The sequence below is a fragment of the Aquarana catesbeiana genome, linkage group LG02 (assembly GCF_042186555.1).
Source record: "Aquarana catesbeiana isolate 2022-GZ linkage group LG02, ASM4218655v1, whole genome shotgun sequence".
NCBI lineage: Eukaryota > Metazoa > Chordata > Amphibia > Anura > Ranidae > Aquarana > Aquarana catesbeiana.
The window spans coordinates 810674461-810810594 of NC_133325.1; the positions used below are offsets into that span (position 1 = coordinate 810674461).

A 136134-nucleotide genomic window follows, 5' to 3' on the forward strand; every position below is an offset into this window, starting at 1 on the left:
TGTCATCTGATCATTCTGCGGACAGGAACGAGCACTGAGCACAATGTCATCTGATCATTCTGTGGAGAGGAACGAGCACTGAGCACAATGTCATCTGATCATTCTGTGGAGAGGAACGAGCACTGATCACAATGTCATCTGATCATTCTGCGGAGAGGAACGAGCACTGAGCACAATGTCACCTGATCATTCTGTGGAGAGGAACGAGCACTGTGCACAATGTCATCTGATCATTCTGCGGAGAGGAACGAGCACTGAGCACAATGTCATCTGATCATTCTGCGGAGAGGAACGAGCACTGTGCACAATGTCATCTGATCATTCTGCGGAGAGGAACGAGCACTGTGCACAATGTCATCTGATCATTCTGCGGAGAGGAACGAGCACTGAGCACAATGTCATCTGATCATTCTGTGGAGAGGAACGAGCACTGAGCACAATGTCATCTGATCATTCTGCGGACAGGAACGAGCACTGTGCACAATGTCATCTGATCATTCTGTGGAGAGGAACGAGCACTGAGCACAATGTCATCTGATCATTCTGCTAAGAGGAACGAGCACTGTGCACAATGTCATCTGTTCATTCTGTGGTCAGGAATGAGCACTGTGCACAATGTCATCTGATCATTCTGAGGAGAGGAATGAGCACTGTGCACAATGTCATCTGATCATTCTGTGGAGAGGAACGAGCACTGAGCACAATGTCATCTGATCATTCTGTGTAGAGGAACGAGCACTGAGCACAATGTCATCTGATCATTCTGCGGAGAGGAACGAGCACTGAGCACTATGTCATCTGATCATTCTGTGGAGAGGAACGAGCACTGTGCACAATGTCATCTGATCATTCTGCGGACAGGAATGAGCACTGAGCACAATGTCATCTGATCATTCTGCGGAGAGGAACGAGCACTGTGCACAATGTCATCTGATCATTCTGCGGACAGGAACGAGCACTGTGCACAATGTCATCTGATCATTCTGCGGAGAGGAACGAGCACTGAGCACAATGTCATCTGATCATTCTGCGGAGAGGAACGAGCACTGAGCACAATGTCATCTGATCATTCTGTGGTCAGGAATGAGCACTGTGCACAATGTCATCTGATCATTCTGCGGACAGGAACGAGCACTGTGCACAATGTCATCTGATCATTCTGTGGAGAGGAACGCGCACTGAGCACAATGTCATCTGATCATTCTGCGGAGAGGAACGAGCACTGTGCACAATGTCATCTGATCATTCTGTGGTCAGGAATGAGCACTGTGCACAATGTCATCTGATCATTCTGCGGAGAGGAACGAGCACTGAGCACAATGTCATCTGATCATTCTGTGGAGAGGAACGAGCACTGATCACAATGTCATCTGATCATTCTGTGGAGAGGAACGAGCACTGTGCACAATGTCATCTGATTATTCTGCGGAGAGGAACGAGCACTGAGCACAATGTCATCTGATCATTCTGCAGGAGAGGAACGAGCACTGAGCACAATGTCATCTGATCATTCTGTGGAGAGGAACGAGCACTGAGCACAATGTCATCTGATCATTCTGGGGAGAGGAACGAGCACTGAGCACAATGTCATCTGATCATTCTGTGGAGAGGAACGAGCACTGAGCACCATGTCATCTGATCATTCTGTGGAGAGGAACGAGCACTGTGCACAATGTCATCTGATCATTCTGCGGAGAGGAACGAGCACTGAGCACAATGTCATCTGATCATTCTGTGGTCAGGAACGAGCACTGTGCACAATGTCATCTGATCATTCTGCGGAGAGGAACGAGCACTGTGCACAATGTCATCTGATCATTCTGTGGAGAGGAACGAGCACTGAGCACAATGTCATCTGATCATTCTGCGGAGAGGAACGAGCACTGAGCACTATGTCATCTGATCATTCTGTGGAGAGGAACGAGCACTGAGCACAATGTCATCTGATCATTCTGTGGAGAAGATTGAGCACTGAGCACAATGTCATCTGATCATTCTGCGGAGAGGAACGAGCACTGTGCACAATGTCATCTGATCATTCTGCGGACAGGAACGAGCACTGTGCACAATGTCATCTGATCATTCTGCGGAGAGGAACGAGCACTGAGCACAATGTCATCTGATCATTCTGCGGAGAGGAACGAGCACTGAGCACAATGTCATCTGATCATTCTGTGGTCAGGAATGAGCACTGTGCACAATGTCATCTGATCATTCTGCGGACAGGAACGAGCACTGTGCACAATGTCATCTGATCATTCTGTGGAGAGGAACGCGCACTGAGCACAATGTCATCTGATCGTTCTGCGGAGAGGAAGGAGCACTGAGCACAATGTCATCTGATCGTTCTGCGGAGAGGAAGGAGCACTGAGCACAATGTCATCTGATCATTCTGCGGACAGGAACGAGCACTGAGCACAATGTCATCTGATCATTCTGTGGTCAGGAACGAGCACTGAGCACAATGTCATCTGATCATTCTGTGGTCAGGAACGAACACTGAGCACAATGTCATCTGATCATTCTGTGCTCAGGAACGAGCACTGAGCACAATTTCATCTGATCATTCTGCGGAGAGGAACGAGCACTGAGCACAATGTCATCTGATCATTCTGCGGAGAGGAACGAGCACTGTGCACAATGTCATCTGATCATTCTGCGGAGAGGAACGAGCACTGAGCACAATGTCATCTGATCATTCTGTGGTCAGGAATGAGCACTGAACATAATGTCATCTGATCATTCTGCGGACAGGAATGAGCACTGTGCACAATGTCATCTGATCATTCTGCGGAGAGGAACGAGCACTGAGCACAATGTCATCTGATCATTCTGTGGAGAGGAACGAGCACTGTGCACAATGTCATCTGATCATTCTGCGGAGAGGAACGAGCACTGTGCACAATGTCATCTGATCATTCTGTGGTCAGGAACGAGCACTGAGCACAATGTCATCTGATCATTCTGTGGTCAGGAACGAGCACTGAGCACAATGTCATCTGATCATTCTGCGGAGAGGAACGAGCACTGAGCACAATGTCATCTGATCGTTCTGCGGAGAGGAAGGAGCACTGAGCACAATGTCATCTGATCGTTCTGCGGAGAGGAAGGAGCACTGAGCACAATGTCATCTGATCATTCTGCGGACAGGAACGAGCACTGAGCACAATGTCATCTGATCATTCTGTGGTCAGGAACGAGCACTGAGCACAATGTCATCTGATCATTCTGTGGTCAGGAACGAACACTGAGCACAATGTCATCTGATCATTCTGTGCTCAGGAACGAGCACTGAGCACAATTTCATCTGATCATTCTGCGGAGAGGAACGAGCACTGAGCACAATGTCATCTGATCATTCTGCGGAGAGGAACGAGCACTGTGCACAATGTCATCTGATCATTCTGCGGAGAGGAACGAGCACTGAGCACAATGTCATCTGATCATTCTGTGGTCAGGAATGAGCACTGAACATAATGTCATCTGATCATTCTGCGGACAGGAACGAGCACTGTGCACAATGTCATCTGATCATTCTGCGGACAGGAACGAGCACTGTGCACAATGTCATCTGATCATTCTGAGGAGAGGAACGAGCACTGAGCACAATGTCATCTGATCATTCTGCGGACAGGAACGAGCACTGTGCACAATGTCATCTGATCATTCTGAGGAGAGGAACGAGCACTGAGCACAATTTCATCTGATCATTCTGCGGACAGGAACGAGCACTGAGCACAATGTCATCTGATCATTCTGCGGAGAGGAACGAGCACTGAGCACAATGTCATCTGATCATTCTGTGGAGAGGAACGAGCACTGAGCACAATGTCATCTGATCATTCTGCGGAGAGGAACGAGCACTGAGCACAATGTCATCTGATCATTCTGTGGAGAGGAACGAGCACTGAGCACAATGTCATCTGATCATTCTGTGGAGAGGAACGAGCACTGAGCACAATGTCATCTGATCATTCTGCGGAGAGGAACGAGCACTGAGCACAATGTCATCTGATCATTCTGTGGAGAGGAACGAGCACTGAGCACAATGTCATCTGATCATTCTGTGGAGAGGAACGAGCACTGAGCACAATGTCATCTGATCATACTGCGGAGAGGAACGAGCACTGAGCACAATGTCATCTGATCATTCTGTGGAGAGGAACGAGCACTGTGCACAATGTCATCTGATCATTCCGCGGACAGGAACGAGCACTGTGCACAATGTCATCTGATCATTCTGCGGAGAGGAACGAGCACTGAGCACAATGTCATCTGATCATTCTGTGGAGAGGAACGAGCACTGAGCACAATGTCATCTGATCATTCTGTGGAGAGGAACGAGCACTGTGCACAATGTCATCTGATCATTCTGCGGAGAGGAACGAGCACTGATCACAATGTCATCTGATCATTCTGCAGACAGGAACGAGCACTGAGCACAATGTCATCTGATCATTCTGCGGAGAGGAACGAGCACTGTGCACAATGTCATCTGATCATTCTGCGGAGAGGAACGAGCACTGTGCACAATGTCATCTGATCATTCTGCGGAGAGGAACGAGCACTGAGCACAATGTCATCTGATCATTCTGTGGAGAGGAACGAGCACTGAGCACAATGTCATCTGATCATTCTGCGGACAGGAACGAGCACTGTGCACAATGTCATCTGATCATTCTGTGGAGAGGAACGAGCACTGAGCACAATGTCATCTGATCATTCTGCGGAGAGGAACGAGCACTGTGCACAATGTCATCTGATCATTCTGTGGTCAGGAATGAGCACTGTGCACAATGTCATCTGATCATTCTGCGGAGAGGAACGAGCACTGAGCACAATGTCATCTGATCATTCTGTGGAGAGGAACGAGCACTGATCACAATGTCATCTGATCATTCTGTGGAGAGGAACGAGCACTGTGCACAATGTCATCTGATTATTCTGCGGAGAGGAACGAGCACTGAGCACAATGTCATCTGATCATTCTGCAGGAGAGGAACGAGCACTGAGCACAATGTCATCTGATCCTTCTGTGGAGAGGAACGAGCACTGTGCACAATGTCATCTGATCATTCTGCGGACAGGAACGAGCACTGTGCACAATGTCATCTGATCATTCTGCGGAGAGGAACGAGCACTGAGCACAATGTCATCTGATCATTCTGTGGAGAGGAACGAGCACTGAGCACAATGTCATCTGATCATTCTGTGGAGAGGAACGAGCACTGTGCACAATGTCATCTGATCATTCTGCGGAGAGGAACGAGCACTGAGCACAATGTCATCTGATCATTCTGTGGTCAGGAACGAGCACTGTGCACAATGTCATCTGATCATTCTGCGGAGAGGAACGAGCACTGAGCACAATGTCATCTGATCATTCTGCGGAGAGGAACGAGCACTGTGCACAATGTCATCTGATCATTCTGCGGAGAGGAACGAGCACTGAGCACAATGTCATCTGATCATTCTGCGGAGAGGAACGAGCACTGATCACAATGTCATCTGATCATTCTGTGGAGAGGAACGAGCACTGTGCACAATGTCATCTGATCATTCTGCGGAGAGGAACGAGCACTGTGCACAATGTCATCTGATCATTCTGCGGAGAGGAACGAGCACTGAGCACAATGTCATCTGATCATTCTGTGGAGAGGAACGAGCACTGTGCACAATGTCATCTGATCATTCTGCGGACAGGAACGAGCACTGAGCACAATGTCATCTGATCATTCTGTGGAGAGGAACGAGCACTGAGCACAATGTCATCTGATCATTCTGTGGAGAGGAACGAGCACTGATCACAATGTCATCTGATCATTCTGCGGAGAGGAACGAGCACTGAGCACAATGTCATCTGATCATTCTGCGGAGAGGAACGAGCACTGAGCACAATGTCATCTGATCATTCTGTGGAGAGGAACGAGCACTGTGCACAATGTCATCTGATCATTCTGCGGACAGGAACGAGCACTGAGCACAATGTCATCTGATCATTCTGTGGAGAGGAACGAGCACTGTGCACAATGTCATCTGATCATTCTGCGGACAGGAACGAGCACTGAGCACAATGTCATCTGATCATTCTGCGGAGAGGAACGAGCACTGTGCACAATGTCATCTGATCATTCTGCGGAGAGGAACGAGCACTGTGCACAATGTCATCTGATCATTCTGTGGTCAGGAACGAGCACTGTGCACAATGTCATCTGATCATTCTGTGCTCAGGAACGAGCACTGAGCACAATTTCATCTGATCATTCTGCGGAGAGGAACGAGCACTGAGCACAATGTCATCTGATCATTCTGCGGAGAGGAACGAGCACTGTGCACAATGTCATCTGATCATTCTGCGGAGAGGAACGAGCACTGAGCACAATGTCATCTGATCATTCTGTGGTCAGGAATGAGCACTGAACATAATGTCATCTGATCATTCTGCGGACAGGAATGAGCACTGTGCACAATGTCATCTGATCATTCTGCGGAGAGGAACGAGCACTGAGCACAATGTCATCTGATCATTCTGTGGAGAGGAACGAGCACTGTGCACAATGTCATCTGATCATTCTGCGGAGAGGAACGAGCACTGTGCACAATGTCATCTGATCATTCTGTGGTCAGGAACGAGCACTGAGCACAATGTCATCTGATCATTCTGTGGTCAGGAACGAGCACTGAGCACAATGTCATCTGATCATTCTGCGGAGAGGAACGAGCACTGAGCACAATGTCATCTGATCGTTCTGCGGAGAGGAAGGAGCACTGAGCACAATGTCATCTGATCGTTCTGCGGAGAGGAAGGAGCACTGAGCACAATGTCATCTGATCATTCTGCGGACAGGAACGAGCACTGAGCACAATGTCATCTGATCATTCTGTGGTCAGGAACGAGCACTGAGCACAATGTCATCTGATCATTCTGTGGTCAGGAACGAACACTGAGCACAATGTCATCTGATCATTCTGTGCTCAGGAACGAGCACTGAGCACAATTTCATCTGATCATTCTGCGGAGAGGAACGAGCACTGAGCACAATGTCATCTGATCATTCTGCGGAGAGGAACGAGCACTGTGCACAATGTCATCTGATCATTCTGCGGAGAGGAACGAGCACTGAGCACAATGTCATCTGATCATTCTGTGGTCAGGAATGAGCACTGAACATAATGTCATCTGATCATTCTGCGGACAGGAACGAGCACTGTGCACAATGTCATCTGATCATTCTGCGGACAGGAACGAGCACTGTGCACAATGTCATCTGATCATTCTGAGGAGAGGAACGAGCACTGAGCACAATGTCATCTGATCATTCTGCGGACAGGAACGAGCACTGTGCACAATGTCATCTGATCATTCTGAGGAGAGGAACGAGCACTGAGCACAATTTCATCTGATCATTCTGCGGACAGGAACGAGCACTGAGCACAATGTCATCTGATCATTCTGCGGAGAGGAACGAGCACTGAGCACAATGTCATCTGATCATTCTGTGGAGAGGAACGAGCACTGAGCACAATGTCATCTGATCATTCTGCGGAGAGGAACGAGCACTGAGCACAATGTCATCTGATCATTCTGTGGAGAGGAACGAGCACTGAGCACAATGTCATCTGATCATTCTGTGGAGAGGAACGAGCACTGAGCACAATGTCATCTGATCATTCTGCGGAGAGGAACGAGCACTGAGCACAATGTCATCTGATCATTCTGTGGAGAGGAACGAGCACTGAGCACAATGTCATCTGATCATTCTGTGGAGAGGAACGAGCACTGTGCACAATGTCATCTGATCATTCTGCGGAGAGGAACGAGCACTGATCACAATGTCATCTGATCATTCTGCAGACAGGAACGAGCACTGAGCACAATGTCATCTGATCATTCTGCGGAGAGGAACGAGCACTGTGCACAATGTCATCTGATCATTCTGCGGAGAGGAACGAGCACTGTGCACAATGTCATCTGATCATTCTGCGGAGAGGAACGAGCACTGAGCACAATGTCATCTGATCATTCTGTGGAGAGGAACGAGCACTGAGCACAATGTCATCTGATCATTCTGCGGACAGGAACGAGCACTGTGCACAATGTCATCTGATCATTCTGTGGAGAGGAACGAGCACTGAGCACAATGTCATCTGATCATTCTGCGGAGAGGAACGAGCACTGTGCACAATGTCATCTGATCATTCTGTGGTCAGGAATGAGCACTGTGCACAATGTCATCTGATCATTCTGCGGAGAGGAACGAGCACTGAGCACAATGTCATCTGATCATTCTGTGGAGAGGAACGAGCACTGAGCACAATGTCATCTGATCATTCTGCGGAGAGGAACGAGCACTGAGCACAATGTCATCTGATCATTCTGTGGAGAGGAACGAGCACTGAGCACAATGTCATCTGATCATTCTGTGGAGAGGAACGAGCACTGAGCACAATGTCATCTGATCATTCTGCGGAGAGGAACGAGCACTGAGCACAATGTCATCTGATCATTCTGTGGAGAGGAACGAGCACTGAGCACAATGTCATCTGATCATTCTGTGGAGAGGAACGAGCACTGAGCACAATGTCATCTGATCATACTGCGGAGAGGAACGAGCACTGAGCACAATGTCATCTGATCATTCTGTGGAGAGGAACGAGCACTGTGCACAATGTCATCTGATCATTCCGCGGACAGGAACGAGCACTGTGCACAATGTCATCTGATCATTCTGCGGAGAGGAACGAGCACTGAGCACAATGTCATCTGATCATTCTGTGGAGAGGAACGAGCACTGAGCACAATGTCATCTGATCATTCTGTGGAGAGGAACGAGCACTGTGCACAATGTCATCTGATCATTCTGCGGAGAGGAACGAGCACTGATCACAATGTCATCTGATCATTCTGCAGACAGGAACGAGCACTGAGCACAATGTCATCTGATCATTCTGCGGAGAGGAACGAGCACTGTGCACAATGTCATCTGATCATTCTGCGGAGAGGAACGAGCACTGTGCACAATGTCATCTGATCATTCTGCGGAGAGGAACGAGCACTGAGCACAATGTCATCTGATCATTCTGTGGAGAGGAACGAGCACTGAGCACAATGTCATCTGATCATTCTGCGGACAGGAACGAGCACTGTGCACAATGTCATCTGATCATTCTGTGGAGAGGAACGAGCACTGAGCACAATGTCATCTGATCATTCTGCGGAGAGGAACGAGCACTGTGCACAATGTCATCTGATCATTCTGTGGTCAGGAATGAGCACTGTGCACAATGTCATCTGATCATTCTGCGGAGAGGAACGAGCACTGAGCACAATGTCATCTGATCATTCTGTGGAGAGGAACGAGCACTGATCACAATGTCATCTGATCATTCTGTGGAGAGGAACGAGCACTGTGCACAATGTCATCTGATTATTCTGCGGAGAGGAACGAGCACTGAGCACAATGTCATCTGATCATTCTGCAGGAGAGGAACGAGCACTGAGCACAATGTCATCTGATCCTTCTGTGGAGAGGAACGAGCACTGTGCACAATGTCATCTGATCATTCTGCGGACAGGAACGAGCACTGTGCACAATGTCATCTGATCATTCTGCGGAGAGGAACGAGCACTGAGCACAATGTCATCTGATCATTCTGTGGAGAGGAACGAGCACTGAGCACAATGTCATCTGATCATTCTGTGGAGAGGAACGAGCACTGTGCACAATGTCATCTGATCATTCTGCGGAGAGGAACGAGCACTGAGCACAATGTCATCTGATCATTCTGTGGTCAGGAACGAGCACTGTGCACAATGTCATCTGATCATTCTGCGGAGAGGAACGAGCACTGAGCACAATGTCATCTGATCATTCTGCGGAGAGGAACGAGCACTGTGCACAATGTCATCTGATCATTCTGCGGAGAGGAACGAGCACTGAGCACAATGTCATCTGATCATTCTGCGGAGAGGAACGAGCACTGATCACAATGTCATCTGATCATTCTGTGGAGAGGAACGAGCACTGTGCACAATGTCATCTGATCATTCTGCGGAGAGGAACGAGCACTGTGCACAATGTCATCTGATCATTCTGCGGAGAGGAACGAGCACTGAGCACAATGTCATCTGATCATTCTGTGGAGAGGAACGAGCACTGTGCACAATGTCATCTGATCATTCTGCGGACAGGAACGAGCACTGAGCACAATGTCATCTGATCATTCTGTGGAGAGGAACGAGCACTGAGCACAATGTCATCTGATCATTCTGTGGAGAGGAACGAGCACTGATCACAATGTCATCTGATCATTCTGCGGAGAGGAACGAGCACTGAGCACAATGTCATCTGATCATTCTGCGGAGAGGAACGAGCACTGAGCACAATGTCATCTGATCATTCTGTGGAGAGGAACGAGCACTGTGCACAATGTCATCTGATCATTCTGCGGACAGGAACGAGCACTGAGCACAATGTCATCTGATCATTCTGTGGAGAGGAACGAGCACTGTGCACAATGTCATCTGATCATTCTGCGGACAGGAACGAGCACTGAGCACAATGTCATCTGATCATTCTGCGGAGAGGAACGAGCACTGTGCACAATGTCATCTGATCATTCTGCGGAGAGGAACGAGCACTGTGCACAATGTCATCTGATCATTCTGTGGTCAGGAACGAGCACTGTGCACAATGTCATCTGATCATTCTGTGGAGAGGAACGAGCACTGAGCACAATGTCATCTGATCATTCTGTGGAGAGGAACGAGCACTGTGCACAATGTCATCTGATCATTCTGCGGACAGGAATGAGCACTGAGCACAATGTCATCTGATCATTCTGCGGAGAGGAACGAGCACTGTGCACAATGTCATCTGATCATTCTGCGGACAGGAACGAGCACTGTGCACAATGTCATCTGATCATTCTGCGGACAGGAACGAGCACTGAGCACAATGTCATCTGATCATTCTGTGGAGAGGAACGAGCACTGAGCACAATGTCATCTGATCATTCTGTGGAGAGGAACGAGCACTGATCACAATGTCATCTGATCATTCTGCGGAGAGGAACGAGCACTGAGCACAATGTCACCTGATCATTCTGTGGAGAGGAACGAGCACTGTGCACAATGTCATCTGATCATTCTGCGGAGAGGAACGAGCACTGAGCACAATGTCATCTGATCATTCTGCGGAGAGGAACGAGCACTGTGCACAATGTCATCTGATCATTCTGCGGAGAGGAACGAGCACTGTGCACAATGTCATCTGATCATTCTGCGGAGAGGAACGAGCACTGAGCACAATGTCATCTGATCATTCTGTGGAGAGGAACGAGCACTGAGCACAATGTCATCTGATCATTCTGCGGACAGGAACGAGCACTGTGCACAATGTCATCTGATCATTCTGTGGAGAGGAACGAGCACTGAGCACAATGTCATCTGATCATTCTGCGGAGAGGAACGAGCACTGTGCACAATGTCATCTGTTCATTCTGTGGTCAGGAATGAGCACTGTGCACAATGTCATCTGATCATTCTGAGGAGAGGAATGAGCACTGTGCACAATGTCATCTGATCATTCTGTGGAGAGGAACGAGCACTGAGCACAATGTCATCTGATCATTCTGTGTAGAGGAACGAGCACTGAGCACAATGTCATCTGATCATTCTGCGGAGAGGAACGAGCACTGAGCACTATGTCATCTGATCATTCTGTGGAGAGGAACGAGCACTGTGCACAATGTCATCTGATCATTCTGCGGACAGGAATGAGCACTGAGCACAATGTCATCTGATCATTCTGCGGAGAGGAACGAGCACTGTGCACAATGTCATCTGATCATTCTGCGGACAGGAACGAGCACTGTGCACAATGTCATCTGATCATTCTGCGGAGAGGAACGAGCACTGAGCACAATGTCATCTGATCATTCTGCGGAGAGGAACGAGCACTGAGCACAATGTCATCTGATCATTCTGTGGTCAGGAATGAGCACTGTGCACAATGTCATCTGATCATTCTGCGGACAGGAACGAGCACTGTGCACAATGTCATCTGATCATTCTGTGGAGAGGAACGCGCACTGAGCACAATGTCATCTGATCATTCTGCGGAGAGGAACGAGCACTGTGCACAATGTCATCTGATCATTCTGTGGTCAGGAATGAGCACTGTGCACAATGTCATCTGATCATTCTGCGGAGAGGAACGAGCACTGAGCACAATGTCATCTGATCATTCTGTGGAGAGGAACGAGCACTGATCACAATGTCATCTGATCATTCTGTGGAGAGGAACGAGCACTGTGCACAATGTCATCTGATTATTCTGCGGAGAGGAACGAGCACTGAGCACAATGTCATCTGATCATTCTGCAGGAGAGGAACGAGCACTGAGCACAATGTCATCTGATCATTCTGTGGAGAGGAACGAGCACTGAGCACAATGTCATCTGATCATTCTGGGGAGAGGAACGAGCACTGAGCACAATGTCATCTGATCATTCTGTGGAGAGGAACGAGCACTGAGCACCATGTCATCTGATCATTCTGTGGAGAGGAACGAGCACTGTGCACAATGTCATCTGATCATTCTGCGGAGAGGAACGAGCACTGAGCACAATGTCATCTGATCATTCTGTGGTCAGGAACGAGCACTGTGCACAATGTCATCTGATCATTCTGCGGAGAGGAACGAGCACTGTGCACAATGTCATCTGATCATTCTGTGGAGAGGAACGAGCACTGAGCACAATGTCATCTGATCATTCTGCGGAGAGGAACGAGCACTGAGCACTATGTCATCTGATCATTCTGTGGAGAGGAACGAGCACTGAGCACAATGTCATCTGATCATTCTGTGGAGAAGATTGAGCACTGAGCACAATGTCATCTGATCATTCTGCGGAGAGGAACGAGCACTGTGCACAATGTCATCTGATCATTCTGCGGACAGGAACGAGCACTGTGCACAATGTCATCTGATCATTCTGCGGAGAGGAACGAGCACTGAGCACAATGTCATCTGATCATTCTGCGGAGAGGAACGAGCACTGAGCACAATGTCATCTGATCATTCTGTGGTCAGGAATGAGCACTGTGCACAATGTCATCTGATCATTCTGCGGACAGGAACGAGCACTGTGCACAATGTCATCTGATCATTCTGTGGAGAGGAACGCGCACTGAGCACAATGTCATCTGATCATTCTGCGGAGAGGAACGAGCACTGTGCACAATGTCATCTGATCATTCTGTGGTCAGGAATGAGCACTGTGCACAATGTCATCTGATCATTCTGCGGAGAGGAACGAGCACTGAGCACAATGTCATCGGATCATTCTGTGGAGAGGAACGAGCACTGATCACAATGTCATCTGATCATTCTGTGGAGAGGAACGAGCACTGTGCACAATGTCATCTGATTATTCTGCGGAGAGGAACGAGCACTGAGCACAATGTCATCTGATCATTCTGCAGGAGAGGAACGAGCACTGAGCACAATGTCATCTGATCATTCTGTGGAGAGGAACGAGCACTGAGCACAATGTCATCTGATCATTCTGGGGAGAGGAACGAGCACTGAGCACAATGTCATCTGATCATTCTGTGGAGAGGAACGAGCACTGAGCACCATGTCATCTGATCATTCTGTGGAGAGGAACGAGCACTGTGCACAATGTCATCTGATCATTCTGCGGAGAGGAACGAGCACTGAGCACAATGTCATCTGATCATTCTGTGGTCAGGAACGAGCACTGTGCACAATGTCATCTGATCATTCTGCGGAGAGGAACGAGCACTGTGCACAATGTCATCTGATCATTCTGTGGAGAGGAACGAGCACTGAGCACAATGTCATCTGATCATTCTGCGGAGAGGAACGAGCACTGAGCACTATGTCATCTGATCATTCTGTGGAGAGGAACGAGCACTGAGCACAATGTCATCTGATCATTCTGTGGAGAAGATTGAGCACTGAGCACAATGTCATCTGATCATTCTGTGGAGAGGAACGAGCACTGAGCACAATGTCATCTGATCATTCTGTGGTCAGGAACGAGCACTGAGCACAATGTCATCTGATCATTCTGTGGAGAGGAACGAGCACTGAACACAATGTCATCTGATCATTCTGTGATCAGGAACGAGCACTGAACACAATGTCATCTGATCATTCTGTGATCAGGAACGAGCACTGAGCACAATGTCATCTGATCATTCTGCGGAGAGGAACGAGCACTGAGCACAATGTCATCTGATCATTCTGCGGAGAGGAACGAGCACTGAGCACAATGTCATCTGATCATTCTGTGGTCAGGAATGAGCACTGTGCACAATGTCATCTGATCATTCTGCGGACAGGAACGAGCACTGTGCACAATGTCATCTGATCATTCTGTGGAGAGGAACGCGCACTGAGCACAATGTCATCTGATCATTCTGCGGAGAGGAACGAGCACTGTGCACAATGTCATCTGATCATTCTGTGGTCAGGAATGAGCACTGTGCACAATGTCATCTGATCATTCTGCGGAGAGGAACGAGCACTGAGCACAATGTCATCTGATCATTCTGTGGAGAGGAACGAGCACTGATCACAATGTCATCTGATCATTCTGTGGAGAGGAACGAGCACTGTGCACAATGTCATCTGATTATTCTGCGGAGAGGAACGAGCACTGAGCACAATGTCATCTGATCATTCTGCAGGAGAGGAACGAGCACTGAGCACAATGTCATCTGATCATTCTGTGGAGAGGAACGAGCACTGAGCACAATGTCATCTGATCATTCTGGGGAGAGGAACGAGCACTGAGCACAATGTCATCTGATCATTCTGTGGAGAGGAACGAGCACTGAGCACCATGTCATCTGATCATTCTGTGGAGAGGAACGAGCACTGTGCACAATGTCATCTGATCATTCTGCGGAGAGGAACGAGCACTGAGCACAATGTCATCTGATCATTCTGTGGTCAGGAACGAGCACTGTGCACAATGTCATCTGATCATTCTGCGGAGAGGAACGAGCACTGTGCACAATGTCATCTGATCATTCTGTGGAGAGGAACGAGCACTGAGCACAATGTCATCTGATCATTCTGCGGAGAGGAACGAGCACTGAGCACTATGTCATCTGATCATTCTGTGGAGAGGAACGAGCACTGAGCACAATGTCATCTGATCATTCTGTGGAGAAGATTGAGCACTGAGCACAATGTCATCTGATCATTCTGCGGAGAGGAACGAGCACTGTGCACAATGTCATCTGATCATTCTGCGGACAGGAACGAGCACTGTGCACAATGTCATCTGATCATTCTGCGGAGAGGAACGAGCACTGAGCACAATGTCATCTGATCATTCTGCGGAGAGGAACGAGCACTGAGCACAATGTCATCTGATCATTCTGTGGTCAGGAATGAGCACTGTGCACAATGTCATCTGATCATTCTGCGGACAGGAACGAGCACTGTGCACAATGTCATCTGATCATTCTGTGGAGAGGAACGCGCACTGAGCACAATGTCATCTGATCATTCTGCGGAGAGGAACGAGCACTGTGCACAATGTCATCTGATCATTCTGTGGTCAGGAATGAGCACTGTGCACAATGTCATCTGATCATTCTGCGGAGAGGAACGAGCACTGAGCACAATGTCATCTGATCATTCTGTGGAGAGGAACGAGCACTGATCACAATGTCATCTGATCATTCTGTGGAGAGGAACGAGCACTGTGCACAATGTCATCTGATTATTCTGCGGAGAGGAACGAGCACTGAGCACAATGTCATCTGATCATTCTGCAGGAGAGGAACGAGCACTGAGCACAATGTCATCTGATCATTCTGTGGAGAGGAACGAGCACTGAGCACAATGTCATCTGATCATTCTGGGGAGAGGAACGAGCACTGAGCACAATGTCATCTGATCATTCTGTGGAGAGGAACGAGCACTGAGCACCATGTCATCTGATCATTCTGTGGTCAGGAATGAGCACTGTGCACAATGTCATCTGATCATTCTGCGGAGAGGAACGAGCACTGAGCACAATGTCATCTGATCATTCTGTGGAGAGGAACGAGCACTGATCACAATGTCATCTGATCATTCTGTGGAGAGGAACGAGCACTGTGCACAATGTCATCTGATTATTCTGCGGAGAGGAACGAGCACTGAGCACAATGTCATCTGATCATTCTGCAGGAGAGGAACGAGCACTGAGCACAATGTCATCTGATCATTCTGTGGAGAGGAACGAGCACTGAGCACAATGTCATCTGATCATTCTGGGGAGAGGAACGAGCACTGAGCACAATGTCATCTGATCATTCTGTGGAGAGGAACGAGCACTGAGCACCATGTCATCTGATCATTCTGTGGAGAGGAACGAGCACTGTGCACAATGTCATCTGATCATTCTGCGGAGAGGAACGAGCACTGAGCACAATGTCATCTGATCATTCTGTGGTCAGGAACGAGCACTGTGCACAATGTCATCTGATCATTCTGCGGAGAGGAACGAGCACTGTGCACAATGTCATCTGATCATTCTGTGGAGAGGAACGAGCACTGAGCACAATGTCATCTGATCATTCTGCGGAGAGGAACGAGCACTGAGCACTATGTCATCTGATCATTCTGTGGAGAGGAACGAGCACTGAGCACAATGTCATCTGATCATTCTGTGGAGAAGATTGAGCACTGAGCACAATGTCATCTGATCATTCTGCGGAGAGGAACGAGCACTGTGCACAATGTCATCTGATCATTCTGCGGACAGGAACGAGCACTGTGCACAATGTCATCTGATCATTCTGCGGAGAGGAACGAGCACTGAGCACAATGTCATCTGATCATTCTGCGGAGAGGAACGAGCACTGAGCACAATGTCATCTGATCATTCTGTGGTCAGGAATGAGCACTGTGCACAATGTCATCTGATCATTCTGCGGACAGGAACGAGCACTGTGCACAATGTCATCTGATCATTCTGTGGAGAGGAACGCGCACTGAGCACAATGTCATCTGATCGTTCTGCGGAGAGGAAGGAGCACTGAGCACAATGTCATCTGATCGTTCTGCGGAGAGGAAGGAGCACTGAGCACAATGTCATCTGATCATTCTGCGGACAGGAACGAGCACTGAGCACAATGTCATCTGATCATTCTGTGGTCAGGAACGAGCACTGAGCACAATGTCATCTGATCATTCTGTGGTCAGGAACGAACACTGAGCACAATGTCATCTGATCATTCTGTGCTCAGGAACGAGCACTGAGCACAATTTCATCTGATCATTCTGCGGAGAGGAACGAGCACTGAGCACAATGTCATCTGATCATTCTGCGGAGAGGAACGAGCACTGTGCACAATGTCATCTGATCATTCTGCGGAGAGGAACGAGCACTGAGCACAATGTCATCTGATCATTCTGTGGTCAGGAATGAGCACTGAACATAATGTCATCTGATCATTCTGCGGACAGGAATGAGCACTGTGCACAATGTCATCTGATCATTCTGCGGAGAGGAACGAGCACTGAGCACAATGTCATCTGATCATTCTGTGGAGAGGAACGAGCACTGTGCACAATGTCATCTGATCATTCTGCGGAGAGGAACGAGCACTGTGCACAATGTCATCTGATCATTCTGTGGTCAGGAACGAGCACTGAGCACAATGTCATCTGATCATTCTGTGGTCAGGAACGAGCACTGAGCACAATGTCATCTGATCATTCTGCGGAGAGGAACGAGCACTGAGCACAATGTCATCTGATCGTTCTGCGGAGAGGAAGGAGCACTGAGCACAATGTCATCTGATCGTTCTGCGGAGAGGAAGGAGCACTGAGCACAATGTCATCTGATCATTCTGCGGACAGGAACGAGCACTGAGCACAATGTCATCTGATCATTCTGTGGTCAGGAACGAGCACTGAGCACAATGTCATCTGATCATTCTGTGGTCAGGAACGAACACTGAGCACAATGTCATCTGATCATTCTGTGCTCAGGAACGAGCACTGAGCACAATTTCATCTGATCATTCTGCGGAGAGGAACGAGCACTGAGCACAATGTCATCTGATCATTCTGCGGAGAGGAACGAGCACTGTGCACAATGTCATCTGATCATTCTGCGGAGAGGAACGAGCACTGAGCACAATGTCATCTGATCATTCTGTGGTCAGGAATGAGCACTGAACATAATGTCATCTGATCATTCTGCGGACAGGAACGAGCACTGTGCACAATGTCATCTGATCATTCTGCGGACAGGAACGAGCACTGTGCACAATGTCATCTGATCATTCTGAGGAGAGGAACGAGCACTGAGCACAATGTCATCTGATCATTCTGCGGACAGGAACGAGCACTGTGCACAATGTCATCTGATCATTCTGAGGAGAGGAACGAGCACTGAGCACAATTTCATCTGATCATTCTGCGGACAGGAACGAGCACTGAGCACAATGTCATCTGATCATTCTGCGGAGAGGAACGAGCACTGAGCACAATGTCATCTGATCATTCTGTGGAGAGGAACGAGCACTGAGCACAATGTCATCTGATCATTCTGCGGAGAGGAACGAGCACTGAGCACAATGTCATCTGATCATTCTGTGGAGAGGAACGAGCACTGAGCACAATGTCATCTGATCATTCTGTGGAGAGGAACGAGCACTGAGCACAATGTCATCTGATCATTCTGCGGAGAGGAACGAGCACTGAGCACAATGTCATCTGATCATTCTGTGGAGAGGAACGAGCACTGAGCACAATGTCATCTGATCATTCTGTGGAGAGGAACGAGCACTGAGCACAATGTCATCTGATCATACTGCGGAGAGGAACGAGCACTGAGCACAATGTCATCTGATCATTCTGTGGAGAGGAACGAGCACTGTGCACAATGTCATCTGATCATTCCGCGGACAGGAACGAGCACTGTGCACAATGTCATCTGATCATTCTGCGGAGAGGAACGAGCACTGAGCACAATGTCATCTGATCATTCTGTGGAGAGGAACGAGCACTGAGCACAATGTCATCTGATCATTCTGTGGAGAGGAACGAGCACTGTGCACAATGTCATCTGATCATTCTGCGGAGAGGAACGAGCACTGATCACAATGTCATCTGATCATTCTGCAGACAGGAACGAGCACTGAGCACAATGTCATCTGATCATTCTGCGGAGAGGAACGAGCACTGTGCACAATGTCATCTGATCATTCTGCGGAGAGGAACGAGCACTGTGCACAATGTCATCTGATCATTCTGCGGAGAGGAACGAGCACTGAGCACAATGTCATCTGATCATTCTGTGGAGAGGAACGAGCACTGAGCACAATGTCATCTGATCATTCTGCGGACAGGAACGAGCACTGTGCACAATGTCATCTGATCATTCTGTGGAGAGGAACGAGCACTGAGCACAATGTCATCTGATCATTCTGCGGAGAGGAACGAGCACTGTGCACAATGTCATCTGATCATTCTGTGGTCAGGAATGAGCACTGTGCACAATGTCATCTGATCATTCTGCGGAGAGGAACGAGCACTGAGCACAATGTCATCTGATCATTCTGTGGAGAGGAACGAGCACTGATCACAATGTCATCTGATCATTCTGTGGAGAGGAACGAGCACTGTGCACAATGTCATCTGATTATTCTGCGGAGAGGAACGAGCACTGAGCACAATGTCATCTGATCATTCTGCAGGAGAGGAACGAGCACTGAGCACAATGTCATCTGATCCTTCTGTGGAGAGGAACGAGCACTGTGCACAATGTCATCTGATCATTCTGCGGACAGGAACGAGCACTGTGCACAATGTCATCTGATCATTCTGCGGAGAGGAACGAGCACTGAGCACAATGTCATCTGATCATTCTGTGGAGAGGAACGAGCACTGAGCACAATGTCATCTGATCATTCTGTGGAGAGGAACGAGCACTGATCACAATGTCATCTGATCATTCTGCGGAGAGGAACGAGCACTGAGCACAATGTCACCTGATCATTCTGTGGAGAGGAACGAGCACTGTGCACAATGTCATCTGATCATTCTGCGGAGAGGAACGAGCACTGAGCACAATGTCATCTGATCATTCTGCGGAGAGGAACGAGCACTGTGCACAATGTCATCTGATCATTCTGCGGAGAGGAACGAGCACTGTGCACAATGTCATCTGATCATTCTGCGGAGAGGAACGAGCACTGAGCACAATGTCATCTGATCATTCTGTGGAGAGGAACGAGCACTGAGCACAATGTCATCTGATCATTCTGCGGACAGGAACGAGCACTGTGCACAATGTCATCTGATCATTCTGTGGAGAGGAACGAGCACTGAGCACAATGTCATCTGATCATTCTGCGGAGAGGAACGAGCACTGTGCACAATGTCATCTGTTCATTCTGTGGTCAGGAATGAGCACTGTGCACAATGTCATCTGATCATTCTGAGGAGAGGAATGAGCACTGTGCACAATGTCATCTGATCATTCTGTGGAGAGGAACGAGCACTGAGCACAATGTCATCTGATCATTCTGTGTAGAGGAACGAGCACTGAGCACAATGTCATCTGATCATTCTGCGGAGAGGAACGAGCACTGAGCACTATGTCATCTGATCATTCTGTGGAGAGGAACGAGCACTGTGCACAATGTCATCTGATCATTCTGCGGACAGGAATGAGCACTGAGCACAATGTCATCTGATCATTCTGCGGAGAGGAACGAGCACTGTGCACAATGTCATCTGATCATTCTGCGGACAGGAACGAGCACTGTGCACAATGTCATCTGATCATTCTGCGGAGAGGAACGAGCACTGAGCACAATGTCATCTGATCATTCTGCGGAGAGGAACGAGCACTGAGCACAATGTCATCTGATCATTCTGTGGTCAGGAATGAGCACTGTGCACAATGTCATCTGATCATTCTGCGGACAGGAACGAGCACTGTGCACAATGTCATCTGATCATTCTGTGGAGAGGAACGCGCACTGAGCACAATGTCATCTGATCATTCTGCGGAGAGGAACGAGCACTGTGCACAATGTCATCTGATCATTCTGTGGTCAGGAATGAGCACTGTGCACAATGTCATCTGATCATTCTGCGGAGAGGAACGAGCACTGAGCACAATGTCATCTGATCATTCTGTGGAGAGGAACGAGCACTGATCACAATGTCATCTGATCATTCTGTGGAGAGGAACGAGCACTGTGCACAATGTCATCTGATTATTCTGCGGAGAGGAACGAGCACTGAGCACAATGTCATCTGATCATTCTGCAGGAGAGGAACGAGCACTGAGCACAATGTCATCTGATCATTCTGTGGAGAGGAACGAGCACTGAGCACAATGTCATCTGATCATTCTGGGGAGAGGAACGAGCACTGAGCACAATGTCATCTGATCATTCTGTGGAGAGGAACGAGCACTGAGCACCATGTCATCTGATCATTCTGTGGAGAGGAACGAGCACTGTGCACAATGTCATCTGATCATTCTGCGGAGAGGAACGAGCACTGAGCACAATGTCATCTGATCATTCTGTGGTCAGGAACGAGCACTGTGCACAATGTCATCTGATCATTCTGCGGAGAGGAACGAGCACTGTGCACAATGTCATCTGATCATTCTGTGGAGAGGAACGAGCACTGAGCACAATGTCATCTGATCATTCTGCGGAGAGGAACGAGCACTGAGCACTATGTCATCTGATCATTCTGTGGAGAGGAACGAGCACTGAGCACAATGTCATCTGATCATTCTGTGGAGAAGATTGAGCACTGAGCACAATGTCATCTGATCATTCTGCGGAGAGGAACGAGCACTGTGCACAATGTCATCTGATCATTCTGCGGACAGGAACGAGCACTGTGCACAATGTCATCTGATCATTCTGCGGAGAGGAACGAGCACTGAGCACAATGTCATCTGATCATTCTGCGGAGAGGAACGAGCACTGAGCACAATGTCATCTGATCATTCTGTGGTCAGGAATGAGCACTGTGCACAATGTCATCTGATCATTCTGCGGACAGGAACGAGCACTGTGCACAATGTCATCTGATCATTCTGTGGAGAGGAACGCGCACTGAGCACAATGTCATCTGATCGTTCTGCGGAGAGGAAGGAGCACTGAGCACAATGTCATCTGATCGTTCTGCGGAGAGGAAGGAGCACTGAGCACAATGTCATCTGATCATTCTGCGGACAGGAACGAGCACTGAGCACAATGTCATCTGATCATTCTGTGGTCAGGAACGAGCACTGAGCACAATGTCATCTGATCATTCTGTGGTCAGGAACGAACACTGAGCACAATGTCATCTGATCATTCTGTGCTCAGGAACGAGCACTGAGCACAATTTCATCTGATCATTCTGCGGAGAGGAACGAGCACTGAGCACAATGTCATCTGATCATTCTGCGGAGAGGAACGAGCACTGTGCACAATGTCATCTGATCATTCTGCGGAGAGGAACGAGCACTGAGCACAATGTCATCTGATCATTCTGTGGTCAGGAATGAGCACTGAACATAATGTCATCTGATCATTCTGCGGACAGGAATGAGCACTGTGCACAATGTCATCTGATCATTCTGCGGAGAGGAACGAGCACTGAGCACAATGTCATCTGATCATTCTGTGGAGAGGAACGAGCACTGTGCACAATGTCATCTGATCATTCTGCGGAGAGGAACGAGCACTGTGCACAATGTCATCTGATCATTCTGTGGTCAGGAACGAGCACTGAGCACAATGTCATCTGATCATTCTGTGGTCAGGAACGAGCACTGAGCACAATGTCATCTGATCATTCTGCGGAGAGGAACGAGCACTGAGCACAATGTCATCTGATCGTTCTGCGGAGAGGAAGGAGCACTGAGCACAATGTCATCTGATCGTTCTGCGGAGAGGAAGGAGCACTGAGCACAATGTCATCTGATCATTCTGCGGACAGGAACGAGCACTGAGCACAATGTCATCTGATCATTCTGTGGTCAGGAACGAGCACTGAGCACAATGTCATCTGATCATTCTGTGGTCAGGAACGAACACTGAGCACAATGTCATCTGATCATTCTGTGCTCAGGAACGAGCACTGAGCACAATTTCATCTGATCATTCTGCGGAGAGGAACGAGCACTGAGCACAATGTCATCTGATCATTCTGCGGAGAGGAACGAGCACTGTGCACAATGTCATCTGATCATTCTGCGGAGAGGAACGAGCACTGAGCACAATGTCATCTGATCATTCTGTGGTCAGGAATGAGCACTGAACATAATGTCATCTGATCATTCTGCGGACAGGAACGAGCACTGTGCACAATGTCATCTGATCATTCTGCGGACAGGAACGAGCACTGTGCACAATGTCATCTGATCATTCTGAGGAGAGGAACGAGCACTGAGCACAATGTCATCTGATCATTCTGCGGACAGGAACGAGCACTGTGCACAATGTCATCTGATCATTCTGCGGACAGGAATGAGCACTGAGCACAATGTCATCTGATCATTCTGCGGAGAGGAACGAGCACTGTGCACAATGTCATCTGATCATTCTGCGGACAGGAACGAGCACTGTGCACAATGTCATCTGATCATTCTGCGGACAGGAACGAGCACTGAGCACAATGTCATCTGATCATTCTGTGGAGAGGAACGAGCACTGAGCACAATGTCATCTGATCATTCTGTGGAGAGGAACGAGCACTGATCACAATGTCATCTGATCATTCTGCGGAGAGGAACGAGCACTGAGCACAATGTCACCTGATCATTCTGTGGAGAGGAACGAGCACTGTGCACAATGTCATCTGATCATTCTGCGGAGAGGAACGAGCACTGAGCACAATGTCATCTGATCATTCTGCGGAGAGGAACGAGCACTGTGCACAATGTCATCTGATCATTCTGCGGAGAGGAACGAGCACTGTGCACAATGTCATCTGATCATTCTGCGGAGAGGAACGAGCACTGAGCACAATGTCATCTGATCATTCTGTGGAGAGGAACGAGCACTGAGCACAATGTCATCTGATCATTCTGCGGACAGGAACGAGCACTGTGCACAATGTCATCTGATCATTCTGTGGAGAGGAACGAGCACTGAGCACAATGTCATCTGATCATTCTGCGGAGAGGAACGAGCACTGTGCACAATGTCATCTGTTCATTCTGTGGTCAGGAATGAGCACTGTGCACAATGTCATCTGATCATTCTGAGGAGAGGAATGAGCACTGTGCACAATGTCATCTGATCATTCTGTGGAGAGGAACGAGCACTGAGCACAATGTCATCTGATCATTCTGTGTAGAGGAACGAGCACTGAGCACAATGTCATCTGATCATTCTGCGGAGAGGAACGAGCACTGAGCACTATGTCATCTGATCATTCTGTGGAGAGGAACGAGCACTGTGCACAATGTCATCTGATCATTCTGCGGACAGGAATGAGCACTGAGCACAATGTCATCTGATCATTCTGCGGAGAGGAACGAGCACTGTGCACAATGTCATCTGATCATTCTGCGGACAGGAACGAGCACTGTGCACAATGTCATCTGATCATTCTGCGGAGAGGAACGAGCACTGAGCACAATGTCATCTGATCATTCTGCGGAGAGGAACGAGCACTGAGCACAATGTCATCTGATCATTCTGTGGTCAGGAATGAGCACTGTGCACAATGTCATCTGATCATTCTGCGGACAGGAACGAGCACTGTGCACAATGTCATCTGATCATTCTGTGGAGAGGAACGCGCACTGAGCACAATGTCATCTGATCATTCTGCGGAGAGGAACGAGCACTGTGCACAATGTCATCTGATCATTCTGTGGTCAGGAATGAGCACTGTGCACAATGTCATCTGATCATTCTGCGGAGAGGAACGAGCACTGAGCACAATGTCATCTGATCATTCTGTGGAGAGGAACGAGCACTGATCACAATGTCATCTGATCATTCTGTGGAGAGGAACGAGCACTGTGCACAATGTCATCTGATTATTCTGCGGAGAGGAACGAGCACTGAGCACAATGTCATCTGATCATTCTGCAGGAGAGGAACGAGCACTGAGCACAATGTCATCTGATCATTCTGTGGAGAGGAACGAGCACTGAGCACAATGTCATCTGATCATTCTGGGGAGAGGAACGAGCACTGAGCACAATGTCATCTGATCATTCTGTGGAGAGGAACGAGCACTGAGCACCATGTCATCTGATCATTCTGTGGAGAGGAACGAGCACTGTGCACAATGTCATCTGATCATTCTGCGGAGAGGAACGAGCACTGAGCACAATGTCATCTGATCATTCTGTGGTCAGGAACGAGCACTGTGCACAATGTCATCTGATCATTCTGCGGAGAGGAACGAGCACTGTGCACAATGTCATCTGATCATTCTGTGGAGAGGAACGAGCACTGAGCACAATGTCATCTGATCATTCTGCGGAGAGGAACGAGCACTGAGCACTATGTCATCTGATCATTCTGTGGAGAGGAACGAGCACTGAGCACAATGTCATCTGATCATTCTGTGGAGAAGATTGAGCACTGAGCACAATGTCATCTGATCATTCTGCGGAGAGGAACGAGCACTGTGCACAATGTCATCTGATCATTCTGCGGACAGGAACGAGCACTGTGCACAATGTCATCTGATCATTCTGCGGAGAGGAACGAGCACTGAGCACAATGTCATCTGATCATTCTGCGGAGAGGAACGAGCACTGAGCACAATGTCATCTGATCATTCTGTGGTCAGGAATGAGCACTGTGCACAATGTCATCTGATCATTCTGCGGACAGGAACGAGCACTGTGCACAATGTCATCTGATCATTCTGTGGAGAGGAACGCGCACTGAGCACAATGTCATCTGATCGTTCTGCGGAGAGGAAGGAGCACTGAGCACAATGTCATCTGATCGTTCTGCGGAGAGGAAGGAGCACTGAGCACAATGTCATCTGATCATTCTGCGGACAGGAACGAGCACTGAGCACAATGTCATCTGATCATTCTGTGGTCAGGAACGAGCACTGAGCACAATGTCATCTGATCATTCTGTGGTCAGGAACGAACACTGAGCACAATGTCATCTGATCATTCTGTGCTCAGGAACGAGCACTGAGCACAATTTCATCTGATCATTCTGCGGAGAGGAACGAGCACTGAGCACAATGTCATCTGATCATTCTGCGGAGAGGAACGAGCACTGTGCACAATGTCATCTGATCATTCTGCGGAGAGGAACGAGCACTGAGCACAATGTCATCTGATCATTCTGTGGTCAGGAATGAGCACTGAACATAATGTCATCTGATCATTCTGCGGACAGGAATGAGCACTGTGCACAATGTCATCTGATCATTCTGCGGAGAGGAACGAGCACTGAGCACAATGTCATCTGATCATTCTGTGGAGAGGAACGAGCACTGTGCACAATGTCATCTGATCATTCTGCGGAGAGGAACGAGCACTGTGCACAATGTCATCTGATCATTCTGTGGTCAGGAACGAGCACTGAGCACAATGTCATCTGATCATTCTGTGGTCAGGAACGAGCACTGAGCACAATGTCATCTGATCATTCTGCGGAGAGGAACGAGCACTGAGCACAATGTCATCTGATCGTTCTGCGGAGAGGAAGGAGCACTGAGCACAATGTCATCTGATCGTTCTGCGGAGAGGAAGGAGCACTGAGCACAATGTCATCTGATCATTCTGCGGACAGGAACGAGCACTGAGCACAATGTCATCTGATCATTCTGTGGTCAGGAACGAGCACTGAGCACAATGTCATCTGATCATTCTGTGGTCAGGAACGAACACTGAGCACAATGTCATCTGATCATTCTGTGCTCAGGAACGAGCACTGAGCACAATTTCATCTGATCATTCTGCGGAGAGGAACGAGCACTGAGCACAATGTCATCTGATCATTCTGCGGAGAGGAACGAGCACTGTGCACAATGTCATCTGATCATTCTGCGGAGAGGAACGAGCACTGAGCACAATGTCATCTGATCATTCTGTGGTCAGGAATGAGCACTGAACATAATGTCATCTGATCATTCTGCGGACAGGAACGAGCACTGTGCACAATGTCATCTGATCATTCTGCGGACAGGAACGAGCACTGTGCACAATGTCATCTGATCATTCTGAGGAGAGGAACGAGCACTGAGCACAATGTCATCTGATCATTCTGCGGACAGGAACGAGCACTGTGCACAATGTCATCTGATCATTCTGAGGAGAGGAACGAGCACTGAGCACAATTTCATCTGATCATTCTGCGGACAGGAACGAGCACTGAGCACAATGTCATCTGATCATTCTGCGGAGAGGAACGAGCACTGAGCACAATGTCATCTGATCATTCTGTGGAGAGGAACGAGCACTGAGCACAATGTCATCTGATCATTCTGCGGAGAGGAACGAGCACTGAGCACAATGTCATCTGATCATTCTGTGGAGAGGAACGAGCACTGAGCACAATGTCATCTGATCATTCTGTGGAGAGGAACGAGCACTGAGCACAATGTCATCTGATCATTCTGCGGAGAGGAACGAGCACTGAGCACAATGTCATCTGATCATTCTGTGGAGAGGAACGAGCACTGAGCACAATGTCATCTGATCATTCTGTGGAGAGGAACGAGCACTGAGCACAATGTCATCTGATCATACTGCGGAGAGGAACGAGCACTGAGCACAATGTCATCTGATCATTCTGTGGAGAGGAACGAGCACTGTGCACAATGTCATCTGATCATTCCGCGGACAGGAACGAGCACTGTGCACAATGTCATCTGATCATTCTGCGGAGAGGAACGAGCACTGAGCACAATGTCATCTGATCATTCTGTGGAGAGGAACGAGCACTGAGCACAATGTCATCTGATCATTCTGTGGAGAGGAACGAGCACTGTGCACAATGTCATCTGATCATTCTGCGGAGAGGAACGAGCACTGATCACAATGTCATCTGATCATTCTGCAGACAGGAACGAGCACTGAGCACAATGTCATCTGATCATTCTGCGGAGAGGAACGAGCACTGTGCACAATGTCATCTGATCATTCTGCGGAGAGGAACGAGCACTGTGCACAATGTCATCTGATCATTCTGCGGAGAGGAACGAGCACTGAGCACAATGTCATCTGATCATTCTGTGGAGAGGAACGAGCACTGAGCACAATGTCATCTGATCATTCTGCGGACAGGAACGAGCACTGTGCACAATGTCATCTGATCATTCTGTGGAGAGGAACGAGCACTGAGCACAATGTCATCTGATCATTCTGCGGAGAGGAACGAGCACTGTGCACAATGTCATCTGATCATTCTGTGGTCAGGAATGAGCACTGTGCACAATGTCATCTGATCATTCTGCGGAGAGGAACGAGCACTGAGCACAATGTCATCTGATCATTCTGTGGAGAGGAACGAGCACTGATCACAATGTCATCTGATCATTCTGTGGAGAGGAACGAGCACTGTGCACAATGTCATCTGATTATTCTGCGGAGAGGAACGAGCACTGAGCACAATGTCATCTGATCATTCTGCAGGAGAGGAACGAGCACTGAGCACAATGTCATCTGATCCTTCTGTGGAGAGGAACGAGCACTGTGCACAATGTCATCTGATCATTCTGCGGACAGGAACGAGCACTGTGCACAATGTCATCTGATCATTCTGCGGAGAGGAACGAGCACTGAGCACAATGTCATCTGATCATTCTGTGGAGAGGAACGAGCACTGAGCACAATGTCATCTGATCATTCTGTGGAGAGGAACGAGCACTGTGCACAATGTCATCTGATCATTCTGCGGAGAGGAACGAGCACTGAGCACAATGTCATCTGATCATTCTGTGGTCAGGAACGAGCACTGTGCACAATGTCATCTGATCATTCTGCGGAGAGGAACGAGCACTGAGCACAATGTCATCTGATCATTCTGCGGAGAGGAACGAGCACTGTGCACAATGTCATCTGATCATTCTGCGGAGAGGAACGAGCACTGAGCACAATGTCATCTGATCATTCTGCGGAGAGGAACGAGCACTGATCACAATGTCATCTGATCATTCTGTGGAGAGGAACGAGCACTGTGCACAATGTCATCTGATCATTCTGCGGAGAGGAACGAGCACTGTGCACAATGTCATCTGATCATTCTGCGGAGAGGAACGAGCACTGAGCACAATGTCATCTGATCATTCTGTGGAGAGGAACGAGCACTGTGCACAATGTCATCTGATCATTCTGCGGACAGGAACGAGCACTGAGCACAATGTCATCTGATCATTCTGTGGAGAGGAACGAGCACTGAGCACAATGTCATCTGATCATTCTGTGGAGAGGAACGAGCACTGATCACAATGTCATCTGATCATTCTGCGGAGAGGAACGAGCACTGAGCACAATGTCATCTGATCATTCTGCGGAGAGGAACGAGCACTGAGCACAATGTCATCTGATCATTCTGTGGAGAGGAACGAGCACTGTGCACAATGTCATCTGATCATTCTGCGGACAGGAACGAGCACTGAGCACAATGTCATCTGATCATTCTGTGGAGAGGAACGAGCACTGTGCACAATGTCATCTGATCATTCTGCGGACAGGAACGAGCACTGAGCACAATGTCATCTGATCATTCTGCGGAGAGGAACGAGCACTGTGCACAATGTCATCTGATCATTCTGCGGAGAGGAACGAGCACTGTGCACAATGTCATCTGATCATTCTGTGGTCAGGAACGAGCACTGTGCACAATGTCATCTGATCATTCTGTGGAGAGGAACGAGCACTGAGCACAATGTCATCTGATCATTCTGTGGAGAGGAACGAGCACTGTGCACAATGTCATCTGATCATTCTGCGGACAGGAATGAGCACTGAGCACAATGTCATCTGATCATTCTGCGGAGAGGAACGAGCACTGTGCACAATGTCATCTGATCATTCTGCGGACAGGAACGAGCACTGTGCACAATGTCATCTGATCATTCTGCGGACAGGAACGAGCACTGAGCACAATGTCATCTGATCATTCTGTGGAGAGGAACGAGCACTGAGCACAATGTCATCTGATCATTCTGTGGAGAGGAACGAGCACTGATCACAATGTCATCTGATCATTCTGCGGAGAGGAACGAGCACTGAGCACAATGTCACCTGATCATTCTGTGGAGAGGAACGAGCACTGTGCACAATGTCATCTGATCATTCTGCGGAGAGGAACGAGCACTGAGCACAATGTCATCTGATCATTCTGCGGAGAGGAACGAGCACTGTGCACAATGTCATCTGATCATTCTGCGGAGAGGAACGAGCACTGTGCACAATGTCATCTGATCATTCTGCGGAGAGGAACGAGCACTGAGCACAATGTCATCTGATCATTCTGTGGAGAGGAACGAGCACTGAGCACAATGTCATCTGATCATTCTGCGGACAGGAACGAGCACTGTGCACAATGTCATCTGATCATTCTGTGGAGAGGAACGAGCACTGAGCACAATGTCATCTGATCATTCTGCGGAGAGGAACGAGCACTGTGCACAATGTCATCTGTTCATTCTGTGGTCAGGAATGAGCACTGTGCACAATGTCATCTGATCATTCTGAGGAGAGGAATGAGCACTGTGCACAATGTCATCTGATCATTCTGTGGAGAGGAACGAGCACTGAGCACAATGTCATCTGATCATTCTGTGTAGAGGAACGAGCACTGAGCACAATGTCATCTGATCATTCTGCGGAGAGGAACGAGCACTGAGCACTATGTCATCTGATCATTCTGTGGAGAGGAACGAGCACTGTGCACAATGTCATCTGATCATTCTGCGGACAGGAATGAGCACTGAGCACAATGTCATCTGATCATTCTGCGGAGAGGAACGAGCACTGTGCACAATGTCATCTGATCATTCTGCGGACAGGAACGAGCACTGTGCACAATGTCATCTGATCATTCTGCGGAGAGGAACGAGCACTGAGCACAATGTCATCTGATCATTCTGCGGAGAGGAACGAGCACTGAGCACAATGTCATCTGATCATTCTGTGGTCAGGAATGAGCACTGTGCACAATGTCATCTGATCATTCTGCGGACAGGAACGAGCACTGTGCACAATGTCATCTGATCATTCTGTGGAGAGGAACGCGCACTGAGCACAATGTCATCTGATCATTCTGCGGAGAGGAACGAGCACTGTGCACAATGTCATCTGATCATTCTGTGGTCAGGAATGAGCACTGTGCACAATGTCATCTGATCATTCTGCGGAGAGGAACGAGCACTGAGCACAATGTCATCTGATCATTCTGTGGAGAGGAACGAGCACTGATCACAATGTCATCTGATCATTCTGTGGAGAGGAACGAGCACTGTGCACAATGTCATCTGATTATTCTGCGGAGAGGAACGAGCACTGAGCACAATGTCATCTGATCATTCTGCAGGAGAGGAACGAGCACTGAGCACAATGTCATCTGATCATTCTGTGGAGAGGAACGAGCACTGAGCACAATGTCATCTGATCATTCTGGGGAGAGGAACGAGCACTGAGCACAATGTCATCTGATCATTCTGTGGAGAGGAACGAGCACTGAGCACCATGTCATCTGATCATTCTGTGGAGAGGAACGAGCACTGTGCACAATGTCATCTGATCATTCTGCGGAGAGGAACGAGCACTGAGCACAATGTCATCTGATCATTCTGTGGTCAGGAACGAGCACTGTGCACAATGTCATCTGATCATTCTGCGGAGAGGAACGAGCACTGTGCACAATGTCATCTGATCATTCTGTGGAGAGGAACGAGCACTGAGCACAATGTCATCTGATCATTCTGCGGAGAGGAACGAGCACTGAGCACTATGTCATCTGATCATTCTGTGGAGAGGAACGAGCACTGAGCACAATGTCATCTGATCATTCTGTGGAGAAGATTGAGCACTGAGCACAATGTCATCTGATCATTCTGCGGAGAGGAACGAGCACTGTGCACAATGTCATCTGATCATTCTGCGGACAGGAACGAGCACTGTGCACAATGTCATCTGATCATTCTGCGGAGAGGAACGAGCACTGAGCACAATGTCATCTGATCATTCTGCGGAGAGGAACGAGCACTGAGCACAATGTCATCTGATCATTCTGTGGTCAGGAATGAGCACTGTGCACAATGTCATCTGATCATTCTGCGGACAGGAACGAGCACTGTGCACAATGTCATCTGATCATTCTGTGGAGAGGAACGCGCACTGAGCACAATGTCATCTGATCATTCTGCGGAGAGGAACGAGCACTGTGCACAATGTCATCTGATCATTCTGTGGTCAGGAATGAGCACTGTGCACAATGTCATCTGATCATTCTGCGGAGAGGAACGAGCACTGAGCACAATGTCATCTGATCATTCTGTGGAGAGGAACGAGCACTGATCACAATGTCATCTGATCATTCTGTGGAGAGGAACGAGCACTGTGCACAATGTCATCTGATTATTCTGCGGAGAGGAACGAGCACTGAGCACAATGTCATCTGATCATTCTGCAGGAGAGGAACGAGCACTGAGCACAATGTCATCTGATCATTCTGTGGAGAGGAACGAGCACTGAGCACAATGTCATCTGATCATTCTGGGGAGAGGAACGAGCACTGAGCACAATGTCATCTGATCATTCTGTGGAGAGGAACGAGCACTGAGCACCATGTCATCTGATCATTCTGTGGAGAGGAACGAGCACTGTGCACAATGTCATCTGATCATTCTGCGGAGAGGAACGAGCACTGAGCACAATGTCATCTGATCATTCTGTGGTCAGGAACGAGCACTGTGCACAATGTCATCTGATCATTCTGCGGAGAGGAACGAGCACTGTGCACAATGTCATCTGATCATTCTGTGGAGAGGAACGAGCACTGAGCACAATGTCATCTGATCATTCTGCGGAGAGGAACGAGCACTGAGCACTATGTCATCTGATCATTCTGTGGAGAGGAACGAGCACTGAGCACAATGTCATCTGATCATTCTGTGGAGAAGATTGAGCACTGAGCACAATGTCATCTGATCATTCTGTGGAGAGGAACGAGCACTGAGCACAATGTCATCTGATCATTCTGTGGTCAGGAACGAGCACTGAGCACAATGTCATCTGATCATTCTGTGGAGAGGAACGAGCACTGAACACAATGTCATCTGATCATTCTGTGATCAGGAACGAGCACTGAACACAATGTCATCTGATCATTCTGTGATCAGGAACGAGCACTGAGCACAATGTCATCTGATCATTCTGCGGAGAGGAACGAGCACTGAGCACAATGTCATCTGATCATTCTGCGGAGAGGAACGAGCACTGAGCACAATGTCATCTGATCATTCTGTGGTCAGGAATGAGCACTGTGCACAATGTCATCTGATCATTCTGCGGACAGGAACGAGCACTGTGCACAATGTCATCTGATCATTCTGTGGAGAGGAACGCGCACTGAGCACAATGTCATCTGATCATTCTGCGGAGAGGAACGAGCACTGTGCACAATGTCATCTGATCATTCTGTGGTCAGGAATGAGCACTGTGCACAATGTCATCTGATCATTCTGCGGAGAGGAACGAGCACTGAGCACAATGTCATCTGATCATTCTGTGGAGAGGAACGAGCACTGATCACAATGTCATCTGATCATTCTGTGGAGAGGAACGAGCACTGTGCACAATGTCATCTGATTATTCTGCGGAGAGGAACGAGCACTGAGCACAATGTCATCTGATCATTCTGCAGGAGAGGAACGAGCACTGAGCACAATGTCATCTGATCATTCTGTGGAGAGGAACGAGCACTGAGCACAATGTCATCTGATCATTCTGGGGAGAGGAACGAGCACTGAGCACAATGTCATCTGATCATTCTGTGGAGAGGAACGAGCACTGAGCACCATGTCATCTGATCATTCTGTGGAGAGGAACGAGCACTGTGCACAATGTCATCTGATCATTCTGCGGAGAGGAACGAGCACTGAGCACAATGTCATCTGATCATTCTGTGGTCAGGAACGAGCACTGTGCACAATGTCATCTGATCATTCTGCGGAGAGGAACGAGCACTGTGCACAATGTCATCTGATCATTCTGTGGAGAGGAACGAGCACTGAGCACAATGTCATCTGATCATTCTGCGGAGAGGAACGAGCACTGAGCACTATGTCATCTGATCATTCTGTGGAGAGGAACGAGCACTGAGCACAATGTCATCTGATCATTCTGTGGAGAAGATTGAGCACTGAGCACAATGTCATCTGATCATTCTGCGGAGAGGAACGAGCACTGTGCACAATGTCATCTGATCATTCTGCGGACAGGAACGAGCACTGTGCACAATGTCATCTGATCATTCTGCGGAGAGGAACGAGCACTGAGCACAATGTCATCTGATCATTCTGCGGAGAGGAACGAGCACTGAGCACAATGTCATCTGATCATTCTGTGGTCAGGAATGAGCACTGTGCACAATGTCATCTGATCATTCTGCGGACAGGAACGAGCACTGTGCACAATGTCATCTGATCATTCTGTGGAGAGGAACGCGCACTGAGCACAATGTCATCTGATCATTCTGCGGAGAGGAACGAGCACTGTGCACAATGTCATCTGATCATTCTGTGGTCAGGAATGAGCACTGTGCACAATGTCATCTGATCATTCTGCGGAGAGGAACGAGCACTGAGCACAATGTCATCTGATCATTCTGTGGAGAGGAACGAGCACTGATCACAATGTCATCTGATCATTCTGTGGAGAGGAACGAGCACTGTGCACAATGTCATCTGATTATTCTGCGGAGAGGAACGAGCACTGAGCACAATGTCATCTGATCATTCTGCAGGAGAGGAACGAGCACTGAGCACAATGTCATCTGATCATTCTGTGGAGAGGAACGAGCACTGAGCACAATGTCATCTGATCATTCTGGGGAGAGGAACGAGCACTGAGCACAATGTCATCTGATCATTCTGTGGAGAGGAACGAGCACTGAGCACCATGTCATCTGATCATTCTGTGGAGAGGAACGAGCACTGTGCACAATGTCATCTGATCATTCTGCGGAGAGGAACGAGCACTGAGCACAATGTCATCTGATCATTCTGTGGTCAGGAACGAGCACTGTGCACAATGTCATCTGATCATTCTGCGGAGAGGAACGAGCACTGTGCACAATGTCATCTGATCATTCTGTGGAGAGGAACGAGCACTGAGCACAATGTCATCTGATCATTCTGCGGAGAGGAACGAGCACTGAGCACTATGTCATCTGATCATTCTGTGGAGAGGAACGAGCACTGAGCACAATGTCATCTGATCATTCTGTGGAGAAGATTGAGCACTGAGCACAATGTCATCTGATCATTCTGTGGAGAGGAACGAGCACTGAGCACAATGTCATCTGATCATTCTGTGGTCAGGAACGAGCACTGAGCACAATGTCATCTGATCATTCTGTGGAGAGGAACGAGCACTGAACACAATGTCATCTGATCATTCTGTGATCAGGAACGAGCACTGAACACAATGTCATCTGATCATTCTGTGATCAGGAACGAGCACTGAGCACAATGTCATCTGATCATTCTGTGATCAGGAACGAGCACTGAGCACAATGTCATCTGATCATTCTGTGGAGAGGAACAAACACTGAGCACAATGTCATCTGATCATTCTGCGGAGAGGAACGAGCACTGAGCACAATGTCATCTGATCATTCTGTGGAGAGGAACGAGCACTGTGCACAATGTCATCTGATCATTCTGCGGACAGGAACGAGCACTGAGCACAATGTCATCTGATCATTCTGCGGAGAGGAACGAGCACTGTGCACAATGTCATCTGATCATTCTGCGGAGAGGAACGAGCACTGTGTACAATGTCATCTGATCATTCTGCGGAGAGGAACGAGCACTGAGCACAATGTCATCTGATCATTCTGTGGAGAGGAACGAGCACTGAGCACAATGTCATCTGATCATTCTGCGGACAGGAACGAGCACTGTGCACAATGTCATCTGATCATTCTGTGGAGAGGAACGAGCACTGAGCACAATGTCATCTGATCATTCTGCGGAGAGGAACGAGCACTGTGCACAATGTCATCTGATCATTCTGTGGTCAGGAATGAGCACTGTGCACAATGTCATCTGATCATTCTGAGGAGAGGAATGAGCACTGTGCACAATGTCATCTGATCATTCTGTGGAGAGGAACGAGCACTGAGCACAATGTCATCTGATCATTCTGTGGAGAGGAACGAGCACTGTGCACAATGTCATCTGATCATTCTGTGGAGAGGAACGAGCACTGAGCACAATGTCATCTGATCATTCTGTGGAGAAGATTGAGCACTGAGCACAATGTCATCTGATCATTCTGTGGAGAAGATTGAGCACTGAGCACAATGTCATCTGATCATTCTGTGGAGAGGAACGAGCACTGAGCACAATGTCATCTGATCATTCTGCGGAGAGGAACGAGCACTGAGCACAATGTCATCTGATCATTCTGCGGAGAGGAACGAGCACTGAGCACAATGTCATCTGATCATTCTGTGGAGAAGATTGAGCACTGAGCACAATGTCATCTGATCATTCTGTGGAGAGGAACGAGCACTGAGCACAATGTCATCTGATCATTCTGTGGAGAAGATTGAGCACTGAGCACAATGTCATCTGATCATTCTGTGGAGAGGAACGAGCACTGAGCACAATGTCATCTGATCATTCTGCGGAGAGGAACGAGCACTGAGCACAATGTCATCTGATCATTCTGCGGAGAGGAACGAGCACTGAGCACAATGTCATCTGATCATTCTGCGGAGAGGAACGAGCACAATGTCATCTGATCATTCTGCAGAGAGGAACGAGCACTGTGCACAATGTCATCTGATCATTCTGTGGAGAAGAACGAGCACTGAGCACAATGTCATCTGATCATTCTGTGGAGAGGAACGAGCACTGTGCACAATGTCATCTGATCATTCTGCGGACAGGAACGAGCACAGAGCACAATGTCATCTGATCGTTCTTAGGAGAGGAACAAGCACTGAGTACAATGTCATCTGATCATTCTGCGGAGAGGAACGAACAGTGTGCACAATGTCATCTGATCATTCTGTGGAGAGGAACGAGCACTGTGCACAATGTCATCTGATCATTCTGCGGAGAGGAACGAGCACTGTGCACAATGTCATCTGATCATTCTGCGGAGAGGAACAAGCACTGTGCACAATGTCATCTGATCATTCTGCGGAGAGGAACGAGCACTGTGCACAATGTCATCTGATCATTCTGCAGAGAGGAACGAGCACTGTGCACAATGTCATCTGATCATTCTGCGGAGAGGAATGAGCACTGTGCACAATGTCATCTGATCATTCTGCGGAGAGGAACGAGCATTGAGCACAATGTCATCTGATCATTCTGCGGAAAGGAACGAGCACAATGTCATCTGATCATTCTGCAGAGAGGAACGAGCACTGTGCACAATGTCATCTGATCATTCTGTGGAGAAGAACGAGCACCGAGCACAATGTCATCTGATCATTCTGTGGAGAAGAACGAGCACCGAGCACAATGTCATCTGATCATTCTGTGGAGAGGAACGAGCACTGTGCACAATATCATCTGATCATTCTGCGGACAGGAACGAGCACTGAGCACAATGTCATCTGATCGTTCTTTGGAGAGGAACAAGCACTGAGTACAATGTCATCTGATCATTCTGCGGAGAGGAACGAACAGTGTGCACAATGTCATCTGATCATTCTGTGGAGAGGAACGAGCACTGTGCACAATGTCATCTGATCATTCTGCGGAGAGGAACGAGCACTGTGCACAATGTCATCTGATCATTCTGCGGAGAGGAACGAGCACTGTGCACAATGTCATCTGATCATTCTGCGGAGAGGAACGAGCACTGTGCACAATGTCATCTGATCATTCTGCAGAGAGGAACGAGCACTGTGCACAATGTCATCTGATCATTCTGTGGAGAGGAATGAGCACTGTGCACAATGTCATCTGATCATTCTGCGGAGAGGAACGAGCACTGAGCACAATGTCATCTGATCATTCTGCGGAGAGGAACGAGCACAATGTCATCTGATCATTCTGCAGAGAGGAACAAGCACTGTGCACAATGTCTACTGATCATTCTGCGGAGAGGAACGAGCACTGTGCACAATGTCATCTGATCATTCTGCGGAGAGGAACGAGCACTGAGCACAATGTCATCTGATCATTCTGTGGAGAGGAACGAGCACTGAGCACAATGTCATCTGATCATTCTTTGGTCAGGAACGAGCACTGAGCACAATGTCATCTGATCATTCTGTGGAGAGGAACGAGCACTGAACACAATGTCATCTGATCATTCTGTGATCAGGAACGAGCACTGAGCACAATGTCATCTGATCATTCTGTGATCAGGAACGAGCACTGAGCACAATGTCATCTGATCATTCTGTGATCAGGAACGAGCACTGAGCACAATGTCATCTGATCATTCTGTGGAGAGGAACAAACACTGAGCACAATGTCATCTGATCATTCTGCGGAGAGGAACGAGCACTGAGCACAATGTCATCTGATCATTCTGTGGAGAGGAACGAGCACTGTGCACAATGTCATCTGATCATTCTGCGAACAGGAACGAGCACTGTGCACAATGTCATCTGATCATTCTGCGGACAGGAATGAGCACTGTGCACAATGTCATCTGATCATTCTGCGGAGAGGAACGAGCACTGTGCACAATGTCATCTGATCATTCTGTGGTCAGGAACGAGCACTGTGCACAATGTCATCTGATCATTCTGCGGAGAGGAACGAGCACTGAGCACAATGTGATCTGATCATTCTGTGGAGAGGAACGAGCACTGAGCACAATGTCATCTGATCATTCTGTGGAGAAGATTGAGCACTGAGCACAATGTCATCTGATCATTCTGTGGAGAGGAACGAGCACTGAGCACAATGTCATCTGATCATTCTGCGGAGAGGAACGAGCACTGAGCACAATGTCATCTGATCATTCTCCGGAGAGGAACGAGCACAATGTCATCTGATCATTCTGCAGAGAGGAACGAGCGCTGTGCACAATGTCATCTGATCATTCTGTGGAGAAGAACGAGCACTGAGCACAATGTCATCTGATCATTCTGTGGAGAGGAACGAGCACTGTGCACATTGTCATCTGATCATTCTGCGGACAGGAACGAGCACAGAGCACAATGTCATCTGATCGTTCTTTGGAGAGGAACAAGCACTGAGTACAATTTCATCTGATCATTCTGCGGAGAGGAACTAACAGTGTGCACAATGTCATCTGATCATTCTGTGGAGAGGAACGAGCACTGTGCACAATGTCATCTGATCATTCTGCGGAGAGGAACGAGCACTGTGCACAATGTCATCTGATCATTCTGCAGAGAGGAACGAGCACTGTGCACAATGTCATCTGATCATTCTGCGGAGAGGAACGAGCACTGTGCACAATGTCATCTGATCATTCTGCGGAGCGGAACGAGCACTGTGCACAATGTCATCTGATCATTCTGCGGAGAGGAAGGAGCACTGTGCACAATGTCATCTGATCATTCTGCGGAGAGGAACGAGCACTGAGCACAATGTCATCTGATCGTTCTTTGGAGAGGAACAAGCACTGAGTACAATGTCATCTGATCATTCTGCGGAGAGGAACGAACAGTGTGCACAATGTCATCTGATCATTCTGGAGAGAGGAACGAGCACTGTGCACAATGTCATCTGATCATTCTGCAGAGAGGAACGAGCACTGTGCACAATGTCATCTGATCATTCTGCGGAGAGGAAGGAGCACTGTGCACAATCTCATCTGATCATTCTGCAGAGAAGAACGAGCACTGTGCACAATGTCATCTGATCATTCTGTGGAGAGGAACGAGCACTGTGCACAATGTCATCTGATCATTCTGCGGAGAGGAATGAGCACTGAGCACAATGTCATCTGATCATTCTGCGGAGAGGAACGAGCACAATGTCATCTGATCATTCTGCAGAGAGGAACGAGCACTGTGCACAATGTCATCTGATCATTCTGTGGAGAAGAACGAGCACTTAGCACAATGTCATCTGATCATTCTGTGGAGAGGAACGAGCACTGTGCACAATGTCATCTGATCATTCTGCGGACAGGAACGAGCACTGAGCACAATGTCATCTGATCGTTCTTTGGAGAGGAACAAGCACTGAGTACAATGTCATCTGATCATTCTGCGGAGAGGAACGAACAGTGTGCACAATGTCATCTGATCATTCTGTGGAGAGGAACGAGCACTGTGCACAATGTCATCTGATCATTCTGCGGAGAGGAACGAGCACTGTGCACAATGTCATCTGATCATTCTGCGGAGAGGAACAAGCACTGTGCACAATGTCATCTGATCATTCTGCGGAGAGGAACGAGCACTGTGCACAATGTCATCTGATCATTCTGCAGAGAGGAACGAGCACAATGTCATCTGATCATTCTGCAGAGAGGAACGAGCACTTTGCACAATGTCATCTGATCATTCTGTGGAGAAGAACGAGCACTGAGCACAATGTCATCTGATCATTCTGTGGAGAGGAACGAGCACTGTGCACAATGTCATCTGATCATTCTGCGGACAGGAACGAGCACTGAGCACAATGTCATCTGATCGTTCTTTGGAGAGGAACAAGCACTGAGTACAATGTCATCTGATCATTCTGCGGAGAGGAACGAACCGTGTGCACAATGTCATCTGATCATTCTGTGGAGAGGAACGAGCACTGTGCACAATGTCATCTGATCATTCTGCGGAGAGGAACGAGCACAATGTCATCTGATCATTCTGCAGAGAGGAACGAGCACTGTGCACAATGTCATCTGATCATTCTGCGGAGAGGAACGAGCACTGTGCACAATGTCATCTGATCATTCTGCGGAGAGGAACGAGCACTGAGCACAATGTCATCTGATCATTCTGTGGAGAGGAACGAGCACTGAGCACAATGTCATCTGATCATTCTGTGGTCAGGAACGAGCACTGTGCACAATGTCATCTGATCATTCTGCGGACAGGAACGAGCACTGTGCACAATGTCATTTGATCATTCTGCGGAGAGGAACGAGCACTGAGCACAATGTCATCTGATCATTCTGCAGAGAGGAACGAGCACTGAGCACAATGTCATCTGATCATTCTGCGGAGAGGAACGAGCACTGAGCACAATGTCATCTGATCATTCTGTGGAGAGGAACGAGCACTGTGCACAATGTCATCTGATCATTCTGCGGAGAGGAACGAGCACTGTGCACAATGTCATCTGATCATTCTGCGGAAAGGAACGAGCACTGAGCACAATGTCATCTGATCATTCCGCGGAGAGGAACGAGCACTGAGCACAATGTCATCTGATCATTCTGCGGAGAGGAACGAGCACTGTGCACAATGTCATCTGATCATTCTGTGGAGAGGAACGAGCACTGAGCACAATGTCATCTGATCATTCTGTGATCAGGAACGAGCACTGAGCACAATGTCATCTGATGATTCTGTGATCAGGAACGAGCACTGAGCACAATGTCATCTGATCATTCTGTGGAGAGGAACGAGCACTGAGCACAATGTCATCTGATCATTCTGCGGAGAGGAACGAGCACTGAGCACAATGTCATCTGATCATTCCGTGGAGAGGAACGAGCACTGTGCACAATGTCATCTGATCATTCTGCGGACAGGAACGAGCACTGTGCACAATGTCATCTGATCATTCTGCGGACAGGAACGAGCACTGTGCACAATGTCATTTGATCATTCTGCGGAGAGGAACGAGCACAGTGCACAATGTCATCTGATCATTCTGTGGTCAGGAACGAGCACTGTGCACAATGTCATCTGATAATTCTGCGGAGAGGAACGAGCACTGAGCACAATGTCATCTGATCATTCTGCGGAGAGGAACGAGCACTGAGCACAATGTCATCTGATCATTCTGCGGAGAGGAACGAGCACTGAGCACAATGTCATCTGATCATTCTGCGGAGAGGAACGAGCACTGTGCACAATGTCATCTGATCATTCTGCAGAGAGGAACGAGCACTGAGCACAATGTCATCTGATCATTCTGCGGACAGGAACGAGCACTGTGCACAATGTCATCTGATCATTCTGCGGACTGGAACGAGCACTGTGCACAATGTCATCTGATCATTCTGCGGACAGGAACGAGCACTGTGCACAATGTCATCTGATCATTCTGCGGACAGGAACGAGCACTGTGCACAATGTCATCTGATCATTCTGCGGAGAGGAACGAGCACTGTGCACAATGTCATCTGATCTTTCTGTGGTCAGGAACGAGCACTGTGCACAATGTCATCTGATCATTCTGAGGAGAGGAACGAACACTGAGCACAATGTCATCTGATCATTCTGCGGAGAGGAACGAGCACTGAGCACAATGTCATCTGATCATTCTGCGGAGAGGAACGAGCACTGTGCACAATGTCATCTGATCATTCTGCGGACAGGAACGAGCACTGTGCACAATGTCATCTGATCATTCTGCGGATAGGAACGAGCACTGTGCACAATGTCATCTGATCATTCTGCGGACAGGAACGAGCACTGTGCACAATGTCATCTGATCATTCTGCGGAGAGGAACGAGCACTGTGCACAATGTCATCTGATCATTCTGCGGAGAGGAACGAGCACTGAGCACAATGTCATCTGATCATTCTGTGGAGAGGAACGAGCACTGTGCACAATGTCATCTGATCATTCTGCGGACAGGAACGAGCACTGAGCACAATGTCATCTGATCATTCTGTGGTCAGGAACGAGCACTGAGCACAATGTCATCTGATCATTCTGTGGTCAGGAACGAGCACTGTGCACAATGTCATCTGATCATTCTGCGGAGAGGAACGAGCACTGAGCACAATGTCATCTGATCATTCTGCGGAGAGGAACGAGCACTGAGCACAATGTCATCTGATCATTCTGCGGAGAGGAACGAGCACTGAGCACAATGTCATCTGATCATTCTGTGGAGAGGAACGAGCACTGTGCACAATGTCATCTGATCATTCTGCGGAGAGGAACGAGCACTGTGCACAATGTCATCTGATCATTCTGCGGAAAGGAACGAGCACTGAGCACAATGTCATCTGATCATTCCGCGGAGAGGAACGAGCACTGAGCACAATGTCATCTGATCATTCTGCGGAGAGGAACGAGCACTGTGCACAATGTCATCTGATCATTCTGCGGAAAGGAACGAGCACTGAGCACAATGTCATCTGATCATTCTGCGGAGAGGAACGAGCACTGTGCACAATGTCATCTGATCATTCTGCGGAGAGGAACGAGCACTGAGCACAATGTCATCTGATCATTCTGCGGAGAGGAACGAGCACTGTGCACAATGTCATCTGATCATTCTGGGGAGAGGAACGAGCACTGTGCACAATGTCATCTGATCATTCTGCGGAGAGGAACGAGCACTGTGCACAATGTCATCTGATCATTCTGCGGAGAGGAACGAGCACTGTGCTCAATGTCATCTGATCATTCTGCGGAGAGGAACGAGCACTGAGCATAATGTCATCTGATCATTCTGCGGAGAGGAACGAGCACTGTGCACAATGTCATCTGATCATTCTGCGGAGAGGAACGAGCACTGAGCACAATGTCATCTGATCATTCTGCGGAGAGGAACGAGCACTGTGCACAATGTCATCTGATCCAGCATTGGACATACACACATGTAAGGAATGCACAACTGCAGACAGCTGCCTGAAACTGAAATAACTTTCCTTTAGTGCAGAATCTTCTAATTGTTTAGAATTCTCTTGTACACAGACCGGAGTTCTGCTTTAATGATTGGTTCTGTGGCTCATGTAGGTGTGTGGTCTCCTGTGACGGACACATGGAGTGCTCCTTTCTCTATACAGACCACAGGTGACGCCTCTATATGTCATTTTCAGTAATTGTTTCCCTTATTTTCAGCACGTCACCGGGCAGATTTACATGAGATATTTTTATGCCTGTATAGTGAGAGGTGCAGGATGTGGTGACAGACTTCTGTCATACCGGACCAGGACACTCGCAGATATGTCCCTCCTCAGAATCGTTAGCCTGATCCTCAGCCTTCAGCTTTTCTGGGGTAAGACAGCGGGAAAAGCATGGGTATGGATGGGGATGAGTACGGTGAGGGGTGATGGGCACAGTGTGGGTATGGAAGGGGATGTGTACGGTGGGTGGGAGGTGATGGGCACAGTGTGAGTATAGATGTGGATGAGTATGGTGGGTGGGGGGTGATGTGCACACTGTGGGTATAGATGTGGATGAGTACGGTAGGTGGGGGGTGATGTGCACAGTGTGGGTATGGAAGGGGATGAGTATGGTGGGTGAGGGGTGATGGGTACAGTGTGGGTGTGAATGGTGATGAGTATGGTGGATGGGGGGTGATGGGTACAGTGTGGGTATGGATAGGGATACGTACAATGGGTGGAAGGGTAATGAATATATTGGGTGGGGGGTGATGGATATGTGTGCCTATGTGGGTAATGCATGAGGTGCAGTTATAGATGTGGATGAGTATGGTGGGTGAGGGTTGATAGGCACAGTGCGGGTATGGAAGGGGATGAGTACGGTGGGTGAGGGATGATAGGCACAGTGTGGGTATGGAAGGGGATGAGTACGGTGGGTGAGGAGTGATGGGCACAGTGTGGGTATGGATGGGGGTGAGTTATTGTGGGTGGGGAGCGATAGATATGGTGTGGGTATGGAAAGAGATGAGTACGATGGGTGGAAGGGTAATGAATATAGTGTGGGCATGGATGGTGATAACTACATTGGGTGGGAGGTGATGCATATGTGTGCCTACGTGGGTAATACATAAGGTGCAGGTATGGATGGGGATGAGTACTGTGGGTGAGGGATGATAGGCACAGTGTGGGTATAGATGTGGATGAGTACGATGGGTGGTGGGTGATGAGCACAGTGAGGGTATAGATGTGGATGAGTATGATGGGTGGGGGGTGATGGGCACAGTGTGGGTATAGATGTGGATGAGTATGATGGGTGGGGGGTGATGGGCACAGTGTGGGTATAGATGTGGATGAGTACGGTAGGTGGGGGGTGATGGGCACAGTGTGGGTATAAATGTGGATGAGTACGGTAGGTGGGGGGTGATGGGCACAGTGTGGGTATAAATGTGGATGAGTACGGTAGGTGGGGGGTGATGGGCACAGTGTGGGTATAAATGTGGATGAGTACGGTAGGTGGGGGGTGATGGGCACAGTGTGGGTATAAATGTGGATGAGTACGGTAGGTGGGGGGTGATGGGCACAGTGTGGGTATAAATGTGGATGAGTACGGTAGGTGGGGGGTGATGGGCACAGTGTGGGTATGGAAGTGTGGAGTTGGGGGGGGTGAAGGGTACAGTGTTGGTATGGAAGTGTGGAGTTGGGGGGGTGAAGGGTACAGTGTTGGTATGGGTGTGGATGTTGATGAGTACATTGGGTGAGGGGTGATGCGTATAAATGGGGATTATTATGGTATGGAGTATGGAGGTGGGGGGGTGATGATGGGTATGGTGTGGGCGTGGATGGTGTTGAGTACAGTGGATGGTGGTGGGGGAGATGGGCACAGTCTGGGTATAGATGGAGATGGTGGGTGAGGGGTGATGAGTAGAGTGTGGGTATGGAAATTGAAGGTGATAGGTAAGGTGCAGGTATGGGTGTGGATGGTGATGAGTATGGTGGGTGGGGTATTGTGTTGATATGAGGATGGGTGTGATGAGTACAGTGTTGGTATGGAAGTGCGGAGTTTGGGGGGGGGGTGATGGGTACAGTGTTGGTATGGAAGTGGGGAGTTGGGGGTGTGATAAGTACAGTGTGGGTATGGAAGTGCGGAGTTTGGGGGGGGGTGATGGGTACAGTGTGGGTATGGAAGTGTGGAGTTGGGGGGGGTGAAGGGTACAGTGTTGGTATGGAAGTGTGGAGTTGGGGGGGGTGAAGGGTACAGTGTTGGTATGGAAGTGTGGAGTTGGGGGGGGTGAAGGGTACAGTGTTGGTATGGGTGTGGATGTTGATGAGTACATTGGGTGAGGGGTGATGCGTATAAATGGGGATTATTATGGTATGGAGTATGGAGGTGGGGGAGTGATGATGGGTATGGTGTGGGCGTGGATGGTGTTGAGTACAGTGGATGGTGGTGGGGGAGATGGGCACAGTCTGGGTATAGATGGAGATGGTGGGTGAGGGGTGATGAGTAGAGTGTGGGTATGGAAATTGAAGGTGATAGGTAAGGTGCAGGTATGGGTGTGGATGGTGATGAGTATGGTGGGTGGGGTATTGTGTTGATATGAGGATGGGTGTGATGAGTACAGTGTTGGTATGGAAGTGCGGAGTTTGGGGGGGGGGGATGGGTACAGTGTTGGTATGGAAGTGGGGAGTTGGGGGTGTGATAAGTACAGTGTGGGTATGGAAGTGCGGAGTTTGGGGGGGGTGATGGGTACAGTGTTGGTATGGGTGTGGATGTTGATGAGTACATTGGGTGAGGGTTGATGAGGGGTCATGAGTATAAATGGGGATTATTATGGTATGGAGGTGGGGGTGATGATGGGTATGGTGTGGGTGTGGGAGTAGAATGTGATGGGCATGTAGGTGTGATGGGTCCATTGCAGATATGATGTTTAGTGGTTGGGGGATGGGTCATTTTGTGAATATTGGGGTGGGGGGGTTATGGGTACATTGTAGGTATGGGGCGTGGTTTGTAATGAGTCCAGTGTGGTCCCTCTGGGTAGGAGAAGGTTGGGGGTGACAACTCCTTGCCAGAGGTCTTCTCACCACATCCCTGGCCATTAGCCTTTATATACCCAAGAAAGGAATGTCCACACAGGATGGTGGTTTGCACATTTGGGGTGCGCCCCGGGAACAGTTATGGCAGCAGAGCCGGCATATGTACATGTACACAATTTTACATCTCTGGGTAGGATGTACACGCCTGCACCGCCCCCCCCCCCCCTGCCCCCGATCTGTACTGTGATTCAGTACAGCACAAGCCAGTCAGCAGGTCCCAGCCAATGATTAATGATCTGCTGACTGGCTCAGCGAATCCCAGTACAGAGCTCTGTGTTTGCTAACAGCACAGAGCTCTATATAAGGAGTAGCGATCTAGCTGTGCAGGGAGATAGTAAAATCAGCACACTGTACGATCAATGCACATATTGTTAGGCACACATTTAATCCTTTGATCGCCCCTAGATGTTGACCCCCTTCCCAGCCAGTGTCATTAGTCCAGTGACAGTGCATATTATTATCACTGATCACTGTATTGGTGTGACTGGAAGTGTCAGTTAGTCTATTCCCACTCAGTGTCAGTTAGCTGCAGATTTTTGCCACACTATCGCTGTTATAAGTCGCCATTACTAGAATTAAAAATAAATAAAAATTCCAGTGTATATCCCGTAGATGTGATAACCAATCATTAGACACTTATAGAGATTTGTTTTTACCAAAGACCTGTAGCAGAATACATCTCGGCCTAAATTTATGAAGAAATTTGATTTTATTTCATTTTTTTTTTTATTGGATATGTTTTATAGCAGAAAGTAAAAAAAAAATGTTTTTTTTTTTCAAACATTTTCGGCCTTTTTTTTTCTGTTTCAGTCTTTCTATTGAGATTAAAAGTAGCAAAACCAAATACAATAAGGAGCGGTCATCATAGTCAGTATATAGGAAAATGGCAACATCAAGGAAGGGGGAGGGGGGTTTAGTCAGTGTCATAGAAAGTCCATTAGTAGGCTGTGGTGGCTGGGGGGGGGGGGGGGGCGGCAAACAAAAAGTGCCACCCTTTTTGAAATCAATTAGAGCCATCGGCTCTAATCACGTGCTTCACAAAAAAAAACAGTAGAACTCTATGCATCCGGCGCCCTGCATGGAAATTGTGGGGGGGGGGGGCAGCGGCCCCTATGGGCAGGCTATGGACAGGCTGCTGCTGTTAGTAGGTAAGAGAAACTGCCCCAAGGTGGTCCCCGAGCGATATTTCCTTTTTTTGTTCTGTTCCAATTGTTTTTATTTGGTTAACAGGCAAAAGATCCGCCCACAGAGGGGCGAGCATTGAGGTTGTAATGGAAGTTAGCTCCCCGCACTTACCCCATCCAGGTCGTGGCTTCGGCGGCTCCCCCCTTGTGTTTCCTCCCGAGTCCCGGCAGTCGCTTCTCCTGGCCAATCGGGTCTTAGGACTCCCAGACAATCAGGTCTTAGGACTTAAGACTTCCAGACAATCAGGTCTCAGGACCCACTTCCTGATTGGCCGGGGGAAGAAGCAGGAAGACATTAGAATAATATTTTTGCTAATGTCACACAAGTGGGTGGGCTTGGGGTGTAGTGCTCTGCCCCCCGAGCCCACCCTTTTTGAAGCCAATTAGAGCCTCTGGCTCTGATCATGGAGATTAGGGGCCAGGTGCATGGATTGGGGGGGGCGACTCCCCTGTGCCCCTTATGAGCGGCCGCCACTGCCCTGCACCCACCAATATCCGAAAGGCCAGAGGGGGAGCCAATCTGCGGGTCCGGCAGACTTGATGCCCACCGGCCACCCACGATCATTCCCAGAAGGGGCAGAGTGACGATCTGCCTTTGTAAACAAGGCAGATCACTGTTCTGTCAGAGGGAAAGAGAGAGATCTTGTGTTTCTGCTAAGCAGGAACACGGATCTCTTTCTTTCCCCAGTCAGTCCATCCCCCCCCCACAGTTAGAAAGCACTCCCAAGGGGGGAAACTTAACCCTTTGATTGCCCCTGATGTTAACCCCTTTCCTACCAGTGTCATTAGTACAGTGACCGTGCATATTTTTAGCACTGATCACTGTAATAATGTCACTGGTCCCTAAAAAAGTGTCAGTTGTGTCTGATTTGTCAATGTTACAATCCTGCTACAAATCGCTGATCGCCGCCATTACTAGTAAGAAAAAATAAAAAAATTCCATAAAAATATCCCATAGTTTGTAGATGCGATAACTTTTGCGCAAACCAATCAATATACACTTATTGGGATTTTTTTTTACCAAAAACAGGTAGCAGAATACATATTGGCCTAAATTTATGAATATATTCAATTTTTATTGTTTTTATCTGATATGTTTTATAGCAGAAAGTAAAAAATATTGTTTTTTGGTTTTTAAAGTTGTCAGGATTATTTTGTTTATAGCACAAAAAATAAAAACCACAGAGGTGATCAAATACCACCAAAATAAAGCTCTATTTGTGGGAAAAAAATGATATAAATTACATTTGGGTACAGCGCTGCATGACCGCACAATTGTCAGTTAAAGTAGCGCAGTGCTGAATAGCAATAAATACCCTGGTCACGAAGGGGGTAAAACCTTTTGGAGGCCAAGTGGTTTCTATAGCCTTTCAAAGGTGGAAGTGACAATTCACATGACACAGATATACTATCCGGGGGGCATTTTTTGCCAATCACATATAGTGGACGAACCGTAGCAGTCATTATGTGAAAGCAGCACATTACATATCACTGTTAAGACATCTTCCTCTGTGCTCAGTCTCTCTCCTTCCCGGGGTCATTAGTACTCAGAGGGCTCTGACTTGCCATTGGGCTCTATGCATCCAGCTCACAACAGGGGACACTTGGCCTGGCCTAAAAAGATCTTTTACAACCCATTTGTAGCCTCCACCAGCCATAAAGAGACAGGAAGACTACAGGTGGCTCTTCTGGGTGCAGAACCATCTCGCCCTGTCCTCCAGCCCTGTCCCAGGCCTCTGCATAGCTGACTACATCTGGGGTATCTGGTTCCCATGCCCTGACTCCACTATGGCCCCTCCTATCCCGCCTCTTATATGGGCACTGACTCCACCTGTGCCCCTCCCATCCCGCCTCTTATATGGGCACTGACTCCACTAGTGCCCCTCCCATCCTGCCTCTTATATGGGCACTGACTCCACCTGTGCCCCTCCCATCCCACCTCCTATATGGGCACTGACTCCACTAGTGCCCCTCCCATCCTGCCTCTTATATGGGCACTGACTACACCTGTGCCCCTCCTATCCCGCCTCTTATATGGGCACTGACTACACCTGTGACATGACTACAGCAAGGCTTTGTCTAAAAGCGACCTAACACCCACTTACACTATTCCCTGTTACCAGTCACCACACCCTATTTTGGAACAGAGCCACCTAGTGGTAGACCAGCTAATTACAGTACACCTGCTTACACACTCATCTTCTTTAAATTCTGTTCCTGATTTTGCCTGTTATAATGCATGCCAACCCAGATATTACCTTATAAAAGTAGAAGTGTCATCACTGCGCTGTACATGACCTGTGTAGAGAGCAGATCTGTGGGAGGGTCAGCAGGCTCCACCCACTACCGAAAACTACAGGAAGGGGCGGAGACAAGGCCAGTCCCCCTGCACAAGGAGAGAGAGCAGAGCTGTGAGAGGGTCAGCAGGCTCCACCCAATACAGAAAACTACAGGAAGGGGCGGAGACAAGGCTAGTCATCCTGCACAAGGAGAGAGAGCAGAGCTGTAAGAGGGTCGGGAGGCTCCACCCACTACAGAAAACAACAGGAAGGGGCGGAGACAAGGCTAGTCATCCTGCACAAGGAGACGGAGCAGAGCTGTGAGAGGGTCAGCAGGCTCCACCCACTACACAAAACTACAGGAAGGGGCGGAGACAAGGCTAGTCATCCTGCACAAGGAGAGAGAGCAGAACCAGGGGCGTTGCTAGGTGGCAAAAATACCAGGGGCTTCAGCCCGAAGTCCAAGGCCGGCAAGGGGGGGGGCGCTGAGTTTTTTGGTTGGGCAGAGGGGTTGTGTGATGGTTGTGTGGCAGGGGGTAAGCTCACTTGCTGGTTGCTGCCTGGCTTACCAGTGCCCCTCCAATGCTGACCACTAAACTGGCCTACCTACTTGACACACACTGACCTACCTGACACTGACCTACCTGACACACACTGACCTACATACACTGACCTACCTGACACACACTGACCTACACGACACACACTGACCTACCTGACACACACTGACCTACCTACACTGATCTACCTGACACATACTGACCTACATACACTGACCTACCTGACACATACTGACCTACATACACTGACCTACCTGACACATACTGACCTACATACACTGACCTACCTGACACACCCTGACCTACATACACTGACCTACATACACTGACCTACCTACCTGACCCACACTGACCTACCTGACATACACTGACCTGACACACACTGACCCTGTACCTGACATACACACACACACACTGACTGACCTACCTGAGTGACAAGGAGGAGACAGACTTCATGTGTCCAGGCAGGTCCTGCAGCAGCAGCAGCAGCTTAGCCGTGGTGCTGGTGTGCAAGGCAGCCAGAGGAGAGGAGGAGAGCCGCCCGCCCGAGTGGGGATCGATGTGGCACGGCGGCCGCATTGTAATTCCCTCCTTCTTCCTGTTCCATTCACAGCGAGCTGGGAGAGGACTGATAGGTGGAGTGCAGGCTCTGGGAGGCGCTGGGGATGCTGCTCAGGGTGGCGGTGTCTTCTCTCTCTCTCCTTCCTGGGCTCTTCCCAGCTGCCCAGGTATCCCCCTCCCTGCTGTTCTGCACTCCACGCCACCACCAGGCAAGCGGCGGGACGCTCCAGTCCAGAACTCGCAGGCCAGGCCCCACGAGCACTAGCGCTATGGTTGCCACCTCATCCCTTTAAACCCGAACACATATGAATTACACAGGTTCTGTGGCTGATTAAGGTGGTAATTAAACTCACTTGGTGCCTTATCTGCATTTAATTAGCCTCAGAACCAGTGTAATTCAAAGGTGTTCGGGTTTAAAGGGATGAGGTGGCAACTCTAACTAGCGCGGAGGAGGAGGAAGTGCAATCCTCCTCCGCTTTGAATGCTGGGCAGCGACATCACTGGTCGCTAGCCACTAGGCGGCTATAGCAACCAGTGACCAAGAGTAGAGTCAGGTGGAGGCGGGGGCGGAGCTGGAGCCGGGGCCAGCACTACCATGGCTCAGTCCACCCCTGTCCCATGCATTCTGGACCGGGACAAGAGACTTGGGGCTATTGGCCACAGACTCAGGGCTGTAGCCTCAATAGCCACCCCCTGACGACGCCTCTGAGCAGAGCTATGAGAGGGGTGACAGGCAGGCTCCGCCGACTACAGAAAACTACAGTAAAGGGCGGAGACAAGACCAGTCATCCTGCAGAAAGAGAGAAAGCAGAGCTGTGGGAGGGGCCCAGCAGGCTCCACCCACTACAGAAAACTACAGGAGGGGGTGGAGACAAGACCAGTTCCCCTGCACAAGGAGAGAGAGCAGAGCTGTGGGCGGGGTCGGCAAGCAGGCTCCATCCACTACAGAAAACTACAGGAAGGGGCGGAAACAAGAAAAGTCCCCCTGCACAAGGAGAGAGGGCAGCAGTGAGCAGTCTTTATTACAGGAAGTCTCACATGTCAATGTATGGTGCGACTGAATTGGAAAATTTGACATCACCACACATCCCACAAACAAGATACCTCAGTGACATGATTGGAGCTAGTGTTGATGCCATAGCAAGCCATCTATGGGTAGTTGGCCTTCCCTTTCCTTGAAGGGTTGGAGATGATCTCCCAAGTCTGTGAAGAGACAATTTGCCCGAAGAAGAAGCAGGTGATTGGGGATAGCAGACATTGACCTGCTAATGAGGAGGGGTAGTATACAGCCCAATGTGGATTCATTCTGAGCTGATCATCTCACATCATTACCCAGGATTCATCTTGCCTTCTATAGTTAGTTGGGGATCTCTTTCCTTGAAGGGTTGGAGGTGACATCCCCAGCCTTAGGAGAGACAATTAGCTCAAAGAAGCAGGTGGTTGGGGATAGCAGACATTGTCCTGCTAATGAGGAGGGGTAGTATTAAGCCCAATGTGGGTTCTTGCTGAGCTTATCTCACATCATTACCCAGGATTCGTCTAGCCATCTATGGGTAGTTGCTGTTCTCTTTCCTTGAAGGGTTAGAGATGACCTTTGAAGAGGCAATTAGCTCAAAGAAGCAGGTGGATTGGAATGGCAGACATTGCCCTGCTAATGGGAAGGGTTAGTATTAAGCCCGATGTGGGTCCAGGCTGCCCAGGATTCATCTGGCCATCTATGGGTATTTGGGGATCTCTTTCCTTGAAGGGTTGGAGGTGATCTCCCAAGCCTTAGGAGAGACAATGAGCTCAAAGGAGCAGTGATTCGGGATGGGATGGCAGACATTGCCCTGCTAATGTGGAGGGGTAGTATTAAGCCCACTGTGGGTTCATGCTGAGCTTACCATCTCACAACATTACCCAGGATTTATCTGGCCATCTATACATTAGTGGGCTTTTCTTTTCCCAAGCCTTTGAAGAGACAATTAGCTCAAAGAAGCAGGTGGATGGGAATGGCAGACATTGCCCTGCTAATGGGAAGGGGTAGTATTAAGCCTATTGTGGTTTTTGACAGAGCTGGTTTGCTCACATCATTACCTAGGATTCATCTGGCCACCTATGTGCAGTTGGTGTTCCCTTTTCTTGAAGAGTTGAAGGTGATCTACCAAGCCTTTGGAGAGGCAGTTAGCTCAAAAATGCAGGAGGATGGGGATGGCAGACATTGTCCTGCAAATGGGAAGGGGTAGTATTAAGTCAATGTGGGCTCAGACTGAGCTGATTGGCTCACATCATTACCCAGAATTTATCTGGCCATCTATACGTAGTTGGGGTTCCCTTTTCCCAAGCCTTTGGAGAGACCATTGGCTCAAAGAACCGGGAGGATGGGGATATTAGACATTGTCCTGCTAATGAGGAGGGGTGTTATTAAGCTCTGCCTCCCAGACACTCCCACCCAGTACTGAAGGACTGTTTTTTACATCCAATTAGAGAAGGTTTTGGGCAAACTCCCAACTTGGCCAGCAGTATGGAGAGTGTCTCAGGAGGCACATAATCATTCAACTATGCTGATGGCTCATGTCAAAGTGTTCCTGGAATTTTTCCAGTAACTATTATCTTTTAGGAGGAAAAGAGCAAAAGAGCAAAAATAAAAACAGAAAAATGTAGCGGAGACCTCCAAATACTATTTTAAGAGGGAACCCCATTCAAAAATTAAGAAAAAAAGCATGGGGTTCTCGCAAAACCAGCACCCGATACTTATCCTCCCTTATACCCGATACCAGCGTGTCCCCCACTTCTGAACCATACCAGAGTGTCCCCTCCATCTGAATGAACCATACCAGAGTGTCCCCCCCCATCTGAAGCATACCAGAGTGTCCCCCCAATCTGAAGCATACCAGAGTGTCCCCCCAATCTGAAGCATACCAGAGTGTCCCCCCAATCTGAATAATACCAGAGTGTCCCCCCAATCTGAATCATACCAGAGTGTCCTCCCAATCTGAAGCATACCAGAGTGTCCCCCCAATCTGAAGCATACCAGAGTGTCCCCCCAATCTGAATCATACCAGAGTGTCCTCCCAATCTGAAGCATACCAGAGTGTCCCCCCAATCTGAACCATACCAGAGTGTCCCCCCCATCTGAACCATATCAGAGTGTCCCCCCCATCTGAACCATACCAGAGTGTCCCCCCCATCTGAACCATACCAGAGTGTCCCCCCATCTGAACCATACCAGAGTGTCCCCCCCATCTGAACCATACCAGAGTGTCCCTCCCATCTGAACCATACCAGAGTGTCCCCCCCATCTGAACCATACCAGAGTGTCCCCCCATCTGAACCATACCAGAGTGTCCCCCCCATCTGAACCATACCAGAGTGTGTCCCCCCCATCTGAACCATACCAGAGTGTCCCCCCCCATCTGAACCATACCAGAGTGTCCCCCCCATCTGAACCATACCAGAGTGTCCCCCCCCATCTGAACCATACCAGAGTGTCCCCCCCATCTGAACCATACCAGAGTGTCCCCCCCATCTGAACCATACCAGAGTGTTCCCCCCCATCTGAACCATACCAGAGTGTCCCCCCCATCTGAACTATACCAGGCCACATGCCCTCCCTCAACATGAGGGGAACCTTGCCAGAGGCCAGGGGCCAGGGGGTCCCCAACAATTGTCCCACAATGTACAGCCATCATCAATCACAGTGTCTAGAGATGCAGATACATTTCAGTCACCATGAACAAAGTTTACTGACCCGCCAAATAAAAAAATCTGCCAACCGCTGTCACAATCCCAGTGACTGCCTGCCTGCCATTGGTAGATGCGGTGTCTGACAGCTGAATATGAACAAAGGGGCAGGTCTCCTGGGTGACATCATTGACAAAATATGGACACACCCATATTCGGCACTGAAAGTACCAGGGAAACAACAGCCCTTTTTTTTTATCTCTGGTCCCTTTGTTTGCTGGCTGTGGGTTCCCGGCCTGAAAATGAATGAGGTCGCATGACGTCACTGGTTGCTAAGGATGGTGGCACCTGCTGTTTCCTTAACAACCACTGACAGGAAGGAAGCTGTCAAGGGTAGTAGCAGGAGAAAACCCCACTACTATATATGAAGTTCAGCTCATGTCGAGCAGGCTAAAAATCTGGCATTCAGACAAACACCTGAAGAACCTACCATACCTTCTAGCACCTACACCTACCTACTGTACAGAGTGTGAAGGCCCACAACAGGGCCAGTGTAAGTCTGCAATGCAATATTTTAAGTCCTCATTTATAGAAGAGACAATGTCTACCACCCCACCTCCATTACAGGGTCCATCCCCTCCCCCACCACCCATCGCTCTATCTCACACGATAATGTTTACCGAATTGCAGGTGTGGTATAATAGAGAATATTTTCAGACAATCCTCGTATCTCTCACTTCCCTTTTCTGGTAGAAACGTGGTCACCATACATGTGTCCTTATACAGTGTTCAGTCTGTAGTATTAGATAACATTTGTCCGTCTCACATAACATCCTACAGGAGGACAATTCATAACCCCTCCGACTCTGAATAGCGCTACGTCTACCGCTACTTCATTTATTTCAAGCTGTGTGGCTGGCTGACCAGTCTGTGTGTAAGCTCTGACCAGTCTGTGTGTAAGCTCTGATCAGTCTGTGTGTAAGCTCTGACCAGTCCGTGTGTAATCTCTAACCAACCATGTGTAAGCCCTGACCAGTCTGTGTGTAAGCTCTGACCAGTCCGTATGTAAACTCTGACCAGTCTGCGTGTAAGCTCTGACCAGTCCCTGTGTAAGCTCTGACCAGTCCGTGTGTAAGCTCTGACCAGTCCCTGTGTAAGCTCTGACCAGTCCGTGTGTAAGCTCTGACTAGTCTGTGTGTAAGCTCTGACCAGTCCCTGTGTAAGCCCTGATCAGTCCGTATGTAAGCTCTGACCAGTCCGTGTGTAAGCTCTGACCAGTCCCTGTGTAAGCTCTGACCAGTCCGTGTGTAAGCCCTGACCAGTCTGTGTGTAAGCTCTGACCAGTCTGTGTGTAAGCTCTGATCAGTCTGTGTGTAAGCCCTGACCAGTCTGTGTGTAAGCTCTGACCAGTCTGTGTGTAAGCTCTGACCGGTCCGTGTGTAAGCCCTGACCAGTCTGTGTAAGCTCTGACCAGTCCGTATGTAAGCTCTGACCAGTCTGTGTGTAAGCTCTGATCAGTCTGTGTGTAAGCCCTGACCAGTCTGTGTGTAAGCTCTGACCAGTCTGTGTGTAATCTCTAACCAACCATGTGTAAGCCCTGACCAGTCTGTGTAAGCCCTGACCAGTCTGTGTAAGCTCTGACCAGTCTGTGTGTAAGCTCTGACCAGTCCCTGTGTAAGCTCTGACCAGTCCGTGTGTAAGCTCTGACCAGTCCGTGTGTAAGCTCTGACCAGTCCGTGTGTAAGCCCTGACCAGTCTGTGTAAGCTCTGACCAGTCCGTATGTAAGCTCTGACCAGTCTGTGTGTAAGCTCTGATCAGTCTGTGTGTAAGCCCTGACCAGTCTGTGTGTAAGCTCTAACCAACCATGTGTAAGCCCTGACCAGTCTGTGTAAGCCCTGACCAGTCTGTGTAAGCTCTGACCAGTCTGTGTGTAAGCTCTGACCAGTCCCTGTGTAAGCTCTGACCAGTCCGTGTGTAAGCTCTGACCAGTCCGTGTGTAAGCTCTGACCAGTCTGTGTGTAAGCTCTGACCAGTCCCTGTGTAAGCTCTGACCAGTCCGTGTATAAGCTCTGACCAGTCCCTGTGTAAGCTCTGACCAGTCCCTGTGTAAGCTCTGACCAGTCTGTGTATAAGCTCTGACCAGTCCGTGTGTAAGCTCTGACCAGTCCGTATGTAAGCCCTGACCAGTCCGTGTGTAAGCTCTGACCAGTCTGTGTGTAAGCCCTGACCAGTCTGTGTGTAATCTCTAACCAACCATGTGTAAGCCCTGACCAGTCTGTGTAAGCTCTGACCAGTCCGTATGTAAGCTCTGACCAGTCTGTGTGTAAGCCCTGATCAGTCTGTGTGTAAGCCCTGACCAGTCTGTGTGTAAACTCTGACCAGTCTGTGTGTAAGCTCTGACCAGTCTGTGTGTAAGCTCTGACCAGTCTGTGTGTAAGCCCTGACCAGTCCGTGTGTAAGCTCTAAGCCCTGACCAGTCTGTGTGTAAACTCTGACCAGTCTGTGTGTAAGCTCTGACCAGTCTGTGTGTAAGCTCTGACCAGTCTGTGTGTAAGCTCTGACCAGTCTGTGTGTAAGCTCTGACCAGTCTGTGTGTAAGCCCTGACCAGTCTGTGTGTAAGCTCTGACCAGTCTGTGTGTAATCTCTAACTAATCCCTATGTAAGCTTAAATCAGTCCCTGTGTAAGCTCTATTCAGTTTACGTGCAATTCTATGATGTTCTTGTGTAACCTCGGTGTAAGATCAAAGTAATTTATCCTCCTCTATGCACAACATATACTGTATATTCAGTTCAGTAATTGTTCTAATAGTGGAACTCCTCCATGCACCGCGTTCATTTAGTTGCTTTCTGCCAGTCCTATAATGCCCAAAACTTGAATATGTGAATTCACTGACCGATAGAATGATGTCACGTCTCTGTCTATACATCTCCATACATTGTAATAATGACTCTTCCTATAGAATGATGTCACGTCTCTGTCTGTACATCTCTATACATTGTAATAATGACTCTTCTATAGAATGATGTCACGTCTCTGTCCATACATCTCTATACATTGTAATAATGACTCTTCTATAGAATGATGTCACGTCTCTGTCCGTACATCTCTATACATTGTAATAATGACTCTTCTATAGAATGAGGTCACGTCTCTGTCCGTACATCTCCATACATTGTAATAATGACTCTTCTATAGAATGATGTCACGTCTCTGTCTGTACATCTCTATACATTGTAATAATGACTCTTCTATAGAATGATGTCACGTCTCTGTCCATACATCTCTATACATTGTAATAATGACTCTTCTATAGAATGATGTCACGTCTCTGTCCGTACATCTCCATACATTGTAATAATGACTCTTCCTATAGAATGAGGTCACTTCTCTGTCCGTACATCTCTATACATTGTAATAATGACTCTTCTATAGAATGATGTCACGTCTCTGTCCGTACATCTCCATACATTGTAATAATGACTCTTCTATAGAATGATGTCACGTCTCTGTCCGTACATCTCTATACATTGTAATAATGACTCTTCTATAGAATGATGTCACGTCTCTGTCCGTACATCTCTATACATTGTAATAATGACTCTTCTATAGAATGATGTCACGTCTCTGTCTGTACATCTCTATACATTGTAATAATGACTCTTGTATAGAATGATGTCACGTCTCTGTCCGTACATCTCCATACATTGTAATAATGACTCTTCTATAGAATGATGTCACGTCTCTGTCCATACATCTCCATACATTGTAATAATGACTCTTCCTATAGAATGATGTCACATCTCTGTCCGTACATCTCTATACATTGTAATAATGACTCTTCCTATAGAATGATGTCACATCTCTGTCCGTACATCTCTATACATTGTAATAATGACTCTTCCTATAGAATGATGTCACGTCTCTGTCCGTACATCTCTATACATTGTAATAATGACTCTTCTATAGAATGATGTCACGTCTCTGTCCGTACATCTCCATACATTGTAATAATGACTCTTCTATAGAATGATGTCACGTCTCTGTCTGTACATCTCCATACATTGTAATAATGACTCTTCCTATAGAATGATGTCACATCTCTGTCCGTACATCTCCATACATTGTAATAATGACTCTTCCTATAGAATGATGTCACATCTCTGTCCGTACATCTCTATACATTGTAATAATGACTCTTCTATAGAATGATGTCACGTCTCTGTCCGTACATCTCTATACATTGTAATAATGACTCTTCTATAGAATGATGTCACATCTCTTTCCGTATATCTTCATACATTGTAATAATGACTCTTTGTAACGGAACGTCCCACACTCCACTTGAGTGCTTCCGTCAGTATACCACTTCCTCCCAGTCTGGATACAGATATCAGATATTCCAACCGCTCATAAGCACAAAACAAGGCGACACTTTTTTCACTGCTAACATGGACTGTTTTTTTTAGGATCAAAATGACAAGACTTTATATGCCTTTGGAACCTCCTCTAACAATACAACTGTAACCTAATTAACATGAGCTAGTTTACTAAATCATTTACCCAGACTAGGTGACTATTCAATACACTTTACCATAAACATCAACACAGGGTTAATTAGAACAAACAACAATGTGTGGAATACCCTTAGAACCTGTGGTAAGCCAGACTAGACTCATTTACATTAAACACATTATAGCAGACAACAAGACAGGAGGTTGGAGTTGATGACACCAGCATCTCCTCATAGGATGTGTCCCAACAGTATGAATCAGTCTTATCAGCAGGGGGGCTGCTGGAGGAATCCCCCCTCCTCAGCCTAGTCATCAACAAACTATAGTAGGAGTAGACTGTTCGTCTCCTAGCCAGTCCTGGAGGCCAATGTGATCAGCTCACTCAATTAACATGTTGAGTTCAGAATCAAACAAACCAAAAAGTCTTTACATATATATCCTGGGAGATATTGGGGATAAATATTACTGTCCCATTTTAAGCAATCCAAGACATACCCTCCAAGTCACCATTTCCCATATGGCATACACAGGGTCCCCAGAGTCTGTGTGTCCTGGGGGACCAGGACCCGAATCCACAGTAATACCACCTCACCCCACCATGTCCCCGGGCATACAGCTCACAAAGTGCACCGTTCCCCCAAATGCCAGGGCCCCTAATCGGTCGGCAAGCGGCTAGCATTCAGTCCCCTCCAAAAGCCTCTATCCCGGGTGAGTCTGTCACACTCTTCCTATAGAATGAGGTCACGTCTCTGTCCGTACATCTCTATACATTGTAATAATGTCTCTTCTATAGAATGATGTCACGTCTCTGTCCGTACATCTCCATACATTGTAATAATGACTCTTCCTATAGAATGATGTCACGTCTCTGTCCGTACATCTCCATACATTGTAATAATGACTCTTCTATAGAATGATGTCACGTCTCTGTCCGTACATCTCTATACATTGTAATAATGACTCTTCTATAGAATGATGTCACGTCTCTGTCCGTACATCTCCATACATTGTAATAATGACTCTTCCTATAGAATGATGTCACGTCTCTGTCCATACATCTCCATACATTGTAATAATGACTCTTCCTATAGAATGATGTCACGTCTCTGTCCATACATCTCCATACATTGTAATAATGACTCTTCTATAGAATGATGTCACGTCTCTGTCCGTACATCTCTATACATTGTAATAATGACTCTTCTATAGAATGATGTCACGTCTCTGTCCGTACATCTCTATACATTGTAATAATGACTCTTCTATAGAATGATGTCACGTCTCTGTCTGTACATCTCTATACATTGTAATAATGACTCTTCTATAGAATGATGTCACGTCTCTGTCTGTACATCTCTATACATTGTAATAATGACTCTTCTATAGAATGATGTCACGTCTCTGTCCGTACATCTCTATACATTGTAATAATGACTCTTCTATAGAATGATGTCACGTCTCTGTCCGTACATCTCCATACATTGTAATAATGACTCTTCTATAGAATGATGTCACGTCTCTGTCTGTACATCTCTATACATTGTAATAATGACTCTTCTATAGAATGATGTCACGTCTCTGTCCGTACATCTCTATACATTGTAATAATGACTCTTCTATAGAATGATGTCACGTCTCTGTCCGTACATCTCTATACATTGTAATAATGACTCTTCTATAGAATGATGTCACGTCTCTGTCTGTACATCTCCATACATTGTAATAATGACTCTTCTATAGAATGATGTCACGTCTCTGTCTGTACATCTCTATACATTGTAATAATGACTCTTCTATAGAATGATGTCACGTCTCTGTCCGTACATCTCCATACATTGTAATAATGACTCTTCTATAGAATGATGTCACGTCTCTGTCTGTACATCTCTATACATTGTAATAATGACTCTTCTATAGAATGATGTCACGTCTCTGTCCGTACATCTCCATACATTGTAATAATGACTCTTCTATAGAATGATGTCACGTCTCTGTCCGTACATCTCCATACATTGTAATAATGACTCTTCTATAGAATGATGTCACGTCTCTGTCCGTACATCTCTATACATTGTAATAATGACTCTTTCTATAGAATGATGTCACGTCTCTGTCCGTACATCTCCATACATTGTAATAATGTCTCTTCTATAGAATGATGTCACGTCTCTGTCCGTACATCTCTATACATTGTAATAATGACTCTTCCTATAGAATGATGTCACATCTCTGTCCATACATCTCTATACATTGTAATAATGACTCTTCCTATAGAATGATGTCACATCTCTGTCTGTACATCTCCATACATTGTAATAATGACTCTTCTATAGAATGATGTCACATCTCTGTCTGTACATCTCCATACATTGTAATAATGACTCTTCTATAGAATGATGTCACGTCTCTGTCTGTACATCTCTATACATTGTAATAATGACTCTTCTATAGAATGATGTCACGTCTCTGTCCGTACATCTCTATACATTGTAATAATGACTCTTCTATAGAATGATGTCACGTCTCTGTCCGTACATCTCTATACATTGTAATAATGACTCTTCCTATAGAATGATGTCACGTCTCTGTCCGTACATCTCTATACATTGTAATAATGACTCTTCTATAGAATGATGTCACGTCTCTGTCTGTACATCTCTATACATTGTAATAATGACTCTTCTATAGAATGATGTCACGTCTCTGTCTGTACATCTCTATACATTGTAATAATGACTCTTCTATAGAATGATGTCACGTCTCTGTCCATACATCTCTATACATTGTAATAATGACTCTTCTATAGAATGATGTCACGTCTCTGTCTGTACATCTCTATACATTGTAATAATGACTCTTCTATAGAATGATGTCAAGTCTCTGTCTGTACATCTCTATACATTGTAATAATGACTCTTCTATAGAATGATGTCACGTCTCTGTCTGTACATCTCCATACATTGTAATAATGACTCTTCTATAGAATGATGTCACGTCTCTGTCCGTACATCTCTATACATTGTAATAATGACTCTTCTATAGAATGATGTCACGTCTCTGTCCGTACATCTCTATACATTGTAATAATGACTCTTCTATAGAATGATGTCACGTCTCTGTCCATACATCTCCATACATTGTAATAATGACTCTTCTATAGAATGATGTCACGTCTCTGTCTATACATCTCTATACATTGTAATAATTAATCTTCTATAGAATGATGTCACATTTGCACATAATGACACTTTGATTTTTCTGTTTATAGGTAATATAGTAGCTGATAATGAAACCATCAACTCCACTGATGCACTTCATACCTCCGGTGAGTAATTCCTCAACTCATTCTCATTCAGTGCTATCGTAATTTAAGCAGTGCCCCTCCCCCACAGCACCATCATGGGCACTACCCACTTACAGTGCCTTGAAAAAGTTTTCATACCCCTTGAATTTTTCCACATTTTCTCATGTTACAACCAAAAATGTAAATGTATTTTATTGGGCTTTTATGTGATAGACCAACACAAAGTGTCACATAATTGTGAAGTGGAAGGAAAATGATAAATGATACAAATAAATATGTCAAAAGTGTGGGGGGGGGGCATTTGTATGGCGCCCCCCGGAGTCAATACTTTGTAGAACCCCCTTTCTCTGCAATTCAGCTGCAAGTCTTTTTGGGGATGTCTCTACCAGCTTTGCACATCTAGAGAGGACATTTCTGCCCATTCTTCTTTGTAAAATATCTCAAGCTCTGTCAGATTGGATGGAGAACGTCTGTGAACAGCAATTTTCAAGTCTTGCCACAGATTCTCAATGGGATTTAGGTCTGGACTGTGACTGGGCCATTCTAACACATGAATATGCTTTGATCTAAACCATTCCATTGTAGCTCTGGCTGGATGTTTTGGGTCGTTGTCCTGCTCCAGTCTCAAGTCTTTTGTAGACTCTAACAGGTTTTCTTCTAAGATTGTCCTGTATTTGGCTTCATCCATCTTCCCATCAACTCTGACCAGCTTCCCTGTCCCTGCTGAAGAAAAGCATTCCCACCACATGATGCTGCCACCACCATGTTTCACGGTGGGGATGGTGTGTTCAGGGTGATGTGCAGTGTTAGTTTTCCCCCACACATAGCTTTTTGCTTTTAGGTCAAAAAGTTCAATTTTGGTCTCATCTGACCAGATCACCTTCTTCCACATGTACAATAAGTAATAGCAAACAGGGTCACTTATCCAGCGCTCAAGATAAGAAGTAAATTAAACTAAGCAGTTGCTATAATCAAATATAACATTAAGGAGAAAGTAAAAAAGTTCTAAAGAAATAGGTTCTTTCCAGCTTAAGCAGCGCTGCTTAAGCTGGAAAGAATCTTCTTCCACATGTTTGCTGTGTCCTCCACATGGCTTCTCACAAACTACAAACAGGACTTCTTATGACTTTCTTTCACCAATGTCTTTCTTCTTGTCACTCTTCCATAAAGGGCAGATTTGTGGAGAACACGACTAATAGTTGTCCTGTGGACAGATTCTCCCACCTGAGCTGTGGATCTCTGCAGCTCCTCCAGAGTTACCATGGACCTCTTGGCTCTTCTCTGATGAATGCTCTCCTTGCCCGGCCGGTCGGTTTAGGTGGACGGCCATGTCTTGGTAGGTTTGCAGTTGTGCCATACTCTTTCCATTTTCCGATGATGGATTGAACAGAGCTCCGTGAGATGTTCAAAGCTTGGGAGATTTTATTATAACCTAACCCTGCTTTATACTTCTCCACAACTTTATCCCTGACCTGTCTGGTGTGTTCCTTGGCCTTCATGATGCTGTTTGTTCACTAAGGTTCTCTAACAATCCTCTGAGGGCTTCACAGAACAGCTGTATTTATACTGAGATTAAATGACACACAGGTGGACTCTATTTACTAATTAGGTGACTTCTGAAGGCAATTGGTTTCTCTAGATTTTAGTTAGGGGTATCAGAGTAAAGGGGGCTGAATACAAATAACCCCCCACACTTTTCACATATTTATTTGTATCATTTATCATTTTCCTTCCACTTCACAATTATGTGACACTTTGTGTTGGTTTATCACATAAAATCCCAATAAAATACATTTATGTTTTTGGTTGTATCATGCCAAAATGTGGAACATGGGTATGAATACTTTTTCAAGGCACTGTATAGGGTCTCCCAGCACCCAGAGAAAGGCTTGAAACTAAAGGTCTTCCTATACCAGCATTCCTCACTGGGATGCCATTTGGGTTCCCTTGGGGTGCAGCAAACAAAGGACGCAATTTGCTTCTGGTCAGTATTATTCACAGCCATGGCAAGGGTCAGCCACCAGCACCATAACAGCCAATGCAGATCTAGGGCTCAGGTGCTCAGTGGCCCACCCACACTGTGGCAATGCATGGCAATGATCCAGGGCAGGAGGCATGCAGGGTAGAACAGAGGGCTCCTTCGAACAGACCTGCTTTGCCTCCTGCCTTATGCCATGCTGCTGGAGAAAGGTGGGGCTCTGATGGGAAGAGGGGACTCTTTGATGGGGGTATAGCATTTACCACTGAAGGTAGACATACCACTGATGTCTGGGTCCCCTGATTCCAGGTGACAACGACCCTTCTAGCACTGCCACACCCTCTGACACACCAAAGGCTAGAGAAGGAGGTTTTATTTTGAGAAATTGTCCCCACAAAAGTAACACACAGAACGAAAATAGTGGAATAAATTATACCAATGTTGTACAGCAATGAGAGGACCCCATTAAATGTCTTTGCATCTAAACCCTGAATTTAGGGAGGTCCTAACAAAAAGGGGCGGAATTGGAAGCTAAAAGGTGCTTCAGTCTCTTAAAAACCCCATCCCACTGGCCAGTGAACTATTAATTGTTGGGGTCCGAAGTTCCTGCATTGGAGTGCTCAGGTTTAAGTGAATCTCAGGGTATGGGGTGTAAATACCCAAATTTAATTCTGAAATAAGACAAGATGACACTGTCCCTTTAAGAAATGGGTAAGGCAGTTGTGGTCGGCGGCCTCTCACCATTTTGAAGCAGAAGTTAGCAGTTAAGCCTCCTCCTGCTCTCTGGCCTCTGAACCCAGTGGCATTGGCAGCTACCCAAGACTCTATACTGGTGACCATTCATGGAACCAGTGGCATTGGCAGCTACCCAAAACTCTGTACTGGTGACCATTCATGGAACCAATGGTATTGGCAGCTACCCAAAACTCTGTACTGGTGACCATTCATGGAACCAATGATATTGGCAGCTACCCAAGACTCTATACTGGTGACCATTCATGGAACCAATGGTATTGGCAGCTACCCAAAACTCTGTACTGGTGACCATTCATGGAACCAATGATATTGGCAGCTACCCAAGACTCTATACTGGTGACCATTCATGGAACCAGTGGCATTGGCAGCTACCCAAGACTCTGTACTGGTGACCATTTATGGAACCAGTGGCATTGGCAGCTACCCAAGACTCTGTACTGGTGACCATTCATGGAACCAGTGGCATTGGCAGCTACCTAAGACTCTGTATTGGTGACCATTCATGGAACCAGTGGCATTGGCAGCTACCCAAGACTCTATACTGGTGGCCATTCATGGAACCAGTGGCATTGGCAGCTACCTAAGACTCTGTATTGGTGACCATTTATGGAACCAGTGGCATTGGCAGCTACCCAAGACTCTGTACTGGTGACCATTCATGGAACCAGTGGCATTGGCCGCTACCCAAGACTCTATACTGGTGACTATTCATGGAACCAGTGGCATTGGCCGCTACCCAAGACTCTATACTGGTGACCATTCATGGAACCAGTGGCATTGGCAGCTACCCAAGACTCTATACTGGTTGACATCTCATGGAACCAGTGGCAATGGCAGCTGCCTAAGACTCTATACTGGTGACCTCTCATGGAACCAGAGATAGACCTTTTGGTCAGTTTGCTGGGTCTCTCCAACAGCTGCACCCTCCATGCAGATATGGTGGCCTGGCCTCTCTCCATCATCTCAGCGAACACTCGCGACAAGCAGCTCCTCTAATTTAGCAGCCCAGTCCCTGGTCACCTCTCAAATCCCACATGGGACTGCCCTGAGCCCAGGCTTTTCTTTCCCTTCTCCTCCTCCTGCAGCTCTTTGTACTTGTAGTCCCTTCTAGTACTTGGTTGGATGGAGACTGTCTCTGGGGACTACATCCCCCATAAGTCCAAATGGCTTCCAGAAAGTATTTTCCTTTCCCAGACTGTACAACAGCCAATCCTCTTGCTGTTCCAGTTGGTGGGCGGGGCTTTGGTGATGAGGGTGGAGCCACAGGGTGATATTAAGTGAGGGTCAACAAAACAAAATGCAATCATGTTTCTCTTTCTAAAAAGATGCTGAACTGTCTGATAACCTTATATTTCCGGGAAAATAACATTTTTTCTCTGTCCCCACCTGCTGGCTGTATATGGCGCTGCAATTTTTTTTTTTTAAATGTAAAGAATATTTAAAGTGTATCTAAAACATCTAACGGCAAAGAACCTTTCAGATTTGGATGGAGTGTGGAAGGGTTGTCAAAGCACAGTTTTGATTAAAGTTTGTGAATGTGAATGGTGCTGTGATGTTGTAAAACTATAATAAAGCCGGTGTGACGCAAGTAAGAAGCTGTAAATGGAAAAGTAATACTCAATCTGTGCACAAGATGGCAGTAGAACCAAAGCATCAAATACAAAAAACCTTTCAAGATGAAACTGTGAAAAAAGGTATCCAATGCAAATATAAATCTTGTGCAACAAAAAGAACAGTGATAAATCAATCAGTGCTCATAAAATAAACATCAAATGTCCATCCATGTAGTGAAACTATTATAAAGTCTCTAGAATGATCCTGAGATGAGGAGTGAAAGGTGGTGCTCCAATCTTAACCTATGAAGTAAGTGTCCGGTGTCTCTTCATTCCATGCAGTGACACCTCTATGTGAAGTGGCCTCTCACCGTACTGCTGTAAGGTAACAGCATGGGAAAACAACCAATTAGGGTTGTCCCGATACTGATACTAGTATCGGGACCGATACCTAGCATTTATGTGAGTACTTGTACTTGCACAAATGCTCCCGATGCCTTAACTGATACCTGGTCGGCGGGCAAAGTCGGTGGATGGAGAGGGCGGGCGGAGTTAGCGGAGTGGAGAGCGAGTCCTCCCCTGCAGTGGAACTAGCTAGGTAAGCTGGCAGGGGTGCAGGGTGCAGCCGCATCAGGATCGGTGACTGGAGCCGTCACATTCAGTCGCCGTCAGCGGCTGAACATCCCGACGCCCGTCTTGGTACACCCTGCAGTAAGCCAGCAGCGGACATCTTGTTACACCCAGCCCATGCTGCTGCTTACTGCGGCTGAGTGCAGGGTGTGCGTCGAAGCATAGCATTTCAAAATAAATCCTTTCCTCATGTCATTTATTGCTGTATTTCAGTGACAGCCACCTGTCAGTGCCCATAAGTGCCGCCTATCAGTGCCATCTATCAGTGGCATCTATCAGTGCCCATAAGTGCCGCCTATCAGTGCCATCTATCAGTGCCAGCCATCAGTGCCTGCCACCTATCAGTGCCAGCCATCAGTGACAGCCATCAGTGCCATCTATCAGTGCCCAAAAGTGCTGTCTATCAGTGCCATCTATCAGTGCCATCTATCAGTGCCATCTATCAGTGCCACCTATCAGTGCCTATAAGTGCTGTCTATCAGTGCCATCTATCAGTGCCAGCCACCAGTGCCACCTATCAATGCCCATAAGTGCCGCCTATCAGTGCCAGCCACCAGTCAGTGCCCATAAATGCCGCCTATCAGTGCCATCTATAAGTGCCCATAAGTGCCACCCATCAGTCCCCATCAGTCAGTGCAGTCTATCAGTGCCATCTATCAGTCCCCATCAGTCAGTGCCACCTATCAGTGCCCATCAGTCAAACTGTCACATGAAAAAATATTGGTAATCTGTATCGGCGAGTACTTGAAAAAAGTATCGGTACTTGTACTTCGTCTTAAATAAGTGGTATCGGGACAACCCTACAACCAATAGCTCAGATCTCCTCTGTAGGTCCTTGCACAGATAGCTGGTGGCTTCTATAACCTTTGGGGGTCCTCCTCCCATTAATCCAAGAATCGGTATTAGGTGGGGGATGGTGGCTCCTCTGTACTGAACTTCCACACTCACCCCAAAAGGGATGCAAAGGGAAGAAGGGGAATGCCCAAATAGTGTAGTATGACGTTTAAAAATGTATTATTAAAACTAACACAAGGTAACACTCACATTAAGCAAGATGAGACGCAGTATAACATCCACGAGCGCCAAGCTCGTCTCCCGCGTCACTTCTGGTGTGCCTGCCAGCCAATCCCAACGCGTATCGTCACGGGTCACATGACTTCATCAGGGGATGCAGGCTAGCACAGATAGTGTCCTTAAATTAAATAGACTGATAGGGACGTATGGTAAAGCAGCCATTTTGTTGGTGTCCACATTGTATATCATAGTGGCGGCCATTTTTTCAGTGTCTTCCTATTACAACTAGTATATCTGCCATTTTCCCGAATTATTACCTGAATACGGCGGCCATTTTCCCAGAGATAACTGAGAGAATGCATATATAATAAAATAAAGGATCATAAAAAACTATGAACAGGGAAATGTGGCAAAGATAACCATATGAAACGCTGCTTGATGGAGTTAGGAAAGGGGAAGGGGCGAGTGTGGAAGTTCAGTACAGAGGAGCCACCATCCCCCACCTAATACCGATTCTTGGATTAATGGGAGGAAGACCCCCAAAAAGTTATAGAAGCCACCAGCTATCTATGCAAGGACCTACAGAGGAGATCTGAGTTTTTGGTTTGTTTTCCCATGCTGTTACATTACAGCAGTACGGTGAGAGGCCACTTCACATAGAGGTGTCACTGCATGGAATGAAGAGACACCGGGCACTTACTTCATTATTTACACGGCTAAGATTGGAGCACCACCTTTCACTCCTCATCTCAGGATCATTCTAGAGACTTTATAATAGTTTCGCTACATGGATGGACATTTGATGTTTATTTTATGAGCACTGATTGATTTATCACTGTTCTTTTTGTTGCAGAAGATTTATATTTGCATTGGATACCTTTTTTCACAGTTTCATCTTGAAAGGTTTTTTTGTATTTGACGCTTTGGTTCTACTGCCATCTTGTGCACAGATTGAGTATTACTTTTCCATTTACAGCTTATTACTTTACAGCTTTATTATAGTTTTACAGCAGCGCAGCACCGTTCACATTCACATATTACTTTGCTCATGGATTCACCTATCGGTGTTTGCAGCAGTTGTTTTGTTTTATATTTATTTCTTTTCACCTTCAGTGATACTGCGGGACTATTCCTTTATTATTTATCTTTGATTTAAGTTTGCCCTTACATGAATATCAGAGATTTTCATCCTACACTCAACTGGTAACTTCCACAAACTCGGTCAGCGCCGGTGTGCAGAGCCCCACTCATCTCTGACAACCACCATGATCGCTCTGCAGAGCACCACTTATCCCTATGGCGACTATTATCATCGGTCTGCAGAGCGCCACTCATCTCTATGACAACCACCATGATCGCTCTGCAGAGCACCACTCATCCCTATGGTGACTATAATCATCGGTCTAAAGAGCACCACTCATCCCTATGGGGACTATCATCATCGATCTGCTGAGCACCACTCATCCCTATGGGGACTATCATCATCGATCTGCAGAGCACCACTCATCCCTATGGTGACTATAATCATCGGTCTGCAGAGCACCACTCATCCCTATGGTGACTATAATCATCGGTCTACAGAGCACCACTCATCCCTATGGTGACTATCATCATCGGTCTGCAGAGCACCACTCATCCCTATGGAGACTATCATCATCGGTCTGCAGAGCACCACTCATCCCTATGGTGACTATCATCATCGATCTGCAGAGCACCACTCATCCCTATGGCGACTATCATCATCGGTCTGCAGAGCACCACTCATCCCTATGGCGACTATCATCATCGGTCTGCAGAGCACCACTCATCCCTATGGCGACTATCATCATCGGTCTGCAGAGCACCACTCATCCCTATGGTGACTATCATCATCGGTCTGCAGAGCACCACTCATCCCTATGGTCACTATCATCATCGGTCTGAAGAGCACCACTCATCCCTATGACGACTATCATCATCGGTCTGCAGAGCACCACTCATCCCTATGGTCACTATCATCATCGGTCTGCAGAGCACCACTCATCCCTATGGTGACTATCATCATCGGTTGCTGAGCACCACGCATCCCTATGGCGACTATCATCATCAATCTGCAGAGCACAACTCATCCCTATGGTGACTATCATCATCGATCTGCAGAGCACCACTCATACCTATGGCAACTATCATCATCGGTTGCTGAGCACCACTCATCCCTATGGTGACTATCATCATCAGTCTGCAAAGCACCACTCATCCCTATGGTGACTATCATCATCAGTCTGTAGAGCACCACTCATCCCTATGGTAACTATCATCATCGATCTGCAGAGCACCACTCATCCCTATGGTGACTATCATCATCGCTCTGCAGAGCACCACCCATCCCTATGGCAACTATCATCATCGGTCTGCAGAGCATCACTCATCCCTATAGCGACTATCATCATCGGTCTGCAAAGCACCACTCATCCCTATGGTGACTATCATCATCATGCTGCAGAGCACCACTCATCCCTATGGTGACTATCATCATCGATCTGCAGAGCACCACTCATCCCTATGGTGACTATTATCATCAGTCTGCAAAGCACCACTCATCCCTATGGTGACTATCATCATCAGTCTGTAGAGCACCACTCATCCCTATGGTAACTATCATCATCGATCTGCAGAGCACCACTCATCCCTATGGTGACTATCATCATCGCTCTGCAGAGCACCACCCATCCCTATGGCAACTATCATCATCGGTCTGCAGAGCATCACTCATCCCTATAGCGACTATCATCATCGGTCTGCAAAGCACCACTCATCCCTATGGTGACTATCATCATCATGCTGCAGAGCACCACTCATCCCTATGGTGACTATCATCATCGATCTGCAGAGCACCACTCATCCCTATGGTGACTATTATCATTGGTCTGCAGAGCACCACTCATCCCTATGGTGACTATCATCATTGGTCTGCAGAGCACCACTTATCCCTATGTTGACTATCATCATTGGTCTGCAGAGCACCACTTATCCCTATGTTGACTATCATCATTGGTCTGCAGAGCACCACTTATCCCTATGGCGACTATCATCATCGGTCTGCAGAGCACCACGTATCAGTTATCTCTAATATATACAGTAACTCTATATTGGTGTCAGTCTGTGGAGCACCACTCATCTCTATGACAACCATCAGTATGGCTTGCAGAGCACCATTCATCTCTATGACAACCATCAGTATGGTTTGCAGAGCACCACTCATCTCTATGACAACCATCAGTATGGTTTGCAGAGCACCACTCATCTCTATGACAACCATCAGTATGGTTTGCAGAGCACCACTCATCTCTATGACAACCATTGGTTTCGTTCTGCAGAGCATCACTCATCTCTATGACAACCATTGGTTTCATTCTGCAGAGCATCACACATCTGTATGACAACACATATCTGCTCATCCCTGGACCAAAAAACACTTCTGCTTATGTGGATTGGTGTTTCCATCCTCCGAATCCCCCAGGAACTTCCTATCACCATGAAGGAGATCAGTGTGCCATAGACACCCTCTGACATATGGTAATACGGGAGGATGAGTGTAGGAGTGAAAACCTTGAACCTTCATACTCTTGTATGGGGCATCCTGAGGCCGTACTATGAGTGGTTATCTCCTCCTCCTCTTCTTACATTTCATAAATTCTGTTTTCTTTTCAGGATCAATTTCTGTCACACCAGGACATGCTGAACCTGATGTCCAGACCACTGCCTTGAAGAAAAAGGAGTGGACGAAGCAGGTGAACAATGAAGGACAATATGGTGAGAGACTCAGAATCGTATTATGTTCTAGTGATGATGACATACATGATTACATTTACCTGACGGGGACACAGAGCTCATCCCACAGCTTATCTACCTCTCTGGGTGGAGGGAGGGGAGTGTATAATGAAAGGAGATGAAGGGAAGATGAAGAAGTGAAGGAGGGGAGACAGAGGGCAGATGGATGAAAAATGGAGGAGAGAAGGAGGGGAAACAAAGGGAAAAGAGATGGCATATGGAGGGGAGTGTGACAGGAGTCACTTTGGGTGGGGGGCTTGTGGAACCCAGGTTACTTTGGAGAGCACTGGAAGCTCCTTGTCCAGCTCCCCCAGCCCCTCCTATGTGTAAATTACCCTGTGTCTATTAGAGGAACAGGGTGACCGAGAACCCCAGTCTGACCTCAAGAATATGTGAAGATAAAGTCCACCGTTCATCAGAGACCATTGCTAGATGGCTTGAGGTGGGGTGGGGGTTGCTATGTGTTTGTTAGGTGTGGCTGTATCCCATTGTTCTATTGTGTCTGTCTGCGTTGGGAGCAACCTATTATGGGCTGTATATGTCTATTAGCTGTGAGAGGGGAGGGGGGAATTCCTCCAACAGCTCTCCCTGCTGATTGGACAGTCTACTGATGAGAAGTTTGAATACCTCTGTGTGTCTGTGCTCAAATAAACAGTTCATGCTCAGCAGCAAAAATGAGTACTGCCCAGTTCTTGGTTGGAATATCTTATATCTATATTCAGACTGGGAGGAAGCGATATATGACGGAAGCACTCAAGTGGAGTGTGGGAAGGGATTCCTTTACATTGGTGGCAAGCGGTGGGACGCTTCCTTCAGTGACATCCAAACCTCCACCTGGATCCAAGATCAGGATAACAGACTTCGGTCACCCCAGCGGAGATATGGATCTGGCATCAGAGTTCCCGGGGCTGCTGCGGATCGTTCTTTCAGCATATTCCAGGACTGTGTCTGAGGATGAATACCTGGAGCTCAGGCAGCAGATTCCGGTAGGACTCTGGATTGGAGCCCTTAAGGTCGCTGGTATGCAACAGGGCAAGTGCTTTCTAACCCCAGAGCAACGGGCCAGTGACCAGAGGATGTTGCAGATGGCATTCCTGGGAGAACGGCCCCAGGAGCAATGGGTAACTGAGTTGGACAGGCTGGTCCAACAGGAGATAGAGCTGGACAATCGTTATCGGGCTATGCAATTGAACGCAGAGCAGGAATATTTATATAACATGTAACAACAGAATGCTCCCCAGGGGGATATGACTTTGGCAGCCCTGGATTGCTATGGGAGAGCCTTACAGATCGTTTTGTGTTTGGCAATGAAGGAGAACCTACCCTTGAGGACCTGCAAAAATACAGAGAGGCTATGCTCGGTCTTGTAGGGGTCTCAGAGCTTAAACCTGATCTGGACTATTTTCTGATACTAGTATCGGGACCGATACCTAGCATTTATGTGAGTACTTGTACTTGCACAAATGCTCCCGATGCCTTAACTGATACCTGGTCGGCGGGCAAAGTCGGTGGATGGAGAGGGCGGGCGGAGTTAGCGGAGTGGAGAGCGAGTCCTCCCCTGCAGTGGAACTAGCTAGGTAAGCTGGCAGGGGTGCAGGGTGCAGCCGCATCAGGATCGGTGACTGGAGCCGTCACATTCAGTCGCCGTCAGCGGCTGAACATCCCGACGCCCGTCTTGGTACACCCTGCAGTAAGCCAGCAGCGGACATCTTGTTACACCCAGCCCATGCTGCTGCTTACTGCGGCTGAGTGCAGGGTGTGCGTCGAAGCATAGCATTTCAAAATAAATCCTTTCCTCATGTCATTTATTGCTGTATTTCAGTGACAGCCACCTGTCAGTGCCCATAAGTGCCGCCTATCAGTGCCATCTATCAGTGGCATCTATCAGTGCCCATAAGTGCCGCCTATCAGTGCCATCTATCAGTGCCAGCCATCAGTGCCTGCCACCTATCAGTGCCAGCCATCAGTGACAGCCATCAGTGCCATCTATCAGTGCCCAAAAGTGCTGTCTATCAGTGCCATCTATCAGTGCCATCTATCAGTGCCATCTATCAGTGCCACCTATCAGTGCCTATAAGTGCTGTCTATCAGTGCCATCTATCAGTGCCAGCCACCAGTGCCACCTATCAATGCCCATAAGTGCCGCCTATCAGTGCCAGCCACCAGTCAGTGCCCATAAATGCCGCCTATCAGTGCCATCTATAAGTGCCCATAAGTGCCACCCATCAGTCCCCATCAGTCAGTGCAGTCTATCAGTGCCATCTATCAGTCCCCATCAGTCAGTGCCACCTATCAGTGCCCATCAGTCAAACTGTCACATGAAAAAATATTGGTAATCTGTATCGGCGAGTACTTGAAAAAAGTATCGGTACTTGTACTTCGTCTTAAATAAGTGGTATCGGGACAACCCTACAACCAATAGCTCAGATCTCCTCTGTAGGTCCTTGCACAGATAGCTGGTGGCTATAACCTTTGGGGGTCCTCCTCCCATTAATCCAAGAATCGGTATTAGGTGGGGGATGGTGGCTCCTCTGTACTGAACTTCCACACTCACCCCAAAAGGGATGCAAAGGGAAGAAGGGGAATGCCCAAATAGTGTAGTATGACGTTTAAAAATGTATTATTAAAACTAACACAAGGTAACACTCACATTAAGCAAGATGAGACGCAGTATAACATCCACGAGCGCCAAGCTCGTCTCCCGCGTCACTTCTGGTGTGCCTGCCAGCCAATCCCAACGCGTATCGTCACGGGTCACATGACTTCATCAGGGGATGCAGGCTAGCACAGATAGTGTCCTTAAATTAAATAGACTGATAGGGACGTATGGTAAAGCAGCCATTTTGTTGGTGTCCACATTGTATATCATAGTGGCGGCCATTTTTTCAGTGTCTTCCTATTACAACTAGTATATCTGCCATTTTCCCGAATTATTACCTGAATACGGCGGCCATTTTCCCAGAGATAACTGAGAGAATGCATATATAATAAAATAAAGGATCATAAAAAACTATGAACAGGGAAATGTGGCAAAGATAACCATATGAAACGCTGCTTGATGGAGTTAGGAAAGGGGAAGGGGCGAGTGTGGAAGTTCAGTACAGAGGAGCCACCATCCCCCACCTAATACCGATTCTTGGATTAATGGGAGGAAGACCCCCAAAAAGTTATAGAAGCCACCAGCTATCTATGCAAGGACCTACAGAGGAGATCTGAGTTTTTGGTTTGTTTTCCCATGCTGTTACATTACAGCAGTACGGTGAGAGGCCACTTCACATAGAGGTGTCACTGCATGGAATGAAGAGACATCGGTCACTTACTTCATTATTTACACGGCTAAGATTGGAGCACCACCTTTCACTCCTCATCTCAGGATCATTCTAGAGACTTTATAATAGTTTCGCTACATGGATGGACATTTGATGTTTATTTTATGAGCACTGATTGATTTATCACTGTTCTTTTTGTTGCAGAAGATTTATATTTGCATTGGATACCTTTTTTCACAGTTTCATCTTGAAAGGTTTTTTTGTATTTGACGCTTTGGTTCTACTGCCATCTTGTGCACAGATTGAGTATTACTTTTCCATTTACAGCTTATTACTTTACAGCTTTATTATAGTTTTACAGCAGCGCAGCACCGTTCACATTCACATATTACTTTGCTCATGGATTCACCTATCGGTGTTTGCAGCAGTTGTTTTGTTTTATATTTATTTCTTTTCACCTTCAGTGATACTGCGGGAGTATTCCTTTATTATTTATCTTTGATTTAAGTTTGCCCTTACATGAATATCAGAGATTTTCATCCTACACTCAACTGGTAACTTCCACAAACTCGGTCAGCGCCGGTGTGCAGAGCCCCACTCATCTCTGACAACCACCATGATCGCTCTGCAGAGCACCACTTATCCCTATGGCGACTATTATCATCGGTCTGCAGAGCGCCACTCATCTCTATGACAACCACCATGATCGCTCTGCAGAGCACCACTCATCCCTATGGTGACTATAATCATCGGTCTAAAGAGCACCACTCATCCCTATGGGGACTATCATCATCGATCTGCTGAGCACCACTCATCCCTATGGGGACTATCATCATCGATCTGCAGAGCACCACTCATCCCTATGGTGACTATAATCATCGGTCTGCAGAGCACCACTCATCCCTATGGTGACTATAATCATCGGTCTACAGAGCACCACTCATCCCTATGGTGACTATCATCATCGGTCTGCAGAGCACCACTCATCCCTATGGAGACTATCATCATCGGTCTGCAGAGCACCACTCATCCCTATGGTGACTATCATCATCGATCTGCAGAGCACCACTCATCCCTATGGCGACTATCATCATCGGTCTGCAGAGCACCACTCATCCCTATGGCGACTATCATCATCGGTCTGCAGAGCACCACTCATCCCTATGGCGACTATCATCATCGGTCTGCAGAGCACCACTCATCCCTATGGCGACTATCATCATCGGTCTGCAGAGCACCACTCATTCCTATGGTCACTATCATCATCGGTCTGAAGAGCACCACTTATCCCTATGGCGACTATCATCATCGGTCTGCAGAGCACCACTCATCCCTATGGTCACTATCATCATCGGTCTGCAGAGCACCACTCATCCCTATGGTGACTATCATCATCGGTTGCTGAGCACCACGCATCCCTATGGCGACTATCATCATCAATCTGCAGAGCACAACTCATCCCTATGGTGACTATCATCATCGATCTGCAGAGCACCACTCATCCCTATGGCAACTATCATCATCGGTTGCTGAGCACCACTCATCCCTATGGTGACTATCATCATCAGTCTGCAAAGCACCACTCATCCCTATGGTGACTATCATCATCAGTCTGTAGAGCACCACTCATCCCTATGGTAACTATCATCATCGATCTGCAGAGCACCACTCATCCCTATGGTGACTATCATCATCGCTCTGCAGAGCACCACCCATCCCTATGGCAACTATCATCATCGGTCTGCAGAGCATCACTCATCCCTATAGCGACTATCATCATCGGTCTGCAAAGCACCACTCATCCCTATGGTGACTATCATCATCATGCTGCAGAGCACCACTCATCCCTATGGTGACTATCATCATCGATCTGCAGAGCACCACTCATCCCTATGGTGACTATTATCATTGGTCTGCAGAGCACCACTCATCCCTATGGTGACTATCATCATTGGTCTGCAGAGCACCACTTATCCCTATGTTGACTATCATCATTGGTCTGCAGAGCACCACTTATCCCTATGTTGACTATCATCATTGGTCTGCAGAGCACCACTTATCCCTATGTTGACTATCATCATTGGTCTGCAGAGCACCACTTATCCCTATGGCGACTATCATCATCGGTCTGCAGAGCACCACGTATCAGTTATCTCTAATATATACAGTAACTCTATATTGGTGTCAGTCTGTGGAGCACCACTCATCTCTATGACAACCATCAGTATGGCTTGCAGAGCACCATTCATCTCTATGACAACCATCAGTATGGTTTGCAGAGCACCACTCATCTCTATGACAACCATCAGTATGGTTTGCAGAGCACCACTCATCTCTATGACAACCATCAGTATGGTTTGCAGAGCACCACTCATCTCTGTGACAACCATTGGTTTCGTTCTGCAGAGCATCACTCATCTCTATGACAACCATTGGTTTCATTCTGCAGAGCATCACACATCTGTATGACAACACATATCTGCTCATCCCTGGACCAAAAAACACTTCTGCTTATGTGGATTGGTGTTTCCATCCTCCGAATCCCCCAGGAACTTCCTATCACCATGAAGGAGATCAGTGTGCCATAGACACCCTCTGACATATGGTAATACGGGAGGATGAGTGTAGGAGTGAAAACCTTGAACCTTCATACTCTTGTATGGGGCGTCCTGAGGCCGTACTATGAGTGGTTATCTCCTCCTCCTCCTCCTACTCTTACATTTCATAAATTCTGTTTTCTTTTCAGGATCAATTTCTGTCACACCAGGACATGCTGAACCTGATGTCCAGACCACTGCCTTGAAGAAAAAGGAGTGGACGAAGCAGGTGAACAATGAAGGACAATATGGTGAGAGACTCAGAATCGTATTATGTTCTAGTGATGATGACATACATGATTACATTTACCTGACGGGGACACAGAGCTCATCCCACAGCTTATCTACCTCTCTGGGTGGAGGGAGGGGAGTGTATAATGAAAGGAGATGAAGGGAAGATGAAGAAGTGAAGGAGGGGAGACAGAGGGCAGATGGATGAAAAATGGAGGAGAGAAGGAGGGGAAACAAAGGGAAAAGAGATGGCATATAGAGGGGAGTGTGACGGGAGTCACTTTGGGTGGGGGGCTTGTGGAACCCAGGTTACTTTGGAGAGCACTGGAAGCTCCTTGTCCAGCTCCCCCAGCCCCTCCTATGTGTAAATTACCCTGTGTCTATTAGAGGAACAGGGTGACCGAGAACCCCAGTCTGACCTCAAGAATATGTGAAGATAAAGTCCACCGTTCATCAGAGACCATTGCTAGATGGCTTGAGGTGGGGTGGGGGTTGCTATGTGTTTGTTAGGTGTGGCTGTATCCCATTGTTCTATTGTGTCTGTCTGCGTTGGGAGCAACCTAGTATGGGCTGTATATGTCTATTAGCTGTGAGAAGGGAGGGGGGAATTCCTCCAACAGCTCTCCCTGCTGATTGGACAGTCTACTGATGAGAAGTTTGAATACCTCTGTGTGTCTGTGCTCAAATAAACAGTTCATGCTCAGCAGCAAAAATGAGTACTGCCCAGTTCTTGGTTGGAATATCTTATATCTATATTCAGACTGGGAGGAAGCGATATATGACGGAAGCACTCAAGTGGAGTGTGGGAAGGGATTCCTTTACATTGGTGGCAAGCGGTGGGACGCTTCCTTCAGTGACATCCAAACCTCCACCTGGATCCAAGATCAGGATAACAGACTCCGGTCCTCCCAGCGGAGATATGGATCTGGCATCAGAGTTCCCGGGGCTGCTGCGGATCGTTCTTTCAGCATATTCCAGGACTGTGTCTGAGGATGAATACCTGGAGCTCAGGCAGCAGATTCCGGTAGGACTCTGGATTGGAGCCCTTAAGGTCGCTGGTATGCAACAGGGCAAGTGCTTTCTAACCCCAGAGCAACGGGCCAGTGACCAGAGGATGTTGCAGATGGCATTCCTGGGAGAACGGCCCCAGGAGCAATGGGTAACTGAGTTGGACAGGCTGGTCCAACAGGAGATAGAGCTGGACAATCGTTATCGGGCTATGCAATTGAACGCAGAGCAGGAATATTTATATAACATGTAACAACAGAATGCTCCCCAGGGGGATATGACTTTGGCAGCCCTGGATTGCTATGGGAGAGCCTTACAGATCGTTTTGTATTTGGCAATGAAGGAGAACCTACCCTTGAGGACCTGCAAAAATACAGAGAGGCTATGCTCGGTCTTGTAGGGGTCTCAGAGCTTAAACCTGATCTGGACTATTTCCTAAGGAGAGAAGAGCATCTGTAAAGGGCATACAGGAAACTGCTAGAACATGTTCAGCAGAATGCCAGAGAATCGGCAGTGGAAACTGTGGAGATTGCCGTCTCCAAACCTGAAGTGCTAACAACAGGGCAGAGCTCTGCTAGCCTCTGCCCAGCACCAATAACATCTTCTGGGTTCTACGGACAGGAGTAGGGATGAGCCGAACACCCCCCGGTTCGGTTCGCACCAGAACCCGCGAACGGACCGAAAGTTCGCACGAACGTTAGAACCCCATTGACGTCTATGGGACTCGAACGTTCGAAATCAAAAGTGCTCATTTTAAAGGCTAATTTGCATGGTATTGTCCTAAAAAGGGTTTGGGGACCCGGGTCCTACCCCAGGGGACATGTATCAATGCAAAAAAAACTTTTAAAAACGGCCGTTTTTTCGGGAGCAGTGATTTTAATGATGCTTAAAGTAAAAAAAAAAAAGTGAAATATTCCTTTAAATATCGTACCTGGGGGGTGTCTATAGTATGCCTGTAAAGTGACGCGTGTTTCCCATGTTTAGAACAGTCCCTGCACCAAATGTCATTTTTAAAGGAAAAAATCTCATTTAAAACTGCTTGCGGGTTTAATGTCATGTCGGGTCATGGCAATATGGATGAAAATCAGTGAGACAAACGGCATGGGTACCCCCCAGTCCATTACCAGTCCCTTTGGGTCTTGTATGGATATTAAGGGGAACCCCGCACCCAAATTAAAATAAGGAAAGGTGTGGGGCCACCAGGCCCTATATACTCTGAACAGCAGTATACAGGCGGTGCAAACAAGACAGGGACTGTAGGTTTGTTGTTAAGTAGAATCTGTTTGTAATTTTGAACATTTTTAACGTGTTTAGCTCCAGCCAAAAAATCTTTTCTAAGCTTTTTGGAAAACATAGGGAAGGGTTATCACCCCTGTGACATTTGTTTTGCTGTCTTTCCTCCTCTTCAGAAGATTTCACCTCACTTTTTTGTCCCAATGAAAAATGTTTTTTGAAAATTTGGGTTTTTTTGTGGAACAAGGATTGGAAAGCATCAGTGGAAAGGAGAACTTGTTTTCCCATATTAACTCTTACAGGAGAGAATTTCCCTTCCTAGGGGTAGATTTTATCTCACTTCCTGTTGTCTCCTTCCGTTTGCAAGTAGGAGTCGTTTGTAAGTTAGATGTTTGAAAGTAGGGTCCTGCCCTATATACTCAGCAGAAATTTGGGCCTTAGGTGTTGCTGTGGCCACAACACTGTAAGCCCTCACAGGGCCCTGCTGTGAAATATTAGATCAAGAATTGTAATTACATGCCCCTGTTGAACAGGAGCTGAAAAATTAGGCCTTAGGCACTGGTGCTGGTGCCACAACACTGCAACCCCTCACAGACACTCTAGTTGGAACGCAGGAACGAGCCCTGCTGCAAATTATTGCTTCAAAAATTGTAATTACACGCCCCTGTTAGACAGGGGCAGAAAAATTGGGCCTTAGGCACTGGTGCTGGTGCCACAACACTGCAACCCCTCACAGACACTCTAGTTGGAACGCAGGAACGAGCCCTGCTGCAAAGTATTGCATCAAAAATTGTAATTACACGCCCCTGTTAGACAGGGGCAGAAAAATTGGGCCTTAGGCACTGGTGCTGGTGCCACAACACTGCAACCCCTCACAGACACTCTAGTTGGAACGCAGGAACGAGCCCTGCTGCAAAGTATTGCATCAAAAATTGTAATTACACGCCCCTGTTAGACAGGGGCAGAAAAATTGGGCCCTAGGCACTGGTGCTGGTGCCACAACACTGCAACCCCTCACAGACACTCTAGTTGGAATGCAGGAACGAGCCCTGCTGCAAAGTATTACATCAAAAATTGTAATTACACGCCCCTGTTAAACAGGGGCTGAAAAATTGTGCCTTAGGCACTGGTGGTGGCGCCCAGAACCAAAAATGTTCTTACAAGCTATCAGCGTGATGATTGAGGAGGAAGAGGATAATTACTCAGGGATAGTCACTCAGCATCAGCATAGGCAGTCTTTGAAGGGATCTGAGATTTCAAAAAAAATTATTCGGTTACATCAGCATCAGGTGCTTGGTAGCTGGTGGTGATCCAAGACTCATTCATTTTTATGAAGGTCAGCCGATCGACCGAGTCGGTGGACAGACGCACCCTGTGATCGGTTACCACGCCTCCAGCAGCACTGAATGTGCGTTCCGAAAGAACGCTGGATGCAGGACAGGCCAGTAGCTCAATTGCATACTGTGCAAGCTCTGGCCAGTGATCCATCCTCAAGACCCAGTAACCCAGAGGATTTTCGGTGGGAAAGGTGTCCAAGTCTGATCTTGCCCCTAGGTATTCCTGCACCATGTAAAACAGACGCTGGCGATGGTTGCTGGAACCGATCATACCTTGGGGCTGCGGACCAAAAAATTGTCTGAACGCATCGGTCAGACGGCCACCTTCTCCACCGCTCCTTCTTTGACTGACCGAAGCCTCAGCAACACGTTGTCCAGAAACAGGAGTTTGTAACCTCCCAGTCTCTGGGAACGCGTTGCACAGACCTTTCTGCAAGGCCTCCCGAAGATGTTTCATCCTCTGCTCCCTCTGCGATGGCAAGATAAGGTCCGCAACCTTACCCTTGTAACGTGGATCAAGGAGGGTTGCCAGCCAGTATTGGTCCTTCTCCTTGATACCACGAATACGAGGATCCTTACGCAGGCTTTGCAGGATCAGGGAGGCCATGCAGCGTAGGTTTGCTGAGGCATTCGGTCCGGAGTCCTCTGGGTCACTAAGAACGACATGGTCCGCAGCCACCTCCTCCCAGCCACGTACAAGTCCATGTGTTTCTTGGGACTGATCCCTTAAAGACTGCTGCTGATGCTGAGTGCCAGGCTCCACCTCCATACTGACACAATCTTCCTCCTCCTCCTCTTCCTCCTCGTCCTCTTCCTGTGTGATCGGCGGGCACGCAGGAACACTGTCTGGATAAAGGGGGCCTTGAGAGCTAAGGAAGTCCTCCTCTTCCTGCCTCTGTTCTGCCTCAAGTGCCCTGTCCATTATTCCACGCAGCGTGTGCTCCAACAGGTGGACAAGGGGGACAGTGTCACTGATGCATGCACTGTCACTGCTCACCATCCTCGTGGCCTCCTCGAATGGTGACAGGACAGTGCATGCATCCCTGATCATGGCCCACTGGCGTGGGGAAAAAAAACCAAGCTCCCCTGACCCTGTCCTGGTGCCATAGTCGCACAGGTACTCATTGATGGCCCTCTGCTGCGTGTGCAGCCGCTGCAGCATGGCCAACGTTGAGTTCCACCTGGTGGGCATGTCACAGATTAGGCGGTTCTTGGGCAGGTTAAACTCCTTTTGGAGGTCCGTCAGCCGAGCACTGGCATTATATGACCGGCGGAAATGCACACAGACTTTCCTGGCCTGCCTCAGGACATCCTGTAAGCCCGGGTACCTGCCCAAGAACCGCTGCACCACCAAGTTAAGGACGTGAGCCAAACAGGGCACATGGGTCATTTGTCCCTGTCGGAGGGCAGAGAGGAGGTTGGTGCCATTGTCGCAAACCACCATTCCTGCCTTAAGTTGGCGTGGCGTCAACCACCTCTGAACCTGCCCCTGCAGAGCTGACAGAACCTCTGCCCCAGTGTGGCTCCTGTCCCCCAAGCACACCAGCTCAAGCACCGCATGGCATCTTTTGGCCTGCGTACTTGCGTAGCCCCTTGAACGCCTACGGAGCACCGCTGGTTCCGAGGAAGAGGCCATGGAGGAAGAAGAAGAGGAGGGGGTGGAGGAGAGAGGTGTGTCACAATCAGCATTTTGGAGGCGTGGTGGCGGAACAACCTCCAACACTACTGCACCTTGTCCTGCATCCTTCCCAGCTGCCAGCAGAGTCACCCAATGCGCCGTGAAACTTAGGTAACGTCCCTGTCCATGCCTGCTGGACCATGAGTCAGCGGTAATATGCACCTTACCGCTGACCGCCCTGTCCAGCGAGGCATGGACATTGCCTTCCACATGCCGGTAGAGAGCCGGAATCGCCTTCCGTGAGAAAAAGTGGCGTTTGGGTACCTGCCACTGAGGAACCGCACATTCCACAAACTCACGGAAGGGGGCAGAGTCTACCAACTGAAAAGGCAGCAGTTGAAGTGCTAGCAATTTTGCCAAGCTAGCATTCAACCGCTGGGCATGTGGATGGCTGGGAGCAAACTTCTTTCGGCGGTGCAGCAGCTGGGGCAGGGAAATTTGCCTGGTACAATCTGACGTCGGTGTACCAAAAGCAGATTGCCCACAAGTACTTGGCTGTGACACACCTAATTCTACACCTTCATTCCTCTCACTGCAGGTCTCAGAGAGGACTGAAGGTCTAGTGGGGTTGGAAATCTCAGCTGATGAGGAGCAAGGAGAGATCCTCTTTGTTCTTTGGTGTGGGTCTTTTAGATACGCTTGCCAACGAACTGCATGGCAGGTCAACATATGTCTGGTCAAGCATGTGGTACCCAAGCGGGAGATATTTTGGCCACGCGAGATACGCTTGAGACATATGTTGCAAATAGCAGCGGTGCGATCTGATGCACTCGTCTCAAAAAAGGCCCACACCAAAGAACTTTTTGAATAACGCGCAGAGACTGCAGCGCCCTGCACATGTGGAGCTTTGGGGTGTGATGCAGTCAATGTGCTGCCCTTAGGCTGGCCCCTGGAGGGCATCCTGCCTCGTTGGTGATGTGCTGCCGCCTCCTCCTCCTCCTCCTCCTCCTCCTCCTCCTCCTCCTCTCTCCTATCAGGCACCCACGTTGAGTCAGTGACCTCATCATCCCCTCCCTCCTCATCACTGGAGCAAACCTGGCAGTATGCTGCAGCAGGGGGAGCATGACTGCCAGATTGCTGTCCTTCTTGGGCACCCCCTCTGTCCGCGCTCATGTTACTGCCTTCATCGAGCTCAGTATCGTCATCAGAGCCTTCCAAACGCTGGGCATCCTCCTGGAGCATGTACCCAACACTGTGGTCAAACAGTTCGAGGGAATCCTCATGAGGACATGGTGGAGCTAGGGAAGGAGTCACTGATGACATTGAGCTGAGGGAAGAGGCCGCTGCTTTGCCAGACAAAGCACCCTGGGCATGGGTGAGAGAGGATGAGGAGGATGAGGACGGCTTGGTCATCCACTCGACCAAGTCTTCCGCATGTTGCGGCTCAACATGGCCAGCTGCCGAAAAAAAGGCCAAGCGTGTCCCATGGCCACGTGCTGATGAGGATGCACCGTCTCCACGACCAGCACTAGACACAGAGCCTGCTTGCCCTCTCTTATTGGCTTGTGACTGTCTGCCTCTCCTTCTTGGCCTTCCAGACATACTAATGGCCTGTAGCTGCACTAAGCTGGGATAGAACACCTGTAATTTTCTTCAAGTAGCTTTATATACTGTAACCAGACAAGCCTGCCTGTCAGTAGGAAGATAACAGGAACGGATCTAGCTGAACACTGTGAGCAGGACGCACTGTACTAAATGTAAATAGTCTAGCTGCCTGACCGTGGTACTAATAGGATCAAATAGAACACCTGTAATTTTCTTCAGGTAGCTTTATATACTGTAACCAGACAAGCCTGCCTGTCAGTAGGAAGATAACAGGAACGGATCTAGCTGTACACTGTGAGCAGGACGCACTGTACTAAATGTAAATAGTCTAGCTGCCTGACCGTGGTACTAATAGGATCAAATAGAACACCTGTAATTTTCTTCAGGTAGCTTTATATACTGTAACCAGACAAGCCTGCCGGTCAGTAGGAATTTAACAGGAACGGATCTAGCTGAACACTGTGAGCAGGACGCACTGCACTAAATGTAAATAGCAGGAACGGATCTAGCTGAACACTGTGAGCAGGACGCACTGCATTAAATGTAAATAGTCTAGAAGATAACAGGAACGGATCTAGCTGAACACTGTGAGCAGGACGCACTGCACTAAATGTAAATAGCAGGAACGGATCTAGCTGAACACTGTGAGCAGGACGCACTGCACTAAATGTAAATAGCAGGAACGGATCTAGCTGAACACTGTGAGCAGGACGCACTGCACTAAATGTAAATAGCAGGAACGGATCTAGCTGAACACTGTGAGCAGGACGCACTGCACTAAATGTAAATAGCAGGAACGGATCTAGCTGAACACTGTGAGCAGGACGCACTGCACTAAATGTAAATTGCAGGAACGGATCTAGCTGAACACTGTGAGCAGGACGCACTGCACTAAATGTAAATAGTCTAGAAGATAACAGGAACGGATCTAGCTGAACACTGTGAGCAGGACGCACTGCACTAAATGTAAATAGCAGGAACGGATCTAGCTGAACACTGTGAGCAGGACGCACTGCACTAAATGTAAATAGCAGGAACGGATCTAGCTGAACACTGTGAGCAGGACGCACTGCACTAAATGTAAATAGCAGGAACGGATCTAGCTGAACACTGTGAGCAGGACGCACTGCACTAAATGTAAATAGCAGGAACGGATCTAGCTGAACACTGTGAGCAGGACGCACTGCACTAAATGTAAATAGCAGGAACGGATCTAGCTGAACACTGTGAGCAGGACGCACTGCACTAAATGTAAATAGCAGGAACGGATCTAGCTGAACACTGTGAGCAGGACGCACTGCACTAAATGTAAATAGCAGGAACGGATCTAGCTGAACACTGTGAGCAGGACGCACTGCACTAAATGTAAATAGCAGGAACGGATCTAGCTGAACACTGTGAGCAGGACGCACTGCACTAAATGTAAATTGCAGGAACGGATCTAGCTGAACACTGTGAGCAGGACGCACTGCATTAAATGTAAATAGTCTAGATAGAAGATAACAGGAACGGATCTAGCTAAACTGAATACAGTGTATATATATATATGCAACACCTGGGATGCATATATATACACAATACACTGTAAGTGCAGCTAACTGACTGACTGTTCTGCCTAATCTATCTAACTCAAATCAAATGACACTGTCTCTCTCTCTCTCTATCTCTCAGCACACCGGAACACACACTACACAGGGCCGCCGTGCAGGCGGCCTTATATAGTGTGGGGTGTGTACTAAATCCCCTGAGCCATAATTGGCCAAAGCCACCCTGGCTTTGGCCAATTACAGCTCTCTCTACTGACAGCGCTGTGATTGGCCAAGCATGCGGGTCATAGTGCATGCTTGGCCAATCATCAGCCAGCAATGCACTGCGATGCCGCAGTGAATTATGGGCCGTGACGCGCCACACGAATTTAGCGCGAACGGCCCATAACGTTCGCAATTCGGCGGACGATCGAACAGCCGATGTTCGAGTCGAACATGGGTTCGACTCGAACACGAAGCTCATCCCTAGACAGGAGATGGTGAACCTCTATCCCCAGACACCAGTTCCAGAGACTGGGGATTAAATAGACTTTTCTGCTGAGACAGGACAACCTGGTGAGCCTCCAGCAGAAGAGCTGGCATCAGGGCCAAACATCACTGAGCTCTGCCCAGCACCAATAGCATCTTCAGCCTCCCTGAGAGAAGAGGCAGTCGGCCTTTCTCCCACAATTCTGACAGAGACATGGGATTTTCTGCCAGCAGCATCTGTGGGGTTACCAGAAACTTCTCCAGCTGAAGTGCTGACAACTGGACAGAGGGTCCAAAACCCCACACCTGTGGAAGTTCCGGAGGCCCAGGGTGAGAAGTTGGTGGTCACTCCCCAGCAGCAGATTAAGATCCAGGGGGAGAAGGGAGAGGAGGTGTTCATCCTCCCTTCCCAACAGTTGGCCAGGGTGGGGGAAGCAATCTTTCCTCCCCAGCAAAGATCAGTGCACCTGGGTGACAGTACCAGAGACGTGTCGTCCCAGCAGCCAAACGAGGGTAAGCGAGATGGAGCAGCCAGCTCCCCTTCCCAGCAGCAGATGGCTCCCCAGAATGATGCCACCAACCCAGCAGAAGAGCTGGCAACAGAGCAGAGTGCTGCTGGCCTCTGCCCTCAACTAACAGCAGATGGAATTGGTAGTGGATGGGACTTCGGTCTCCACTGACCCAACCCCAGAAAAAGGTCCAGCATTGAGACAGGAGGATGTCAAACTTGCTCTGCAAACACTGGGGGATGTTCATTTAGTAACAGTGGAGGGGACTTTAGTCTCCACCTGTATAACCCAGGGATGCTGGGCAGTAGGCCCAAATCCCCAACATCCTGACGGAGTGAGTCCAGTCACCCTGTCTTCTCTCCAGCGGTTGAAAGGACTCCAGGGAGAAGGACCAGTCTGCCAATCTCCCCAGCAGCGGGTATGTTCTACGAGAGAGGCAGAGATTGGCTGGGTGAATAAAGTTCTGTTTGGGACAATGTGTTTGGGGTACTGTGTGGGTATGGGCATTGGGGGACTGGAACTACGGACTAACTTTGAAGTCAACCTGTTTGAGGCCTCCTTCTGTGTTAGTCTTCTACTGAAAGGGGAGATGTGTGATGGGAGTCACTTTGGGCGAGGGGCTTGTGGAACCCAGGTTACCTTGGAGAGCACTGGAAGCTCCTTGTCCAGCTCCCCCAGCCCCTCCTATGTGTAAGTAACCCTGTGTCTATTAGGGGCACAGGGTGACCGAGAACCCCAGTCTGAATTCAAGAATATATGATGACAGAAGGAGGGGAAAATTAAGATGAGTCAGAGGGCAGATGGATGGGAGACAGAGAGAAGCCAGAGGGCAAAGTGAAGGTGGGGAGACAGAGGGCAGATGGAGAGACAGAGGGCAGATGGATAAGAGGGGAGACAGACAGTTGATGGAGGGTAGATGAAGAGAAGGTGGATGGGAGCCAGGGGCAGTCAGAGGGCAGATGGATGGTAGACAGAGGGGAGTGAGAGGGCAGATGGATGGGAGACAGAGGGGAGCCAGAGTGCAGAGTGAAGGGAGATGGAGGAAAGCCAGAGGGCAGAGTGAAGGAAGATGGAGGAAAGCCAGAGGGCAGAGTGAAGGAAGATGAAGGAAAGCCAGAGGGCAGAGTGAAGGAAGATGGAGGAAAGCCAGAGGGCAGAGTGAAGGAAGATGGAGGAAAGCCAGAGGGCAGAGTGAAGGAAGATGAAGGAAAGCCAGAGGGCAGAGTGAAGGAAGATGGAGGAAAGCCAGAGGGCAGAGTGAAGGAAGATGGAGGAAAGCCAGAGGGCAGAGTGAAGGAAGATGAAGGAAAGCCAGAGGGCAGAGTGAGAGATGGAGGAAAGCCAGAGGGCAGAGTGAAGGAAGATGGAGGAAAGCCAGAGGGCAGAGTGAAGGAAGATGGAGGAAAGCCAGAGGGCAGAGTGAAGGAAGATGAAGGAAAGCCAGAGGGCAGAGTGAAGGAAGATGGAGGAAAGCCAGAGGGCAGAGTGAAGGAAGATGGAGGAAAGCCAGAGGGCAGAGTGAAGGAAGATGGAGGAAAGCCAGAGGGCAGAGTGAAGGAAGATGGAGGAAAGCCAGAGGGCAGAGTGAAGGAAGATGGAGGAAAGCCAGAGGGCAGAGTGAAGGAAGATGGAGGGAAGCCAGAGGGCAGAGTGAAGGAAGATGGATGGGAGATGTAGGGGAGATAGGTGGAAGATGGATGGGAGATGTAGGGGAGATAGGTGGAAGATGGATGGGAGATGTAGGGGAGATAGGTGGAAGATGGATGGGAGATGTAGGGGAGATAGGTGGAAGATGGATGGGAGATGTAGGGGAGATAGGTGGAAGATGGATGGGAGATGGTGGGGAGACAGAGGGCAGATGGAGAGACAGAGGGCAGATGGAGAGACAGAGGGCAGATGGAGAGACAGAGGGCAGATGGAAAGACAGAGGGCAGATGGAAAGACAGAGGGCAGATGGAAAGACAGAGGGCAGATGGAGGGGAAACAGACAAGAGACGGAGGGGAGACAGACAGTAGATGGAGGGAAGGTGGATGGGAGCCAGGGGCAGATGGATAGAAGAAAAGCTAAAATGGAACACCGTTTGTAGAGAGGTAGAGAATCCACTGACTCGCCTGTGAGGTGTGGTTGGGCTTTTAATGGTTAGCATAAATTAATTTGAGATAGTGAAACCGCACTATCAAAAAGAAAAGCACCATAAACGAAGCAGTTTGATTCAAATAATTTATTAGTTGAAATCTGTATCAATGACAGACTTACTAAATAGGACACCTTTATACTAGAAAACATATAACATATACAAAATATTGTTAAAAAGACAATCTGGATTGTCAGCCCACAATGCTGGAAATTCTATGATAAAGATAATTATCTCAGATTTTAAAAAAAGACACTGATTATCAATCTTGATGGAGGTAACTTTCCGTGTATAGCAGAGTAATATCTCCTTTTAACCGCTTGCTAACCAGCCGCCGCAGTAGTACCGCGGGAACATGGCTCGGCTGCGCGAATCGCCGTCATGGTACGTCTGTACCATCGACGACCACTAGGGGGCGCATGCCCCCTGCTCGCCCATGGAGCCGATGCAAGTGCCCAGCGGTCGCGATCACTGCCGGGCTCCTGCAATCACTCGGGGCACACCGGGATCTGTGTGTTTAAACACTCAGTTTCCGGTTCTCTGAGGGGAGAACAGACAGATCGTTTGTTCATACAGAGTATGAACAGACGATCTGTCATCTCCCCTACACAGTCCCCTCCCCCCTTCAGTTAGAACACACACACAAGGACACACTTAACCCTGTCACTGCCCCCTAGTGGATAACCCCTTCACTGCCAGTGACATTTTTACAGTAATCAATGCAATTTTATAGCATTGATCGCTGTAAAAATGGTCCCAAAAATGTGTCAAAATTGTCAGACATGTCTGCCATAATGTCGCAGTCCCGAAAAAAATCACAGATCGCCGCCATCATTAGTAAAATATATATATATATATATATATATATATATATATATATATATATATATATATATATATATATATAATAAAAAGCCATAAATCTATCCCCTATTTTGTAGACGCTAAAAATTTTGCGCAAACCAATCAATATACGCTTATTGTGATTTTTTTTTTTTTTTTTACCAAAAATATGTAGAAGAATATGTATCGGCCTAAACTGAGGGAAAAAAATATTTTTTATATATTTTTGGGGGATATTTATTATAGCAAAAAGTAAAAAATATTGCGTTTTTTTTTTTTTTTTTTCAAAATTGTCGCTCTTTTTTTGTTTGTAGCGCAAAAAATTAAAAAACACAGAGGTGATCAAATACCACCAAAAGAAAGCTCTATTTGTGGGGAAAAAAGGACGTCAACTTTGTTTTGGTGCAATGTCGCACGACCGCACAATTGTCAGTTAAAGCGACGCAGTGCCCAATCGCAAAAAGTGCTCTGGTCAGGAAGGGGGGTAAAATCTTCCGGGGCTGAGGCGGATAATCATGCGTATTGTAATTGGTCATTGATTTTAAAGCAGCAAGTATTTCCTCAATGTAGATAGGGAATGGTTGTGACAAACCGCAATAAATGATAATCAAACAATGTTGCAGTTATGTAGTACAGACCATTCATTAAAGGATTTCACAGGGAAGGTTGCAGTAAATACGAGATCCTTCATTGAAAAGGGTTGAGGATTAAGAACAGCTGATGCGAAATCTTGATTTCATTTTTAAGACAGCAGATTTCTTTGTTTTAATAGATACAAATCACAGTATCTGTAGACGCATAAACTTCACAGTGGATAGAGTAATATATCATCGTTTTTCCAGTCAAATCTCAGCAATTATCAGCGTTATTTGAAGCAGTATGAATGGCTTTAATTGCCAGAGAAAGTTCTCAATGTTACAATGAAGCTGGGGTTCAATGAAGTAATGATTGGATCTGTTGGATGATGACCATAGAGCTGTGTTTCAATCCTTCAGCGTTATCTTCACATAAAGTTGCTGTAAAAGAGTTTTTTTCTAGGTAATAGTGGTTACAACCCTTTTGGCAGTGCCCAGTGTTGCTCTATGAAGCCAGAGACAGAGCAGACCGGCCAGCGTCTTGCCGAGAAAGTTCCCCCGGCAGATAAGGACCCCCCCTGTACTGCGCTGGCGCAGTGTCTGCGCAGTACGAACTACTATGAGCCGCCGAAGATAGCCGAAGCTGAAAGCCTGCAATCAGCTGTACACGGCGCCTGCGCCCTAGGTCCCACCATCCAAGCGGACCTAGAGGGGGAATAAAAAAGAGCCGAGCAAAGCGAGGCCGTGCCCGAAGCGTGGCGAGCAAAGCGAGCCCGCGAGGGGCCCTCTTACAGGCGCCGTGTACAGCTGATTTCCAACTATTCAGCTTCGGCTATTTCCGCCGCCTCCTACTGCGCAGTAGAGAGGGGTCCTTATCCGCCAAGTGGAACTTTCTCGGCAGAACACCGGCCTATCTAAAAGTCCCTTTTCAGAGATCTTGCGGCTTGCGTGTGGGTTCCATTGCCGGATTGAACAATGTGATGCTGTCACTTGATTGACGCGTTTCATTCTCCAATCAGAGGACTTCTTCAGAATAGGGAGGGGTTATGCAAATTCTCCTTTTATCTTCCGAGTTCGGACTTTGATGAGCTCCCAATTAAGCTGATTGTCATCATGTTTTTCCACTTAAGTCAAATGCATACAGATTAGGCATCAATAGGGGTGAACGGTTTAGCATGCTCTTGAATGAGTAATAATGCCATCTTGTGGCCAAATTTCATATTTCACTTAGTTGTTTTAATCTCTCATATGGTGTATCCAAAGAACCTTTGAGAATTATTTTATCACCTTCAAAGGTTGTGTCAATCTCAACTGGCAACACCAGATAACCAGTAATATAAGATGTGAGAACAGAGTTAATAGAAAAAGAAAATAGAGCAAATCTGAAACAGCATAGTAAATGATTGTTTGATGATAGAGTAGAGGTTCATTCAACCGAAAGATAAATAGTACTGACATATTGTGGCCAATGCCCACATTGCTTTTATTCCTCCGCTTTTCCTTGCAATAACAATGTTTTACAGATGGATAGAAGATGGAGGGGGACACATGGGGGACAGAGGGATGGAAAACAGAAGGTAGATGGAGATTAGATATGTGGGAGAAAGAAGGGAGATGGATGGAAGACAGAAGCCATATGGAGGGGAGATGGAGGGAAGATGTATGGGGGAGATGGAGGGAAGACAGAAGCCATATGGAGGGGAGATGGAGGGAAGATGGATGGGGGAGATGGAGGGAAGACAGAAGCCATATGAAGGGGAGATGGAAGGAAGATGGATGGGGAAGATGGAGGGAAGACAGAAGCCATATGGAGGGGAGATGGAAGGAAGATGTATGGGGGAGATGGAGTGAAGACAGAAGCCATATGGAGGGGAGATGGAAGGAAGATGGATGGGGAAGATGGAGGGAAGACAGAAGCCATATGGAGGGGAGATGGAAGGAAGATGTATGGGGGAGATGGAGTGAAGACAGAAGCCATATGGAGGGGAGATGGAGGGAAGATGTATGGGGGAGATGGAGGGAAGACAGAAGCCATATGGAGGGGAGATGGAGGGAAGATGGATGGGGGAGATGGAGGGAAGACAGAAGCCATATGGAGGGGAGATGGAAGGAAGATGTATGGGGGAGATGGAGTGAAGACAGAAGCCATATGGAGGGGAGATGGAAGGAAGATGGATGGGGAAGATGGAGGGAAGACAGAAGCCATATGGAGGGGAGATGGAAGGAAGATGTATGGGGGAGATGGAGTGAAGACAGAAGCCATATGGAGGGGAGATGGAGGGAAGATGTATGGGGGAGATGGAGGGAAGACAGAAGCCATATGGAGGGGAGATGGAGGGAAGATGGATGGGGGAGATGGAGGGAAGACAGAAGCCATATGGAGGGGAGATGGAAGGAAGATGTATGGGGGAGATGGAGTGAAGACAGAAGCCATATGGAGGGGAGATGGAGGGAAGATGTATGGGGGAGATGGAGGGAAGACAGAAGCCATATGGAGGGGAGATGGAGGGAAGATGGATGGGGGAGATGGAGGGAAGACAGAAGCCATATGGAGGGGAGATGGAAGGAAGATGGATGGGGGAGATGGAGTGAAGACAGAAGCCATATGGAGGGGAGATGGAAGGAAGATGTATGGGGGAGATGGAGTGAAGACAGAAGCCATATGGAGGGGAGATGGAGGGAAGATGTATGGGGGAGATGGAGGGAAGACAGAAGCCATATGGAGGGGAGATGGAAGGAAGATGTATGGGGAAGATGGAGGGAAGACAGAAGCCATATGGAGGGGAGATGGAAGGAAGATGTATGGGGAAGATGGAGGGAAGACAGAAGCCATATGGAGGGGAGATGGAAGGAAGATGTATGGGGGAGATGGAGGGAAGACAGAAGCCATATGGAGGGGAGATGGAGGGAAGATGTATGGGGGAGATGGAGGGAAGACAGAAGCCATATGGAGGGGAGATGGAAGGAAGATGGATGGGGGAGATGGAGGGAAGACAGAAGCCATATGGAGGGGAGATGGAAGGAAGATGTATGGGGGAGATGGAGGGAAGACAGAAGCCATATGGAGGGGAGATGGAGGGAAGATGTATGGGGGAGATGGAGGGAAGACAGAAGCCATATGGAGGGGAGATGGAAGGAAGATGGATGGGGGAGATGGAGGGAAGACAGAAGCCATATGGAGGGGAGATGGAGGGAAGATTAATTGGGGAGATGGAGGGAAGACAGAAGCCATATGGAGGGGAGATGGAAGGAAGATGGATGGGGGAGATGGAGGGAAGACAGAAGCCATATGGAGGGGAGATGGAAGGAAGATGGATGGGGGAGATGGAGGGAAGACAGAAGCCATATGGAGGGGAGATGGAAGGAATATAGATGGGGGAGATGGAGGGAAGACAGAAGCCATATGGAGGGGAGATGGAGGGAAGATGTATGGGGGAGATGGAGGGAAGACAGAAGCCATATGGAGGGGAGATGGAAGGAAGATGGATGGGGGAGATGGAGGGAAGACAGAAGCCATATGGAGGGGAGATGGAGGGAAGATTAATTGGGGAGATGGAGGGAAGACAGAAGCCATATGGATGGGGAGATGGAAGGAAGATGTATGGGGGAGATGGAGGGAAGACAGAAGCCATATGGAGGGGAGATGGAAGGAAGATGGATGGGGGAGATGGAGGGAAGACAGAAGCCATATGGATAGGGAGATGGAAGGAATATAGATGGGGGAGATGGAGGGAAGACAGAAGCCATATGGAGGGGAGATGGAAGGAAGATGGATGGGGGAGATGGAGGGAAGACAGAAGCCATATGGAGGGGAGATGGAAGGAAGATGTATGGGGAAGATGGAGGGAAGACAGAAGCCATATGGAGGGGAGATGGAAAGAAGATGGATGGGGGAGATGGAGGGAAGACAGAAGCCATATGGAGGGGAGATGGAGGGAAGATTAATTGGGGAGATGGAGGGAAGACAGAAGCCATATGGAGGGGAGATGGAAGGAAGATGTATGGGGGAGATGGAGGGAAGACAGAAGCCATATGGAGGGGAGATGGAAGGAAGATGTATGGGGGAGATGGAGGGAAGACAGAAGCCATATGGAGGGGAGATGGAGGGAAGATGGATGGGAGAGATGGAGGGAAGACAGAAGCCATATGGAGGGGAGATGGAAGGAAGATGGATGGGGGAGATGGAGAGAAGACAGAAGCCATATGGAGGGGAGATGGAAGGAAGATGTATGGGGGAGATGGAGAGAAGACAGAAGCCATATGGAGGGGAGATGGAGGGAAGATAGATGGGGGAGATGGAGGGAAGACAGAAGCCATATGGAGGGGAGATGGAGGGAAGATGGATGGGGGAGATGGAGGGAAGACAGAAGCCATATGGAGGGGAGATGGAAGGAAGATGGATGGGGAAGATGGAGGGAAGACAGAAGCCATATGGAGGGGAGATGGAAGGAAGATGTATGGGGGAGATGGAGTGAAGACAGAAGCCATATGGAGGGGAGATGGAGGGAAGATGTATGGGGGAGATGGAGGGAAGACAGAAGCCATATGGAGGGGAGATGGAGGGAAGATGGATGGGGGAGATGGAGGGAAGACAGAAGCCATATGGAGGGGAGATGGAAGGAAGATGTATGGGGGAGATGGAGTGAAGACAGAAGCCATATGGAGGGGAGATGGAGGGAAGATGTATGGGGGAGATGGAGGGAAGACAGAAGCCATATGGAGGGGAGATGGAGGGAAGATGGATGGGGGAGATGGAGGGAAGACAGAAGCCATATGGAGGGGAGATGGAAGGAAGATGTATGGGGGAGATGGAGTGAAGACAGAAGCCATATGGAGGGGAGATGGAGGGAAGATGTATGGGGGAGATGGAGGGAAGACAGAAGCCATATGGAGGGGAGATGGAAGGAAGATGTATGGGGAAGATGGAGGGAAGACAGAAGCCATATGGAGGGGAGATGGAAGGAAGATGTATGGGGAAGATGGAGGGAAGACAGAAGCCATATGGAGGGGAGATGGAAGGAAGATGGATGGGGGAGATGGAGGGAAGACAGAAGCCATATGGAGGGGAGATGGAAGGAAGATGGATGGGGGAGATGGAGGGAAGACAGAAGCCATATGGAGGGGAGATGGAAGGAAGATGTATGGGGGAGATGGAGGGAAGACAGAAGCCATATGGAGGGGAGATGGAAGGAAGATGGATGGGGGAGATGGAGGGAAGACAGAAGCCATATGGAGGGAAGATGGAAGGAAGATGGATGGGGGAGATGGAGGGAAGACAGAAGCCATATGGAGGGGAGATGGAAGGAAGATGTATGGGGGAGATGGAGGGAAGACAGAAGCCATATGGAGGGGAGATGGAGGGAAGATGTATGGGGGAGATGGAGGGAAGACAGAAGCCATATGGAGGGGAGATGGAAGGAAGATGGATGGGGGAGATGGAGGGAAGACAGAAGCCATATGGAGGGGAGATGGAAGGAAGATGTATGGGGGAGATGGAGGGAAGACAGAAGCCATATGGAGGGGAGATGGAGGGAAGATGTATGGGGGAGATGGAGGGAAGACAGAAGCCATATGGAGGGGAGATGGAGGGAAGATGTATGGGGGAGATGGAGGGAAGACAGAAGCCATATGGAGGGGAGATGGAGGGAAGATGGATGGGGGAGATGGAGGGAAGACAGAAGCCATATGGAGGGGAGATGGAAGGAAGATGTATGGGGGAGATGGAGTGAAGACAGAAGCCATATGGAGGGGAGATGGAGGGAAGATGTATGGGGGAGATGGAGGGAAGACAGAAGCCATATGGAGGGGAGATGGAAGGAAGATGTATGGGGAAGATGGAGGGAAGACAGAAGCCATATGGAGGGGAGATGGAAGGAAGATGTATGGGGAAGATGGAGGGAAGACAGAAGCCATATGGAGGGGAGATGGAAGGAAGATGGATGGGGGAGATGGAGTGAAGACAGAAGCCATATGGAGGGGAGATGGAAGGAAGATGGATGGGGGAGATGGAGGGAAGACAGAAGCCATATGGAGGGGAGATGGAAGGAAGATGTATGGGGGAGATGGAGGGAAGACAGAAGCCATATGGAGGGGAGATGGAAGGAAGATGGATGGGGGAGATGGAGGGAAGACAGAAGCCATATGGAGGGAAGATGGAAGGAAGATGGATGGGGGAGATGGAGGGAAGACAGAAGCCATATGGAGGGGAGATGGAAGGAAGATGTATGGGGGAGATGGAGGGAAGACAGAAGCCATATGGAGGGGAGATGGAGGGAAGATGTATGGGGGAGATGGAGGGAAGACAGAAGCCATATGGAGGGGAGATGGAAGGAAGATGGATGGGGGAGATGGAGGGAAGACAGAAGCCATATGGAGGGGAGATGGAAGGAAGATGTATGGGGGAGATGGAGGGAAGACAGAAGCCATATGGAGGGGAGATGGAGGGAAGATGTATGGGGGAGATGGAGGGAAGACAGAAGCCATATGGAGGGGAGATGGAAGGAAGATGGATGGGGGAGATGGAGTGAAGACAGAAGCCATATGGAGGGGAGATGGAAGGAAGATGTATGGGGGAGATGGAGGGAAGACAGAAGCCATATGGAGGGGAGATGGAGGGAAGATGTATGGGGGAGATGGAGGGAAGACAGAAGCCATATGGAGGGGAGATGGAAGGAAGATGGATGGGGGAGATGGAGGGAAGACAGAAGCCATATGGAGGGGAGATGGAGGGAAGATTAATTGGGGAGATGGAGGGAAGACAGAAGCCATATGGATGGGGAGATGGAAGGAAGATGGATGGGGGAGATGGAGGGAAGACAGAAGCCATATGGATGGGGAGATGGAAGGAATATAGATGGGGGAGATGGAGGGAAGACAGAAGCCATATGGAGGGGAGATGGAAGGAAGATGGATGGGGGAGATGGAGGGAAGACAGAAGCCATATGGAGGGGAGATGGAAGGAAGATGGATGGGGAAGATGGAGGGAAGACAGAAGCCATATGGAGGGGAGATGGAAAGAAGATGGATGGGGGAGATGGAGGGAAGACAGAAGCCATATGGAGGGGAGATGGAAGGAAGATGTATGGGGGAGATGGAGAGAAGACAGAAGCCATATGGAGGGGAGATGGAGGGAAGATGGATGGGGGAGATGGAGGGAAGACAGAAGCCATATGGAGGGGAGATGGAAGGAAGATGGATGGGGGAGATGGAGGGAAGACAGAAGCCATATGGAGGGGAGATGGAGGGAAGATGGATGGGGGAGATGGAGGGAAGGCAGAAGCCATATGGAGTGGAGATGGAGGGAAGATGTATGGGGAGATGGAGGGAAGACAGAAGCCATATGGAGGGGAGATGGAAGGAAGATGGATGGGGGAGATGGAGGGAAGACAGAAGCCATATGGAGGGGAGATGAAAGGAAGATGGATGGGGGAGATGGATGGAAGACAGAAGCCATATGGAGGGGACAGAAGATATATAGGAGATAGGGGAGAGATGGAGGGAAGACAAATGGAGATGGAGGGGTAATAAAGGAAAGTCATGTGGCAAACAGAGGGGAGATGGAGGGCCAAGACACCTCCAGTGTCATCATTGTATGAGACCGAATATTAGAATCCTTTTTTTTGGAGTTATTGATACTTCAAAGTAGAACCCCAGCCATTTTTATTATAGGTTTGGTCAGAGTGGGGGGATGGGGGGTAAAGCCGGTGTTAGAATTTTACTCCTGACGGGGAAATGTCCCCATGTTGTTTCCAGGTCTGCCATCTCCTGTGTTGTGCTTCTGATGGAGAATACTATTCATTCTTATTTTTCAGCATGGTGGTGTAATGAAACTCTGGGAATTGCCATTGCCGCAGGACTGGGAGGAATTTTCCTTATCTCCATCATACTCTGTACTGTCAGCTGCTGTCTGTGGAAGAGGAGGAGGACACACCCAGGTGAGATCTGACACCTGTATGATGTATGATGTCTGTGGGGGGGGTGACACCCAGGTGAGAGCTGATACCTGTATGATGTATGATGTCTGTGGGGGGGTGACACCCAGGTGAGAGCTGACACCTGTATGATGTATGATGTCTGTGGGGGGGGGTGACACCCAGGTGAGAGCTGACACCTGTATGATGTATGATGTCTGTGGAGGGGATGACACCCAGGTGAGAGCTGACACCTGTATGATGTATGATGTCTGTGGGGGGGGGTGACACCCAGGTGAGAGCTGACACCTGTATGATGTATGATGTCTGTGGAGGGGATGACACCCAGGTGAGAGCTGACAACTGTATGATGTCTGTGGAGAGGAGTGACGCCCAGGTGAGAGCTGACACCTGTATGGTGTATGATGTCTGTGGAGGGGGTGACACCCAGGTGAGAGGTGAGAGCTGACACCTGTATGGTGTTTGATGTCTGTGGGGGGTGACACCCAGGTGAGAGCTGACACTTGTATGGTGTATGATGTGTGTGGAGGGGGTGACACCCAGGTGAGAGCTGACAACTGTATGATGTCTGTGGAGAGGGGTGACGCCCAGGTGAGAGCTGATACCTGTATGATGTCTGTGGGGGGGGTGACACCCAGGTGAGAGCTGACACCTGTATGGTGTATGATGTGTGTGGAGTGGGTGACACCCAGGTGAGAGCTGACAACTGTATGATGTCTGTGGAGAGGGGTGACGCCCAGGTGAGAGCTGACACCTGTATGATGTGTGTGGAGGGGGTGACACCCAGGTGAGAGCTGACACCTGTATGATGTCTGTGGGGGTTGACACCCAGGTGAGAGCTGACACCTGTATGATGTATGATGTGTGTGGAGTGGGTGACACCCAGGTGATAGCTGACAACTGTATGATGTCTGTGGAGAGTGGTGATGCCCAGCTGAGAGCTGACACCTGTATGATGTGTGTGGAGGGGGTGACGCCCAGGTGAGAGCTGACACCTGTATGATGTCTGTGGGGGTTGACACCCAGGTGAGAGCTGACACCTGTATGATGTATGATGTGTGTGGAGTGGGTGACACCCAGGTGATAGCTGACAACTGTATGATGTCTGTGGAGAGGGGTGATGCCCAGGTGAGAGCTGACACCTGTATGATGTCTGTGGGGGGGTGACACCCAGGTGAGAGCTGACAACTGTATGATGTCTGTGGGGGGGTGATGCCCAGGTGAGAGCTGACACATGTATGGTGTATGATGTCTGTGGGGGGGTGACACCCAAGTGAGATCTGACACCTGTATGATGTCTGTGGGGGGGGGGGTGACACCCAGGTGAGAGCTGACACCTGTATGATGTCTGTGGGGGGGTGACACCCAGGTGAGAGCTGACACCTGTATGATGTCTGTGGGGGGGTGACACCCAAGTGAGAGCTGACACCTGTATGATGTCTGTGGGGGGGGTGACACCCAGGTGAGAGCTGACACCTGTATGATGTCTGTGGGGGGGGGGTGACACCCAAGTGAGAGCTGACACCTGTATGATGTCTGTGGGGGGGGTGACACCCAAGTGAGAGCTGACACCTGTATGATGTCTGTGGGGGGGGTGACACCCAGGTGAGAGCTGACACCTGTATGATGTCTGTGGGGGGGGTGACACCCAGGTGAGAGCTGACACCTGTATGATGTCTGTGGGGGGGTGACACCCAAGTGAGAGCTGACACCTGTATGATGTCTGTGGGGGGGGGTGACACCCAAGTGAGAGCTGACACCTGTATGATGTCTGTGGGGGGGTGACACCCAGGTGAGAGCTGACACCTGTATGATGTCTGTGGGGGGGGTGACACCCAGGTGAGAGCTGACACCTGTATGATGTCTGTGGGGGGGTGACACCCAGGTGAGAGCTGACACCTGTATGATGTCTGTGGGGGGGGTGACACCCAGGTGAGAGCTGACACCTGTATGATGTCTGTGGGGGGGGGTGACACCCAGGTGAGAGCTGACACCTGTATGATGTCTGTGGGGGGGGGTGACACCCAAGTGAGAGCTGACACCTGTATGATGTCTGTGGGGGGGGGTGACACCCAAGTGAGAGCTGACACCTGTATGATGTCTGTGGGGGGGGTGACACCCAAGTGAGAGCTGACACCTGTATGATGTCTGTGGGGGGGGTGACACCCAAGTGAGAGCTGACACCTGTATGATGTCTGTGGGGGGGGTGACACCCAGGTGAGAGCTGACACCTGTATGATGTCTGTGGGGGGGGTGACACCCAAGTGAGAGCTGACACCTGTATGATGTCTGTGGGGGGGGTGACACCCAGGTGAGAGCTGACACCTGTATGATGTCTGTGGGGGGGGTGACACCCAAGTGAGAGCTGACACCTGTATGATGTCTGTGGGGGGGGTGACACCCAGGTGAGAGCTGACACCTGTATGATGTCTGTGGGGGGGGGTGACACCCAGGTGAGAGCTGACACCTGTATGATGTCTGTGGGGGGGGTGACACCCAAGTGAGAGCTGACACCTGTATGATGTCTGTGGGGGGGGTGACACCCAGGTGAGAGCTGACACCTGTATGATGTCTGTGGGGGGGGGTGACACCCAGGTGAGAGCTGACACCTGTATGATGTCTGTGGGGGGGGGTGACACCCAGGTGAGAGCTGACACCTGTATGATGTCTGTGGGGGGGGTGACACCCAGGTGAGAGCTGACACCTGTATGATGTCTGTGGGGGGGGGTGACACCCAGGTGAGAGCTGACACTGATATGTGGAAAAAACACAAGCTGAGTCCCTCATTTTGTTCCTTCTCTCCATTTACAACTTTTCTATTCAGTTTTCCATCTTCAGATTGCGGTGGAGATGATTCTAATAAAGGGTCAGAAGTAAAATATCTTTAATGTTCCTGTCGGTTTGCCTATCATAGTTCTCTGGTTCTCCATCCATTACATTTTTCAGGACTTCTGTTCAGTATTTTTTTGGGGTTAATTTTACAATCCAGTTAGCTGGTTGTTGCTTTATACAGTAAATGGGCCCCAGAAGCTGAATACACTACAATATGATAATTTCCCATTAGGAAGAAACTGTCATACCAGAACTGTACAGCAGGGGGCAGCAGTGTGTTACCATATCAGAACTGTACAGCAGGGGGCAGCAGTGTGTTACCATATCAGAACTGCACAGCAGAGGGCAGCAGTGTGTTACCATACCAGAACTGTACAGCAGAGGGCAGCAGTGTGTTACCATACCAGAACTGTACAGCAGGGGGCAGCAGTGTGTTACCATACTAGAACTGTACAGCAGAGGGCAGCAGTGTGTTACCATACCAGAACTGTACAGCAGGGGGCAGCAGTGTGTTACCATACCAGAACTGTACAGCAGGGGGCAGCAGTGTGTTACCATACCAGAACTGTACAGCAGGGGGCAGCAGTGTGTTACCATACCAGAACTGTACAGCAGGGGGCAGCAGTGTGTTACCATATCAGAACTGCACAGCAGGGGGCAGCAGTGTGTTACCATACAAGAACTGTACAGCAGGGGGCAGCGGTGTGTTACCATACCAGAACTGTACAGCAGGGAGCAGCAGTGTGTTACCATATCAGAACTGCACAGCAGGGGGCAGCAGTGTGTTACCATACAAGAACTGTACAGCAGGGGGCAGCGGTGTGTTACCATACCAGAACTGTACAGCAGGGGGCAGCAGTGTGTTACCATACCAGAACTGTACAGCAGGGAGCAGCAGTGTGTTACCATATCAGAACTGCACAGCAGGGGGCAGCAGTGTGTTACCATACAAGAACTGTACAGCAGGGGGCAGCGGTGTGTTACCATACCAGAACTGTACAGCAGGGGGCAGCAGTGTGTTACCATACCAGAACTGTACAGCAGGGGGCAGCAGTGTGTTACCATACTAGAACTGTACAGCAGGGGGCAGCAGTGTGTTACCATACCAGAACTGTACAGCAGGGGGCAGCAGTGTGTTACCATACCAGAACTGTACAGCAGGGGGCAGCAGTGTGTTACCATACCAGAACTGTACATCAGGGGGCAGCAGTGTGTTACCATATCAGAACTGCACAGCAGGGGGCAGCAGTGTGTTACCATACAAGAACTGTACAGCAGGGGGCAGCGGTGTGTTACCATACCAGAACTGTACAGCAGGGGGCAGTATTGTTTTGCCATAAAATGATTGTACAGCCAGGGACAGCAGTGTGTTACTATACCAGAACTGTACAGCAGGGGGCAGTATTGTTTTGCCATACTATGATTGTAGAGCTGGGGACCGTAGTGTGTTACCATACCTGAACTGTACACCAGGGGGCGGCAGTACATTAAGCTTTTTCAGAAGCTTTGCACCTCAAAAGATTTTTATTTTTCCGGGCTATATTGGGTACAGTGATGTTTATCTAAACCCCAAAACATAATATATTGCAGCTCACAGCCTTGCTTTGGTAGTGGCTGCATTTATTTTTTATTTTCATTTTTTTTATTCCCTTTAATTTCATTCAGTGATCCTGCCAGTAACATGCTTCCTTCCTAGGGTGACAACCTTCATTACTGTCCTGTATCTATGGAGTAGGGATGAGCTCAGTTACCTGTGGACTGAACACTGGCTGCTTGTACGTTTGTCTGAGCGCTGAACGTTTAGGGCATGGGCGCTCAACCTGTGGCCTTCCAGCATCATGGGACTTGCATGTAACTGTCAGCCTTGCAATGCATCATGGGACTTGTAGTTCCGTAACACCTGGAGGGCCACAGGTTGAGCACCCATGATTTAGGGCATTCTGGGTGGATGAATGTGAAAGCTTCCGTATGTCAATGATTGTCAAGGAAGCAGAGGTTGCTTGTAGCCACGGCATCTTTTCCAACCATTGAAGTCCTGGGAATCCCTGTCCACGTAAGCCAATGGGCAGAGACAGCGGGGACTAAATACGCCCACACTGCCATATTTGGGCAATGCTGTCATTGGTTGCTCAGTAAGCGGTTGCTGCTGGCAGCTTCCACATCCTTACCAACCACTGGACGTCACCCGGCCCATTCTCTTACATGGCCGGGAATCCCCCAGTCTGTAATGGGCCCAGGGACCTGGTGACATCACTGCCTACAAATGCCCACCACCATCTCCGCCACTTCCTTTATGTTGCTGATGACAGCAACGTGACCTTTTTGTTTCTTTTTTGTGTGGAGTCCCCCCAAAATTGACATTCATTGCAAGGTTATTAAAAATAACCCCACAAACTCCTCCACAGGCCCCTCAAAAGACATAGCAGACCCCGGGGGGAGTCTGTGTGCTGCTTAAAAGACAAAGAAAGACGCCCATCAATGAAATGTCATTTGGCAGCAATTTAAAAACGTTTCCTTTGTAAATGTCAGTGGTGCAGCACTTCCCCCTTCACAGGCAGGACTGGGACACCCCCTAGGCATGGGATTTAAAGGAATTGGACATTTTAAATATTTCACTTTTTCTTTTATTTAAAAATCACTGATCCTGACTGAACGGTATTTTGTTTTTTTGACATTTGTACACGTTCCCCAGGGCAGTGCTACCATACTATTTTTTGACACCCCCTTGCAAATTAGCTTAAAAAATGGGCGTGTTTTTCACGGCCGAACAGAACCCAAGGCAGTTCAGGTCATCACTACCAGGGCTATTTTTCTCGGAGAAGAGGTGCAGGAACTCCCCCCAAGTCACCCCTTGTCTCTGCCCCCTACCCACCTCTGACCACCGTCCCTTGATTCCACCCCCTACCCACCTCTGACCACCGTCCCTTGATTCCACCCCCTACCCACCTCTGACCACCGTCCCTTGATTCCACCCCCTACCCACCTCTGACCACCGTCCCTTGATTCCACCCCCTACCCACCTCTGACCACCGTCCCTTGATTCCACCCCCTACCCACCTCTGACCACCGTCCCTTGATTCCACCCCCTACCCACCTCTGACCACCGTCCCTTGATTCCACCCCCTACCCATCTCTGACCACCTTCCCTTGATTCCACCCCCTACCCATCTACCAGTACTGCCCCTTTTAGAGAATACAGAACCAAGTATCATTTTGTGGTGCCAAATCATTTGTATGGAACATGTTAATGACGTTATGTTATATTGTATCATTCCCCATCATGTACATTATCCTCCCTCCTTCCAGTGAGGTCATAGTGTTATATTGTATCATTTCCCATCATGTACTTTCATCTCTGTCCTTCCAGTGATGTCATAGTGTTATATTGTATCATTCCCCATCATGTACTTTCATCTCTGTCCTTCCAGTGATGTCATAGTGTTATATTGTATCATTTCCCATCATGTACTTTCATCTCCCTCCTTCCAGTGATGTCATAGTGTTATATTGTATCATTTCCCATCATGTACTTTCATCTCCCTCCTTCCAGTGATGTCATAGTGTTATATTGTATCATTTCCCATCATGTACTTTCATCTCCCTCCTTCCAGTGATGTCATAGTGTTATATTGTATCATTTCCCATCATGTACTTTCATCTCTGTCCTTCCAGTGAGGTCATTTTGTTGCATTGGGGTTTATTTACTAAAGGCAAATCCACTTTGCACTACAAGTGCACTTGGAAGTGCAGTCGCTGTAGATCTGAGGGGGACATGTGAGGAAAATAAAAAACAGCATTTTAGCTTGCACATGATTGGAGGATAAAATCAGCAGAGCTTCCCCTCATTTCAGATCTTCCCTTCAAATCTAAAGCGACTGAACTTCCAAGTGCACTTGTAGTGCAAAGTGGATTTGCCTTTAGTAAATCAACCGCCATTGCATCATTGCCCATCATGTACATTAATCTCTGTCCTTCCTTAAATCAGATCCTTTTTTTTTATTTTTTCTGCAAACAACTTCAAAACAATACAAATAAGTTATTCAGACAAATTCACATTAAACCATTAAACTTTTTTTTTTTGCATTTCTGCTTGTATATGATTGGATGATAAAATCAGCAGAGCTTCCACTCATTTCAGATCTTCCCTTCAAATCTAAAGCGACTGCACTTCCAAGTGCACTTGCAATGCAAAGTGGATTTGCCTTTAGTAAATAAACCCCAATGTATCATGTACATTAATCTCTGTCCTTCCATTGATGTCATAGTGTTACATTGTATTATTCCCCATCATGTACATTAATCTCTGTCCTTCCAGTGACATCATAGTGTTACATTGTATTATTCCCCATCATGTACATTAATCTCTGTCCTTCCAGTGACATCATAGTGTTACATTGTATTATTCCCCATCATGTACATTAATCTCTGTCCTTCCAGTCATGTCATAGTGTTACATTGTATCTTTCCCCATCATGTACATTAATCTCTGTCCTTCCAGTGACATCATAGTGTTACATTGTATTATTCCCCATCATGTACATTAATCTCTGTCCTTCCAGTGACATCATAGTGTTACATTGTATTATTCCCCATCATGTACATTAATCTCTGTCCTTCCAGTCATGTCATAGTGTTACATTGTATTATTCCCCATCATGTACATTAATCTCTGTCCTTCCAGTGACATCATAGTGTTACATTGTATTATTCCCCATCATGTACATTAATCTCTGTCCTTCCAGTGATGTCATAGTGTTATATTGTATCATTCCCCATCATGTACATTAATCTCTGTCCTTCCAGTGATGTCATATTGTTACATTGTATCATTCCCCATCATGTACATTAATCTCTGTCCTTCCAGTGATGTCATAGTGTTACATTGTATCATTCCCCATCATGTACATTAATCTCTGTCCTTCCAGTGATGAAGGAAATGGAACTGGAAGCCCTGACACAGAATTTGACAGCAGAATGCAGCGTGACTCTTCCAGGAGACTCCGGGAAATGCGAACCTCTGACTATCAATGACAACGGGATCTGCGGTGAGAAATTTTTGGTGATTCAGTCTTTCCTCCTTCCCTTTACCACAGACATTTCCCCCTCCTCTCTAATGGAGACACAGCAGAGATTCCACAGACTTCACTCACTCATCTTTATAGATTATTGTCTATCTCTATTGTTGATCAGCTGGGAATGGGGTGCCAGATTTACATGGGAAGGGATTAGGATGGGTATGGGGGTACTGCATTTTAATAGAAGATGATTAGGTTGGGAATGGGAAGCCCAGTTTTCAATGGAAGAGGATTAGGTTGGGAATGGGAAGCCCACATTTCAGTGGAAAAGGATTAAGTTGGAAATAGGAAGCCCACATTTCAGTGGAAAAGGATTAAGTTGGAAATGGGAAGCCCACATTTCAGTGGAAAAGGATTAAGTTGGAAATAGGAAGCCCACATTTCAGTGGAAGAGGATGAGGTTGGGAATGGGAAGCCCACATTTCAGTGGAAAAGGATTAAGTTGGAAATAGGAAGCCCACATTTCAGTGGAAGAGGATGAGGTTGGGAATGGGAAGCCCACATTTCAGTGGAAAAGGATTAAGTTGGAAATAGGAAGCCCACATTTCAGTGGAAAAGGATTAAGTTGGAAATGGGAAGCCCACATTTCAGTGGAAAAGGATTAAGTTGGAAATAGGAAGCCCACATTTCAGTGGAAGAGGATGAGGTTGGGAATGGGAAGCCCACATTTCAGTGGAAAAGGATTAAGTTGGAAATAGGAAGCCCACATTTCAGTGGAAGAGGATGAGGTTGGGAATGGGAAGCCCACATTTCAGTGGAAAAGGATTAAGTTGGAAATAGGAAGCCCACATTTCAGTGGAAGAGGATGAGGTTGGGAATGGGAAGCCCACATTTCAGTGGAAAAGGATTAAGTTGGAAATAGGAAGCCCACATTTCAGTGGAAAAGGATTAAGTTGGAAATAGGAATCCCACATTTCAGTGGAAAAGGATTAAGTTGGAAATAGGAAGCCCACATTTCAGTGGAAGAGGATGAGGTTGGGAATGGGAAGCCCACATTTCAGTGGAAAAGGATTAGGTTGGGAATGGGAAGCCCACATTTCAGTGGAAGAGGATGAGGTTGGGAATGGGAAGCCCACATTTCAGTGGAAAAGGATTAGGTTGGGAATGGGAAGCCCACATTTCAGTGGAAGAGGATGAGGTTGGGAATGGGAAGCCCACATTTCAGTGGAATTGGATTAGGTTGGGAATGTGATTAGAATGAGAATAGGCTAGGAACAGGGTACCACGTTGTAATGGAAATGGAATTGGCTGGGGACAGGGCGCCAGTTTTCATTGGAATGTGATTAGGTTGAGAATAGAGTGCCATATATCAATAGAATGATATGGCTGGGAATGGGATGACCTACTTTCATGGATTGAAATTAGATTGGGAATACGATTAGACATGGAATAGGATGCCACGTTTTAAAGGAATGGGTTTAGGTTCAGAGTGGGATTAGGTTTGAAATTGGGTGCCACATTTTAGTGGAATGTATTAAGCTGGGAATAGGATAAGGCTGGGAATGGGGTGCCACATTTCAGTGGAATGGAATTAGGTTTGGAATGTGATTAGACATAGAAATAGAGTACTACAATTCAATGGAATATAATTAGGGGGTACCACAGTAGAAAAGGACAGGATAAAGTTAGGAATAGGGTGTCACATGGTTAGGGTGGAAATGGGCTGCAACATTTCAGAAGTATGGGACTGGGTTGAGAATGGAGTTCCACATTTTAATGAGAAGGGTTATGTTGGGAATAGGATGCCACATTTCAATGGAATATTTGAGGTCTCCTCACAAGATAGGTGTGTTGAATTTCGCCTTGCAGTACAAATGTTAACACATCTTTGTACTGCACCTCAGTTTAGTTTCATGAAATATCTGGCATCCTGCTGTACTCTACACATGCCCCCTTGTTGGCTCTATTCTTCTAATGTCTGAAATGATTTTTCTCCCACTGTCACTCTGACTTTTTTTGTTGTTGTTCCTCTGTGTCAAGCTTTTCTTTCTCTCTATAATTTGGTGTCCATCTTCCGCAGATGTGGAGAACTGTACTTCTGAGGCCACCCAGGATGCCCAGGACATGGACAACAATTTTCCCCCTCCTGAGAACAACGAGCCAGAGTTCCCTGATGTGCCACCGTTTGTGGAATAGACCATCCACTCCTCTCCAGAGCACCACCCAATCTAAGGACTTGTCACAATTCATCTACTTGTGTGAGAAGCAGCGTCAACCCATGACAGTGGCCCCTCTTTGACTCTGGACTGTATACTGGTTCTCCATGACAACTGCCCCTCGCTGACTCCAGACTGTATACTGGTTCTCCATGACAACTGCCCTTCTCTGACTCTGGACTGTATACTGGTTCTCAGTGACAATTCCCCATCGCTGACTCCATATTGTATGCTGGTTCTCCATGACAGCAGCCTATGAGATGCTGGACTGTATACTAGTCCTCGATGCAGGGCCGGGACAAGGGGAGGGCAGGAGGGAGCAGCTGCTGTGGGCGCAGTAAAGCAAAGGTGCAAATAATGGAGTGGTACACCAATGCTACAGCATATATTAATAGAGGAGGAGGGGGGCGCAATTCTGCATCCTTGCTCTGGGCACTGGATGACCCTGTCCCGGTACTGCCTCCATGACTACACCACTTCTCTGACCCAGGACTGTATACTGGTTCTTTATGACAGCGGCCCCTCTCTGACCCAGGACTGTATACTGGTTCTTTATGAGAGCGGCCGCTCTCTGACCCAGGACTGTATACTGATTCTTTATGACAGCGGTCCCTCTCTGACCCAGGACTGTGTACTGGTTCTTTATGACAGCGGCCCCTCTCTGACCCAGGACTGTATACTGGTTCTTTATGACAGCGGTCCCTCTCTGACCCAGGACCGTATACTGATTCTTTATGACAGCGGTCCCTCTCTGACCCAGGAACGTATACTGGTCCTTTATGACAGCGGTCCCTCTCTGATCCAGGACTGTATACTGGTTCTTTATGACAGTGGCCCCTCTCTGAGTCAGGACTGTATACTTGTTCTTTATGACAGCAGTCCCTCTCTGACTCAGGACTATATACTGGTTCTTTATGACAGCGGTCCCTCTCTGACCCAGGACTGTATACTGGTTCTCCATGACAGGAGTCCCTCTCTGACCCAGGACTGTATACTGGTTCTCCATGACAGGAGTCCCTCTCTGACCCAGGACTGTATACTGGTTCTTTATGACAGGAGTCCCTCTCTGACCCAGGACTGTATACTGGTTCTCCATGACAGGAGTCCCTCTCTGACCCAGGACTGTATACTGGTTCTCCATGACAGGAGTCCCTCTCTGACCCGGGACTGTATACTGGTTCTCCATGACAGGAGTCCCTCTCTGACCCGGGACTGTATACTGGTTCTCCATGACAGGAGTCCCTCTCTGACCCGGGACTGTATACTGGTTCTCCATGACAGAAGTCCCTCCCTGACCCGGGACCGTATACTGGTTCTCCATGACAGGAGTCCCTCCCTGACCCGGGACCGTATACTGGTTCTCCATGATAGGAGCCCCTCTCTGACCCGGGACCGTATACTGGTTCTCCATGACAGGAGTCCCTCTCTGACCCAGGACTGTATACTGGTTCTCCATGACAGGAGTCCCTCTCTGACCCAGGACTGTATACTGGTTCTCCATGACAGTGGCCCCTCTCTGACCCAGGACTGTATACTGGTTCTCCATGACAGTGGCCCCTCTCTGACCCAGGACAATATGCTGGCTCTGCCATGATACGATCGATTCATATGCAGTATACAGGCCAGGAGTCAAAGAGAGAATAGAAGATGCTTATCACACAGGTGAGGCCAGTCCTGGCGAATCATCTCACAGCCAATCTGTGCCTCCTTCCATTATTTATCACAAGCAAGAATATAATAACTTACCATTTCACTGCGCTATTCATAGTGTGACTTGGGAAGTCAGAACGAGGAAGTGAAGATGATGGATTGGTGGTGACAGAGAAAAATAACAATGAAAAAATGAAAAATGTCATAAAAATGTTTTAAAGAAAAGTCACCACCGTGAGAAAAAATTCCTTCTATTTTGTGCAGACATTTGCAGATTGCGTAACATCACTTTTTTTATACATCGTCCCCCATAACCCAACACCCCAGTGCCCAGGTCCGGGGAGTATATCTGCCCCCCACACTCCGGGGGGGGCCAGGAATGGTTGTTACAAGCTGTACAGAGTTGGTGTGTTATGTAACACTGCGGGTTCAGGAACACTCAGCTTCACTCAGCCTACAACCAGCACTGACATGGTTGCTCTGATGTAAATATCTAGTCACTTAGACCCTCAGTTCTGCTTCAGGAGGACATTGAATGCAGATTGAGGTGCAAGGGGCTAGATTAGGGATGAAGGACCTTTGAGAATGGAGTAAGGTTGGCAATGGGGGTTAAGCTGCAAAAAGGATTAGGCTGGGATGGGATTAGGCTAAGAATGGGATAAGGCTGGGAATGGGGTTAGGCTGCAAATGGGATTAGGCTTGAAATAGTAGAAGTAGGCTGGGAATAGGGTGAGGCTCTGATTAGGGTTATCTTGGGAATGGGAGGAGGTTGGAGATGGGATTAGGTTGGGGAGGGTCTGAAGTTGGGAATAGGGTGAGACTGGTAATTAGGTTAGGTTGGGAGCTGGGTGAGGTCAGGAATGGGACTAGATTAGGAATGGAGTGAGGCTGGAAATGGGGTGAGGTTGAGAATGAGGTTTGGTTGACAATGGGGTTAGGCAAGGAATGGGGTGAGGCTGGGAATGGGGTGAGGTTGGGAAAGGAGTGAGGCTGGAATGGGGTGTGAATGGGAATGGGATGAGGCTGGGAATGGGGTGTGATTGGGAATGGAGTTAGGCTGAGAGTGGGGTGAGGTTGGGGATAGATTAAGGCTGGGGATGGGGTGAGGTTGGGAAAGGAGTGAGGCTGGGAATGGGGTGTGGTTGAGAATGAAGTGAGGCTGGGAATGGGGTGTGGTTGGGAATGAAGTGAGGCTGGGAATGGGGTGTGGTTGGGAATAAAGTGAGGCTGAGAATGGAGTGAGGCTGGGAATGGGGGAGGATTGGAATGGAGTAAGGCTGAGAATGGGGTGAGGTTTGGAATAAAGTGAGGCTGAGAATGGGGTGAGGTTGGCAATTAGGGTAGATTGGGAATGGGGTGAGGCTGGACATGGGGTGAGGTTGAGAAAGAGATTTGGTTGAGAATGGGGTTAGGCTGGGAATGGGGTGAGGTTGGTAACAGATTAAGGGTGGAAATGGGGTGATATTGGCAATGGAATAAGGTTTGGAATGGGGCAAAGTTGGGAATGGGGTGAGGTTGATAATTAAGTTAGATTGGGAATTGGGTGAGGTTGGGAATAGGGTAGGGCTGGGGATGGGATAGGTCTGGGGGAGGGATAAGGCTGGGGATGGGATAAGGCTGGGGATGGGATAAGGCTGGGGAAGGGATAAGTCTGGGGATGGGATAAGGCTGGGGATGGGATAAGGCTGGGGAAGGGATAAGTCTGGGGATGGGATAAGGCTGGGGAAGGGATAAGGCTGGGGATGGGATAAGGCTGGGGAAGGGATAAGTCTGGGGATGGGATAAGGCTGGGGAAGGGATAAGGCTGGGGATGGGATAAGGCTGGGGATGGGATAAGGCTGGGGATGGGATAAGGCTGGGGAAGGGATAAGGCTGGGGAAGGGATAGGTCTGGGTGAGGGATAAGGCTGGGGGTGGGATAAGGCTGGGGGTGGGATAAGGCTGGGGGTGGAATAAGGCTGGGGATGGGATAGGTCTGGGTAAGGGATAAGGCTGGGGATGGGATAAGGCTGGGGATGGGATAAGGCTGGGGGTGGGATAAGGCTGGGGGTGGGATAGGTCTGGGTAAGGGATAAGGCTGGGGATGGGATAAGGCTGGGGATGGGATAAGGCTGGGGATGGGATAAGGCTGGGGGTGGGATAAGGCTGGGGGTGGGATAAGGCTGGGGATGGGATAAGGCTGGGGATGGGATAAGTCTGGGGAAGGGATAAGGCTGGGGATGGGATAAAGCTGAGGATGGGATAAGGCTGGGGATGGGATAAGGCTGGGGAAGGGATAAGGCTGGGGAAGGGATAAGGCTGGGGAAGGGATAAGGCTGGGGAAGGGATAAGGCTGGGGAAGGGATAAGGCTGGGGAAAGGATAAGGCTGGGGAAGGGATAGGGCTGGGGATGGGATAGGGCTGGGGATTGGGTAAGGTCGTCAATGGAATTGGGTTGGAGTGGGGAGTGGTTGATAACTGGTGAAAAAAAATAATAATGTAATGAGATATATTTTTGTGCTATGATAGGAAGATATCCAAGACAGCCGACATTAGACCGTGTGCGAATGTTTTACCGTATTTCATTATTATAGAATTTACTTTGTTACCTTTTCAAGTTGGGTTCTTTTTCTCATTATTAGGTTTCTGTTTGTGATGTTTATGATGATTGGTTTAAAAGGGCTTCAAAAAGTTCAAATGAAATCAGAAAACTTCACATGACTTCTGAAATTTTTTAGCCCAAAGAAAACAGGAAGTATTGTTACAGCGAGTGTCCTAATGTGCCTCTAAAACCCGGCCAAACCTTTTTCTTCCTTTTTGGATGGACATCATTATATTTACAGATGTGGCCCTGGGGTGACTCGATTGTTAATATTACAGTCATAGATTTGATAGGTGGGAGTTCAGGACATCCTTTGGGGGAGTGAAAGTCTCACCTACATAAACATAAAGACTAAAAGTAGAATATACACAGAGAGCTAACCCTCTGAGCCTACCCTGAAAAATACTTTGTTTGTTCCAAACTACCCAGCAAGAGTCAGATCTTTATAGAGTACTACACATCGCACCAAGTGTAACAGTCAGGACTATACCATGTACACCATAGTATACAACGTGTAGCGGTAAGGACTATACCATGTACACCATAGTATAGAACGTATAGCGGTAATGACTATATCATGTACACCATAGTATAGAACGTATAGCGGTAATGACTATATCATGTACACCATAGTATACAACGTGTAGCGGTAAGGACTATATCATGTACACCATAGTATACAACGTGTAGCGGTAATGACTATATCATGTACACCATAGTATACAACGTGTAGCGGTAAGGACTATATCATGTACACCATAGTATACAATGTAAGGACTATATCATGTACACCATAGTATAGAACGTATAGCGGTAAGGACTATATCATGTACACCATAGTATACAACGTGTAGCGGTAAGGACTATATCATGTACACCATAGTATACAATGTAAGGACTATATCATGTACACCATAGTATAGAACGTATAGCGGTAAGGACTATATCATGTACACCATAGTATACAACGTGTAGCGGTAAGTACTATATCATGTACACCATAGTATACAATGTAAGGACTATATCATGTACACCATAGTATACAATGTATAGCGGTAAGGACTATACCATGTACACCATAGTAACAACGTGTAGCGGTAGGGACCATGGGACTATTCCATGTACACCATAGTATACAACGTATAGCGGTAAGTATTATATCATGTACACCATAGTATATAACGTGTAGTGGTAAGGACTATATCATGTACACCATAGTATACAACGTATAGCAGTAGGGACTATGGGACTATACCATGTACACCATAGTATACAATGTAAGGACTATATCATGTACACCATAGTATACAACGTGTAGCGGTAAGGACTATATCATGTACATCATAGTATACAACGTGTAGCGGTAAGGACTATATCATGTACACCATAGTATACAACGTGTAGCGGTAAGGACTATATCATGTACACCATAGTATACAATGTAAGGACTATATCATGTACACCATAGTATAGAACGTATAGCGGTAATGACTATATCATGTACACCATAGTATATAACGTGTAGTGGTAAGGACTATATCATGTACACCATAGTATACAACGTATAGCAGTAGGGACTATGGGACTATATCATGTACACCATAGTATACAACATATAGCGGTAAGTACTATATCATGTACACCATAGTATACAACGTATAGCAGTAGGGACTATGGGACTATACCATGTACACCATAGTATACAATGTAAGGACTATATCATGTACACCATAGTATACAACGTATAGCGGTAAGGACTATATCATGTACACCATAGTATACAACGTGTAGCGGTAAGGACCATATCATGTACACCATAGTATACAATGTATATCGGTAAGGACTAGGTATCCTAGGGACCCGTAGATTGCTGGTCAGTGGGAGGAAAAATGCCTCAGTGTCATATATGGGTAAAAATAACCTGTGGTCCATTAAAGGGGGGTTGCTCTGGAGTCAGGGGTCCCTGGGAAGAAAATTATCCTTGAATCTGTGGGAGGAAACAAATTGCAGTGTTGGTGGTGAGGGAAGTCTGGTCTAGTAGTGGGAAGAAAAATATGTTTATGTCCATGTGTCCATGGAAGGATAGATGTCCTGCTGACTTTGGTGTGTGCCGAGGTGCAAAAAGAAAAAAAAAAGATGCATTTTTTGTCAGTGGGGCATGATGGGGGGGGGCATTGATGCTTTCGGATTAGGGGGGGACACCACTGATGCCTGGGGGATGAGGGGAGCAATAGTGCTCAGAGAGGGTGGGGGAATAATGCACAGTAAAGGGTGGAGGGGAACAATGGTACCTAGAGGGAGACGGGGGGACAATAGTTTCCATTGAGGGGTGATATAAAAAAGTTGGTCCCAGTAGGGGGTGAAGGGGAGCAATAGTGCCCATCACGGGGTGGTGAAAAACAATGGTGAACAGTGGTGGTAAGGGGAACAATAGTGCCCATCAGGGACGGGGGAAATAATACTGCCCAGAAGTAGTTATAGAAAGCAATAGTATAGTAGTAGTAGTATACTATAGTAGTTATAGAAAGCAATAGTGCCCATCTGGGGTGGAGGAAAGCAATATTGCCCAATAGGGGATGAAGACTCAATAGTGATCATCAGGGGGTTAGAGAAAACAAAAGTGCCCAATAGGGGGTGAAGGGGAGAAATAGTGCCCATCAAGGGGTGGGAGAAAAAGGTAGCATCCAGTAGTGATTAAAGAGGAGCAATAGTGCCCATCAGGAGTGGAGAAAGCAAAATTGCCCAATAGGGGATGAAGGCTCAATAGTGCCCATCAGGGGGTTAGACAAAACAATAGTGCCCAATAGGGGGTAAGGGGAGCAGTAATGCCCATTGGGGGTGGGGGAAAAATCCTGCCCAATAATAGTTAAAGGAAAGCAATAGTGTCCATCGGGGTGGGGAAAGCAATATTGCCCAATAGGGGATAAAGGCTCAATAGTGCCAATCAGGGGGTGGGAAAAAACAATAGTGTCCAATAGGGGGTGAAGGGGAGAAAAAGTGCCCATCAGGGGGTGGAGAAAACAGTCATGAAAAGTAGGGGGTGAAGTGGAGCAATAGTCCTCATCAGGGGGTGGGGGAAAACAATCATGCCAAGTAGGGGGTGAAGTGGAGCAAAAGTCCTCATCAGAGGGTGGAGAAAACAATCATGAAAAGTAGGGGGTGAAGTGGAGCAATAGTCCTCATCAGGGGGTGGGGGAACCAATCATGCCAAGTAGGGGATGAAGTGGAGCAAAAGTCCTCATCAGGGGGTGGCGGAAAACAACCATGCCAAGTAGGGGATGAAGTGGAGCAATAGAACTCATCAGGGGGTGGGGGAAAACAACCATGCCAAGTAGGGGATGAAGTGGAGCAATAGTCCTCATCAGAGGGTGGAGAAAACAATCATGAAAAGTAGGGGGTGAAGTGGAGCAATAGAACTCATCAGGGGGTGGGGGAAAACAATCATGCCAAGTAGGGGGTGAAGTGGAGCAAAAGTCCTCATCAGGGGGTGGCGGAAAACAACCATGCCAAGTAGGGGATGAAGTGGAGCAATAGTCCTCATCAGAGGGTGGAGAAAACAATCATGAAAAGTAGGGGGTGAAGTGGAGCAATAGTCCTCATCAAGGGGTGGGGGAAAACAATCATGCCAAGTAGGGGGTGAAGTGGAGCAATAGTCCTCATCAGGGGGTGGGGGAAAACAATCATGCCAAGTAGGGGGTGAAGTGGAGCAATAGTCCTCATCAGGGGGTGGGGGAAAACAGTAATGCCCAATAGGGTTGAAGGGGAGCAATAGTACCCATCAGGGGGGTGGAGAAAAAAATGATAGCGCAGAGTGATGGATGGGCAGGAACAATGGTCCTGAGTAAGGGGCGGGGGACATTTTTGTCAGTGGACAACTGCTCCTTTCCTAATCCTCCTGCATACAGACTCTGTAGGGCAGGTGACCACTCTGCAATTCAGAGTCAGATCTGGAGCCAGATTCTGGAATAAATTCTCCAGCACTCTGGGACACTCTGGCTCAGGTACACGGCTCGGATCAAGTGGGATTGTATTAAAATCGAAACCCTCCCCCACTCTGTACAAAACAAAAGAAAAAGTTTGGGCTGGTTAGAAATTCAGTTTTACAGGAAAATAAATTAGAAATGAATGGGACTGTATATGAGGTATGTGCGGCAACAGAAACGCAGTCAGTATAAAAACACAATGTTTATTGCTTAGTAATAATCACATAAAATGTTAGAAACATACATTCATGGGTTTGTGTCCATATTGACAACATGTAACAAACATTGTATATAAAACTGGCAACAACAACAAACTGATACATTGTATAATAAATACATGGCCACTGCATCAAGATAATACATTAGAGGATAAATATATAACAGCCCTCCTAGATGACACGGACCACCTCAGAAACAGAGTATAAAGATAAAAATCTGTATGTATATATATATATATATATAAAACTGGTTGAACCATCCAATGAAGATGAGATGCATTAAATAACCCCTATGCGTTTCGTGGATTTATTCCACTCTTCAGGGGAAAATGCATTAAATATCTGTGAAAAAACACAAAAATAAAAAAAAATAATAGAAAATATTATTGTATAAAACAATCTAGCAAGGGTGCCTGACAAAAAAGAAGAATAGTAACCAAAGGGAGGAGATTGGTATTTACATATTTACATATGAGCTAAATATGAAGTGGTGAGATTGCAACAAAAGTGCAGCTCAAGGCATTATTTTCTATTCCAACACAGAAGTTCTCAAAAAAGATCACTTAACTGGCGCTTAGGAAAAGGAACTAATAACATGAAAAAAGCAGCTGCTATAGTAAAACAAACATTTCTAAAAAAAAAGGAAGCAATCAACTACAAAAAGTAATCTTTGGAACTAAAAGTTTTACATAAAAAACTAACATTCTGCTTAAAAAATTGTGAATCTGTACTGATTGGACCTTGAAGAAGGGGACATACCCCGAAAGCTTGTCCTGAAAAATTGTATGTTAGTGCAAATAAAAAAAGTATCACGGACAGTACTCAATTTTCTCTGTCACAATTGCACTAATACGGCTACAACAAATCACATAAAAAACTTGATAGTCTATAAATCCAGCTGGAAACGGAATTCAAACACAGTCTTTTGCAAATAACAGTTCCTAAAGAGGTTCATCAGCTGTTTTAAACGTTCAACCATCGATCAATCTAGTGCTTAAAGCAGAGGTCCACCCTAAAAAAAAAGAAATTGCATGAAAAAATTCCTTAAAAAATGGAGGAAAAAAAAAATACATTTTTGACTCACCTGAAATGGCTGTTGCTAGGCAGTCTTCCTAATCTGCCTCTTCCTACCCTGCGGTGATCTTCAGTCTTCTGCTCCCCGTGTTGTCTTCTGGGGAATGGGGCGCTGTGTGTTATGGGAACTGTGTGTGTCCCACAACACATAGCGTCCCATTCACAAAGCGCTGCGTGACTCGTGCATGCGCAGTAGGAAACGGGCAGTGAAGCTGTAAGGCTCCACAGCCTGTTTCCCTTAGTTAGGATGGTGATGCCGGGACCCAAGAGCCAAGGGACGGGTCGGCCTCGGGCGGCTGACATCGCGGGCACCCAGGACAGGTAAGTGTGCTTATTTAAAGTCAGCAGCTACAGTGTTTGTAGCTGCTGACTTTTAATTTTTTTTTTCCCGGCCGGAACCCCGCTTTAAGATCCCTCTAGGAATTGCACTCACCAGAAAGAAGATCAATCAAAGCCTTATAATATAAGTGAAGTGGCTACGATCGCTGCCAGAGGAACGTCCGTCCGATCCACAGTGAACGATCAACAGATCTGGAAACCAACACTCACGTCCTCTGATTCACCAAGATCCAATCAACTGGGAGCCGTCCATAATCCTCGGGCAAATAAGGAGAGAGGAAGCCTCATAGTGTAAAACTGTAAAGCTTTTTATTATTATATTATATATATTATATTATATATTGTACTCACAAACAAATGGTAATAGGAAGCATCAAATGAATGGTATCACGGTGCATTCAGTTCTGTCAATCTCACCACCTATCAGAGAGCTGTGATCATCCGTGGTGGTTCCCGGGGAGAAAACAGAGACAATGACCTGTATGGCATGGTGTTTTTTCACAGATATTTAATGCACTTGCCCCTGAAGAGTGGAATAAATCCACGAAAGGCGTAGGGCTTATTTGATGCAACTCATCTTCATTGGAAGGTTCAACCAGTTTTATATTTATATACATACAGATTTTTATCTTTATTCTCTGTTTCTGAGGTGGTCCGTGTCATCTAAGAGGGCTGTTATATATTTATCCTATAATACATTATCTTGATGCAGCGGCCATGTATTTATTATACAATGTATCAATTTGTTGTTGTTGCCAGTTTTATATACAATGTTTGTTACATGTTGTCAATATTGATACAAACATATGAATAGGTTTTTCTAACGTTTCTAATCATTACTAAGCACTACACATCGTGTTTTTATACTCACTGCGTTTCTGTTCACACACCTCATATTAAGTCTCATTCATTTCTACTTTGTTTCTACTAGATCTGGGATGGAGATGTATTCACATACGTTTCATATAAAATCCCACTAAGTTCCCCCCTCTTTTCAGTTTAACCACTAGTCGTTATTATACCGCGGCATGTTGGCTCTCCTCGCCATAACTGTACGTCGGCCTTGTAAATAGCCTTATCTGGCTACGTCACCCCCGCCGCGTGACGTAGGAGCTGATTCACGTGCCCCGTGGCCGCAATGTCCGACGGGCACCTGCGATTGGCACTGAGAGAGACAGAACGGGGGATCTGTAAACAGACAGATTCCCATTCTGTCAGGGAGAGGAGAGAAGATCTGCTGTACCTAGTGATCAGGAACAGCGATCTCTCTCCTCCTCCCCCAGTCAGTCCCCTCCCCCCCACAGTTAGAAACACCTCCCTAGAGAACACTTAACCCCTTGATCGCCCCCTAGTGTTAACCCCTTCCCTGCCAGTGACATTTATACAGTAATCAGTGGCTATTTTTTTTAGCTCTGATGCTGTATAAATGTCACTGGTTCCAAAAAAAGTGTCAAAAGTGTCCGATCTGTTCACCGCAAACCCGCTAAAAATCGCAGATCGCCACCATTACTAGTAAAAATATATATATATATATATATATATATATATATATATATATATATATATATATATATATATATATATATATAAATATATATATATATATATATATTAAAAACACCATAAATCTATTCCCTATTTTGTAGATGCTATATTTTTTGCGCAAACCAATCAATATACGCTTATTGCATTTTTTTTATCAAAAATATGTAGAAGAATACATATTGACCTAAACTGATGAACAAATTATTTTTTTTTAAACTTTTTGGGGTATTTATTATAGCAAAAAGATAAAAATATTGTTTTTTGTTTTTTTCAAAATTGTCGCTCTTCTTTTGTTTATAGCACAAAAAATAAAAACTGCAGAGGTGATCAAATACCTCCAAAAGAAAGCTCTGTTTGTGGGGGGAAAAAAGGACCTCCATTTTGTTTGGCTACAGCGTCGCACGACCGCGCAATTGTCAGTTAAGGCGACACAGTGCCTAATCACAAAAAAAGGGCTGGTCATTAAGGGGGCAAATCCTTTCCGGGGCTGAAGTGGTTAACAGGAAAGATTTTGAAAAAATAGAAGCTTGACAATGTTTAAGTGATCAGAATGAAAATGATAATTTCCACACCAAGATACAGGAAATCTTCAAACACGACGTGTAGGTGAGAACGGAAGGAAGCCTGATTTCAGCTCTTGATAAATGTGCCCCATAAATGATGAATTGTCTTCATTGGACGGTTTCTGCTGGAAATTATTCTGTTCCGCTTCATTCTAATTAAAGCCAATAAACCTCAAACTGCCTGATTGGCTGATAATACTTCATACTGCACTCTGATTTCACACAGTGTCCTCTGTACAGCACTGCGGTATATGTGAGAGCTATATAAATGTATTATAATAATAATAATAATAGTGTTATAATAATAATAGTGTGTGACTTTTGGAGTGTAATGTTTTGTTTATTAAAGTCATACAAACATACAGCTCATTAATAAAAAACATATTTACATAGAAATAAACAACAGCTAAACAAAAACAAGCGTGCTTACATCAGCAAGTAAACAAAACAGTTTCCTGACAAGATAACACAGAAAGAAAAAAGAGGCTACAAACCCAAACCTCAACTTAAACACAATCCAGGCTAAGAAACATTTTGAGATCTAATCGCCATCAGGATGCGATTCCAAGCCCCCCCCCATTAACCCCTCCCCCCACATCATTCACCTTGCATTCTGCACCAGCCACCCTTATTCCCTCCCCCCCACCATCATCCAATCCATCCCTCACTCCACCCCTCAGTGTCCACCGACCTCCAGCCGCACTTCTGCCACGCCGAGGAGGAGGGGTTGGCACCACCATACACGCTGGTCCAGCACCCTCCGCTGCCTTCACTACACTAGGAGAAACAATAGGTGCAGACACAGACTTGACAACCACACTTTTTGACACTGACTGGGGAACCACAGACTGGGGGGACACTGACACCACAGACTGGGGGGACACTGACACCACAGACTGGGGGGACACTGACACCACAGACTGGGGGAACACTGACACCACAGACTGGGGGGACACTGACACCACAAACCGCCTCACAGACACAGATTCTGACAGGACAGAGACACTAGGATTCTCTGGTACAACCTCCGCCAACCCAGACTCTTCTCTATCCGGATGGAAGAATTCCTCCACTTGCTCTGGCATATTTTGTACAAAGCCTCAGGGCACTGGCTATAAGGGTGACCAACCTTATCACATAGGTTACATTTAATGATGTTACAGTCCCTCGCCAGATGCCCCAGTTCCTGACACAAAGAGCACTTCTGTTCTGGACAGTTAGAGGAGAGATGTCCCTTGACTCCACATTTATGGCACAGCTTAGGTTGACCAGGGTAGAAGACGGTAATCCTACCAATAAAGGCATAGGAGGGCAAATGCTGGACCACATTCCACCTCACCCCACACACTCAACCTCATTGACACCGACCACCCACCTGTCCAGGTTCCTCTATCATCCACAATCTTTTTTAGGGGAATGTTCTCCCAAAGTCACCGGCACTGATTGTGTAACCCCTGCCGAGATTACATTATTACTTACTCCAACCAAAGAAGCCCTTTTGTTGGAGAGTGGCAAGTTTGGGTCAAGAACATTCAATAGGGACCGAGAAGCCCTGGTGTCTACGAGACAGCATAAATCAATACCGTTTACATTTATGTCAACCATTGGCTCATCAACAGAATCTATTTCAATAGCAGCCAGAGTTTGATATAAAAATGAGTCATCCATATTGTCACCACATCCCGCCTCATCCTAACGCCCCCTACAGTCCCCGTGTTATATGTCCACTTAGTCTGCACTTGAAGCAAGTTGGGGAGGCACGAGGCTGTAGGGTTGGGGGTCTTGCTCTATTTGGGATGATTTGTTGATATCGAGACTGAATTCTAGGGTTTCTGCGTTGCCCCTCATTTGGTCTCCAATTGCCCTGCTTATGCTGTAGTGTCTCATAATTAGAGATATATACCACTCCCGAAGGTGGATAAGGAGGAGCTGCCAACGGTACACCCTGTGGCGTTACCTGAACCGTAGATAGTGGCACTCCCTTTGATTCAGGGACCTTTTCCTTAACCTCTGGTAGTTGTATATTCATCATTTTTGTTTTTACCTTCTTTTCTATTTTATCCCTTCTTTTCTGCAATACATCATAGGCTGCTTGAGCTATCTCGACTAATTCAGGGGCAGCTTTCTTTCTCCACCCCACTGTACAGAGCTCTATTTCCTCTCTAATCTCAGACAACATTCCACCCACCAAAACATTCACCAACTCAGGCCGTTTCATATCACCTTCATCATCTGCCATCCAATCACTATGCTTCTGGATAGCATCTATAAATCTATTCCAATAATCTAACACATCCTCACCTTTCTTTTGAACAACATCCATCAACACCCTCATGTCTTGTCCCTTATCAAAAGTTGTTGTTATCCAATACTTTAAGATTTCATTCAATCTGCTAATTGTCTCTTCATACACAACCGGGTCTGGTGGTGGATCTTCCACCTTCATTATCCTTTGATCATATGCACCCTTATTCCTTGCAAATACATTCCATACATCCACATATTTCTCAGGCACAGCACAATCAATTAGGATCCACATGTCTCTATATGTGGCTTGCTGTGTTTTCTCTATCCACATTAACCGTTTGTACCACTTCTTTGGGCATTTCTCAAGGTTAGGTAGGTCAGCAACAATTGCCCTAATCTCATTGGGTTTCCAGGAAACGTAAACTTTCCCTATGTTGGCTGTGTAATTTCCATCACCGTCTGACTCACTTGGTAAAGCAACTTCTCTTAAGGGCATTTGACCAAATGGTTCCTCTTGTACTTGGGATATAATATATCCTTTTGTCCTCTTTCTATCTTCTGGGGTACGCTGTAAACCTAATCTTCGGAGTTTTGACTGATGCCTAGTTACAGCTGACGAGGGACCCTTAGCTAAGGGAGCACTAGTACCGGATTTACCTATTCTGTCAAACCTTGCCAAGGCCCCTGGTCTTCCTGGAGTAAACTGCCAGAGATCCCCATCTTTATTAAATTTAATTGTACCATCCACATCATACAATGCTTCCTCACTGCGATAATGTGGAGAAAACCGTTTGGAGACAAGTTTACCTATGTGTCTACGCTGTGGGGTTTCAGTCTTAACACTTTGAGTGGCCTGCTGATAACCAGATGCTTCCCCTATATCATCCCTAGCTGACTCCCCTCCTGTAGTCTCCTCCTGCTCTACCATAGGAGCAGATGCTCCTGCCAATTCCCTTCTTATTAAATCATAAGGTGAAGCCCAGGTATTGGGCATCTCATCATCTTATTCTAAGGGCAGAGCAGCTTTTTCTGAGCACATTTTGTAGGGGGGTGGTTTTACATCCTTCCTAGATGCTTCTTCCCAGGCTGCTAAACATTCAATCCCCCCCACAATCAGACATTTTAAAAAGTAAGTTAAATAATGCATCAATTGTAGGTGTATTGAGGGACCCCTCTGGCAGCCACCATTTAGATGGGTCCTCTTTATACTCCTTTTTTGTTATTTTACACCATTTCACATGATGTTTCAGGGCATCTGGGTCTCCACTCACCATCATTTTGATGATAGGAGCACTTGGTTGCAATTTGGCAATACTTAGCCCTGTTGCTTTTGCTATTTTTAATAACTTTTTAGCTCTATCTTTTGTTAACCCAAATGTATTCATGATAGGTAGAATATTTTTTTCAAGCAAGTTTCCCATATTTATTACAGTTTCTCATTACCTTCTTCAGAAATGACAATAGTTTGGAACTCCGGGACAGAGAGCTCCACTACTTATCTTTATGGCTGTGTACCAGCAGCCCAGTACAATAATCTGAGATCTCACTTGTTCTACTCTCAGAAGGACGTCTCCTTTCTGAGTGGAAATAGACTAGCCCCTAGCTAGACTGCCTACCCCAGAGAACATACAGCAGGTCATTCACCCATTTGTGGCTATCCGCTGAAGGCAAACCTATCGCCTTAGGACCACAAACGTTCAAAAAAAAAAATCACACACAAAAAATTCAACAGGGGGCGTGGCTGTGATGTGTGACGTGTAACGCTGGAAGCCGCACCGTAGGAGAGGTGATCCGACAGCCACTCCCCCTGTGAGGGGGCGTGGCTGTGATGTGTGACGTGTAACGCTGTAAGCCGCACCATAGGAGAGGTGATCCGATGGCCACTCCCCCTGTGAGGGGGCGTGGCTGTGATGTGTGACGTGTAACGCTGGAAGCCGCACCGTAGGAGAGGTGATCCGACAGCCACTCCCCCTGTGAGGGGGCGTGGCTGTGATGTGTGACGTGTAACGCTGGAAGCCGCACCGTAGGAGAGGTGATCCGACAGCCACTCCCCCTGTGAGGGGGCGTGGCTGTGATTGTGACGTGTAACGCTGGAAGCCGCACCATAGGAGAGGTGATCCGATGGCCACTCCCCCTGTGAGGGGGCGTAGCTGTGATTGTGACGTGTAACGCTGGAAGCCGCACCATAGGAGAGGTGATCCGACAGCCACTCCCCCTGTGAGGGGGCGTGGCTGTGATTGTGACGTGTAACGCTGGAAGCCGCACCATAGGAGAGGTGATCCGATGGCCACTCCCCCTGTGAGGGGGCGTAGCTGTGATTGTGACGTGTAACGCTGGAAGCCGCACCGTAGGAGAGGTGATCCAATTGTATGGAGGGCCAGTGAGGAAGGGGTGAGATTGGAAGTATAAGCACTAGCACACCTCGGGTCCGCCGTGACCGCCCAGTGTCATCTGGTTATCCACTGAGTTTGGAATTGCTGTGAACTGCACTTTATTTCTGCTGGTTTTGAATCTTTTAAAATGTGAGTGAATTTTTTAAAGATTGTAGTGGTTTTAATAAATTTGCCGTGCTGGTTTACACTATTGGAGCACTTCATTATTTTTCATGTGGACCGATTCTACCATACACTGTTGGATATCGAATTGATCTGATTACCCTGAGGTGTGGTAAACAAGCGTTTTTTGCCTTGCATGAAAGTGCTGGCAATTGGATTCGGTGAGTGTGATTCTATAGGGAGTGGATTCACGTATCACGTTGGTGAGGTGGAAGACACGCGGAAGTCACTCATTTATCAAGATTTCTATTTTTTGTCACATTATTTTGGACTGATCTTTTGCTCACTATGTATGGACTATTATTTTACACTAACGGTATTACTCACATCTAACACATTGTGGTGTGATCAAGTGGTTACACGCTACATTGATTTTGCATATATATTCGGGTGCAATTGGTTTTGATTAACACCATTTGTTTCACTGTTTTGTGTTTATATCAGGCTGAAACTTGGTGTACACAGTATATTATTATTATACACTATATAGATGTGTTAGAGACTGTTTTGCACTGTGAGATATTAGAGCGCCTCTTATTTCTTCTTATATATCTTCAGGAGGGATCGGTTTAGGGTACAGATATTTAAGATTAAATATTGGGTTTATGTATTTATTTTAAAGGGGCAGCTCATTTATATTCACATATACTCATTGGTTTTACAATCACGTTTATTTTATTTTTCACATTATTGGTGGCGCAGTGGAAGTATTTTTAGAGTGAAGGGTGGATTAGCACTCAGGATACCTATACAATTTTTATAAGGGTGACCAACCTTATCACAGAGGTTACATTTAATGATTACGTCCTTTGCCAGATGCCCCAGTTCCTGACACAAAGAACACTTCTGTTCTGGACAGTTAGAGAAGAGATGTCCCTTGACTCCACATTTATGGCACACCTTAGGTTGACCAGGGTAGAAGACGGTAATCCTATCTCTACCAATAAAGGCAGAGGAGGGCAAATGCTGGACCACATTCCACCTCACCCCACACACTCAACCTCATTGACACCGACCACCCACCCATCCAAATTCCCCTATCATCCACAATCTTTTTTAGGGGACACAACGTTTCACCAAACCTCCTCAACCAGACCCATAAATCCTCGGGGGGGGGGGGGGGGGGGGGGGGTATAGACTCATTCCTTGTCAGGATAGTCACATTCTTAATCAAGGGCTGTCGTGAGACAACTTTGGGGACAAGCTCCCTCCAGTCCGGCTGGCCCCCATATACATGCTCAAACCGCTCCCAAAACAGATCCAGCAATTTTGGATGCACAAATGATAAATCATATTCATGGGAACCAGCCGGACTGATAAGAGCATAAATATCCTCAGCCTTAAATCCCATGGCTAGGATCTTATCCACAACCTCCCTCCTGATAGGTGAAAGAGTCCAAACACAAACAAACCAAACTCATCGCTGACCCCACAAACAACTCTCAAATGTTCACAGTCTATAAAGAAAGAGTTCTCTTGCTCTAGGTGCTGCAGCTCTCTCAGGGATCCACTGGGTGGCGGACTTAATCTAAAATATAGAAGAAAAAGAGAGCGCACGGCTGCCCTAGTGTAATACCGTTTTAATAATACAAATACAGATTCAAATAATAGAGGATTGCACTTACAAACATGGAACTTGGATCACATGTACAGCAGGATGTATGTCCCCCTTCCTGGCCTGTATGGCTGGGTTGGCTCCCAAAAACCAGTGGTAATGATGTGGGATGTCACTGCAGACTCTGCTTCCTCATCTCTTCAGGCTGTGTCTGCTGCTGTTATCATTTAGAGGAGAAATGTCTCTTGACTCCACATTTATGGCACAGCTTAGGTTGACCAGGGTAGAAGACGGTAATCCTATCTCTACCAATAAAGGCAGAGGAGGGCAAATCCTGGACCACATTCCCACACACACTCAACCTCAATGACACCGACCACCCACCCGTCCAGATTCCCCTATCATCCACAATCTTTTTTAGGGGACACAACATTTCACCAAACCTCCTCAACCAGACCCATAAATCCTCAGGGGGTATAGACTCCTTGTCAGGATAGTCACATTCTTAATCAAGGGCCGTCATGAGACAACTTTGGGGACAAGCCCCTTCCAGTCTGGCTGGCCCCCACATACACACTCAATCCGCTCCCAAAACAGATCCAGCGATTCTGGATGCACACATGACAAATCATTGTAGCAAGACCCCCGAAGGAAGCTGCTTTTGTTATTGGTTCAGTCCATTGCTCTGCCTCTCAACCCCAAAGAACTGCCCCAGCCCCACTGGTACACCAAGCAAGATGAATAACACGATAATAATACACAACTCAGTTCTGTACTTCAAGTTTACTTAGAGTAGAATAAAGTTTAGATTAACATCAGTCAGCCAAGGCCTGTGTAAGTAGCCAGGACTTGGTTGAAACAGTAAAAAAAAAAAACAGTCGTTAACACTATGCAACAAATAAACGGGAAAAATAACAGTATACACAGATTAAATAGGCTCCCCCAAACACACTATTGATGTGTGTCAAATGCTATGGCCAAAGGGCAATTCCAGGCCGGCCTATAATACTTCCAATACACACAAAGAAGTGATTTTAAACACCCGTGGTGTGTCCCCTTTAAGAGCCACCTCAGTAATGTACTATGAGCAAAGCTTTGCATTTATTCTCTTCCCCGGCATGTAGGAGCTCTGTGGATAAAGATCTCTCAATATAGCAGAGTGATGGAGAGCAATGTAAGCATCTGGTGCTGTGGTGTAGCACTCCTTTATGTCAGTGGTCATCAACTCCTGTCCTCAGGGCTCACTAACAGGCCAGGTTTGCAAGATAACTGAAGTACATCACAGGTGATATCATTTTCTGCTCAGTGATTGCAGTATTCTAGTCTGCATCTCCCCCCAAGGTAATACATAAAACCTGGCCTGTTAGTGGGCCCTGAGGACAGGGATGATGACCACTGCTTTATGTGATCCAGATAACAGGTGCCTGTACACAGCTTTCAGATGTGGTATCTTATAGAATGCAGTAAAGTTCCTGGGCAAAGCCCTCTCACCAATCCTGCACGCAATCAGCGGTTCTTCACAGAATGATCGATCGACTTTTCTAGCTGCAGACGTGGCGCCATGGCGTCCTGTCTTTGAGCTGTTGAAACAGCCTCTCCTGTGGACGTTCCCTGCAGAGCGTCTTGCTGGAGCATGCAGGTTCTGTTCCTCTGGGCTGGGCTGCAGACTGTGTGCCCCTTGGTAGGTCGCAACCCCCCTCACACAAAGCAACAGAGGGGTTGCTCTCCTGATGGGATCCAGGAACAAGGCTTTTTGGCCTAGTCCCTCCCTCTCTTCTATAGTCTCTCCCGCAAGCCTCCTGACTCTGAGCAGTGCAGCCGGGGATTTGCAGTCTTGTCCCTTAAACAGTGAATCAGGCTGCCTTGTGTTTAGACTTCATATCCCACACTTCTCTGCTGCTGTTTCCCAGTAATTGGCTGACAGTCTCTTCCAATAGGGAGGCTACAGAGCAAGCAGTTCTGTGTGTCTGTGTGTGTGTGTGAGAAAAGAGGAAGGGGGGGTGAAAAATCCCACTCAGCTGCTAGCAGCCAGCTCTCTCCCTCGTGGATTCAATCAGCCTGGAGAGGTACCTGCTACGCACTCCCCCCACCAAAGAACTTTTGGTCCCCAAAGGAAGTAAAAAAAAGTCTGTGACCTATTACATGCTTTTTATAGACAAGCGGAGAAAGCAAGTTAGTTTACACAGGAAATCAGACAGTTTGCATCTGCATAAAAACCTGGCAGAGGAACCTCCCACCAATTAGCATAGGAGGGTAAGTTGTCCTGCCTACAAGCCACCTGGATTGGGATGGCCCCCAGCTAGATGTGCCAGGGGGTGAGTTGGGGTTGTCCTCCACTAAATGTGTGGTGGAAGGACCAGGCGCCTCAAGAGTCCTTTTTGAGGTGAGAACAGCTTCCTCATAGCTTTCACCCAGCATATCATAAGTCAGTCTCTTAGGTGGGTGAATGGTTCTTCGCTCTCTCTGTTCTTTGGGCTCTGGCAATACAGGCACACTGGACTTGGCTTCATCCACAGCTTCTTCTTCTTCCTGCATATCAGCCTCAGCTCCCTCTTCATTGAATGATTGGAAATCTTAGGGGTCTGCTGTCAGCAGGGAAGATTGAGTGCCTTTCAACTCTTTGGTGGGTGGACTTTGAGGCAATAACTCAGGAGCCACAAACTCAGGAGCCTCTGGTCTGAGAATCCCAGCATCTGTCACTTTAGGAGGAGACAAATGGGGGTGGCAAATCCTGGCATTTGAGGTGGCCACAACCAGGCTATCCCCATCTCTTCATCTTTGCTGTCCTCATCCTCAACAGCGAGGGGTACAGACTGAGATTTAGTGACTGGTCGGGATCTCTGAGAGACTGGGGGTGTGGACTGTGAATCTAGCTGTGGTGGCAAACGAACTGCTTCTTATAGGGGCAGTAGATGGTTGTGGTGCCAAGTCTTCAGCGGGCCTGTGTTCCCCTCTGGTTGGATTTGATACACTGGGAGTCCTGGCAGATGCTTGCAAATGACATAGGGCTGTGACTTCCAGTGGTCAGGCAACTTGTGCTTTCCGGAACACTCAGATTCCTCAGTAGCACCCTGCCACCTGGTTGCAAATCCTGCACTCGTACTCTGAGGTCAAAGTTCCTTTTATTCCTTTGTCCTCAGGCATCTGAGGTACCTTGGGCCTTGTCATATTCGGTCTTCAGACTTTTCCGCAGGTGGTCTACATACCCTCTGTGGGAGGTTGCTGAAGTATGATCTAAGGACTTGCCAAAGGCCAAGTCTACTGGCATCTCCTGAATAAAGTTCAGCAGGCCTCCACCATTTCCTCCGGTGAAGCAGATCCTGAGGTGGATGGGATAACAGAGGCAGCATCCAGGACCCCCTCCTCACTCTCCACCCGTACTGCAACCGCCCATGCCTTTCCGCAGCTGGTGTCATCCCTCATTTTCTGGAACCTTTCCGTATTCTGGAACTTCTCCCTGAATGCTCCACTTTTCTCCTTCAATGCTTTTACCGGATTCTGCTGGCACTTTGTGGTGTCCTCCAAAACTTTGACCTCCGGTTTTAGACTCTATCGCTTCTTGCTAAACACTTTACCATGCATGGATTTCTTTTTTCCTGTACTCTGATTTCAGGTTTACCAGCTTTTCCTCCTCCTTCTTAATCCTCTTTAAAAGGTCAGCAACCCGCTGTCTGAAAGTGGGGGTAGACTCCCCTTTTTTAGGGCCATAGCCGAGGTCTTCAGGTGAAGATGCAGTTTGGGATTACAGGTTGGATCCCTCAGGGGAACCTTCGCCTGGGTCATCCCCAGAATCTCCCATCCTCCCTGGGGCCAGGTAACTCACCTGACCCCCTGGTGTCTGGAGAGGGAGAGCTGCAGTGCACACAACATCTCTGGTGCAGAGACTGATGTGACTGGCTCAGTGATCTCTGTACAGTACTGTGGTATATGTCATAGCTATATAAATGTATAATAATAATAATAGTGTGTGACTGTGGGGGGACATTAGAGTGTAAGCTCATCTGGTGCAGAGACTGATGCACTTTCACTTACCAATATCCAGATCAGACAGGAGATAGAGAGATACAAAGTAACATTGTTTATAAAAATTTAAGTGTGGTTGGACCACCAAGTCAATCTAAATAGACAGTCAGGTAGACAAAGGGGTGAGCTCACCTCTCACCACATCCCGGAAAATCAACAAAAATATATAAACAGGAGGAAGACCCCAGGGATTTTGTGGGTGGGAGGGAGATGGGAAGTGTAAGTATGTATAAAGGTGAGAGGCATCAAGATATATAAAAATAATACTACTTTATTCAAAATTGCACAAAAATAGAAAATTTAAAAGCAATTAAGTATACAATAACTGCACTTGATCATAAACATGAGTGTTCTACTGGTGAAGAACGCATGCATAAATGATACATATGGAAAAATCCAACATGTTTCGGAATGTTTGGGATGTTAATTCCTTCTTCAGGGATTTCCTGTGCAGTTGTAATATGTAGTCTGCAAAATGTATGGAAATAGAGACATACTAAACCAAAGTACAAAAGTAATAATCATATACAATCTTGTGGACATATATAAATTAATTGAGGGGTTTGGAAGAGGGGGACAAACAGAATAATAATAAACACAAAAAGGACTTATTAGTTTACACCGATTAAAGTTGTTTGTAAGGATCAGAGAAGATAAAATGTTGGAAGATGATACTCCAAGTTCTGATCTCCCAAATTGTAAGAAAAAAGAAGGTAGCTCTGTAGAGGGAGCAGTTTAAAATCTCAGTCCATATATTTGCAACGTTAACAGAAAATATTAGAGTAGTTTACTCCATGTAAATTACATGGGTGGCAGCATCCCAGCAGGCAAAGTCGTCGGGTATACCCGGCCCAAGCGGTCCGCAAGGAACGGCTCAATTGATATAGATGTCCTAAGGTATGCAGATGGTGTATATAGTCAGGTATACTATACTACTATAGGATATAATATGTAATATTTATATATAGCGCATAAAGTGTAGGAGCTATAAGGCCTGGCTAAGCTTAGTGAATATACAGATGAAAGAGATCTATAGGATATTGGAGCATATATAAACCATACTCTATGATGGTGACCATGGACTTAAATGCAGCGAGCCTATAAGGTAGCTGCAAAAAAGAGGGTCTAGAGCCCATATATCATATATAGGAATAAGCTAATTTGAAAGCTGGGTAGGTGCATGGTTACACATAAGTTGCAAATGAAGACATATATTACATTTTCCTCTAGTATGCTTTAAATATAATAGATAATTAGAGTATACAAAAATATTGAGGTATAGACAAAATATATATATAAGCAAGATGGGCACAACCAAAAGTACTTACTCTATGGATAAGAGTCCAGGTTAGTCTGCTCCAAATGGAAAGTGCAGGGTGTATGACAGGGAAACAAGCATGCTCCGGAAATATATGCCAACTGATTGTGAGGCAAATCCACCCCCAAAGGGACGGGAGGTCTCACAATCACAAATCTAATAGGGCAGAGGACGAAAACAAGGGGGGGACTGCATCAATTAGGCGACACACCTCTCCAACAGCTGACTAAAGTGTCAGCAAGGAGGTATTCCGTCGCCTAATGCTCGTTCCCCCAGCGCAGCGGCGTCCGGCATCACCGCGCCAGTGAGCGCGATGATGTCAGACGTCAGAGTGCCGCCGACACGGAAAGAGGGACGCAGCTGTGGTAGATCCGGGAGTCCGCCGTACAGCGCATGTGCGGACGACGGAACATAGCGGATCGCTGGGCGTCCAAGGTAAGGCCCCACACACTTATGCGTGGAGCCTACCCGTGGCGGGGGACAACGCAGGGCGCAGGGGAACCCCGACCAGTACCTGATCATAGATGCTCGCCTGGATTGAAGTCAGTTAGTTGCGATGGACAGGATAATTAAACTGTGGGAGACCAGAAGAAGTGGTGGCTAAAACGCAAGGAAATATATACATGATTAAAGATCATTGACATACAGTATTAACACAGTACAAAGCAATGAACAGCAAGATATTGTAACTGTACATTGCATTTCTAGAGTTAACATATTATGTACACAGTCTGAGAATATTAAACAGAACTTGTATAAACTGTAGCCTCATCGTGATCTAGTAAACCAGACACAGCAATTATATAAGAAAATTGCATGATAGATACAAAACACAATTACAAATGGAAAGAATGGTGGAATAAAGGTAAAGAAAAAGAAAAATAGGCATATCAGAGTAAGGTGTGAGGGCACCTACATGTCACCCTCGTAGCCACCTGATGTGAATCCTTGGAGGAAGGGTTTGAAGCTCAGAATCTCATTCAAGCCTGGAGGTGAGGTGGCATTTAAAGTGGAAATCCACCTCATCTCCCGCTGGAGGAGCAATTTGTTTAAGTCACCTCCTCGAGGAGTCTGGTGTATCCGATCCAAGACTAAAACTGATATCTTTGGAAAGGATTCACCATGGACTGTGGCCATATGTCGTCCCCAGGGGAAATCTGGATTTTTAGTTTTCATTGCCAATATATGGCGATAGAGGCGTTTGCATAATTTCTGAATAGTTTTGTCCACATAATAACAGCCACACTCGCACTCTATCAAATATACAATGAACGTGGTCTGACAGTTGGCATAGTGTTTAGCAGAGAATGTCCAACCATTGGGGAGGTGTGGATTCTTACTAGTATTCATATACCGGCAGTAACCACAGGAGCCACAAGGGAAGGTCCCCAAGGTGTTACAGGAGTCTCCCCGAGTGAGGCCCCTAAATTCACTACTGACCAGACGGTCACCCACCGACGTGGTACGTCAGAAGGTGACCAGGGGGTCAGGTGACACAAAGGGGCCCACCGTTGGGTCATTGGTGAGGAGGTGCCAATATTTAGAAAGAATCTGTCTCAGCTCCATGTGTTAATTCGAAAAAGTCGTGATTATCCTGGTATAGGGATTTGGAGCAGAGGTGGATCTACCAGATGATCGCAACAGATCTTGTCTGTCGCGAGCATTAGCTTTATTTAAAGCTTTTTTCAAGCACTTGTGGCTGTACACTCTATCTAAAAGTCGACTTTTGAGGGATCTGGCTTCTCTAAGGAAGTCATCATTATTGGAACAATTGCGTTTGATCCCCAAGAATTGACTGACGGGAATGGAGTTGATTAGGGGTCTCGGATGAAAGCTATTACAGTGTAAAATTGTATTTCCAGATGTAGGTTTGCGATGGAGTTTACAGGCTAGATAATTGTTGGGGTCCTTAAATATTTCAATATCCAGAAACGTTAGGGACTTATGGTTGTGAACCATCGTAAATTTCAAGTTGAATGTGTTGTTATTCAAAATATTTAGCAATGTATGAAGTAGTTCAACAGGCCCCTCCCATAGGATGAAGATGTCATCGATGTACCTGCGCCACAACCTGATGTGGCGCAGGTACAAAGAGAGATCCTCATCCTCCATTAGAACTCTCTCCCATTCTCCCAGGTATAGGTTGGCGTAGCCAGGGGCACAGCAAGTGCCCCTGGCTACGCCCTGTACCTGGAGAAAATGCTGGCCATGGAAACTGAACACATTATGTCGAAGTATGAAATCAAGTGGCAACAGTATAAATTCATTAAAAGGTTTCTTAGAAGGAACGGTTTGTGATAAAATTCTTTGGATACAGGTTAGCCCTTTGTCATGAGGAATTGAACTGTAGAGTGTTTCTACATCGATGGAGATCAGGATAGTCTGATCAGTTACCCGGACGCCATCGATGATTTGAAGTAAATGGATTGTATCTTTTACATATGATGGCAAGGAGGATAGGAGAGGTCTTAGATGTCCGTCTACCATTTTAGAGAGGTTCTCGGTGATGGACCTATTGCCCGACACGATCGGTCTCCCTGGGGGATCTTTTTTATGTTTGTGAATTTTGGGGAGGGAGTAGAATGTAGGGATGATGGGAAAGGGGGTGCGAATAAATTTCCATAATTGGTTGGAGATTATATTGTTATTGAATGCTTTGTCTACGAGGATATAAAATTCCTCATTAAATGAAGTAAT

At 47.5% G+C, this 136134-nt stretch overlaps 1 protein-coding gene across 1 annotated transcript; it reads left to right on the forward strand.

Annotated features, from left to right (window-relative positions):
* The first annotated feature begins 44179 nt into the window (after positions 1 to 44179).
* LOC141129509 (uncharacterized) lies at positions 44180 to 112599 on the forward strand. Its single transcript, XM_073617588.1, has 7 exons — positions 44180 to 44311; positions 63042 to 63098; positions 72699 to 72800; positions 78834 to 78935; positions 99605 to 99727; positions 107482 to 107601; positions 109652 to 112599. Exons 1-7 carry the CDS (start codon positions 44260 to 44262, stop codon positions 109765 to 109767), a joined length of 672 nt encoding a protein of 223 aa, XP_073473689.1. The 5' UTR covers positions 44180 to 44259; the 3' UTR covers positions 109768 to 112599.
* Positions 112600 to 136134: the final 23535 nt, after the last annotated feature.

Excerpts from the sequence above, each read along its gene's own strand:
- LOC141129509 (XM_073617588.1), top strand. The coding sequence starts at position 44,260 with ATGTCCCTCCTCAGAATCGTTAGCCTGATCCTCAGCCTTCAGCTTTTC. Across the intron at positions 44,312-63,041 it reads CAGCCTTCAGCTTTTCTGGG|GTAATATAGTAGCTGATAAT; the intron begins GTAAGACAGCGG and ends TTCTGTTTATAG. Across the intron at positions 72,801-78,833 it reads GAACAATGAAGGACAATATG|GATCAATTTCTGTCACACCA; the intron begins GTGAGAGACTCA and ends TTTTCTTTTCAG.